This window comes from Hordeum vulgare, chromosome 2H, assembly GCF_904849725.1.
Source record: "Hordeum vulgare subsp. vulgare chromosome 2H, MorexV3_pseudomolecules_assembly, whole genome shotgun sequence".
NCBI lineage: Eukaryota > Viridiplantae > Streptophyta > Magnoliopsida > Poales > Poaceae > Hordeum > Hordeum vulgare.
Window position 1 is genome coordinate 19,215,576 of NC_058519.1, and position 144,179 is coordinate 19,359,754.

General features: G+C 43.3%; 8 protein-coding genes and 2 pseudogenes across 9 annotated transcripts; 3 read left to right on the forward strand and 7 right to left on the reverse strand.

The window, feature by feature from the left end:
* The first annotated feature begins 9,675 nt into the window (after positions 1-9,675).
* LOC123429266 (2-oxoglutarate-dependent dioxygenase 11-like) lies at positions 9,676-14,591 on the forward strand. The gene is made up of 4 exons (XM_045113323.1): positions 9,676-9,960; positions 11,923-12,170; positions 12,872-13,193; positions 14,083-14,591. Exons 1-4 carry the CDS (start codon positions 9,676-9,678, stop codon positions 14,326-14,328), a joined length of 1,101 nt encoding a protein of 366 aa, XP_044969258.1. The 3' UTR covers positions 14,329-14,591.
* Positions 14,592-18,541: 3,950 nt separating this feature from the next.
* On the forward strand, positions 18,542-25,706 carry LOC123425054 (annotated as a pseudogene).
* An 8,845-nt stretch (positions 25,707-34,551) lies between these two features.
* On the forward strand, positions 34,552-36,110 carry LOC123424527 (probable aquaporin PIP2-6). The gene is made up of 2 exons (XM_045108156.1): positions 34,552-35,553; positions 35,640-36,110. Exons 1-2 carry the CDS (start codon positions 34,819-34,821, stop codon positions 35,757-35,759), a joined length of 855 nt encoding a protein of 284 aa, XP_044964091.1. The 5' UTR covers positions 34,552-34,818; the 3' UTR covers positions 35,760-36,110.
* A 2,737-nt stretch (positions 36,111-38,847) lies between these two features.
* Positions 38,848-44,946, reverse strand: LOC123429267 (annotated as a pseudogene).
* A 2,358-nt stretch (positions 44,947-47,304) lies between these two features.
* Positions 47,305-48,089, reverse strand: LOC123429268. The gene has a single exon (XM_045113324.1). The coding sequence runs from the start codon at positions 47,968-47,970 to the stop codon at positions 47,437-47,439; it is 534 nt and encodes a 177-aa protein (XP_044969259.1). The 5' UTR covers positions 47,971-48,089; the 3' UTR covers positions 47,305-47,436.
* A 2,645-nt stretch (positions 48,090-50,734) lies between these two features.
* On the reverse strand, positions 50,735-55,370 carry LOC123429270 (2-oxoglutarate-dependent dioxygenase 11-like). Its single transcript, XM_045113325.1, has 4 exons — positions 55,027-55,370; positions 53,939-54,186; positions 52,157-52,478; positions 50,735-51,090 (listed from the first exon to the last, which is right to left on the reverse strand). The coding sequence occupies exons 1-4, from the start codon at positions 55,294-55,296 to the stop codon at positions 50,845-50,847; spliced, it is 1,086 nt and encodes a 361-aa protein (XP_044969260.1). The 5' UTR covers positions 55,297-55,370; the 3' UTR covers positions 50,735-50,844.
* A 4,353-nt stretch (positions 55,371-59,723) lies between these two features.
* LOC123425056 (2-oxoglutarate-dependent dioxygenase 11-like) lies at positions 59,724-61,237 on the reverse strand. The gene is made up of 3 exons (XM_045108720.1): positions 60,947-61,237; positions 60,425-60,672; positions 59,724-59,784 (listed from the first exon to the last, which is right to left on the reverse strand). Exons 1-3 carry the CDS (start codon positions 61,235-61,237, stop codon positions 59,724-59,726), a joined length of 600 nt encoding a protein of 199 aa, XP_044964655.1.
* A 2,960-nt stretch (positions 61,238-64,197) lies between these two features.
* LOC123425057 (S-norcoclaurine synthase 1-like) lies at positions 64,198-67,559 on the reverse strand. Its single transcript, XM_045108721.1, has 4 exons — positions 67,269-67,559; positions 65,604-65,851; positions 64,653-64,974; positions 64,198-64,437 (listed from the first exon to the last, which is right to left on the reverse strand). The coding sequence occupies exons 1-4, from the start codon at positions 67,557-67,559 to the stop codon at positions 64,198-64,200; spliced, it is 1,101 nt and encodes a 366-aa protein (XP_044964656.1).
* A 14,167-nt stretch (positions 67,560-81,726) lies between these two features.
* LOC123429271 (RING-H2 finger protein ATL64-like) lies at positions 81,727-82,419 on the reverse strand. The gene has a single exon (XM_045113326.1). It carries the CDS (start codon positions 82,326-82,328, stop codon positions 81,939-81,941), a length of 390 nt encoding a protein of 129 aa, XP_044969261.1. The 5' UTR covers positions 82,329-82,419; the 3' UTR covers positions 81,727-81,938.
* A 12,013-nt stretch (positions 82,420-94,432) lies between these two features.
* LOC123424528 (mRNA-capping enzyme-like) lies at positions 94,433-106,963 on the reverse strand. 2 transcript variants are annotated; one of them, XM_045108157.1, is made up of 18 exons: positions 106,922-106,963; positions 106,526-106,695; positions 105,474-105,612; positions 105,083-105,234; positions 103,833-103,916; positions 103,683-103,745; positions 102,144-102,281; positions 101,860-102,063; positions 101,156-101,272; positions 100,496-100,545; positions 98,468-98,630; positions 98,246-98,368; positions 97,722-97,850; positions 97,527-97,625; positions 96,205-96,294; positions 95,980-96,064; positions 95,560-95,690; positions 94,433-94,852 (listed from the first exon to the last, which is right to left on the reverse strand). In XM_045108157.1, exons 2-18 carry the CDS (start codon positions 106,643-106,645, stop codon positions 94,700-94,702), a joined length of 2,040 nt encoding a protein of 679 aa, XP_044964092.1. In that variant the 5' UTR covers positions 106,646-106,695; positions 106,922-106,963; the 3' UTR covers positions 94,433-94,699. The 2 variants fall into 2 exon arrangements, with proteins under 2 accessions (XP_044964092.1, XP_044964093.1); XM_045108158.1 differs by having other exon boundaries at positions 106,926-106,941.
* Positions 106,964-144,179: the final 37,216 nt, after the last annotated feature.

Genomic DNA, 144,179 nt, shown 5'->3' on the forward strand with positions numbered 1-144,179 from the left:
AGGGATTGCTTGCGCAATAGATTTAATTAGCACCTCCTTCCCTGCAGCTGATAACATCTTCTCCATCCAACCTTTAACCTTACTCCAAACCCTATCCTTTAGATACTTGAAAGCGCCATTCTTGCTGCTACCCACATCTGTGGACATGCCAAGATACTTTTCAGTTAGGCTTTCATTCTAGACGTTAAGAATAGCTTTAATGGGCTCTTTGATCATTGGAGTACAGCCTCTGCTGAAAAACACTGATGACTTTGCTTGATTTACTTTCTGTCCTGATGCTCTACAATAGGTTTCCAACATGGTAGATATGGCAGTGGCGCCCTCACAACTTGACTTGAAAAACAACAGGCAATCATCGGCAAAGAGTAAGTGGCTAACCGCAGGGGCCGTTGGCGCCACTTTTATTCCATAAGAAGGCGATGACTCGTTCTGAGATTTTAGGAGGCACGATAGGCCCTCTGCTGCTAACAAGAAAAGGTAGGGTGTCAAAGGATCCCCTTGACGAATTCCCCTTGTAGGTTTAAATTGTTCCAACTTCTTCCCATTGAACAAGAGAGAGAAACTTACTGAGCTCACCATCTTTAATATTGTAGCAATCCAACCAGGAGCAAAACCCAGACTAAGCATCATGGCTTTAAGGTAATCCCATTCCAGGCGATCATAAGCTTTCATCATGTCTAATTTCAAAGCGCAAAACCCATTCTGCTTGGATTTATTTCGCTTCATGAAATGAAGGCATTCGTATGCTGAGATGATGTTGACAGTGATCAACCTACCTCCGACAAACGCAGATTGCTCTTCTGATATGATTTCTGGGAGGATGCTTTTTAATCTATTAGCCAGGACTTTGGAGGCTATTTTATAAATCACATTACAAAGGCTAATAGGGCGGAATTGAGCGAGCAGGGTGGGATTGGTTACCTTTGGTAGAAGGACCAGGATAGTCTCATTAAGGCCATTAATTTCCTCCTCCCCTTTTAATACTTTCAGTATGATGTTCGTGATCTCATCATCGCAAACGTTCCAGTGGCGCTGAAAAAATGGGCTGGAAAACCATCCGCACCTGGAGCTTTAGTAGGGGCCATCTAAAAAAGAGTTGTTTTAATCTCTTCTTTGGTATACTCACAAGTAAGGTGTAGGTTCATTGCATCCGTCACTCTCCTGGGGACTGTATTCGTGACAGCCTCCATATCTGTTGTGCCCTCTGAGGTATATAGATGGTGATAGAAATCAGTTGCCATATGCTCCAATTCCGTTTCATCGTCGACCACAGACCCATCCTCCCTTACCAATGATTTTATCCTGTTTTTGTGGCGTCTTTTACTGGCTCGCAAATGAAAGAACTTGGTGTTCTTGTCGCCTGCCGCTAACCAGGAAATTCGGGATCGTTGGCGCCACATAATTTTCCTCTCGATGGTATAGTTCTGCTAGTCTGTCTTTTATCTTGATCTCCCGGTGTGAAGGACCCCTACGGGCAGGGTTCCCTTGAAGTAGTGTCAATTCTACACTTAGGCGTTTTATCTCGCTGCGGATGTTGCCAAAAGTGTTTTTATCCCACGTTCACAGTCCTTTAGACAAAGACTCTAGATTTGCCTTAAGCTCCTGAACTGATGTGGCCCCTGGGCCTTGCCAATGTTGCTGTATTTCCTCCTGAAAACCTTCATGTGCCTCCCACATCATCTCGTATCTGAATTGTCTGCTGGGTGGGTTGGTGCCAGGGGGGTCACCTTCCATCCGGAGTAGGATTGGATTATGGTTTGAAGTGGCTGCTGTTTGATGTGACAAGGTTGCCTGTGGGAACAGAGTGCTCCATTCCCCGTCCGCCAGTTCTCTATCAAGACGGACTCGGGTGTATGTTCCCCCTGCCACTCTCCTTTCAAAAGTCCATCTTGTTCCAGAGAAACCAAGATCATTCAGACCATAGACATCAACTGCATCTCTAAACCCATTTGCCTGTGTCATACTGCGATGGCTCGACCCTTCGTACTCATCCAGTCGCAAAACCTCGTTAAAGTCACCCATGCATAACCATGGGCATGTGCTGACAGAAGACAATGATCTCATGAGATCCCACGTCATGTGTCTATTGTCAACTCGTGCCTCACCATAGATCACAGTTAACCTCCACTGGGGGATCCCTGGTATTGTTATCAGAGAATCTATGTGATAGTTCGAGTAACCAAAATTCTCAAGCTTTATTGAATTGTTCCAAAAAAACACCAAGACCTCCACTCGGTCCACAACTACTAACAGCAAAATAATTGTCAAACCCTAGTGTTCTTGCTAGATTCTCGACTCGTACTGCAGGGAGTTGAGTCTCGATCACACAAAACACTAGTGGAGAAAACTGCCTCGCAAGGGTGCGAAGCTCACGAACTGTCTCGGGTCTACCAGCCCCTCGACAGTTCCAACATAGGATATTCATTGAGCTCGGCGGTGCTCCTTTAAGGAGCCCACCATATCGCTCTGTGTGTCCGTCTTCTTCAGGGGAGACAAGCCCGCTCTCTGCTTCTTCCTATCCCGAGGTGCCACATAACCCTGCGGTGGTGGAGGAACCTTCTTAGATGTCGCCACCACCATCCCAGCTCCATCATTGACATATGATATAGCAGACATGTCCAGTTTCTTTTTTGCTGTCGGGACAACCATCAATGCTTGTGTTTCCACTCCTTCCCGTATGTCCTCTCCGTCAGACTGTCCATCAGCAGTTGTTTTCATTGGGCTTTCAGCTGTGTCCTCCAGGATCTCATTATCACTTAGATCAGCCTCGTGAGAGGAGCGCTTTCTAACTTTGTGAGTTGCTCTTGCGTCCCCAGCGGTTCTACGTCCCCGACCGCGATTCCGAGGAGGATTAGAGTGACTGGCTTGCTATACTGATAAGACGGTATAGCTCTCCTTTTCGCTATCATCCAGTTGCCGTACTCAATTTCGTCAGGACCATGAACACCATCGCCACATTCTTCCAGACTATGTCCCATAATTCCACATACTTCACAAAAGAAACCAATTTTCTTGTATTTTACCGGCAGCAGCATGATCTCCTCCCCACTGATTTTTAACGGAGTGAAACGAACCAAGGGTTCACCAACCTTTATCTTTGCTCGAATCCGGACATAGTTCCCTTCAAAAACCCTAGCAGGGTTTAATTCCACGCTCTTAACCTGCCCGATCGGCCTTGCTAGCTGATCAAGCACCCCTTCCCGGCGATAGAGCTCCGGGGTATCATGGATTTGTGCCCAGACATGGGTCCTTTCCAGTGCCACCGCATGTGGTTTTCCCTTCCCGTCATATTCCTCCAGCACCACCATCAATCCTCTGAATATCCAAGGCCCTTGATGCATCACCCCATTCCAATCACCGACGCAGAAAACTTGCACAATGAATAGATTATCATCCGCTTCACGAATAGATGGTTGTTGCGCAAGCCGCCAGATGAACTTCATCGTTGTTTTAAAGGATTCAGCGCTGAACGTCTTGGTCGTGTTTACTTTTGCTACTGCTAGCCATCGATTTTCTTGCGTGAATTGGGCAATCTCCTCCTCCCCAACCATTACTGCATCTAGCTCTGACTCCTTTAGCTTCATGTTCTTCATTGCCGACTCCAAGTCGATCGGCGCTTTTCCCCTCCTGTTCCCCGAAGAAGAGCCCGGGTGCGTAGTCGAGGCCGATGCCATGATCTCGAAGCACCGCCCCCGCTACGCCGATCGGTACTGATTGGTGTAGAGAGACCTCACGACGGCAAGGAGACCGCCAGAGTAAAACCCTAAACCCTAGGCGCCGCTAGGGTTAGTCTCTTTCGAACTCACACACTCAACGTAAGCACTAGGGAATCGAACTCGCACACTTGCCAGTTGGGCTAGTGTACTTTGTCTGAATACTTTGGCACTGAAACATCTTTTATGTATTCGAGTTTTTTTTGTGTATTTACTTTTGTTTTTTCATTTTTTTAAATCCAACAAATGCAGAATTTTTCCATTGTTCAAAAGAACTAATTTCTTGGAGGTGTTTTTTCTAAGCAATGTCCATTTTTTATTATATGTACCATGGCATTTTGCCATGTTTTACATGATATTTTTCTAATACATAATAAGATATGTCATTTTTTATATTTAAGATATGATATATTTTATATTAAGAGATGTCATTTTTAATATTATGACATGACACTTTTTATTTATTAAGAGATGGCATTTTACTTATTGAGAAATTTCATTTTTATTTACGAAAAGATGTTATTTTTAATTATTAAGAGATATCATCTTTATTATTAAGAGATGGTATTTCAAATTTTGAAGAGATGGCATTTTTATTATTAGGAGATGGAATTTTTGTTCATTAAGAGATGACACTTTGTCAGCATTGCATTCTTATTTCTTTTGTTTATTTTGTTTATTTCTTTGTTTATTAAGAGATGGAATTGTTATTTTTATTTTATTTTTAAAATTACATTTTTATTAAGAGAGCGGACTCTTTTTTGTTCATGGCATTTTTATCCCAAGGATGGCAGTTTAAAGTTAATTAGCATGTCATTTTTCATTTCTAGAGTTAGTACAACCTTTTTTAAATCATACTCGTTGTATTTTTAAAAAATGAGAAAGATGGCATTTTTTTAATAAATTGCATTGCTTTTTTCATAAGTTAGATCATGGTAGTTTAGGGGTTCTTTTCTTTTTGTTGATGACAGTTTTTTGATCAATCGATACTGGTTCCCCCCTAGTGCTCCTCATGGCGATCGGTCGAGGGAGGCGAGATCATTCGGTGGGAGCAGCTCCAAGCGAATGAACTAGTTTGCTGGTGATCCCCCTTGGTGACAGTGCCCCATATATTAGCATCCTAGTTTTATTTACCATATTGGCATCTGTCATGTTCCGCCCTATTTAGTCCTCACAGTAAATTTACTGTGAATGATCCTAGTTCATTTACAGTACAATTTTCGCCCTATTTAGTCCTCCCCTCACCAGTTTTGGTTGGTGTTTGGGCCGGGTTTTATTCAGAATTTTATTTTCACTTTTTGTTTTCCAACTTTTGTAAACTTTATTTGAATCCATGAACATTTTTTTTCAAATTTCTGATATATTTACAAGTTCATGATTTTCTTTTCAAATCCATGATTTTTCAGTCCACAAACATTTTTTAAAGTATGAATTTTTAGTCTGTAAAAACCGAGGTATTAGTTCCCCCACTAACCCAGCAGCAAGCGTGGGAGTGAGCGAGTGGTAGAGGGTGTTAATGGGCAGCCTAACCGAGCATGCGTACGAGCACTGGTACGCCAATGAGCGTCTTCAGCGATGTAGAGGCGCTCCCCAAGCCGAGTCGGCTCACTATTGTTTTTAGACCTTCGTATTTTAAATAAACTTTGAGCAATTTAACAAAGATCCTTATGAGTATTCTTGGAAAAAATCGGATAATTTTTTCCAACCATTAGTTTTGACAACTTTACCCCAGAACATACTCTTTGTAAAACATTACAGCCAGGACAGAGATGAAAAGAATCAACAACCGGGAGCATTCAGGGCATCAGGATCTAGCACCGCTCTTAATCAGTCGCATCCCGGGGAAGAATCAGTCCTAGGTGGTCCTCAACAGCTCTCCACGCTGGTGGTCAGGCATTTTAGGAGGAACACTAATTGAGCAGTATTGCAGGCACCTTCCATTGATTTTATAGGCTATAATCCTTCTCTAGTCTTTACGAGAACAGCTCTCCACGCTGGCGGCAACTACCCGGTTGGCCAACGTTAACAAAGGACTTTAGTGCATTTTTTCTTCCAATCATTTTCACACTTTTGTGTTCATTTTTTGTCTTATTTTTCTTACTTTTGCTTGTATTTCAAAGTATTCCGAATATGTTTATTATTAAAAACACCTCATATACAAAAGCTGACCATTGTTAATCATGCATTTATAAAATGTATATTCCCTATAGGAAAAATGTTTCCAATGTATACAAATACAGAAAAATTACAATGCTCAGGGATAAAAATGTAGAAATAAAAATATATAAGTTTTTATTATCTTTTGAAAAATGTTAATCAAGCATTTAAAACAATAAATCTGTACAAAAATATATTCCAATATAGAAGAAAAAAGTATGCAAAAAATGTACCATGTGCATGGCAAAACAATTGACATTAAAAAATATGTTTAAAAAATTTAATCATGTATTTTGCACTGTTAAATGCGCATATAAAACATGTCACTGCTGTGTATAATAAATGTAGAATGTGTATGAAACAAATAGATATGCAAAATCTATATTTTGAAAATACTAATCTTATTTATCCAAAATTTTATATGTAAAAAATATCTTAAGTATATAAAAATGTTCAATATGCATAGGAAAAGTAGTCACCAAAAACATAAGTTTCCAAAGATGTTAATGAAGTATATAAAAAATGTTAAACATGTATATAAAAAATGTTCCTAGTGTATATGAAAGAAAATTAGAAATGTGTATGGAAAATATAGATATCAAAATCAAATCTTGCAAAAAATTCTACTAATGTATGTAAAAAACGTCTGTGCAAAAAACAATGCTTATTACAGTAAAACAAAAGTTCAACGAGTATATGAAAAAGTGTTCATAACTTGTTTTTTTAAGAAGAATGTACATTGGATACTTGTGATATGTAGACCATGTATCAAGAAAATATTTCACGTGTACATCGAAAACGTACACAATGCACTGAAAATATTAGATATGTGTTTGCACGAAAAAAAGAATGATGAAAAGCGATAAGGAAACCTAAGAAAAACTAAAAAAAGCTAGAGGAAACCACAACAACGAAGAGAAAAAAAGTTGCGGAAAAAAACAAAAGAAAACCGGGAAAAGGAGACCGAAGAAAAACTGGTGCAAAAAGAATAGAAAACAAAGAAAACAGAAGAAAGTAACAAAAAGGAATAAAAGAAAAGAAAAACAGGAAAGAAACACAGAAAAACCAATAGAAAAGAAAAGAAATGACTAAGTGAAAACCAATTGAGAAATGAAGAAAATCAATGATAAACAACAAAAAATGGAAGAACATCGGAAGAAAATCATTGAAGAAATAGAGAAAACCGGAAGAAAAGGAAAAAAAAAAGAGAAAAAACAATATGTATGCGTCGAACATAGTGTGCGCAACATGAGAGAGAACGAACAGGCTGGCCTAGACTGTAGCATGCTAGGAAAAGATTCAGCGAGAATGTAGATACTCACGTATATTGCCCCATCCTGACCCCAAATATTCTCATCTCCATCCGCATGCAAGATCAAATCCTAGCCACTCTATTCCGTCCCTAAGCTCCTTTCCGGTGATCTCCAGTTTTCTTTGGCATGGCAGGCAGTGGATTCGACTCTGACCACTCCCGATCCATCGACTGGGGCATCATCCCATGCCGAGAGGAGGAGGCTATGATCGTCCACATGGCCCTGTGCCGATAGGAATGAAAGAGGCGAAGATGTCCCGGGTTTCGATGAGATAGTGGCTATCTTTTTTTGTGTGGTAGACTTTTACGATCTGACAACAAACGTGTGAGGACATCGCGCTTTAGCAATCGCTAAACCAACTCCGAGAGGTTATTGACTACGCCGGAGCATGATCAACCTGACCAGTAAGGTATATTTACTGCATGCAAACGAAGAACAAGTAAGAAACTGAAATTGTAATCTGGATATTGCGAATTTAAGAGAAAAGTTTTATTGATTAAAGTGGGATTCTATGATGTCTTGGTCTGGTCGCGGAACACAAACGAATGACGCAAAGTTGCAGCTATGACGAATTTTTAATCTAAAAAACCTCAAGTCCAAACGGTGCCTTAGGATGTGTTTGGTTAAAGAACCAAGTGAAACGGAATGGAATGTTTCCATCTCTGCGCTCGGTATAAAGAGTGAGGTGGAATGGAACTGTTGCATCTCAGTGTTTGGTTTGTGAAATGGAACGAAATAAAAAATGTTCAAATTAATATTTGCTTTTTCAGTATATGCAACGTTAAGTGCATTTCTTGAAACATTTTATTAATTTTGAAAGCAACATTTTATTTGTTTTTTCATCACCTAGAATTTGTATTTCGCTTCATAATCATGCCATATAAATGACATCAATAATCTGTACGAGGTGGAAAAGGAAAGAGAGGCTCGTTCCGCGCGGTCTGCCTGATTTGGAGGCATCGCTTCGTTCCGGATAAACAAGGAATATTCCTTCCATGGGAACAAGTGGGTTCCATTCCACTTCTATACCAAACGCTGGAACAAGGCCCAGGTACGGGTTTGACCCATGTCGTTCCACCCGGTGATTGAAACCAAACATACCCTTAAGGGTTTATTTATAGGGGAAAAGGGATGGAATTTCGTCCATCCTTCACAAGGTGCAACTAAAACACCTCCTGAGTTGTTTTTCCTATAATACGGACTCTATAACCAACCTAGGAAGTTGTATTTTAAAATTACATGGACTTGGTCTAAAAATAAGGTGACGCAACATCTATAATAAGCTATGGACGAAATTTATGAAAGACTTCTTGTGTATGCCATCAATGTTCTTGTATGTCATCAAGAAGATTCCAAATTGCTCAAATCTGCACTAGAAACGTTATTCTGGTACCCTTCGCGTCTGCCTTAGTTTCTATGGTTGATCTCTCTCCAGTGTTCATCCCTCTTATCCATGTTAGACCCTTCATTAGTAATCAATACAAATGTATTTAATTCTGGCAACATCATATTCTCATGAACATTGTATAATTGTTATCAAGAAAAAAATACCTGATAATTTAATTGGCATGCGCGAGCTCAAGTAATTGGTTCAACTTGTATAGCAGGAGGGGTTGTAGGTCTAACAATGGTATAGAAGTCCTCATTAGTGTTGCATTGACGCAACTAGCACTCAGATTTGCCGGAGCCGAAGGCTTGTATTCCGTCTGCCGCCTCATCTCTGGTACGGAGGTGTATGCGTGTTACATGGACCAATGCGCCCACCTTACGAAGCACGGGGTTTGGGAGGATGAAGCCCGCCCCGCCGGCAACATGGTTAATGCGGAGCCTCCGAATGCGGCATCGTGCATTGTCTTGGACAAGGAAGCCGTCCGTGCCCGCATCCTCCAAAAGCGAACAAAGACGTCAAGGAGCCAGTAAGGACAAGGGCGGTCCTAAATTTACTACGCATGTAGAAATGGCAATTGTTGTTAGTCCGATAGCATCGTATTGATGTAGTTTTCCGATGCTCTGTTCCGCATCATAGAGATATACAGTTTAGTGGTTGTATGGATTAGGTCATTAGGAGTTTGCTAAGGTATCCGGCCGGTCGTGGATTCTTTTTTAGGGATTAGCGATTACTGTCCTTGGACGGTGAGAGGCGGGATTTACCTATATGCGGCTGTAGATGCTGTTATATCCCAGTTAAACCTCGGCCATTAGCCGCCGGCCGTTTTGTTAGCATCGATCGGTAAGTCCAAATACATGGATCGGACGGCCTTCCGGGCGAGCCGGTCGAGGAATCATTCGCATTTTCTGATTCGTTTCATGTAGTAACAAACACAAAAATTCAATCAACAATCTATCAGTCCCTCCGTCTCTAAACTTAACATGAGATATTTATTTTGAAATGGAAGGATTATATTGTACTCCTATATAATAGCCTGATCGATGGCTGGATCCCTGTAACTTTACTAGGGAGAAGCACTTAGTGGACAGCTAGCTTAGCTACCATGGAGGTGGAGGCAGCGGGCGGCAGCGCCGGCGAGATCAGGTGGTCGAAGCTGGGAACGTCGCTTCCCGTCGCGAACGTGCAGGCTCTGGTGGCGTCCGCCGGCGAGCTGACGGTTGACCAGATCGAACGGTACATCCAGCCGGACATCGACGCGCACGCCGTTCTCCCCGAGCACTCCGGCGAGGTTCCCGTGATCGACCTCAGCAACCTCTTGAGCCCCGAGTCCGTCGAGGCAGAGGCCGCGAAGCTCAGGTTTGCCTGCGCGGAGTGGGGCTTCTTTCAGGTGCGTCACTACTGTAAATTGCTGACCACTTACATGCAGAATTACACGCCACGCACTCAACTTGAGGCCATAGTACTATCCAACAGTTTTGATGTATTCACTTTCTGGGCAAAAATATCGTCTAATTGCGTGTTTAACATGCGAAGCACCAACACAAGCACACCGGATACTACGAAAATATTTAGGTCCGAAAAACCTGTGCTTTCCTTTCAATTTAAATTGCCCAAAAGATGAGTGTGGTTAGAAAGACTATTGCCTTCCGGTTAAGAATGGTCTCGTTACATACAATAATACTACACCTACGTAATTTTCTAGGTGGGTGGGCCTCTCATCCCCTCAACTCTCAATCAGAATTTGCCAACTGGAGTTTACGTAAAACTCATTCGTAAGTCTACGTATGTATAGCATTGCTCCGTTACATAAGCCAACCCACCGCTCCAAGGTGGATTGCAAGGAGTATCAGTTCAAAGTATCCATATATTTCAATTGTAGCCATCCTTAGATCATGTCCCTGAATGTGAAGCGACACTTGAAGAAGAGTTGATCTGGCAATTCTTAAGTGTGCTTACATAGAGAGCAAAGAGCATAAATGGGCCATCCACGCTTGGCCAGATATCTACAGTTAAATCCTATTTTAGACGGCCAACAAAAGCAAAAAAACTTGATTTTAGGTGGCGCCCATACTTGCAGACAACATACTCCATGACAGAGTGGATGATGCCAAGGAATTGAGCCTTGTAGGCGTACTCCGCCGACTAAACTCTGTTGTTGGTGTGCTTTCAAGTAATATCATCCTCGGCCTCTTCAAAAAGAATGAAGTCATGCAAAATGGTCAAGAGAAAAGCTTGACTAAAGTTTGATCTTGAAAACCCGTGCCTCATCCTTTAAAGCCTCCCGAACTTTGCACTAGCGTCTTCCTTGCAGATGCCTCATAAATGAGAGGCGCCATGTCCTTAGGTTTTCTATCATGCATCCAAGGGAAGTCCTAGAAGGGTGTTCATTTTGGGTGCCCACGGAAGAAAAGAAATTGGATGCAATCATGACATGAGGGTAACAACTTTTGAACTCATGGGTGTGTTGTAACACAAACATGTAAACTATATTCTCTTCTTAATCAATTGGCGCACCGGTCCATATTATACTACTACGACAAACAAACAGATTTGGTTTGCTTACCTGTTGGTTGATTCTAGAAAACCATTTAAATATTTAGAAAAGTATCAATAAATAAAAAAGATTCCCAAGACAAAGAAAAACATCTATCTTGAAAACTAATTTCAAATTAGTAACAAGAAATTAAAGTTATGTCAAAAAATATAAAACCATGAAAATATTTACAAAAACAATAGATCTTAGGTTTTAAAAGCAGAAACTCATAAGTATTCCCCGAGTACTGGAAATTCTAGTAAACTCACAAATCATGTAGTAACAATAATGAAGACTCACAAGAATGTATACACTTCAAGATTCTTCATAAAATAGTCATGTGATTTCTCAAATTGTTTTGATCTTTTTTGCATACTACTTATGGTTTTATTTTTATATATTTTGTTATTTTTGACTTCATATTTTTAATATTTTGCGTAACTTTTCTAGAATATTTCCACTTTAAAATATATATTTTTACTTGTTCAGATCTCAAACTTTTATACTTATTCATATTTTATAATTATATAACTTTCTTCCCTTGAATTTTTCCTTAGTATCTTTACTATTGATTAGTTATAATTTTCCCACTTATTTGAACCCGGTTCCATATTGCTTTGATCGTGGTTAGTGACCAAATTAGACATGCTTCAAAAGTTTACGGCTTGGGATATCTTACACTCGAATGCAAGGACTTTTTGTTGAATTGGCGTAGAGATTATAAAAACTCTATTAATTACTAGATTCAGTCATTCCATCACTCAAAAAATATGTTTGATTAAGGGTGATTCTTTGTACAACATTTGTAATATGCAGGTTGTAAATCATGGAATACCAGATGAGGTCATCACGGATATCAAGCAAGATATTCAGAAGTTCTTTCAACTCCCCTTAGAAGTTAAGAATGCCTATGCGCAGCGCCCAGGGGATCTTCAAGGTTATGGCCAAGCGTTTGTTGTCTCTGATGATCAAAAGCTAGACTGGTCTGACTTGATTGCCCTCTTCGCCCAACCAACCCAAGGCCGTGATATGAGTTACTGGCCAACTCAGCCCCATACTTTCAGGTTAGAGTGTGTATGTTTGAAATGTGTAGATGGATAAAAATGGCATAAGAATGCATTCCTTCTATTCAAAGCATCAGATTAAGAAAAAATGTTAATTTGGTCCAAAACTTGAGTTGAATCGAGATTGGATTAAGAATACTTTTGGTACACATAATCTTTTGGTAAAATGACCGGAATTTTGAACTACGGCATTCTTTTTCACTGCTATAGTGTGCCATATTTTTGTGTCTGACATTTTTATTCAAAACCATGCTTTGAATAGAACAAAGGAACAAATTTTCAAAATGTTCAAAACTTATGTTCAGCAAAATGTTCAAAACTTATATATTCAAAACCATGCCCTCGTTAATTTGGTGAATTCAGCAAAATGTTCAAAACTTATATATTCAAAAATTACTGACACCTGACGTACAAACGAACAAAGGAACAAATGGACATTGAGTTTTTTGATAAAATAGATTGATTTTACATTTTACAGGGTAATATTTTCATCATATATATCTAGCAGCTAAGTTTTTTACATGGTTCATGGTACTACCCAACAAAGGGCCAGCCTGGGGATCATACAAGCAACAATTTTTTTGGCTTCTTATTTGTGTTTGATACTAATACAAGTTAGGTCCGGTCATACAAAGCTCGAAGTATTTCAATATGTAGCGATACCTAGCATTAACATAACAATATCATGGTTATGGCCGCAGGAATTCTGTTGAAGAGTATTCATTGGAGGTGATGAAACTCGCTCATTCCCTGAACGTCTTCATTGCCAAAACACTAGATGTTGCTCCTGAACTGCTGGCAGACAAACATGTGGCACAATTTCTTAGGATGAGCTACTACCCTCCATGCACATCAATGCCAAAAAAGGTTCTAGGATTCTCACCACATTCTGATGGATCTTTTTTAACTATTCTGTTGGAAATTAATTCAGTTCAGGGCTTACAAATTAGAAGATCTGGTGCATGGATTCCTGTGAAACCACGTCATGATGCACTACTGGTGAATGTGGGTGACCTTCTTGAGGTATGCTTCATTACAAGATCTAGTGCATGAATTTCTCTCAAACTAATTGTCATATAAAATAGGAAAAATGTTCTTTTATGATCCTTACTTGTGCTTGGGTGAAGAGAAATCCTCATTCCATAATTTTCCTCTTCCCACTATTAGAAACTCTACCCCACCCCCCTGCGCACACACACAACACCAAATGAAAGTGCTTATGTCTGATGTATCATGATTTGTTACAATATTTTGGTACCTGAGATGGCGAAAGTACTTCTTGATTCATCGAATGTTACTTCATTATTTCTACCACATTGTATATGTTGGATTGTTGGTTCAAAAATAGCCATGATTTTGGGCAAGCATTATTTCTAAGTATTTTTGAGACTTTCAAGGGACACAAAAGAAGAAGGTTCACCTAATCAAACAAGTGAGGCATCGAGCCACCTTTGTAACCCTCGCCGTACGTCTGGCCAACTCTGCTAAGAAACTTCATTAGTGTTCGAAGAAAACACCGATTGCAATTTCTCTTTGGACAAGCTATGTGGTTACTATTATTCCTATTCTCTGTTTGCTAACGGGACGAGGTTATGATAAACAAAAAATATTATGGTCATGTTCAACAGTTACCCAACTATTTGATTTTAATGACTTCCAAGAAATCTTGATCAAGTAAAGCGAAAAATTTAAAGCCCTATAAGCAAAGGCACCTTTTTTTCTAGAAATAGGGGTCGGATTATTGGCAAAGCAATAGTTGAATGGCGTGTACGGAAGTTTTTCCTGTACAGTGGTGTGTTACTTGTGTACTTCTCAAACTACTTCCTACTTTATATGAATGATGGACTATCTTTTTCAAGGATATAGATCAGAACATTGATATTTGTCTAAATTAATTTTGCTCTTATTATAGATTATGTCGAACGGGAAGTACAAGAGCATTGAGCATCGGGTCACCATAAATGCCCACAAGGAGCGACTATCTATATCAGCATTTCACGTCCCAAACTATGATGGAATAATTTCACCAATTTTGGGAACTACGGAAGAGAAGATGTTATACAAAACAGTGGGAGTAGAAGAGTATGCAAGACTCTATTTCGCAAATAAACTAGAAGGAAAGAGAGCCCTGGATTATGCGAAGTTATCCGGAATATGAGGATACCCTACTGAACTTTGTCGTTCTAGATAAAATCTTAAACTAATATTCGAGCTTCATTGTAATGGACATTTATTTCTCATTGGGACCAATCAGCTAGATGTTTATCACTTCATTTGAATATATGCATTTTACTTTCGGATGCCGCCATGGGGAAGAAGAAAATATAGGCTAAAATTCTTCTTCTATTACAGTTGTGTGGTACTTGAAAGACGGAAATACGTTTACTGCAAACCCTTGCTCCAAACCACCAAGAAAGAAGGGTGGCACCAAAGGGAAGAAGAGAATAATAGACAGGGAATACAACCGTCCTATATGTTAGCCACCCAACTAATTATTGGTACTTAAGAGAGTGAATTTTCAGCATCCAGGTGTCTAGGCACCCTATATGAACAGTAACATTAAAATAAATAGAAAAAAATAAAAAAATCTGAAACTTTGTAAGATTAAAAATGATTAAAATTTCTAGGTGCTTAAATTTTTTCATGCCAAAAAAACATTTAAGAAGCTTTACACATGAAAAATATTTTACTAATTTAAATTTTAAGAACTTTTAGCATTAAAATCTGAAACTTGTTTGTACACCTTTGTCTACGTGATATTTTGACGTGAAAACTTGTAAGAACCTACAAAATTTAACCATCTTATATGTTTCAAAGTTTTAGATTTCTGTAAACTTTTTTTTATTTTTTTATTTTACTATTTATAAAGGTATCTAGGCACCCGGATGTTGTTACACCTTTATTTATTTATTTTGTTTAACTGAGACTACGGCCATCTCATTTTGTTCACACTTGGATTATGTATGTAGACTTGATAGGTTTTGAGCTGCCCGGAGCTCTTCTATTGCCCGCCTGTAGTACAAGATATTGTAAACATTGTCGCAATGATCAAGTTGAAGAAACATCAATGCATCTTTTTTGAGGTTCGAGTGTTGCGGAGGGCGGCGGCCGCCCAGGAGCAACGAAGTGCAACCCGAACGATCATCTCCTTCTCAGGACCGCAGGGATGAGCTCATGGTCGATGGATCCGAAGCTGAAGGACTCGGATCCGTTGCCTGCCATGCTAGAGAAGGCCAAAAGTTGCCGGAGATGAGTTTGGATGACGGATGTGAGTGGAGGGGAGTGAAGTGAAATGGGTAGGGTTTGGTCCGACGAGCGGATGAGAATGAATATATGTGGGGTCAATGCGGGCTAGGCGGTCATTCCCGAGGTCCCACATATATGTGCCATATTTGGGCTGAATATGACGGGTGTCGGTCAGGCCGGACGTTTGAGGCCTTTTTAGGGGGCCCGGTTGAATCGAAATTTCGTGACGGGTCAATGACCGGATGGCCTGTCTGGACTTTGAGACGGATAGAAGGGTCTGATTATAGATGCTCTTAGATGACACTCATGCAAAGCAAAAGAAGGAGAATTTCAGCCTTCGATGATATAAGTATATCATATGGAGAACTCCCCAAGCAGATTGCCATGGATATAAATGTTCTAGGATGTTGGAATATTTGGACTGATCGAAATGGCAAAATTGTCACAAATGAAGTTAAGAGTGTAGTAACCTGGAGATACTATTTAAACAAGACTTGATACTTTTGAGCCACATAGTAAAGGTTAGGAATGCGAGATGCCAAGATTTGCTGAAGACCCATCTGTGATATCGGTGTTTGTTGATGTCCAATTGTAGAATTATAGCTGGATTCTCAGACCTGAGTCGAGGCTCCCGCGACACCTAGGGTTCCCCCTCCCCACTCCGTCGCCGTCGGCCCTCCCGCCGGTTAGGCTCCTCCTCCGCCCCCATCCCCCTCCTCCTCCCTCCCCCTCCTCCCGGATCCGCCTCGCGCCGCCTCCCCGAGAGGTGGCCGGGGCGGCACGCAAGCTCCTGTCCCGCAGGCGGCCTCCTCCTCCGGCTCCCCTCCCCCGCCGCCACCGGCGGGCGCCCCTTTCCCCGCGCGCTCGGTTCCCCTTCCCGGGGCAAGGGACGGCGGCGGTGCAGCTCAGCCGGATGCGGTCCGCACGACCCGGTGGTGGTGGCCGGCGGCGGTGAGGTGGTAGCGCTGCTCTTTGGCGGCAGCGCGGCGTGGTGGTGCGGGTGGCCCGTGGCGCTCCCCAGGCCCAGATCTACGCCCTGCCGTCCCTATCTGGGTCCTAGTGGGCCGGCTACCGGCGTGGCTACGGTGTCTTCTGCATGGTGGTGAGGAGGAGCAGTTTGGATGGGGGTGGCGTCGCCGACGATGGGCCTGTTGCAGCGTGATGGCGGGAGCTTCAGGGGGGTCCTAGCCGGGCTTGGGGGCCACGGGCTTGGTATGCTCCTGCTACTGCGTCCGGTCGGCTACCGTCGTTGACGGTGGAGGTTGAGCCCTGTCGCGTGCCGAAGGTGCTCCTGCTCCTAGTCCCGGCTCCTCTTCATCGCTATGCAGGTCTCTCCTTACGGCGCTATGGTGAAACGGCGCAGAGGCCTCAAGACCGTGTTGGTGCAGGGTGTGGTCGGCTTAGTGGTAGGCTCCGGAGCGCCCGAGGTGCAGGTTGGGATCGGGGGAAACCCCTGTCGCCCTGGCCGACACTGACGCAGTGACGTCGTTGGGTGTCGCCGAACCTTCCTGCAGGGCGTCGGGGCTACCCTTCCTCGCGCCTCGTTGCGTACCGGGGGAAACCCTTGGCAACAACGTCCTCATCGTCGCATTCCTTCTTGGAGATGTTGATAGGTACCGGCGCTTTGGAGTCTTGAAGCTTGGTGGAAGACTCTTTGTGGACACAGCGATCGCGAGTCTTTTGTGTTTTTTGTCGATCCGCCGGTGTAGGCATTTATTTCTTTTGTATTTTCTTTTCCTTTTCTTTTGGGTGTGATTGTGTTGTTTCCGCCCTAGCACCTATCGTCGGTTGTACTGTTCGGTTGCTTTATAATACAAAGCGGGACGAAACTCTTTTTCGTCGTTATTTGTGTTTGTTTAAGAGTTACATGCTTCGTCTTTAAGCTAGAACACGCCAGGTGATGTATGTTCAGGCCCTGGCACCTCACTTAACTCTTCAGATGCTATATGTTGTTTCCACTCGCGAAAAAAAAAGATGATGTATGTTGTTTTACCACGTGGTTCTAAAGTTATTCTTTTCAATGAGCCTAGAAGGTAATTAATTTCAATGAGCCTAAGGCTGCGCTTGGATGGGGTGTAAGTAAATACAGGTGTATCAATTTCACAGGTGTATTTTACCGGAGCTAGAAGATTTCCAGCCAAAAACAAAACGACGGGAAGAGATCTGTATTTTTTCTACAGAGGTGTTTGAGGCAAAACGGTAATCCAAACAAGGCCTAAGGTTACTCATAGTGAGAAGTCTCATATACTAATATCATGTATATAATATTAGTTTATGATATCTTATTTATTATCATACATGGCACAAAGTAATATACTCCCTCCATTCATAAATATGAGTTTTTAAAAAAAATCACTACGAATTACATATGAATATATATAGACATATTTATGTGTTCACTAATTTTGCTCTCTATGTAGTTCATATTATAATATATTTAAAAAACTTATATTTAGAAACTGATGAGGTAGTATTTAACACGATGTGGTACCCTTTTTTTTTGTAAGTTAACATGATACACTATCTACATACATATATTACTCTGATCCTTTTTATTTTCTTTAATTTTTTGTCACATACGTTTGCTATTTTCAAGTGTAAGATACCTGCTAAGAGCATGGTCAATAGTACAGCCAGCTGCTGGCTATATGATGTTGACACGTCATCTATAGCCAAGCTTATAGCCCGCAAGTACAATAGGTAGATGTAAATAAATACTACTTTATTGATACAAGGCCCATCATCTTTTCTCACAAAGTGCCTAGGAACACGTGTTACAGCCAGCTGTTAGTTTATATCCCGCTTCTCTTCTCTCTTCTCTTCTCTCTTTTCCAACTCATCACAAATATATTATTTAAAGTCTTACAGCATACGTCATCCTATTGTACTTGCTCTAAGATACCAGTACCATGGTTTAAAAAAAAAAAGATACCAGGACTCTCTGATCGATGGTCAGTGACTACCCCGCTTGTCGGGAAAGTGCCGAGCGCTCCTGAGCACGCTTACTAGATCATTTCACACCGCACTCTCACCGCGCGCGTTATTTTTCCAGCCAATCAAGTTCGGGTAGCTTACCACGTGGTGTGGAGTATTGACAGTCTTACATGATAGTCTCTGATCCATGGCTGGATCCCTGGACAAATTAGCAACCCAAAGTGACTTCGCTAGCTAGAGCACTGAGTAGAGAACTAGCTAGCTGCACTGATGGAGGTGGAGGCAGAGAGTGGCAGCGCCGGCGAGAGCAGGTGGTCGAAGCTGGGAGTGACGCTTCCCGCCAGGAACGTCCAGGCCCTGGCAGAGTCCGCCGGCGACCTCACGGCCGACACGATCGAGCGGTACATCTGGTCCGGCATCGACGAACTCGCCGTTCTCCCCGAGCACTCCGATGACGTTCCGGTGATCGACCTCGGCAAGCTCTCTTGAGCTCCGAGTCAGCTGACTCGGAGGCCTCAAAGCTCAGATTTGCTTGCGAGGAGTGGGGCTTCTTTCAGTTTCAGGTGCGTCACTGAATCGATGGACTGATTTATTTTATTTGGGATAATTACATTTGAGCTGTGTCACATCCGTTTGATTTGCCTCTAGATTTAAAAAACTCTTGTTTCTGCCCATGCTCGTTTACTCCACTTATGCTTTTGCCCTTTGACCTTTTGACCATAATTTTAAAAAATTCATAACGAATTCATACTAACTCAGAAAAAAATCAAATAAGATATTAAGATGTTCGAAGAAATATCACCTGCATTTGTATGTCATTTACATTCATGATAAATATGTCGGAAAGTTCATATCTCAATCTGAGCTCAAATGATGTCACCATGAATAGTAAAATCCATAAAAATTGAAAACAAATTCAGAAAAATTGAAAAATTTTAGTGAAAAACATTGACAAATGTTTGAAGTGGTTGCAAAGTTTCATCAAAGAATGAAATTTGTGAAAGTCGTGGCAAAAAAACAAAATCAGCACTTAAAAATGCTTTTGTTTTGGACCATCATTTTTGTTTTTTTTCCACGACTTCCATGAATGTCATTCTCAGATGGAACTTTGCAATTAATCAACATATTTTCATTGTTTTCCACTAAAAAATTTCAGGACTTTTTGAATTTGTTTTCAATTTTTTTGGATTTTACTATCCATGGTGACATCATATGAGCTGAAATTGAGATGTGGACTTTCCAGCAATTTTTTCATGAATTTAAATGACATGCACATATAGGTGACGTTTTTCCAAACATTTTGATATCTTATTTGAATTTTTCTGAGTTAGTATGAATTTGTTATGAAGTTTTCAAAGTAACAGTCAAACGGTCAAAGGGCAAAAATATAAGAGGAGCAAACGAGCTTGGAGAGAAACAAGAGTTTTTTTGAATTTATGGGCAAATTAAATGGATGTGACACAACTAGGGGCTCAAATGTAACTGTTCCATTTTATTTTGGCAAAGAAGGACTGAACTTGAGGCCATGTTGACCAACAAGTTCAATAGACATATTTGTTGTCAATGAAAAAAATATCATCACATTATGTGTCGAACATGTTGTTGTTGAAGCACCAACACAAGCATGAAAAAGACACAATCTTCTTCTTCCTTTACTCAATTGTTTTCTTAGGGGGCCTTTACTCAATTGTTGGTTGAATCCAGATTTGGTTGCTAAACTCCATTACTCGACATTATGGACCATACGGTTTCCTTAAATGTAGTAACAAACTTTGCTCCCAAGAGCATTACCAAAAGGGTAAGTTTTCTAACTAATGTCTCCACAGTCCACACCCCTGAATTCAATTGGGTGGGGCCCTTCTCCGAATTCCATCCAACCAAAAAATTCCACCTAAGGCCATCTTCAAGGCTGATTCGCATATTTGCTTCCGTATTCATTCGCGGGTAGGGGGCCAGTCGACAGATACAGATGCGGAAGCAGGCCATCCAATGCTACCCATAGGCATCCAGATCCATTTTTTACATCGGCACATACAAATCGCCACATAGATAGTATAGTCTAAAATAGATCAAATGTTCAAATGCGGCAGTAGATCTAATTTTAAAAAGTTCAAATATTACACTCTAATATTGTTGTCCCCCTTAACCGCCCACATAGTTTCAATTAGATATGTGTAGTACCCTTGGAGGCGATGGACTCGTCGAGTTCCGGCAAGGGTGTGGTGTGGCGATTAGGGTGGTGGAGCGGCGATGAAGCAAGAGAGAAGCACCGAAGGAAAGAAAATGGGAGGATGGAGGCATAGGGTCCGAAAGTGTTTTGGATGGGTCGGGCTATCCCGACTCCTTTAATGCCCCCACCCCCTCCCCAGTTTGTCTCGGATTTGTCAGAAAGAATACTTCCAGGCCGCTCGGCAAACCGATATAGCCCCATGTTTGATGGTTAAACACGTCTGGACAGGATAGCCCGGGCGGTTGCGGGTAGTTAAGGGTCCGATTTGGTCATACCCTAAGCCCATCTGCAAATCTAAGCCCATATGATGCGTTACGTAGGTGTAACATTGCTCCTACATTATACAGGCTTATGACCATGACATTATATATGATACTTAAGGCGGGGCAGGGTTGGGTCTATACAACAATAGTTGAATGGTGTATAGAGAAGGTTTTTCCTCAACAATGTCCTTTTGTAGTTCTCATACTACTTCCAACATTAAATCACAACTAAGTTTTCAATAATATTGATGAGAAACTTGATATTTATCTAATTTAATTTATTTATTATCTGTAGATTATGACGAATGGGAAGTACAAAAGCATTGAGCATAGGGTCACAATAAACGCTCATAAGGAGCGGATGTCTGTATCTGCATTTCATGTCCGAAAGTATGATGAAATAATTTCACCCATTTTGGGGAACAGCAAAGAGAAGCTGTTATACAAGACTGTAAAGGTAGAAGAGTATGCAAGACTTTTTTTCACAAACAAACTAGAAGGAAAGAGAGTCCTGGATCATGCAAAGTTATACCAAATATAAAGACCGTCTACCCAACTTTATCGTTCAATTAATTTTTCTTAAACTATTTTTTATTGCTTCAGTGTAATGGATATATATTTTTCATTGGAACCAATGAGTAACGTTGTTGTCACTTCATCTGAATCTTTGTATTAATTTCTGGATTTTTTACGAAAAGGGATTAATTTCCGGATATAGGTATTCTGAAATTCTGCTTTTGTTTTCACCACCACCACCATCAATAACAACAAATCTTCTATTACAGTTTATAACATCTGAAAAATGAAAAGAGTTTTGTCGATATCTTCTGTTTCATAACAAATTAAGAATACAACCGCCACCCACCAAATTGTTTGTACTTATTTCCTTTCAGTGGGATTACGAACATCTCATTATATTTATGCTGTGATCTTGTAGACTTTCGAACTGGGATTAACTGTGCATTACTGCCTGTAGTATACAAGACTGTAGAACAAACCGGCCTGTCGATGGGCTGCCTCACCGGGCGTTCACTAGTAGAAATAAGGGCTTTCGTCCCAGCTCGAAAAACACATTAGTCCCGGTTCCTTTACGAACCGGGACTAATGTTAGTATTAGTCCCGGTTCGAGCGGCAAAGGCGCCGGTCGGGCATTAGTCCCGGTTCAAATGGGACCTTTAGTCTCAGTTCGTGTCTCGAACCGGGACTAAAGGGTTTGGAGGATTTAGTCCCGGTTCGTGTCTTGGACCTTTAGTCCCGGTTCGTGTCTCGAACCGGGACTAAAGGGTTCAGAGGCTTTAGTCCCGGTTCATGTCTTGAACCGAGACTAAAGGGTAGACCTTTAGTCCCGGTTCGTGACACGAACCGGGACTAAAGGTGTTCAGATTTTTTTTTCTGTTTTTTAAATTCTTGTTTGTAGTTTCTGTTTTAAATTGCTTATATCTTTTAGGATATTTGATGTTTTTGATTGATTCTTTTTGCATCAGATTCAAAATTTTGTCTAGTTTCTGTTTGTGTCATTAGTTTTCAAATTTGAATGGTTTAAATTTGAATTTGTTTAAATTTGCTTCAAACTCAGTTTTTGAATAACTTGAGTTTACAAATAGTTTTTAACTTAATTATTTTTGCTCCCACTCATGTGTTAGATTGTTGTCACAGTAAGATTTATTTGGTTATTTTTAGAATAATTTAAATTAGGATTTTAATTAAAGAAATATTGTTTTGCTTATATAGTTGTTTTAGCCATTTAATTGTTGTTTTTTATTATTTTTAGTTAGTTCTTTCTGTAGATTTTAACATGTTGTAGTATGGTGCATATTTAATGCACAAAAAAAAATCTACAGTTCAATTAATTTTAAAAAAATGCCTTTGTACCAGATGGGTTTACGTCTGAAACCTTGATAGTTTGAGTTTTGTAGAAAATAAACAAAAATGATAAAATCTTCAAAAAATAAACAAAAATGATAAAATCTTCAAAAAATAAAATCCTTTGAGATGTTGTTAGGTTTTAGTGTCTAGTCGGTATAGAAATTTTGGGATGTGAATTTTGACCGTTTTTACAAAAAAAGGAAAAAAAATAAACGGCCATAACTTTTGCATACGACGTCCAAAAAAATTTAATATATCAAAAAAACTAGAAAAAATTGGTACTCGATTTCACCCGGGCTTGCCCGGTGAAGTTTTCTCACATGCTCAAAATTCCAAATGGAAAAAAAGTTATTTCTAAAAGAAGTTTTTTCCAAAAAAAAAAAGAAAAATCATTTTATTTAAAAATATTAGGTTGTTTTCATTGAAATTCACTATTATTGTTACTTATTATGTTTATTTTAATAATTGTTTGTAATTCAAAAAATTAAATCATGTGACATGACATCAAGACCCAAGTTGTTTAGGATTGATAGCTTACTATTGTCAAGAAAACAACAAGTGCACACTTGGCAACTAGGGGCGATAGAACCAGAAAGTTTAGCGTGCTCGGGCTGAAGCAGTGAAAGGATGGGTGATCGGCCGGGTAGTTAGACGATTTGAAATGAGTGATCCACGCTAGAGCAGTGAGGATGGGTGATTAGAGATTAAATTGTCAAATAATTCAAAGATTAGAAAATTGGAATAAAACATAAAAAATATTCAAAATAAAATTTGAAAAAAATTTAAAAAAAATCTACCTTTTCGGCTCAAACAAATAAAAAAAACAGACGGATCCTTTAGTCCCGGTTCGTAAGTAGAACCGGGACTAAAGGTACTCCCTCCGAGGCGGCCACGTGGAGCACCTTTGGTCCCGGCTTGGAACAGGGCCGGGACTAAAGGTTAGGCCTTTTGTCCCGCCCTTTAGTTCCGGTTGGTGAACCGGGACTAAAGCCCCTTACGGACTGGGACTATAGGCCCTGTCCCCACTAGTGGTTCTTGATTCCAAGTGTGTCAGTCCAAAAATAGTATATCCCTGTAAATTTCAGACACTAGCCGCCGGGCATTGTTTAGCATCGCTACGTCCAAACGCAGGGATATGAGTTTCTGGCCGAGTCAACATCCTATGTTCAGGTCAGAGTGTGCATTCTTTCCCTTTCTGAACTGGACTTCTTTTTCTTGATAGAGCAAAATTCGACATAAATCAACAATTTGCACTAACATGCTGAGAAAAAACAATATATAAGTGCTCCTACAGTTGGTATATTGTCTTTTGATCCAACTATTACTCCCTCCGTAAAGAAATATAAGATCGTTTTCGTTTAGATTCTTAAGTGTTGTGTATCTTCTCCATTATTTTATGCATATAAGAGAACTAACAATGGAGTATGCACATTGTGATTTTGCTTCATTAAGAGAACTATGACACACATTTGCTAATCCCTTACCGAAGAATGTTGTGCTCCTAATTAGAGTTGACACTATAGTTATGTGCATCCACTGATGCAGAGGCCCTGGATTTTAGATCGACTGTGTGCATTGACACTTCTAATAAATTTGTATCCATGATGAGGTTTCTTAACATGGTCCCTCTTACCCCCTCCTTTCAAATGAGTCCATGATAGGTATAGGAAAGATCCAGAACTTGCAAAAATATATTAAACCTCATCATCACAACATACACATGGTTCATTGACTTTTTTTATTTATGATTTAATCAGAGCTACTTTTTATTATTTACTTCATTGACTTTTGTCGATCAAACTTATACATTGATAAATTTAATAAAATCATGAAAAAAGAGAAACATATTGTTTTATGGTAATATATCTAAAATAAATATATTACCAATTTGTCTTTTTTAAGATTGACAATATGTGTTTTGTATATATTTAACATTAACAATAACATTCTTATTTATATTACCCCAGGAATTCCATCGAAGAATACTCCTCTAAATTGATGAAACTTGCTCTATTGCCAACTTCATTACAAAATCACTGGACATTGATCCTGAATTGGTGGCGGACAAAAATGTGGTGCAATATGTTAGGATGAACTACTACCCACGATGCACGTCGATGCCCAAAAGATTTTAGGCTTCTCTCCACATTCAGATGGATCTTTCCTAACTATTCTACTAGAAGTTAATTCAGTTCAAGGTCTACAAATTAGGAGACATGGTGCATGGATCCTAGTGAAACCACTAGCCAATGCATTGTTTGTGAATGTAGGTGACCTCCTCGAGGTATGATCATTTTAAAGTCAATTTAAAATTTGGCATAAAACGTCTCAAGCTTAGCTTATATAAAATACGAACAAAAATATTTCTATAGTTTTTATTTGTCCTCAGTGAATAGAGGTTCTCACTTACATAAATGTAATGTATATTTCCCCCGATTATAAATAGTTTAGGTTATTATAAGCAAAGAGTACTTTGCCAAGCTAGGTAATATTGTTATGCCTCTATGTTTTCTATCAATTCCTTGTACGAAATCCTAGTCAAATAAAACAAAGGGTTTATAAGCAAAGGCACCAATTTATTGGGTTAGCGGGTACGTTCTCAATCGTATACAGTTGAATGGTGTGTAGGGTGCTTTTTTGTCCAAAAAAGGCATCAAATTATATACTTCTCAAACTATTTCCACCTTCATTTCCAATGAGGAATTCGATACTATTGTAATTTTACTAAGTCGTTTTTTTATAGATTATGACGAATGGCAAGTACAAGAGCATTGAGCATAGGGTCACTATAAATTCCCACAAGGAATGGTTACCTATATCAGCGTTTCATGTCCCAAAGTATGATGGAATAGTTTCACCATTTTTGGGAGTTACAGACGAGATCACGAGAAGGTGTTATACAAGATAACAAAAGTGGAAGACTATTCAAGACTTTATTTGTCAAAGAAACTAGACGGAAAGAGGGCCCTGCATGATGCCAAGCTATCCCAGTCATAAGACTTGTCTACTCTACTTTGATATTTTAGATATACGTTCTTTTGTTCATTGTTTTTGATATATCTTACCACTTTTGTCAAGTGGTTTAGATATATATATTATTAAGTTAATTATTGACGCTTCAGCATTGGGACGAATCAGTGTGATGTTTGTTACTCCAAATCTCTGCATGACTGCATTTACTCTCTGCCTTTTCTTCTGAAAGAGGGTTCACCCCCGCCTCTGCATTTCCCTTTAGTTTTTCGTTTGGTGACGCATTTACTTTGTTTTTTTTTAAATGGAGGATTTTTTTTTTGCCTAGTTTCATTAATTAAACACAGAAGAGTACGAATTGTCGGTTATATAACCATGAAGGCCGAATATATGATACAAAGGGATTACTCTTCCGGAATAATGTTTCCCAGATACTTAGCCCCTGCCCTCACCCATGGCAGCGCCTCCGCCTTGATGGATGAAAATCCGTGAGTGAGCAACGAGACCTTGTTCTTAAAGATTACTGCATTCCTCTCGTTTCAAATTGCCCAACATATTAACATATTCATAGAGTTGAAGGCCTTCCTTTTGCGCCATTGAGAAGTCCACTGGATTCCCAACATCTTTGAACGGATGAAAGATCGGCCCAAGCGGTCGTGTGCGACTATATCCCCAGCCAATCGTTGACCATATTTCGAATCATGATCGAGTAGTGACATTTAAACATGAGGTGTGCGGCAGTTGGACGAACCCCTACGGACAAGTCTATCCGTCGCCCATACTCTGTTACGGATAATAAGCCGTGAGAAGAATTTAAATTTTGACGACGCGACGCGCAAACCTTCCAGACCATCTTAGGCATGTCGAATTTTATGAGTCCAGCGAATTGCATTATGTACGCCATGGCAGCAGAGCAGCATCTGTCCACCGTAAATTTTCATTGAATGACATCCTGAGTGTCGACTGTAAGTTGAACCTCCTGCACCTTGCTCCATAGATTGATGAGTTGTTGTATGTGATCAATAGAAAGGCCTCCCCGCCGTTTGATGCGGCAGATTTGATTACTGTTTGTCAGAGCCTTTTCCAAAGAGTCAATCTTGCACTTTGAAAGGGCGAAGATAGCCGAAGCCAAGTTATTTGGCTTTTGCCTCTGCAGCCAAGGCGTGAATCAGAAACTTGCCTTGGTGCCGTTATCCATGTGATGGTACATATATGCTGAAATTATTGTGTACTACCTTTGTATTATAATATATGACGTTTTAGCAGCTTAAATGAACTGCTAAAACATCATATACTAAGGTACGAAGGGAGTATTACTTTTTTTTTAAATGAGGATGACCCCTGGCCTCTCCACTTTATTAATTATTCATAAAAATCATACAAAGCAATACATCAATATGTCTGAAGTCGTCCTCTTGGCAACATCGTCGCTACTCCTATCCAATGATGAAGGGGTATAGAAAGTGTGAGTCACATACCCAGACCTCTCACTTAATCTAACATCTAAAGCTGGAGGCCCCGACCGAGCCACATACCGGGTCAGGGGCACAAACCGGTTCGACGCACACTCATAGGGACGTCGCCGTCGCCTTCCATCAATCCATCTTCAGAACAGTTACTGACATGTCGACCTTGCAAGGCCTCCCGTCGATGCCCCCACTGCGTCAGACAGCGCCTCCTCCCTACGCGTGCCCACCATCACGCATCCGTCGTCGAGACTTTGTTGCGCCTCGCCGCCGAGACTCCACAACGTCGATGTGTCACAGGGAACGCTGCTCCATCGTAGATGCCGAACAATGGTCCTTCGAGCCCGTGTGTACCTCCATGAATGACGCCCCAAGGGGGAAACGACACCAGAGCGTCGCCGTCATTCGATCTACTGATCTAGGGTTTCCCCCGAAAGTAGCAGAGAGTGGCCTTGAACTTCTCCTCAGCGATGCCTTCAGGAAGGGAAGGACGTAGATAGCGCCGTCATCGCCGGCCTTGGCAGTAGCCGAAAGCAAGCTTTCACCCAGATCTGTTCGAAGAACTCATCTTTCCTGCACGGGCCACCACGTCCCGCGACGTCCCCGGGAGCGGGATCCCAAGATCCGCCGCCACCAACGACGCCACAAAGAACCACCACCTGTCCGTCACCCCTGACGAAGAGGATGGCACCACCACCTTGTTCAGATGCAGCAGCACGCCAACGCCTCCTACTACCCTCAATCACATTTGTAAAGGAGGACAGTCAACGCGCGCGTCCACCGTCGCATAGGGCCGCCGGACGGCGCCCGAGGCCGACCACCCGGAGGAGAACTGATCTGGGGTGGGAAGCCCATATCCGCCGCCGCCAGCCCCGCAGCGCCGCCGGGATCCCATCGGACCGCCGCCCGAGGGCACCAACTCCACCTCCATGCCGTACGTCCATGGACGTCGTCGCATCTCAGCCAGAGGATCTCCTTGTGAAGAAGAGAGGAAGGCCCGCCGTCCGCCGTCCGTCGGGGGAGCTTCGCTCGTCAGCCTCCTCCAGCGACGGCGGGGAAGCAGGGGAGGAGGGAGGTCGAGGGCGGCGGCAGTTAGGGCGCCCGAGTCGCCCCGACCCGTAGGCTATTGTCAATGATGTGTTGTGCTGAATCTATTTCTGAACCTGCTCACGCGTACTTGTACACTTGTAAACCCATTCATTCACATGTGGGCTTATTACTGTTTTTTGACGTGACATTGAAGAACACTCAAAGATAAGCATGAAACAAATGAAATGAAATAAGTGGTCCGACCTGGATGCTAAGCTGCCTAGCTGTTGGTTTGGCTGCTTGTTCCACGGTCCAATCTGACGCCTCGCGATTGGTCCCGTTGCTAGCCTGTCCAGTCCTACCGGTCCAGCGCCTTGCTGGACTACAACTTTACATGAAGTCAGTGATGGGCAGAGATGCAACTGCAGTGTTTCACTTATGTACAGTGGTGGAGTACATAGATGCAAGTGTAGTGTTTCGCTGATAAAACTCTGCGTTCTGATCTTGATTTCAGTGATCGATGCCCACCCAATGGTGCTCTTCTACCATCGATCTTCTCTTGAAAACCACACATCCTTTGAAAACAGTGTACTCCGTCTCCACACATTTTCTTCCATAAAAAAGTGTTTTTATACTAACTTAAGTATTTAATCAAAAACTACCACATTTCATGGGCACGTGTCCAGAAACTACCACATTCCAAAAACTACCATTTTTTCTTAATCTGTGGTAAGAAACTATCACGTAGAAAAGTTGATGATTTGGTTCGTTTAAATCAGTTTATGACAAGGATGCCCCGCATGAAAGTGCTGAAGAGGTCAACTTGAGTGGAGCAGGTTTCACCGCATGAAGGATGCCCCGCATGTCAGAAAGGCGTTTAGAAGAGGTAAATGGAGGAGTTTTCACATTTGGTAGTTTTTATCAACGGATTAGGAAAAAAAATGATAGTTTTTCGTACAAAATCATAAATTGTTAGTTTCTGAGCGCGTTTCCATAAAGTGTGATAGTTTTTGTTAAATACTCTATTGATTTATAATAAAATATGAAGCAAATACAAAGCGTGATAAGCAACACTGCATGACATTTATCTACACACATGCAACGGCCTAGCCAGCAGCACAATCATGTTTAAAAAAGACGAGAAATAAGAAAAAAGACATCTAACGGCATCTGATGAGCGGCGCTACGAAGACGATAAACGGCACACGGTAACCAGAAGTGGGTCCAACGTGACGACCAGTCGATGCCCAATCCTGTTGTCTAGATAGCGGATGTCAGTGGTGCAAGAAAGCGAGGAATGTAAAGAAGGAGCAGGTCCTTTCAAACGCAATAATCTACGTGGCATTCCTCCAAAAGCAAGTGGAATTGCTTACGTGACGCGCAAAGCTGGAAACGCTGCCTCTATCACGATATTTGTTTGGTGGGCGGAGTACCTTAATCTTGGGTTTTGGGTCTGACCTCGACGTCCACTCAGCTCTCGAAGTTTCCTCCAGAAAAAGAAAGGCCAGCGGCACTGCATGCGTACTTCAGGGAACCGCTCGCCGTTTTCCAGCGCAAGAAAACCGATGCCTGGTGGGGACTTGTTCCGACGTCCGTGCAATCGAGGTGACACTGCAGATCATGGCCTGATTTGCTTTCGCTCTCGCCCGGGCAGCGTATTCATACCACGACCACGGCGTATCAGCTGAAAGAGGACTCATCCCTTTTGTTTGCCGGAGTCAAGAGCAACTTGAATGGGGCAACTATTTCATCCGCCGTCATCAGTTTGGATGGCGCGAAAACAAAAGTCGGTCCAACACGTTGGACCAAACGGACGCGCTTTCGCTTGACGTCGGTCTGACGACCCATTACCGTCTCAGTTTTGAGTCAAATTTGCGTCGGCACGGACACGAGACGAACGCGCGCGCGCCTACTCCTCTCCCTGACCCGTCAGTCGGTGGCATCCACCACCATTTCCCCCAAATACCCTCCCGCCCGCGCCCGCTCCCGCCCCACGCCCGCCATGGACGACGACCACGATCTTGACCTCGATGCCGGCCTCGCCTCCCTTGCCTCGTCCGGCAAAGGCAAGCCTCGTGCGCCGGGAAGGCCGCCGTGCTGAAGCCGAAGAAGGTGCTGACGCCCGAACAACGGGCAAAGGAGTCGGTCAAGAGGAAGGATCGGAGGCACGCAGCGGCCGCTGCGCAGCAGCAGGTCGGCAACGCCCGCATCGCGGCGACAACAAGGGAGGCGCTCTGCAACACCAATGTCGCCAAGGAAGAGGCCGTTGTTTTCAACACCATGTCGCCAAGGAAAAAGGTCGTGGTTCGAGAAGATGCAGGCCGACATGCTCAAGTTCGACGATGACTGATCTATGGCGGCGAACACCATCTTTTTTGGATGTCGGCAGGTGTGCTGGCATGGCCACGGGGGCCACGATGACGTGGTCGAACTCAAGTCTCATCCTTTTTATGTGCTAGCATGTGTGGCATGTGTGCCGCCCGGCTGGCGAGCGCCATCTTTTGGCATGGTGCCGGCATGAGACATGGCCGCTGGCATGATCAGCCACGGGCCTTTTTTTAAAATGTTGATTGCGGACATGAAATAGATTGGTGCGTTGGGCACACTACCGATCCAAATCTAAAACAGGACGGACGCCGGCCGGCCGGCCGAACCAAACGGACAAAATCAGACAAATTCGCCGTCCGTTTGGGTCGGCCAGTTGAAAGTTGCTCTAAACTGTTTCGTTAGGGCATCGGACTCTCAAAACGCTCACACATGTCGGAGCTGAGTTGTCCGCGAAATGATTTGGTTGTCTGAATTTTCATAAACCGGGCATAAACTGTTTTGTGAAAGTTTGGACCGTCGTCATGTAGGACTCCAACATCTTCGGTTCATTTAAATCCTCTTTTTGGTTCATTTTTCTTTCACTGCGTCATCACTCCTATCTGATTTGCATCCTCATCATTCTTATTCAACGCCACGGTTGTATCACTCCGGCCGCTGCTTAGGCGTCCTTGCATGTGATGCATAATCGCAATGTGAAGTCGCCACCCCATCAGTGATATGCCATCTCCATGGTCGTCATGAAGTTTCATGGTGCGATTGCGCGAACGGACACAATGTGGCCATCAGGCTGGTCTAACCATGGAGATAATGAGTTTCTTTTCTTGCTACACATATTGGTCAATTCACTGATCCATTTAAATGCTTCATGTTGATAATCATCATCATGTATAGCTCGGACGCGCTGTTGTACTGTATCAGGGACCGAGGGCACGCTATTTAGATTCATACATTGTTGAATAAAGCTCAATTGCAACAATGCGTGGGAGGAGTGCAGATTCTGATTAATTTATTATTGAATTTAAAATTGGTGAATTCAATAAAGTTGTTGAACATATATTTATCGCAGATCTGATATTTACATTGAACCATTGTTGTACTTCCCCCGTCACAGTTTATATGGCATGCACGTGTACCTAGGTCGTCAATTTGACTTATATAAAATATATTATTTAACATAAAAATTATATCATTAGAAAATAAAACATCTAAAATGTGTAATGATATATTTTTTGTAATATATGCCTCGTATTATGTTGATCAAATTAACGACCTAGATACACGTGTCGTACTTATAAACTGAAACGGAGGGAGTACTGATAACATTTGCAAGCTATTTGTGTATGAATTGTGCTATTTTTTATCATTATTTTTAGGTTGCCGATAAAGAAAAGAGAAACGGACGTTTAGGGGACCGAGTTGGATGACCAGCTCCCGTATCGAACTAGTCCAGACCAGTTTAGAGACAAACCATTACGGGGGTCAGCATTACAGATGCGCTTACCTTGCAATGCCCTGTAAAATGATGTGAAAATCCATGTGTTCCAAAAAGACCTTTCTTTCCATTGAGTGAGTATTCCAAAAAGACCTTGGGAGCATTGAACAATAGATTGACAGGCTGCCCCCTACAATAGATGGACATGGTGGACAAGTTCCTTCGAGGGCACTCAACCTGTCCATGTCCCAATAATCGATATGATGAATACTCATTGCACACATGATTAAGCGGATGACATGATAAGATCGCATTATCACGCTTTCAGAACAATTTTGGTTTATCCTCTTGTCTGCTGACAAATTCGTCAATAGCGCGTTTGTGCTGACATTAAGCCATTATATTTTACGTATAGAGTCTTCGGTTTTCCGCATGGAGTATTTAGAGAAATTGGAGCAATGTTACAAGATGTCTCTTTTTGTGTGGTTGATGCACGCTACTATTTTATGAGGTGAACGTGAAGCACATGCATGACTAAATAGTACAGTACTTTCTTCGTAAATAAATATAAAAGCGTTTAGTTTACTTGTTAGTAATCTAAATATTTTTATATCTATTAACGGAGGGAGTAGGTATATAGCGAGAAGGGTATTTTGGAGTCGAAGCCTTACGGAGGCCTTAATTTTTATTTTTTTCAAAGTCAATCATTCTAGTTATAAAAAAATCTGAAAAAATACACATGTTTACAAGGATGCAATGTGTATGTGTGTAAATCTTCATAATGAAACACATCGAATTGCGAGCTGCAAGAAAATACGAAATCATAAACTTTGAGTCTTGAACAGTACATATGCCAAAAAGCTCTAGATTTATCTTTTCTGTAGCTCTCACTTTGACATATTCGCATCCAAAAATTTAGAGGCATGTACATTTAGTCTCTTGGTGTTTGTGTATTTTTTTTAAGAATTTTTTTAATCTGAAAAATTAAGTTTTGAATTTTCAAATTAAGGGCTTCATGGAGGTTGGTCTTCATTTGACATTTTTGGTGCATAGCAATAAAAAAAAAGTTGGCCTGTGTACATCCGAAATCACTAATTAAGGAGCATACTACTATTTGTAAAGTCATTTTCATCTGTCATGTGCGTCACTTGTCGTAATCTGTAGATATGTTTAATCAACATGCTTTATTTCTTAAACCATGCGAACGTTCTACGAAGTGAACTTTGGGGAGGCTTTCGAAAGAGGGTTTCTTGGTAAGTTGCTCCATGTACATCTGCCCCGGCCGTACACACGGCTTTCTGACGGCTGGATTTATTTCCCGTGGAGAAAAAGAATACACCGTATGTATCCTCCCGCAGCCAGCCAGGCCCCGCGGCAGGTGTGGAAGAGCCTTCAGAAAACTCCAAACAGCACGGAGCATAGTAGCACAGGACACTGTCGATCCAGGCCCGGCCCGGCCCGGCTGTCAGTCAGGCAGGCAGTCAGTCAGGCAGGGCCTGCAACTCCAACTCCAACTCCAACTCCAACTCCAACGGGAAGTTGCAGTTGCACTTGCACCGTTGCAGGACGACGAAATGAAATTCGTACGCTCCGTCCGCTGTCGCCGTCCAAGCCCGGACCCGGCTCAGCAGCAGCTGGCGGCGAAATTTCTCCAAGTCGAACAGCCTGGGCGGGACGTTGGACAAAAGTTGGACAAAAGTTTTCACCGGCCGTGGGTGGATCTGCCCGAGCTCCGGCGTGTTTTACACAAGCTTTTTTAGTGTTTACCTGCGTGCGCCGCCGGACCACGGCACCGGGCACATGCGCTGCCGCTCGTACGTACGTACGTACCGCCGTGCTGCACCGCATCTGCATCTGCATCTGCAATTCTGCATGCAGCCGCGCCCACTCCTCTCACGCAGGCCCAGCCACGATCAGACCCGCCCGCTCCGTCTCCGTCCCCGGCTCCGGCTCCCGGCGTGGCTGGCTGGCGGGCTCACATGGCCACGCTGTAGGCCTGGTCCACGGTGTCTGTCTTGCTCCTGTGATGATGCTACCGGTAGCTAAGCTACCTACCGGAGGAAGGAATCTCATCCGTGATCCTAGGGATAGGGCCGGGCGGTGAGTGAGGTGGGAGTGGGAGTGGGACGTGAATCATTGCTTCGTTGCTCGCGGTACGCTAGCTGCCGCACCATGGAAAGAAAGCTGACCGAGATGGCCGTGCAATTATTTCGTACGTGAAAATTTTGCATGGGACGCCATAGTTCTGCGGTAAGTAATACTAAAATTTATTTTAAAAAATAGTTTGTTGAGACTTCTTTGTGACCCTTGATAGGGTGGGAGGCGGCGTATTAAAGGGTAAGCATTTGGTGATAACGGCAACAACTTCGATTGTAAGGCTGGAAACCCAACCCCAATGATTCACCCACACCCACCCGCAACCGCAATGCCAGCACCATCTGTTATCTCATGTCCCTGACCAAACCATATCCTCCAACACTTAATTTGTGTTGGAATGGCTTAATCAGTACACACAATAAAATAGCTTATCCGTGACTCGCATTATCCATCCATCCATGATCCATACATACGTTCTATAGTAGAGAAGCTGAGCAAGACAGCTGGAACCGGTGGCAAGCAAGCACGGCTGTCCGTCGCAGCTTGACACCGATGCACAACAACCACCACTACGTTACACATTGCACGCAGCTTTTTTCCTTGCACTTTTATTACGGTGGCCGGCCTTTTGCCATTGAAGACAGCGCCGCACCGCAGCAGCTCCATCAATAAAACCCGCCCTGTCCTGTCCTGTCCTCACACTCACTCATCACACTCCACCACCACCACCCCCATCCATCAGACAAGAGAGAGAGAGAGCGTCTGCAGTCTGCAGCCTGCAGCAGCCATGGCCAAGGAGGTGAGCGAGGAGCCGGAGCACGCCGCGCCGGCGCGCAAGGACTACTCGGACCCGCCGCCGGCGCCGCTGTTCGACATGGGGGAGCTCCGGATGTGGTCCTTCTACCGGGCGCTCATCGCCGAGTTCGTCGCCACGCTGCTCTTCCTCTACATCACCGTCGCCACCGTCATCGGCTACAAGGTGCAGTCGGCGGCCGACCCGTGCGCCGGCGTCGGGGTGCTCGGCATCGCCTGGGCCTTCGGCGGCATGATCTTCGTCCTAGTCTACTGCACCGCCGGCATCTCGGGCGGCCACATCAACCCGGCCGTCACCTTCGGCCTCCTCCTCGCGCGCAAGGTGTCGCTGCTGCGCGCCGTCATGTACATCGTGGCGCAGTGCGCCGGCGGCATCGTGGGCGCCGGCATCGTCAAGGGCATCATGAAGGACGCGTACCAGGCCAACGGCGGCGGCGCCAACATGGTCGCCTCGGGCTTCTCCCGAGGCACCGCGCTGGGGGCAGAGATCGTCGGCACCTTCGTCCTCGTCTACACCGTCTTCTCCGCCACCGACCCCAAGCGCAGCGCCCGCGACTCCCACGTCCCCGTGCTGGCGCCGCTCCCCATCGGCTTCGCCGTCTTCATGGTGCACCTCGCCACCATCCCCATCACCGGCACCGGCATCAACCCCGCCAGGAGCCTCGGCGCCGCGGTCATCTACAACAAGAAGGCCGCATGGGACAACCACGTAAGCTACCTTCCGTCGTCTCCGTTAACCTCTACCACCTTGTGCTTGCAATGCAAGAAGCTAACTGTGCATGACATGACATGCAGTGGATCTTCTGGGTCGGCCCGTTCGTCGGAGCGCTGGCGGCGGCGGCGTACCACCAGTACATCCTCCGGGCGGCGGCCATCAAGGCGCTCGGCTCCTTCCGGAGCAGCCGGAGCAACTGAGCACGCCGGCCAATAATTTAATGCAACGGTGGCAGTACTGCTCCTCGTGTCCATCCGGCGCTAGCTATCCACACAAACGGACGGGCTTCGTGTTGGCAGTACTGCTCCTCCATCGTGCCCATCCGGCCTCGTTCAGTGTCTGTGCATGCATGTGAGTGAGAGAGAGAGAGAGAGGCCACCATGGATCGCCGTTTTCACTCTTCAGTTATTACTCCTTGTCGCCCTTAATGTTGTCGAATTACTATATTAGCTGTTACCGTTAGTGTTGGTGTTGGATTGAACCTGTAAAACCGCTGTGAGTGACAAGTGCTGCAATTTGGAGCATGAATTATTAATTTATTGTGTGATGCATATGCATGCGTGTTTGATTGAGCTGAGCAGTGCTCCGCTGACTATCCTTGTCAGTGTATGCATGTATGGCTTGTCTTTGTCTGCCATGAAATCATGGTTATCCATTATGCGTGATTTCTTTAATCATGTGCACCTTCTGGTATGGTGGCTTGGAATGGCGTGGGGTGCTAATGATTGATTGTTTCCAGGATTGATTAAGAGAGGTGGCGTGTTAATGCTGTCCTAATCAACAGACACAGTACATAGGGCCTGTTTATTTAGAAAGTCCTAAGAATTTTTTTGTCCCAACAAAAAATCCCTAGTCCCTAACCGTTTTTTCAGAGACTAAAGGTCATTAAATGACATGCGAAAAGACCATGTTATTTCTAATAATGTAATAGACGTTATTAAATGACATGTTAAAAATACGGTTACTGATAAAAAAGTGTCAAAAAAGTCAAAAAAGACCTTCCTGGACTTTTACCTTTAGTCTCCAACACGCTTTTTAGTCCCTAAAATCCCTCATATTTTTTGCATAGGATTAAAAAAGACTACTTTTTTAGTCCCTATAGCAAAACGTTCATGTAAAGAAACACCCCATAATAGGCGGATGCATCCACGGTGGGCCATAACTGTAGGTGGTTGGCGTGTCCAGAGAGTTCCACCAGGCTTTGGGTCCATGTCTACCCACCGTCGCACGCTTATGCACAGCTAGCCTGCCAGTGGAGTATACGTTAACTAAGCCGGCTCCACTTTGTACAGTTGTAAAGGTTATCATGAAAGTGTGAACAAATTTAATGTAACAATGTAATTATGAAAAAAATGAGCGTGATGACCTAAGAAAAAAACAACATCAAATTCTTAAACCTAAGCAAAACATTTAAATGAAAAAATCATCTATGCATGTACAATTTTGATTGCAAAAATAAGGAGGCTTAGCTACAATAAGCTAAGAAACTATGCATTGATAACATTAGTTGCTAAATTATTTAATATGCTTAGCACTTCATTTTAGCACTAATGCACTGGAAATGGCCTAAGAGCATGTACAGCCGGACGCGCCCGGTCAATTATCGGTCGTGTCCTCTATTTGTCCGTCCGCGCAAACACACTTTTCATTTTTTTTCATATGTCTGGTCACCTGCACGTAATTGATGAAGAGGAAGAGGTAGAAAGAAAATAATGAATAATAAAAAAGAAAAGGTGGTCTGGGGTGGAGTCGCGTCTAATATGGCGGACTGACCGAAAGCGGTCGGGCGCGTCCGTGAGCCATCATATTTGAGATCTATATGAGGGTTAACGGAAAACCCAAGCATAAAGAGATGATATGAGTGGTCCAGTTGGGTCGTTTTGTTCCTTCTCTCTTCTGTCCAGTCACTGATCGGGCACATCCGCGCACATATGAGGTGTTCGGTTGTAGATTCTCTAAGGCCAACTCCAACATACGATCCTTATCGGACGTCCGTTTTATTAGGATTTTATCCGTTTGGAATGAAAATAGGGTCGTGTCTGATTGAATTTGTGTTTTCGTCGGGCAGGCGTCCATCGTGCAACTGCGCATGCAAATGTTGAGAGAACAAAAGTTTTGAGTTTGGTCGCGGTTCACATTAGTTCATGCCGGCAAAGCCGTCTGCCTATAGAATACTCATCCTACAGTCTCACATCGGCAACAAAGCGAGTAGCCGTCACATGAGTCAGCCTTCAAAAAGACATGTTTGACGCGTGCAACAAAGCCAACGGCCAACACAAGAGCTAGCCTTCAAAATGAACGGACATTGGCCACGACCCAACGTCTCACCTAGTTCAGGTCGTCGCGGACGAACATCTCTTTCTATCAATTCACGAATCAAGCCTTCCTCTCCGGCGACATGTTGTTCTTGTCTACGCTCACGAACTCAAGTGCCACCTCTTTAGCTTTGATGTCCGTCATGGAGGCCTCGATCTCGAGCTTCTTGAGTTGAGCGGCCTCCACAACGTCAAGCATTCTCCTCTTCGTTGCCTCTTCCATGTCAAGCTTCTTTCTCTCAGCGGTCTCCTCCATGACAAGCTTTTTCGTCGGGATCGAAAACCTGTCTTTGGCGGTCAAGGTGGAAGGCCTCGCCACGGCCCTCGAAGATGACGCTCTTCATGAACGACGAGCAATCAGGGTCATCGACTGTAGACGTCGATTGTGCTATTTCATCGAACATCTTGCGGGCTTCGGCCATGCTTGCCGTCCAAAACGATCGGGGCTGCTTCCTTTACATTCCGTCAGACGTGTACCCAGTGCCACTGTATGCCGGCGGCACGTTCAGGTCGATGACACCAGCGGGCATGGCCTGAACGACCATGATGTGTACTCTGGCGACGTGGAGAATCGTGGCTATCCATGACCCTAAGGCGACGGACCGGGTGCAATGGACGAGCTTGGGGACTTGTAACTGAAGGTGGTTGGTGTGGCCAGATAGTTCCATCAGGCTTTAGGTCCATGTCAACCCACCGTCGTCGCACGCTTATCCACAGCCTGGTAGTGTAGTGTACATTAAATAAGAGCATCTACAGCCACCTTTCTTGCTGGGATGGTTTGAAATAGAGGTTTAGTCTAACGAAAGAAGACTCTCAGCACATGTATATCTGAAAATAAATGCAAAGATACAAATATATTGATAAACATCTTGCTGATTGACCCCAGTGAGAAATATATATCCATTAGAATGAAGTATCAAATATTAATTTAAGAATGTTTATCTAGAACGACAAAGTACAGTTAAAAAAAAGTTCACAACTTGGCATAATCCAAGGCTCTCTTTCCTTCTAGTTTGTTTGGGAAATAAAGTCTTGCGTACTCTTCTACTCTCACTGTCTTGTATAATATCTTCTCTTGTGTAGTTCCCAAAATTGGTGAAATAATTCCATCATACTGTGGGATGTGAAATGCTGATATGGATAGTCGCTCCTTGTGGGCATTGATGGTGACCCTATGCTCAATGCTCTTGTACTTCCCATTCGTCATGATCTACACATAATAAAGAGATTATATTCAATAAATATCAAGTTTCTCGCCTATATCCTTGAAAAGAGTCATTCCTCAATCATATAAAATCGGGAGTAGCTTGAGACTACATATGACATTGTTTAGGGAGAACTTAATCCCTATACACCATTCAACTATTGCTTTGTCTGGTCCATCTCCCAAAAATAGCCATCACTTATAAGGCCTTAATTGTTCTATTTCTTTGATGATGAACTTTTAGAAAAAATACAAAAAATATAGCAGAGAAATATTGAACATTGACAAGGTAATGTTTCATTTGTTGCAACATGATTTTACTAACAACCAGGGAGTAGGAGCGATAGTAACCAAGTAGCTTGTACAAAGAGAAAACAATGAGTCATTTTCTTCGATCAAGAATGAACTTGCTCGACTGACTTGCCTAGATGTTGTTTGTGTGTGTATGGGTGGGGGTGGCGGGGAGGCGGTGTGTGTGTGGGGGGGGGGGGGGGGGGTATACAAAGGTGGCCCGGTGACTTGCCTGTTGGGTTAGGTGGACCCTTAGAGCATCTCTAGGAGACCCCATATAACGTCGATCTCTAAAACGTGTTTACAGTTCACGAAAAAACGGATTTATAGGCCGGCACACGCGCGGGCAGAGTCAGACCCCGCAAAATGACACTGTAAAAAAGGATATTCAAAGAAGATGCTCTTTTACGGGTCGGCTCAAGGTGCGGCGGAATAGACCCCCTTAAACTTAAACTGTAAATCGAATTTTTTCTTACATTTTTCTCCAGATCTTCTTCCTCTCGCCCGTGTCCATGGTCAACTAAATTTGTTTCTAAATACGGAGTCGCTGATCCCTCAATCCATCCAGGAGCTAGCTAGCTCCTTCGTCCACGAATCCATTCAGGAGCTAGCTAGCTAGCTAGCTCCTTCGTCCACGAATCCATCCAGGAGCTAGCTCGCTCCTCCGTCCATGAATCCATAGCTAGCTCCCGCATCCACGAATCCATCCAGGAGCTAGCTAGCTAGCTCCGATCGTGGAATTCATTCAGGAGCCCTGAACTAGCTAGCTAGCTTCGGCCGCCGACGCCGAATCCGACCAGGACGGGCTGGGCGGCCGCCTGGACGGGCGGGGCGGGGTCCGGGGACGGGCGGTCGTCGTTCGGGGACGTCCGGGGCGGCGTACGATGGCTGTGGACGGCGGACGCGGAAGCTTCCGTGGCAGTTGGGCTCCCACCAACTGCTTTCTCTCGATACAGGCCCCCGTAGAAGCGGACGCGAAAACTGTGTTTTTGTAGATCAGCAGGAGCTTTTTACCGCGTCCCGCAAAAATATTTACGGGTCCGACGCGTTTGCAGGGTCTGATTGGACAATTTTTTTCATGCGGACCTATATTTTAACGATTATTTTACGGGTCGGGACATTATACGCGGTATGCTAGAGATGCTCTTATACTTTTTCTACCCTCAAACTCCTAACATATTTAGAAAAAACCCTAACAAAAAATCTTGCTTATTTTTGCTTAACGAACATATGGTGTGGTAAAATTAACAATTTAATATGTGATACATAAATTGAGAAGTCCTTTTATAAACTCAAGTATCAGAAACATTGAACACACGATGACATGTACAATTAGCATAACACGCCTTTAGAACCATATAGTACCTCAAGAAGGTCGCCCGCATTCACCAACAGTGCATCGGAATGTGGTTTCACAGGAACCCATGCACCATGCCTTCTAATTTGTAAGCCTTGGACTGAATTAACTTCTAACAGAATAGTTAGAAAAGATCCATCAGAATGTGGTGAGAAGCCTAGGACCTTTTCGGGTGTTGACATGTGCATGGAGGGTAGTAGCTCATCCTGACAAATTGCGACACATGTTTGTCTGCTACCAACTCGAGATCAACATCTAGTGTTTTTGCAATGAAGATGGCAAGAGAATGCGTGAATTTCATCACCTCCGAAGAGTATCGTTCAATACAATTCCTGGGACAATAACAATAACAATGCTTCTATGTTAATGTTCGGTTTTGGTAGATATTAAAATACTCCAATCTTTATATGACCGGATCTAGCTTGTTTTAGTACCAAGTACAAATAACAAGCCCAATAAAAAAATATTCCTTATAAGAGCCCGTGCGTTGCAACGGAAGAGAAAACAACACACACTCTGAACGCAATATATTTTCACATGGCATCACATTTGTGTTGCCGACGATGACCTTAATGCTCACACAACGAAAACGTGTTTGAATGTACAGTCACTCGGAATAAGATGAGAAATATGTTGTTTCTCCCCACGAGGTTTTCTAAAGGTGTGCATGTGTGGTTAACGATGTTTTCTTTCCTCTCAATTTGGTTTAATTGGATGTTTATTGCAATTTGTATCGTCTCCGGAAAAAGAGAAAAAAAGACCCTGCACTAGAGATTAAGTTTGCATCAAAATAATATTTAAGAAGTATTCAACAGCTAAAAATAACATTCTATTTAGATTCTACATATTTTTTAAATCAAATTTCATATATAACATGTTAAAATCGGAGTTACGATTTAAAAGATATGAATAATTTTGTTTTAGATAAAATGTGGATTAATTAACTGAAAAGTCAGGTTTTTTTGTTAAAACGAAAAAAACGTTTCGGCTGACTTAAATACGGAGGACGGGTTGATTACCGGAAACATGAGGGGGTTTTCTAAAAAACTGCAAAGAAAAAGATTCGTTTTCTGACTTAAATCCGGACTGCGGATTGATTTCAGGAAACGTCAGGGGCTTTTTTTGTAAAAGTGGCATGACGGACGACACAAACAGTCGGCGCTTTATTATTAAGGAGAGATTACCATGAACAATAAAAAACATTTGCTAGATATTTATGATGAAAGTATTACCCAAAGTACTTAATATAAAAAAAAAATTAAACATAATATTCATTTGTTCTGATGGTTGATTTTAGTAAATTTTTCAACACCTAAGTTTCATAAAGAATACATTGTTGAATTCAACCAAACAGATTAGGGATAGGTAGAACATCAACAATAAAGGCAACATTATTTTGTAGGCTATTTTGGTAATGTCTAATTTGCTGGTGAGGTTTGTGTCATACAAACCCAGCATAAAAAATAAATGATAGTGGTTTACTTTGACTACCTCATCTCGCTAGCTATGAATACAAAATGAACTATAACTAAAATAGAAAAGACTCAATGAAATCAATAAACAAGTTCTTATTATCTAGTGAGTCTCCCGGCAAAAAATACTGTGTATATAAATATAAAAGGTTGTCTGGGATCAAAGAAGCAAGATCTTAATCTCCACTAAGTCTCTCCTCTATAGTTTTTATACTGGTATTGGATCAAAGAGATGCATAACACATTGAAAAGTAACAAAATAATAAGGCCAGCATAGAAGTTTTGGTACTCTCCTGTTTGGCCTATAAGTGCACATTAAAGAGTAATACATGTTTTACATGTATAAACACACAACGGATGGTTCATATGCCTAAGAAAATGAATAAATGTCAAAATGATGCTTCAAAGGCCACAATATCAAACACGGTACACTATAGCGGTGGAAAGCCTCTTAATTCAAAAATTTGCATGGTTGATTAATATTGGTTTACCAAACTATCACATGCAACCGAGTCGATCTTCTAAGTTTCAAGTATCCAATTTCGAACCAACTTCAGTATCATTGCCAAATTAATAAAAGTTGCTTAGTTAGATGCTTTGAATAGAAGGAATTCATTTTTCTTCACCTTTCATATACATCCAAATAACTCAAGCACACAAAGTCTAACCTGAAAGTATGAGGTTGACTTGGCCAGTAACTCATATTGCCAGCTTGGGGTGGTTGGGCGAAGAGAGCTAACATGTCAGCCCAGTCTAGCTTTTGATCATCAGAAACAACAAACGCTTGGCCATAACCTTGAAGATCCCCTGGTTGTTGAGCATATGCATTCTTAACTTTGAGGGGGAGTTGAAAGAACTTCTGAATGTCCTGCTTTATCCCCATTATGACTTCATCTGATATTCCATGATTTACAACCTGAAATCTCAACAGTTGGACATACAATAATGCTTTATCAAACATAGTTATTGAGGGACGAAGCGAATGAGTCTATCAATTAATATTTAGATAAAATATGGTTTGTATCTCTGGTATATTTTGAGATTTTGACTTTTAAATCCAATAGAAGATATATCTGACCTTATACTTTTGAAAGATGACTAATTTGGTCCCTAACCACAATCAAAGCAGTATGAAAAATAAAGTTTTGAAAATCTTCCCATGCATGTGACAAAGAAAACAAAAAACACTAGGAAAACATTCAAGGGAAGAAGGTAATAAAATTGGAAAGTATGAACAAATCTGAATTTTTGAAAAGTAAATATATGAAAGGACACCTTTAAAAATTAATGTGAGGTAAGAAGATAAGATTTAATCAGACCACTACTTAGTGAGATTAATGGTTCGGATCTATTATATACGCTTACCTCTCATGTGAAAAGAGGGGGTAAGAGAGAACATGTTAAAACTGATGTTTGTTTGTTGGTAAATGTTTGTGGCCGGTGCGTCGGCCGAACCGGTCGGCCGGCCGCACGTGACCTGCGCACACAGTTGATTAGGCATGCAACTTTTTTCTCGTCTAAATTTGTTGCAACCAGCGTTCATATTTGCTACAAGCTTGTTCAGTAAAAAAGCTGCATATACGTTTGGTTGCAACTTCAGTTCGTCAGATTTTTCGTTATAATCGGTGTTTTTTTACATTTGCTACAACCGTGTTAATTTTTTCTACAACCGACATCATTTTTTGTTGCAACCGTTCACTAAAATTTTTACATCCACGTTCGTCAGAGTTGCAACCCGAGTTCACCGGATTGTTTTGCTACAACCCTTTTTTTGTTTTGCTACCACACATCATCAACTTCGTTTTTTGTTACGACTATGTTGATATTTTTTTGCTACAACTATATTTTTATTGCAACCATAGACGAAAATTGCTACATCGTAGACGAAATTTGTTGCATCGAGAGAATAATGCTGCATGAAGATCTAACGATGCGGCCTACGTACGGATCGAGCGACACGCGTGCGGCCGGCCGAACGATTCGGCCTGCGTTGGCGCAGAGCACTTTGTTTGCCCACATGTTGGGGGATTCTATAATCCAATCTTGTCTGCCAAAAAAATGGTTACAGAAATTGGTAAAAAAAATGGCTGTTTTTTTTTGCGGGAAAAAGAATGGCTGTTGGTAAAGGAAAATACGCAAGTGAAGTAAACGGAAATACATCATTTGTTTTTTCATAATACATGTCATGCTTCAACTATCACAACGATCGAAGGTAAATACTTCCTCCGTTTTAAAATAAATGACTTAAAAGGGACTTAACTTTGTACTAAAGTTAGTATAAAACTGAATCATTTTTAAGTCACTTATTTTAAGACGGAAGGAGTACTAAATACCCTAATGTCAGATTGCTCCACGGATATGCAATGACATTACCAGGCAGCAAGCCTGGTATCTAAAAAGAAAAGGATATGCAATGACATTGCGATGACACATAAATTGCACAGGTCGGTTAAGGTGACGTACCTGAAAGAAGCCCCACTCGGCGCAGGCAAATCTGAGCTTGGCGGTCTCTGCTTCAGCGGACTCGGGGCTCAAGAGCTTGCTGATGTCGATCACCGGGACCTCGTCGGACAGCTCGGGGAGAACGGCGTGCGCGTCGATGTCCGGCTGGATGTACCGTCCGATCTTATCGACCATCAGCTCGCCGGAGGACGCCACCAGAGCCTGGACGTTCGTGACGGGAAGCGACGTTCCCAGCTTCGACCACCTGCTCTCGCTGGCGCTGCCACTCGCTGCCTCCACCTCCATCAGTATAGCTGCCTAGCTAGCTAGTTCTCCACTACGGGTAGTCTCGCTAGTCAAGTTACAGGGCATCAGGCTATTATATAGACTGTTAACTGAACTGTGATGTTAATTACTAACATGGTGAAACGAGTCAGAAAATGTGAATTATTCCTCGACCGGCTCGTCTGGGAGGGCCTCCGATCCATGTGCTTGGATGCACCGACCGATGTTAAAAAATTTGCCCGGCGGCTAATGGCCGAATTTTACTGGGATGTAAATATTTTTGAACCGACACACTTGCAGATCTGCTGTGGCAGGCGTGGTTCAAGCATGCATTTGTACATTTTCGCAAATAAAAAGAAAAACATGCTTTTGTGCATGAAGTCGTAAACCTTGTTCTTTTAGCAGAGTCATAAACCCTGTTACTTGTCTGGTTTCTGAATTGAACCTGCACGGCTGCACAGGTTCAGCTGTATTACTAGTATAGTACGTACGTGCAGGACCAGAAATGTATATCACAAAAACAGAGGGATCCAATTGCAAGCAAATAATCATGAAAAGGAAAATCATCAATGACAACTGACAAAACTGAAATAGTAGAAGAATTTTGTCCTAATGACGAAATAGCTAATAAATACTATATAAATGAAGATCAAGGATAACTAAATTAGCCGATGACCAGGTAACACTCATTATGATGGTCAAAAGGTTAAGGGTGACCAAGATCGAGGAATAGCCAAATATCGCAAAACAGTGACAAATATAACGAGAGCACACGAATATAATATTGGTTCATAATTTATTACACAAATAAAAAACCGTCACTACATAAAATTAGACAAAGAACTAAACCTTCTCTTTGGACCGAACCTTGCTGGTAGAACTCTGGGCAGATACAGTCCCCCTACAAACCTTCCAGTCATTGTGTCTCTTGTGTTCCTTCATTGATGGCCTTGATCAAATACCGTGACTTAGTACCAACGGTGTTCACTGCCGGCGATTCGGCTATTGGAATAGATTCTGCACTCCACAGAGCTTGTACATTTTCTCCACATCGTGGACAACAGTCCAACAAATCCCATCAATAGCATGCCCCTTACCGTACCACCAGCACCCAGCAGGCTAGTCCTGGGAGAGGGAAACTGGTCCCTGCCACCCCTTGGCACGACTCATCCGCTACCAGATGCCATAAACTTTCTGTGTGCACAATCTTACAAACCTAGGCTCTTGTAGCTAAACGATAATCTCCCAGCCAAGGAGATATTGTTAGAGGGTGTTTGGATACTCTCTAGTCCTGTGACTAGTAGTAGTCAGACTAAAAATTTTTAATCACGTCCTGTTTGTAAGGTGACTACTACTAGTCATCATTAAATGTCTCAGTATTAAATTTTTCTCTCTCCCTTCCATTTATCTCTCTTCTCTCCCTTGTGCAACAGCAACTACCGCTATACTCCCGCGCAAGGAAGGAAAGCAGCTTCCTTTTCTCCCTCACGCCATGCAACAACAGCTCTCAATACCCTTTTTTTCTCTCCTCACGCAAGCAACACAAGCACCAGACTATCCCTCACGAAAAGCACAAGGAAAAATGTCCATACATAAGAAATCAAAATTGTCCACACAAGGAAATCAAAACTGTCCACACATAAGAAAACTAAAATTGTCCCATAACGTTACATGTTGGAAACGAAATAAATAACATCACAAATTTCTCAACGCCTGTTGAACAAACCATCAGCAATCATATCTCTCACTCGATTCATATCCACTGAATCTAGCTCCATTTCTTCACCCCTAGTGCTACGACGCCTCCTCCTCCTTCTTTCCTCAATGAGAGGTTGATAACTCTCATCATTGTCACACCTATCGAATTCCTTGATTTCTTTCTCCCACCAATCTGCAGTTGCCGTCACTTCGCCATCTGAGCCGCGGCCGCAGCCGGTTTGCTGCTGCAACCATACCCAATCATTGTACAAGCCCTTCAAGTTAGTTATTTTGTTCCTGAATTCCCTGCCTGGATGCCACAGCTTTGCCCTTTCCCAATATTTCTCCCTCATATTCTTGTACGCATGAGGGCTCCAAACTCTACCAGCGTAATTGCCAGCATCTATTTCCTCACAAGCTATTTCACATAAAGTCAATGTATTTCTGTCTGTCCAGTTAGCCTTGCTTTTTGGCCTCTATTAAAAAAAATGTATGAGAAAACAGAACAAGTACTATTTCAGATACTGTACTATTTTTGATAAATATGACAGAACAAGTAGCATGAACAAGTAGCAGGAAAAAGTACGAGAAAACAGAACAAGTACTATCTCCTCATGCATTTTCTGCTTGATAGCTATTTTCTTTCATTTGTCCACTTAACAAGCTGTAGTTTCTACTTTCTACTTTCCACTTAACATACATTCATTCAAGCAAACACAACAATTAGACAAATATTGTACCTGGATATGCTGGTTCAGCATGCTGTCGTCTTCCTCTGCCTGAACATCTTCTTCAGCTGGTTCATTTTCTTCCTCAACATCTTCTACCATGATCGGTGCTGCCTGCCGCTGCCTGCCGCTGCCTGCCGCTGCCTGAGCGACTTGAACCAGCACCACCTCGTCCCGACGTCGCGACTACCTGCTTGCCACGACGATCCTGGGCCCTCACTGGGGGGAGACCTTGGCGAGGTGGACGACCCTGCCGCTGCGCCACACCGTCCGATCTGGTCCGCTGGAGGGGCACACCATGGCCGGCCGCACTCCCCTGATGAAAAAGTTGCGTGTACATGCCCATGTTGGGGTAGGAGGCGGCGACGGCGGAGTCGGCGTTGAGGTCGATGTTCTCCAGCCCGATGGGAGCGCGGAGCCCCCCGGCCACCGAGCCGCGGCTGAGCCCCCCGACCACCGAGCCGCGGCCGAGCCCCCCTGCCACCAAGCCACGGTCGGCGGATCCCCGGAGACGAGGGGGCGTCATCCCCCACCCGTCCTCGTCGATGTGGTGCGCCGCAGCACCGGAAGACGCCGTCTGCGAGAAGAAATCGAAGGGGAGTTCGCCGTCGCCGTCCATGGTACGGACGCGGGAGCGCGGCGCGGCGGAGTGCTGCGGGCGCGGCGGGAGTGCGGCGGCGGCGGTGGAAAGGGAGTACGGACGCGGAGCGGCGCGGCGGAGTGTTGCGGCGGCGGCGGAGTGCGGCGGCGGCGGTGGAAAGGGGAGCGGCGGCGGTGGAAAGCGGAGCGGCAGCCCCCTGCGTGCGAATGGGATGGGGCGGCAGATGCGTTGCCGATGGGCCCGCCAATTAATTAGAGGAGAGAGAAGTCACTTTTAGTTGGGGGTGGGGTGACTAGGGACTAAACTAGTTTTAGTCACCCATTAGTCAGGGGTGTTTGGATGTTTACGGACTAAAAGTGACTACTACTAGTCTCTAGTCTCTAGTCACTAGTGATCCAAACACCCTCCTAGCCCAACCATCCCTCTTTGGTGATACGCATAAGAGACATAAATATAACTCAGGCTAGGGCCTTCTCACAATGGCAAGTGTGGTTGCATGGAAAGGCTTTGATTCAGTAGCACTATGACTCGATCAACCATGAAGAATTTAATTTAATAAGTTTTATTTCTGTTACAATTAATCCTCCACATAATCCACTAGGTTCAAGATCAAATCATAGCCTTGTCAATTACCAAAAGAACTTAACAAATAATGTAATCACTTTCATACTATCAACTAGCAATTAAAGTGAGTACTTAACATGCTTCAAAATGAATGCTACCGATCCAACTAATTAAAGAGAAAATATAAAACAGTAGAATAGCAATAACTCCAATAAAGCCATAATTTAACAACTATACAAAATAATTCAATTGCACTTAAAAATGCAAACTTTAACTCATGGCCTTGCAATGCCACAAAGTAAATCGAGGTGGTGGCTTGCCTTGCTCACAGGGAGTGTCAAAGTACTCCTGGTCTTCACCTCCTGAATTATTTCCTTCAGGAAATAATTTTAGTAAGAAAATTTAGATATCACATAAATCCAAAAACTTTGTCCAGAAATTCTAGACAAGTCATAAAAATACAAGATTAAATCAGTGGATAAAGAATTCCAAAAGAGGTGTGCAAAAAGAATCAACTCATTTGGACATATCATTTAGAAGTTGTGCTTGGTCAAATTTGGGTAAACAGAAAGTTTAAATTGGATTTAAATGAATTAAATTAAAAACCTAGAAACGGCCACGTTGATGGCATATTTGGGAAATACGCCTCCACTTACGTACTATTTCGGGCGTGTGTGGAGTCACTTACAAGTGGTGTCCAATTATCTTTTTAAAATGAGACAGGGGTGAGTGCGTGACGGCTCACCAACGGTCAATCGTCGGAGTAGGGTACATGTCTGTTCTCGGGGGGTCAGTCTAGAACGGTGCGATGACGGTGATCACGTTTGTACCGGTGGCTTCTTGGGAGGTGGACGGATGGCGAGCTAAGCTTCGTCTCCGGCGACGGTGTCCTACTCGTCGGAGTCGAGTGATTCGACATGGAATCAAGTGGTTGGCCGATGGCATCATCTCCTGAAGGGTTAGGGGAGTATGTGGTGGAAGTGATTTGTGCTGGGGTGGAGCAAAGAGGGATGGCGGCGATGGAGCTTGCACGGTGGTGCTTAACTTGATTCCGAGAAGGCACACCCTCCTGGCCGTGCCCTCAAACTAGGGTATATGTGAGCGAGTGGGAAAGGTGGTGCAGGTGCAAGAAGGGACGGACGATGGCCTTTTATAGCCGTCGCTGGGGGTGGCATGGCTTGTCGTGCCGCCATGGGTGAGCTCGTAGTGAGATGGTCCTACGCGAGCCTCTGCGTGGATGTGGGAGGGGCCATGGGGGGGAGGGGGCATTTGTGTTGCCGAGGAACAATGCTTGTGCGGAGTGGAGAGCCAGTGAAGGGTGGTGGCACCGGGCTGGCTAGCGAGGGGATGGCCAACACGTAGAGCACGCGTTTGGCATGTCAGTCCCATGGTCACTGAGGCACTGGGGGCATGTGTGTCTTTTTGTGGCTAGCACCGCGTCCGGTAGGCTAAGAATGTAGTGTAGGTCATCTAGGTGGCAACTAATTTGTGTCAAGTGTACCAAATCAAACATGTAGGACCAAAACTACTACTTCTCGTGAATTGTTTGTACTGTGCCAGGGAGAAATGGTGAGGCGCCTAGGGATAATTTTTGGTATGTGGTGCGAGGGTACTAGGGTGATTATCTAGGCCAAATTTCTGCTTGTTTGGAAAAAAGGTAAGAGGTAGTTACTTTGTAAACCCAAAGTTGTGTCAAAAACTAGTTGTGGATGGCGTGCTCACTTGAGAAACTTTCCCCAAGTGTTTGGGGGAATTTCTAGGGTTTAACTAACCTCTAGAATTTGTGAGCATTGTTTTGAATTTTTTGGGGCGACAAAATATAGGTTTCTTCACAACCTATGTGCTTGAGGGTATATACTTTTCTAAAAAAGAATATACTGAGAAACAGTTTTTGGACGAGCTTGGGTAGAAATGTTAGTGTCGGAGGCCCGGGGTCAACTTGTGCAATGAAACAGGATCCCAGTTTCTAAGTCCAAAGAGCCATTCCAGTGAAGATCGAAGGTAAACTCTAAATAAATCCAAGTTTTTCCCGGGGAAAAACAAAAATGGCAAAAATCCAGAGTATTAGAATCTTCCCCTTTGTGCTACTGTTCTTGATGGGATGGTTTTGAATAGAGAATTTAAATAAACCTATTTTCATCTTTCAAGTATCACAAGTGTAACTGAAGAAGAATTTCATCACATGTATATCTGAAAAAACGCAAAGGTTCAAGTAAAATGACAAACGTTTGGTAGATTGGTCCCGGTCAGAAATATATATCCATTACAAATGAAGCATAAAATGATCATTTCAGAGTGTTTAGAATGACAAATTATAGTAGAAAATCCTTATATTCCGGATAACTTCGCATAATCTAGGGCTCTCTTTCCTTCTAGTTTGTTTGAGAAATAATGTCTTAAATACTCTTCTACTCTCACTGTCTTGTATAACATTTTATCTTCTGTAGTTTTCATAATTGGTGAAATAATTCCATCATAGTTTGGGATGTGAAATGCTGAGATGGATAGTCGCTCCTTGTGGGCATTAATGGTGACCCTGTGCTCAATGCTCTTGTACTTCCCATTTGTCATAATCTATACATAATAAATAGATGGGATTAACAAATATCAAGTTTTCCATCTATATCCATGAAAAGAGCAGTTTCTCAGTCTTATAAAATTGGAAGTAGTTTGGAACTACACATGGCATTGTCTTGGGACATGTTCCATATACACCGTTCAACTATTGCTTTGTCTAGAGTGTATCGGCCATCCCTAGAAAAAGCTACCTTTGCTTGTGAGGACTTAATTGTTTTGTCTTCTTCAATAAATAACTTATATAAAAAATAAAAGAAGATAGCGGAAAAACTATTGAATGTTAACAAGCTAATTTTAGTTTATTGCAACATGATCCTATTGAAAATTGAACATTAACGAGCACATTTTTGTGTATTGCAACATAATCCTACTAGCAAACAAAGAGTGGGAACAATAGTAACCAAGTACCTTTTATAAAGAGAAAACAATGGGTCTTTCAAACGACTAAGAATGAGCTTTCTCAGTTGAGTTTCCTAGATGTTGTGTGAGGGCTACAAAGGTGGCTCAGTGACTCGCTTGTTTGGTTAGGTGGACCTTGTATTTGCTCTTCCCTCAAACTCCCGAAATATTTAGAAAACACCCTAACCAAAAATCTTGCTTATTTTTTTAGAACCAACTTATTTGATCTGGTAAAGTAAATGCTTTAATATGTGTTACTCCTTCCAGTTCATACTACTTATCGCTCAAACAGATATATCTAACACTGAAATACTACATACATCTGTTTGAGCGACAAGTAATATGAATTAGAGGCAATACATCAACCGAGTAGTGATTATACAAACCCAGGTATAACAACTATTTAACACAAGATGACAGGTCAGACATAAGCACTTCCATTTGGTGACGGCCGGATGGGCGTGTGAGCTTGTAAGCATGTGTCTGTGTGTGCGCGCGCGTGCGTGCGTTCATGCATTCTAGAGTTTCGTAGTGGAAATAGTAAGTTATGGAGTTGAGGATTTCTCATCACCGAAGCCAATAAGGATTGTAGTTTTTTTTACAACATTTTCTAGTATTTAGTTTTAGATGCTATACAACTAGCTTAACATATCTAGAAGCATACCTCAAGAAGATCACCCACATTCACCAATAGTGCATCACAACGCGGTTTGACGGGAATCCATGCACCATGCCTTCTAATTTGTAAGCCTTGAACTGAATTAACTTCTAGGAGAATAGTTAGAAAAGCTCCATCAGAATGCGGTGACAAGCCTAGAACCTTTTCTGGGGTTGACGTGCATGGAGGGTAGTAGTTCATCCTGAGAATTTGAGATACATGTTTGTCTGCCACCAATTCCGGATCAACATCGAGTGTTTTTGCAATGAAGATGGCCAAGGAATGAGTGAATTTCATCACCTCCGAAGAGTACTGTTCAATACAATTCCTGGGATCATAACAATAACAATGTTTCTTTGTTAATGTTCGGTTTGGGTATATACTGAAATACATTAGTCTTTATATGACCAGACCTAGCTTCTTTTTGTACCGAGTACAAATAACAAGCCCAATAAAAACTAGGTTGCTAGATATTTATTCTGAAATTCTACCCACAAGACGTGTTATCAATTTTTTTTTCCAGAAAACTTAATATTCATTAGACCCTATGGTGAATTTTATTTAAATTTTCAACATGGATGTTTCATAAAGACTAATTCGTTGAATTCAAATAAATTGTCTAGGAGTAGGTAGAACATGAACAATAGATGGAACAATCTTTTGTAGGTTGTTGTTCTAAGGTATAATTTTGTTTGGTGCGGTTGATTTCTTATCTATACCAATGCATAAACGTAAAAAAAAGTCATAGTAGTTTACTTTAGGAGGTGCGTAACATTGAGCAGGAATGAAATAATAAGGCCACACAAAATGCTTGGTACTCTCCTCTTTGGACAATGATGGATATTAAAAGGGTGGTGGATGTTTTACATGTAATAAACTCACATCAAATTGTTCATATGCATAAGAAATTAATAAATACCAAAATGACGCTTCAAAGGTCACACCCACAAACATGCACACTATAGCGGTGACAAGTCTAGAACATTTTCCGGGGTTGACATGCATGGAGGATAGTAGTTCATCCTAGAACTTGAGACACATGTTTGTCGGCCACCAACTCCAGATCAACATCTAGTGTTTTTGCAATGAAGATGGCAAGAGAATGGGTGAATTTCATCACCTCTGAATAGTATTATTTAATACAATTCCTGGGATCGTAACAACAGTAATGTTTCTTTGTTAATGTTAGGTTTTGGTAGATATGGAAATACTTTGGTCTTTATATCACTAGTCCTTGCTTGTATTTGTACCAGGTAGAAATAAGAAGCCCAATAAAAAAACATTGTTGTATAGTTCCCTGCTCGGCCCTTTGTTGGTCATTGCCATGAACCATAAAAAGTTGGTTGCTATATATTTATGCTGAAATTTTACCCAAAATACTTGGTATCAATTTTACTTTTACAGAAAACTTAATATTCGTTAGTTCCTTTGGCCGACTTTAGTAAAATTTGCAACATCTAAATTCATAAAGAACAATTCGTTGATTTAACTAAATAGTCTTGGGATAGGTAGAACATCAGCAATATAGCCAACAAGCTTTTGTAGGTCGTTGTGGTAATGTCTATTTTTTGGTGAGATTGGTGAGGCTGCTATACATATACCAATGCATAAAGATAAAAAATAATTCATAGTAGTCTACTGTGAGAGATGCGTAACATTGAAAAGGAATGAAATAAAAAGGCCAACATAAATTAATAAATTTCCTTAATCTGATGCTTAGAATAGAAGGACGGCATTTTCCTTCTCCTTTCTTATATCTCTAGATATCTCAAGCATACAAAGTCTAACCTGAAAGTATGAGGTTGACTTGGCCAGTAACTCATGTCGCGAGCTTGGGAGGGTTGGGTGAAGAGGGCAAACCTGTCAGCCCATTCTAGCTTTTGATCATCAGAGACAACAAACACTTGCCCATACCCTTGAAGACCCCCAGGGTCCTGCGCATATGCATTCTTAACTTCGAGGGGAAGTTGAAAGAACTTTTGAATGTCCTGCTTTATACCCATTATGGCTTCATCCGGTATTCCATGATTTACAACCTGAAAATTCAATAGTTGGACAAAGAATAATGCCTTATCAAATACAATTTCAATGGACAGAATAAATGGATGTCTCAATTGATATTTAGGGAAAAGTATGGTTTGTATCTTTAAAGTAATTCCAGATTTTGTCTTCAAACTCCAATACTAGATATACCTTTGACCTTATACTTTTGAAAGATGAATAATTTGGTCCCTGACCACAATCAGAGCAGTATGACAATTGAAGTTGTGATTATTTCGCCCATGTGCCGACCAAGTTGCACAAAAAAAGATAAATTATGAAGAAAAGATACCAGGAAAAATATTCAAGGGAAGAAAGTAAAATGGTTTGGAAGGTGTGAATAAATCTAATTTTTTGAAGAATAACTAAATGAACTGACATTTTTAAAATAACTATTCTTGAAAAGTTACCAAAAATATTTGGAATATTATGTTGAAATAAAAATATAGAAAATGAAATCATAAACAACCAAAGATCAGGTTTATATATATAGGATTAGTCACCCTAAATTTTATGAAAATCTGTCGGATTTAAGACCTGAGTGTAGAATCAACCTCAATTAGTGCCACACTATAGACGTTACGATTTCTTAAATCTGATAATTTTTCTGAGGGGGACAAGGCTAGAGATAGAGTCTAGAACGAACCAACAGCTGAGTAAATTGGTAAAATGGAAAAACAAAATCCGGTGAACAAAATTATTTGTTTGGTATCTGTCGTGCTTCTTCAACTATGTCAACGATCCTAATAATCAACCAAAAAAATAAACTATCTCAAAGATTGAAGGTGAGCTACAATGACATTATGGAGTAGTAGTTTAATCCTTGAGTGACGTACCTGAAAGAAGCCCCACTCGGCGCAGGCAAATCTGAGCTTGGCGGCCTCTGCTTCAGCGGACTCGGCGCTCAAGAGCTTGCTGAGGTCGATCACCGGAACTTCGCTGGACAGCTCGGGGAGAACGGCGTGTGCGTCGATGTCCGGCTGGATGTACCTTCCGATCTTGTCGACCGTCAGCTCGCCGGCGGACGCCACCAGAGCCTGCACGCTAGTGACGGGAAGCGATGTTCCCACCTTCGACCACGTACCACCCGCTGCCTCCGCCTCCATCGGTGTAGCTACCAAGCTAGTTCTCCGCTACTGGTCTCGTTTGTGAAGTTAGGGATCCAGCCATCGATCAGGCTATTATATATATAGAAACAAAATATATATAGACTGAGTCAGAAAATGCAGATGATTCATCGACCGGGTCGTCCGGGAGGCCCTCCAATCCATGTGCTTTGACGCACCGACGGATGCTAAAAAAGAAAAGCCCGCGGCTAGTGGCTGAAAAAACAATTCCGGCTAGTGGTCGAATTTATCTTTTTTAACAGACGCAGCGCAGACGTTCGTACTTCCTTATTTTTTCAGGGACTCAACCATTGCCTCAGGCTTAGCTATTATATACGCTCTCTATTCCTAGATATAATTTTTTTGTTAAGAAACTACAAGCAAAGCAAACCATGTTATAGGAAAATACCGGTGTGGTGGTCGGCCTTACTACCTTTTTAGTAGACCTTCTCGAGCATGTCTTTCATAGCATGCATTCCCATATGTGTTGCAACTGATTCGGTAAGCTATGTGTCCGATCGACGGAAAACTGCCTTCGGTCTTTCAATCTTACTCATGACAACCTTAAATCAATAAGTTAAATTATGTTTATATGTATTCATATGTAATTTTTTAGTGAAACCTTTAAAAAATATTTAAAAATAACAAGAGTAACTGTTAATTTATGTTGCAACTTGCTAGTATTTTTTTTTTCCAATTGAACCCGAATTGTAACAGCGACCTCACAAGAAAGATGCCAATGATGATAATTCCTGAATCGGCATCGGCTCGACCGGAAGTTCCTCTGGCCGTGCGTTTGAACGTAATATCTACAACTAAACCACCTATATTCTTCTCTAACATTTAAAACGGCCTTTCGGTCAATGGCCCGTCAAAAATAGTTGATCCGGTCGGACACCCCACTTTGTTTCTAAACTTCTGGATTAACCGACATCCCTCATATTCATCTTAAATATAGGAAGGATATGAAGGTTCGCGGACGCGTTCGGTCAATTCAGACGTAAGACACGACCCCATTCCGAACCTTTTTTTCTTTCTTTCTCTTCTTCTTTACCAATTACATGCAAATGATCGGACATACGAAAAAAAAGTGCGGTTGCATGGACGAAGAAATAGGGGCTCAAAACGAACACGTTCGGCCACAAATCGGGCGCGTCCGCGGGAGTTTAGGGAATCATATTTGCTAAGTTCGGATGTAGATGCTCTAACGATGCTAAACAATTCCTAGCCGCTAGTGTTCAAAATTTATGAGGATAGTTTTCTTCAACTACAATTATTTAGGTGCAGAGAAAATATATGCTAAAAAAGTTGCGTTGACACGCTCGGAATCAAGAACGCGTGCTGAGCCCATCTGCCGGCCATTCTGTTTTACAATGTTTTATCCTTCCTCCGTAAAGAAATATAAGAGTGTTAAGATTACTATTGTTATGATTTAAACACTCTTATATTTATTTACATAGGGAATACTATACAGGCCAGAGCAAATCATAAATGAGATAGTCGTAGCCCCGGCTAACCAAAAACTAAGTACCAACAATTGGTTGGGTGGCTAGTGAGGCTATTGTTTCCCAATTTGTTAGTGTCATATTCTCTTTGGCGCAACCCTTCTTGTGCAGGCAAACCTGAGCTTCGTGGCCTCCGCTTCCACGGAGGCACAGACTCGGGGTTCAAGAGCTTGCCGAGGTCTATCACCGAAACTTTCTTGGAGTGCTCGGCAAGAACTACCAGAGCCTAAACGTTCCTGACGATAAGCGTCATTCCGAGCTTCGACCGCCTCCTCTCACTCTCAGTGTTGCTTCCACCTCCATCAGTATAGTTAGTTGGTTCTCCGCTACGTGCTCTCGCTAGTGAAGTTACTTCTGCTTGCTTATTTGTACAGCCATGCAACCACCAAGGCACCAACTAGGCTATTATGTAAGTCAGAAGATGCCAATGATGATTCCTCAATCCATGTGTTTCAACGTACCGATAGATGCTAAAAAAATGGCTGGTGGGGTGGCCAAAGGACGAATTTCATGATGTTGTAGAACTGCAGTTAAGTTATGGCGGCCGTATTTTAATTATCGCGTCTTCCGCTTGGCACCATCCTTCTTGCTGGGATGGTATGGAACCAAGGTTTGCAATAAACTAATTTTCATCTTTCAAATATCATCATATAAGTAATAGAGGAAGAAGTTACCCGAAAATTAATGCAAAGATTCAAATGAAGTGGAAAATATTTCACTGATTGGTCACAATGAAAAATATATATCCATTGCAGGGAAGCGTCAAAATTGAGTCTATGAATGTATATCTAGAATGATAAATTAGGGTAGAAAATCCTTCCTTATATTTGGGATAACTTTGCATGATCCAAGGCTCTCTTTCCTTCTAGTTTGTTTGTGAAAAAAAGTCTGGCATACTCTTCTATTTTCACCGTCTTGTATAACAACTTCTCTTCTCTAGTTTCCAAAATTGGTGAAATTATTCCATCATAATTTGGGAGGTGAAATGCTGACACGGTTAGTCGCTCCTTGTGGGCATTTATGGTGACCCTGTGCTCAATGCTCTTGTACTTCCCATTTGTCATAATCTATAAATAAATAAGTAAATTAAATTAGAAAATATCAATTTTCTCATCTATATCCTTGAAAAAAAGTTTCCCACATAAAGTTGAAAGTAGTTGTAGAACTACACACGACATTGCCTAAAAGAAACTTCTCTATACACCATTCAACTATTGTTTTGTCTAGAATGCACCCCTAATCTCTAGAAAAAGGTACCGTTGCTTATAAGGCCTTTTTGGGTCTTATTTGATCAAGATTTCTTGGAATTGATAAATAGAAACAAGTAGTATGGAAATTGTTGAACATTAGCAAACTATTTCTCATTTATTGTAACATGATCTGAATGATGGTAAGAGAAAAGGAATAATAGTATTCAAGCAGCTTGTTTATTGACAAACTAGAATGAGTCTTTCTTTGGCGAATAATGAGCTTTCTCAACAAAGGTTGCATGATACTGGGGAGGGGTACAAAGTTGCCTCGGTGCACCACTTGTTTGGTTGGGTGAATGTTTTACTTTCCTGCTCTCAAACTCCCCAAAATATTTAGAAACAACTCTGACCCAAAATCATGGTAATTTGGTTGAAGTGGCATATAGTGTGGTAAAATTAATAGTATAAGATGTGATAAATGATGGTGAAGTAATTTTACTAAATCGGGTAGCAACTTAATACACGACGACACGCCAAATATAACTGCTTTCATTTGGTCAATGTGCCTGGGTTTTACTGTTTCTCAGTGGAAAAACTTATGGAGGTGAGGTTTTCTCTTCAATACGCACAAATAAGGATTAAAAAACATTATTTCCCTATTTTATATAACATTTAGTTTGAGATGTTATATGATTAACTTAACATGTCTTACGAGGCATACCTCGAGAAGGTCACCCACATTCACCAATAGTGCATCACGACGTGGTTTCACGGGTATCCATGCACCATGCCTTTTAATTTGTAAACCTTGGACTGAATTAACTTCCAATAGAATAGTTAGAAATGATAAATCAGAATGCGCTGAGAAGCCTAGAACCTTTTCTGACATAGGTGCGCATGGAGGGTAGTAGCCCATTCTGAGAAATTGTGCCACGTGTTTGTCTTTCACCAGTTCGGGATTAAGATCTAGTGTTTTAGCAACAAAGATGCCAAGCGAGTGAGCAAGTTTCATCACCTCTGAGGAGTACTTATCAATAAAATTCCTGCGAGCAAAACAAATAATAATGTTTCTATGTTATTCATGATATTGGTAGACACTGAAATATTTCAGGTGTTATGTGACCGGAGCTAGCTTGTGTTACTGTCAAGTACAAACCAAAAGCGCACCCCCACCCCCACCCCCTGCGCGAAAAACATTTTGTCGCTTGTATAAACCCCGCATCGACTATTTGTTAGGAACTACCATGAACCATAAAAGTCTCTGTTGTTAGATATTTATGATGAAGTTTACTTTGAGTCCTTAGCATAGTTGGGGCTACAAAGTGTTGTATATATAAATTGTAAAAGGGTGCTCGGGGTCAAAGAGTGAAAACCTTAATCTTCATTGAATCTCTCCTCTATTGTTTTTGTGCTGCTTTAGAATTGAGGAGATGCGTACTACCTCCGTCACGGTTTAGAAGGCACGCATGGAAAATCACAGGGACCAAGGTAGTCACCGGTTGGTTGTGAGATGTATCAGATGTACTCCTAATGCGTCTAATTAACTGTGAGAAAAACAGACTTTTGATGTTCCCACAGCCAGGAAGTTAATAACCAGCGCATGCAAGGGCCCGCTGGCCGCTGGGATTGATTTCCTTCCCTCCCATCTTCACGCAAGTCCTTCTCCTTCCCTCCTTTCTTCCCGCTCGCTGCCATGGAAGGAGAGAAAATTTCGCCTCCAAAACAGCTCCCGCTATTGATCCCGCCTCCAGAACGGAAATTTTACAGCCAAAACGAAATCAGCCGCGCCAAATCTGCTCGTTTTATAGACGGAACAGGAATAGATGCAGCCAGTCTTCTCTCCTCAAAACAGCTCGCCCGTTTCAATGGCGCCAAATCAGTAGTACGCGAGTGTAGTTCATGCATGCATATGAGTGGAGTACTAGTACTAATTAATAGCATTAATTGCTTCCGCGCCTTAATCTTTGTTTATTTTGGAAACGCACGCAACTCTAACTGTGCCTTCTAAACCGTGACGGAGGTAGTAACAATAATAACGATATAATAATGCCTATATAAATGTTTGGTACTCCTCCTCTTTGACCTACGAGTTAATGTTATGAGGCTAATAAATGTTATGAACACGTAACACACGCTCCATATGCATACGAAAATGCATAATATGTCAAAATCATGTTTCAAAGGTCACACTAACAAACATGGCACGCTACAGTAGTGAAAAACATGCTATTATCTCAAAATTGGCATGTTTGTCCATTTTACCAAAAGATTACATGTAACTAAGTCAATCTTGTAAATTTTTGGAATCTAATCATTATTGAACTTGGGTGTTGCGCCAAATTAGTTAAGTTGCTAAATTTAATTCTTTGAAAAAAAGGCATTTTTATTTTCCTTTCTAATCCATATACATAACTCGAACATACAAAGTCTAACCTGAAAGTATTGGGTTCACATGGCCAGTAACTCATATCACGGGCTTCGGGTGGTTGTGCGAATAGAGCAAACATGTCTGCCCATTCTAACTTTTGATCATCAGAAACAACAAACGCTTGACCATAACCTTGAAGATCCCCTTGCCGCTGAGCATATACATTCTTAACATCGATGGGGAGTTGAAAAAACTTCTGAGTATCATGCTTCATACCCATGATGACCTCATCTGGTATTCCATGATTTACAACCTGCAAATCTCAACAGTTCAACAAGTAGTCATGCTTTATCAAACATAATTTTTGAAGGATGGAATGATTGAATCTAGTCATTAATTTTTGGAGAAAAGGTACATTTCGTATCTATAGACTGGTTCCAGATTTTGTCCTTGAGCTCCAATACCAACTATATCGGACCTTAAACTTTTGAAGCATGAACAATCAAAGCAGTATAAGCAAAAAAACTAAATAAATTTCTTATACTCATTATTTGTATGGCATCAAGTTCATTTCTTGAATGACGCACCTGAAAAAATCCCCACTCTGCGCAGGCAAACTTGAGCTTCACGGCCTCTGCCTCGACAGACTCGGGACTCAAAAGCTTCCCGACGTCGATCACCGGAACCTCCTCGGAGTGCTCGTCGAGAACAGCAAGGGCGTCGATGTCGGGCTGGATGTACCGCTCGATCGTGTCGGCCGTCAGCTCGCCTGTGGACGCCACCAGAGCCTGGATGTTCCTGACGGGAAGCGTCACTCCCAGCTTCAACCACCTGCTCTCGTTGACGCTGCCACTCGGTCTCGCTGCCTCTACCTCCATCAGTATAGCTAGTGCTCCACTACGTCTAATGGTGATCTCGCTTATTAACTTACTTTTGCTGGCTTATTTGTACAGAGATACAGCCTATGATTAAGCTATTATAGGGGACTGATAGTTAAGCTGCATGCCATGTTACATGAAAGGGGTCAGAAGATGCGAACGATGATTCCTCGATCGGCTCCTCCGGAGGGCCCTCCGGTCCATGTGTTTGGACGCACTGATCGATGCCAAAAAGAATGCCCGGCGGCTAATGGCCGAATTTTACCGGCCACAGAATACTTTTGCACTGATACACTTCCAGATCTGCTGTGGCGTGGTTAACAGGCCTTTGTACATGCAGTCATAATCCTGTTACTTGCTGGCGGACTTTTTTTTTGTTGAAAGAAGGCCGTGGCCTGACGTTAAACTAATGATTTTTTTGTGGGTAATTAGTTACCCAAATGACAAGTGTCGGCACAAGGTAACACCACACTGACATTTTATTAACTAAAATCATCATTAAAAAAACTGAAAGTTGTCGTCCAAACAGAAAGTCGTCGTGCTTCATAACTAAAGTTGTTATCCCTGTATAAAGCGAAACGAAATCAAATTTCAAGAAGGCCTAAAAAACTAAACAAAAGATGCATAAGAAAGGGCAAGCCATGCCGAAGAAAACACGAAGAAGAAGTAGCACTGTCCAACGAAGCTGAGCCGCCAACGCGAAGATCGAGACGACCGGACCAACAAGAGCACACCACCCTTACAACAATCTTTGGCACACAAGAGGAACAAGCCCCCTACTAACAAGAGACGTCAATTCCCGCATCCCGAAGTTCACTGAGAATGCAACCGCCGTGCGGGTGAGTGAACTGACCGGTTGAGAAGAACACTTTAGCGCATCAGGCCTCACCTCAATCGAATAAAGTCACCATTGCCATCATGCAACCCTCAGGATAACAACAAATCGTGAACTTCAAGGCATTGCCTTTAGGACATGCACGACGTACGAGTATCACTACCTCTCGGTCCGAAAGATATGGTGCTTTCAGCAAGAATACGATTGATGTCATAGAATGCTTACGATGGTGCCTTCAAGAAGGGGAGGACGCCCATGGATGTCACACTGTTGGCCCGACAAATTTAGGACCAACTTTCACAACGGTGTAAGCGCCCCCACCTCCAGACCTAGAATGTTTGGCCACCAAGATAAGCACCACACCACCGCCACTGAACGCCGATCACCAGCCACCATGCGCCTTCAAGGTAGTGGTTATCGACCTTCACCTTGAATTGTGAGCCATGCCCGCAAACACTGTAGCTCACACCAAATAGGGAACATCTTTGTGCCGCCAAGCCCGTGCAAAGAAAAGATTTTCAAGGCCATGAGGTTTCATACCGGCTAACAAGCCCATCCCTAGGATCTAACTTGTCATGAAATCCATCCAGATCCAAACTTGACCAGCTTCGAACGAACACAAGTCGAATATTCACTAGATCTGAGATGTGTAGGCACCATTTCAAGAGAAGAAGAGCTAGGAGAAGAAGTGGAACACATCGATAACTGAAACCAACTCTTGTCGTCGGCCGATGGCAAGTGGCCAGACCCCTAGTCGAAGCCACTCGTCTCTCACATCTGCCTCACCACGCAGGACCAGTTGTAGCTCCCCACCACGAGCCATTCACAATGATGAAGCACAAGGGTACTGCTTCCAACGTAGTGACTTGTCGGATCAGTAGCTCCCCGTTGTTGAGGTCTATCTCTATTCTCTAAAGCATCGAACTGAAAAGCACGAGTGTGATACACACACACACACTCTCGCGAGTAGCACGAGGAGAGAGCCATGCCACACAAGCTCTCTTGGGGAGCAGGGATGAGGGCAAAGAATTGTCAGCATCATGTTGGTTACGGCGTCACCCAAAACATCCGAGTGGAGCGACACATGGGTTGAGATTAGAATGGTTGAAATACCGGTTAGTGCAAACTCTATTGTTTATTGGTTTCAAGTTTTTATTCAAATTTGGCTGAAATTTGCAAAAACAGTCCAAACTTTCAAATGGCTACGCAAAATATTTCCCAAAATATTCATAGACCTATACTGAAATTTTAGAGTTTTATAATTTTGATTAATAATTATAATTTTCCAAAAAAAATGTGAGGTGACAAAAAAATCAAACTTTCCAAAAAAAGAGGTGAGGTGGCATAATAGTTGGGATTGAAATGAGTTGAGCTTCTCCCATAATCAATGATGTGTGTGCCTTGTCTGTAAACTTCCGCTTTGACCAACTAATTTACTAGATTACTCGTATTTTGTTACTACATTACTAGTAAATGTTTTTATTATGTCTAAAGCATATAATATAATCATGTTCATGGGTGACTATACGTGTAAATACGTATAGAAGAAGCAACCATTTATGATACCCAAATGCCCATGTGACTAGGATAAAAATATCAACCATGAAAAGGAAAGCCAGCTTATCTCTGAAATGGAAGATAAATGACAGTGCATTACTAACATGGAAATTAGCTTGAGCCAGGAAGGATGTGAGTTGACTCGAGGGAGGGAAAACAAAGGTGAAAAACACAACAAATTAAAAATCACCTATTCCGGGTTTATAATAGTGGAAGAAATCCTCTTTTACAGCAATGATTTAAGTTTGATTTCAGACTATTTTTGCTAGTTTTCATATATCACACCAATAAACAGTTAGCATACACAGGTTTAGAAGTACTACCCGACTTACATATTTATAAGTGGAAACTAGGGCTTGCTAGATGTCGCTCGTGATTTTTCTTTTCAATGACAAAATAAATGGAGATTCAAACAAAGTAACAAACCTTTCAACGATTAGCCCCAACAGTAAATATATTTTCTTATTACACCGAAGGGTCAAATTTCCTCAAGAGAGTAAAGGAACCTTCAAAATTTATTTGACGATCATTTATCTAGAAGACAAAGTAGAGTACATAAGCCTTATATTTAGCATAACTTCGCATAATCAAGTGTTCTCTTTCCATCTGGTTTGTTTGACAAATAGAGTCTTGCATACTCTTCTACTCTCATTGTCTTGTATAGCACCTTCTCGTTAGCAGTGCCCAAAACTGGCGAAATTATTCCATCGTACTTTGGAACTTGAAATGCCGATATGGATAGTCGCTCCTTCTGGGCATTTATGGTGACCCTATGCTCAATGCTCTTATATTTCCCATTTGTCATAATCTGCAAACAAAAGTTCATTTTAGTTAAACAATATACCAAATTCCTCACTTTTATAAGGTGGAAATACTTTGAAAATAGTGTAATATGCCCATGTTATTTATGCATGAAACATCTCTCTCTACTCTACTCAATTTTTACTTGGGTCAGTAAAACACTATCAACTCTAAATTGATCGTGTTTCATTCCTGGATTGCAAATTAGGTTTAACACCATACCTCAAGAAAGTCACCCACATTCACCAATAATGAATTGACACGTGGTTTCACTGGGATCCATGCACCTTGCCTTCTAATTTGTAGACCTTGAACTGCATTTACTTCTAGCAGGATAGTTAGAAAAGATCCATCAGAATGCGGTGAGAAGCCTAAAACCTTTTCGGGCGTCCTTGCGCATGGAGGGTAGTAGTTCATTCTGAGAAATTGGCCCACTTGTTTGTCTGCCATTAATTCAGGATCAAGATCTAGTGTTTTGGCAACAAAGGTGGCAAGAGAATGAGCAACTTTCATCAAATTGGAGGAGTACTCTTCGATCGAATTCCTGGGATTATAAAATTAATAATGTAAGTGTTACTGTGAGATGTTGGTAAAAATTATATACTCAGGAACTTTAATTGAACTCACTCAGGAATCATTTTAAGGGGATATCGATGGTTAGTATAAAGTATAAATAGCAAGTTCAAACTACATTTTGTTGTTTGTTTAGCCATTGAAGCTTGTCCTTTGTTGGGCACACCATGAACACTAACAAACCAATTGCTAGATATTTGTACAAAAAAACAACCTGGAAATTTATAGTTAATTTATTTTGTGAAAATGTTTAATTTCACTGGATCCTCTCTTTTCATATTTTAGTAAGTTTCTCGAGATATATGTTTGATCAAGAAATTATTGAATTCAACTAAGTGTCATAGCTAGTCACAAACATGGCACATTATGGCAATGAACGCAAGATGCCACCCTTCATTTAAAGTATTGGCATGTTCTTTGGTAACCAAATGATTACATGTGACTAACTGGAACGTTTAGGAATCCAATCTTTATTCAAATCTCATGTTGGATATATTCAAATAATCTTCTTAATGTTATCTTTGATTAGACAGGAATCTTTTAATTTCCCTTTATTATCCAGCTAGAAATATGAGATGTCTCAAGCATACACAACCTAACCTGAAAGTAGGAGGTTGGCTTGGCCAGTAACTCATATCACGGGCCTGAGGTGGCTGCGTGAAGAGGCCAAACATGTCTGCCCAGTCCAGCTTTTGATCATCAGAGAGAACAAATGCTTGACCATAACCTTGAAGATCTCCTACTCGTTGCGCATATGCATTCTTAACTTTGAGGGGGAGCTGAAAGAACTTCTGAACGTCGTGCTTCATACCCAGGATTAACTCAATTGGTATTCCATGGTTTACAACCTACAGATTGTAGAGGTTAGACAAATAGAAATAGTCTTGCTTATATGAACTTTTGTGTTTTAGCAATGGATACACCGGATCTAGTGATAAATATCTAGAAAAATAATGTATATTGTTGAAAGTAGACAAGTTTAACTCCACAAACACAATCAAAGTTGTGTGACCACTAAGATGGTGGTGATTTGATGCACGTAACAAGTCCATAACCAAAACGTAGAAACAAAATAAAAAAACTTAAGATAATTAGAAAAATAAAACGTCTGCATGCGGTGAATGCTTTAGGTTTGCTGCACCGGCTGTAGGATTATTATGCGGATGATTCGACGACGACACCGATTTTATATATGTGAAATGAGAGTACTTTATATTATCGAGTTTATAAGTGTGACTGGTTGTTTCGGATGACTTGATATATGTTGTTATCATACCTTTGTCAAGTAATTAATAAAGATGATATATGCATCGATTAATGCAGGATTGAGAGTTTTAACCTCCTTTTTGAAAAAGAAAAAGGAAAAAAGGTACTTGGACCTCCACCACTGCCAGCAGAACAAGCAGCCGGTGCGCCGCTTTGGCTGCTCCCATGTCGGAGCCGGCCTCACCTTATTGATGTACACTAACTATGTATACTCGAACAATATCAGAGGGCATCACCCAAGGCGTATTGCATATTCCTCCTCCCGGTGAATACCATGTAAATCCACCGGCTACCACTTACCTACGGTTAGAACCTGGAAACAAGTTCCTTCGATTTGAATTTGTATGGTCTATATTATAAGGAATTGTGTTTAGAAACAAAGTTTATGATAGACCAATAATAGTTTGTTCTTGTATGTATGATACTTGTGCTATATGTCTCGACTGTGAAGACAAGACCTCATTAGTGACCAGTTTGTGCTACCGAGATACAATAACATTCAGCATTTTTGGCATGTAATTAAAAACATCCACAGTCAGACGCCTTAAATGATCTCTCATATGCTCGTGAAAGCGTCCGGTCTGTGATCAAACAGGAGAGAAGGATAAAAAAAGCTCAACCGGACCTTATATCATCCTTATACGTCTGGGATGTCCGTACATACTCATATCCATCTTAAATATAAGGTGGATATGAGAGCTCACGGACGCATCCGGACGCGTCCAGTCAGTACGTCACGTAGGACGCGACCCCATCTCGAATCTTTTTTTTTCTTTTGTTTATTTATTTTTCTTTCTTTCTATTGCTCTTTAATAGTCACGTGCTAGTGACTGGATATATGAGAAAACAAATATAAAAAATATGACTGCATGGACGGATAAATAGGAGAGACCAAGGGTGATATTTGCTATGCCCGATGCTCTAACTTTCCTTGATGACGCAACAAATCCTTACCAATGATAATATTTTTTCCGAAAAATGGGACATATAAATCCGCACCTGGAAGAATCCCCAGTCTTCACAGGCAAATTTGAGCTTGGCGGCCTCCGCTTCCACCGACTCGGCGTCCAGGAGCTTGGCGAGGTCGATGATCGGAACCTCGTCGGAGCACTCGGCGAGAACCGTGTCCCCGTCGACGACCTTCTGGATGTACCGTTCGATCGTGTCGGCCGTCAGCTCGCCGGCGGACGCCGCCAGAGCCTGGACGTTCCTGACGGGGAGCGACGTTCCAGACTGCGACCATCTCCCCTCGCTGGCGCTGCTGCCACCACTCCTCGCCTCCACCTCCATGACCGCTGATTAACAAGCTACTGTAACTTCCCTACTACACTCCACCAGTTACTCTGCTTCTCTGCTTGCTTATATATATGGTCAGGCATTTAGCCGTGCAGGCTACTTATATACTGTATAAGATTGTTAGTGCTGCTTGCAACTTGCTGATTAATCGTTTTTCTTGGATCAAGCTGAATGATTCCTCGATGGGCTCGTCCGAGGTGCTCCGATCCATGCAGTTGGACGCACCGATCGACGCTAAAACATGACCGGCGGCTAACGGCCGAATTTTACGGGGATAGAATACTTTTGCACCCCACATGCATGACATCACTGTCCCCTTCGACTGTAAAACGTCTGGTTCACAGTGTTTAAAATTGATTCAGAATGCAGTGCAGAGCAAGAGGTCTTCTGTACTGACAACAGTGCAGACAAATGAGATGGAAGGGACGGGGGTAGATTACCCCTGCGGCCTGACGCAGAATGCACGAAATTTTAAAAATGTTCTCATTTTCACATGTTGTTCTGCATTTCTTTTAAATGTTTCAAAAATTGTTCACGGCTTTAAAACTATTTGCGTTTCCAAATTTTTATTTGGAGTTTTGAGAAATGTTCCCCTTATCAATAAAGTGTTCACATATTCAAAAAATGTTTGTGAGTTTTCAAAAATGTTTCCTTTATCGAAAATTGTTCACGTATTCAAAAATTATTGGAGATATTTATTTCCCTTTCCAAATTTGAAAAATATACGCCACAGTGTAGATAAATGAGATGGAAGGGACGACATACATTACCCCTGCGGCCTGCGGGGAACATCAAAGGGAATAACAGGCGGGAAGTTGGAGCTAGCAAATAGGCAGTATCTACAGTAAACAAAAAAGCAAATAGTGGACGCAGCCATGCTTTTTGAGATTTAAGTTTGAGCACAAATTTAACCAACGTGGGCGAATTGTGCGGGAGCAAAAACTATAACATTGAAAACTTCTTTCGAATATGAATTCAATGGTACAATTTTTGCTCATGCCGCAATTGTTCACGTTGGTTAAAGTTATAATCAAACTTAAATCTCGTAAAGCGCGGACACACTACATTATGAAATAAAGGGTGTATATTTTTGAAATGCTTGATTAATATGTTTTGATATACTTGACAAAAAGATTTCCTGTTTTTAATACATGGTCAACATTTTTCCTATACACATTAAACATTTTTCAAACTCTTGATTAACATTTTTCAATTACTTGTTTAATCATTTTTTGCAAATTCTTTGTTAATATATTTCGAATACATGATGAACTTCTTCCACGCACATTCTATAATTTTTGTATACATGTTCAACATTTTTTTCTATACACATTTAACATTTTTCAAATGTATGATTATTAGTATTTTCAAAACATTACAGAAAGTATATTTGCATCAAAAATAAAATAAAATGTAAAACAAACAAAAGTAAAAGAGGCAGTCCCTCGCGTGAACTGGCCCGGCCAATATTTGAAATACTATGTATCGCTTGCAGCAAGACATGTTTGTGCCCGGAGAGGATATGTCGCGGATTATATCCTCCATGGCGGGCGCGGTATAGCAGGTCCATAAGAGTGTATCGGCCTTCTTTCTGTCTTTCAGGTTTTTTTTTCACTTTCTCTTTTTCATTTTTCATCGTTGAACTTTCTAAAAGGTATTAACTTTATGGAAAATTGAAGACGATTACAAATTCATGAAATTTTTAGAAAATCACAAAACACATTCAAATTCACAATCATTTTGAAAATCAAGAACAGTTGTCAAGTTCCTAATTTTCGTTTTCAAGTATCTGAACATTGAATTCGTGATCATTTCTTGAAATACATGAATATTTATCCAACTCACAAACATGTTTTGATGTTTGTGAGAATTTTGGGAACATGGGGAGTTTTTTAAAGTTCGTGAACAAGTGTTCCAATGCCCTAATATTATTTAAAAGCTGTGAATATTGTTTGATTTCATGATCATTGTTTTGAATTTTGTGAATATTGTTTTAAACTCGCTAATATTTTTGCAATCACGAATGCAATTCACTATGTTCTTTTGAACTCGTGTACTTTTAGAATTTGAGAAATTGAATAAAAAAAGAACTTGGAAATATTTTGAATTCGTGAACTTAACTTGAACTTGCATACAATTTTGAAAATATGCAAATATTGTTTGAACAGACGAGCATTTATCATATTGTGAACAAAATTTCAGATTTCATGGATATTCCATGTAATTGTTTAGGTTTTAAATATTCCTGAATATTGTTTTGTATTTCTTTAGAAACAAAAAAGCAAAAACGAAAATAAAATTAAAGAAAAAAAAACATAAAGAGAACCCCTCTCCGGTAATGGGCCCTCTGCGTATTTACTCGGTCTCCATCGCCCTATCCGGGAATTGGGAGGTTCCGGGATATGTCTTCTTATTGCAAGCTGTACTTCGTGCTTGCCTACAGCATGGGAAATAAGGGTCAGCGCAACAGACGTTCAGGTGTACCTTACATCAACTTAAAAACTGTGCCGAGAAGAAGGCAAACTAACATGTGGTTGAATGGTTAGACAAACAGTGGTATCTTCAACTCATCAAGGCAAACTAACGTGTGGTTGAATGGTTAGAGAAACAATGGTATCTTCAACTCATCAAGGTAAGTCATGCTGCTTGTATTAGTTCTGAATTTATTTTAAGATTTCTGGCAATATGCTTACACTCGATGAGGTCTTAAGATGATATGCCTTCTATTTTCAGTCAGATACCAGATGCAGAGCTCTCCCGGCCCCCGCGTCGCTCCGCACGAGCGACACGGGCGGCGGCCAAACACACCACATGCAGCACTTCCTCCGCCATCTCCCTCCCTCGCCGCCGTCGGCTTCTTCTCCACGGGGCGGACGTCTCGCCGCCGGCTCGTGCGGCACCGGTGCGTGGTCTTCGCGAGTTCGGCATGGACGGTCTGGAGCTCCAAACCTCTGGCGGAGGCAGCGGATCCGAGGCCCTCGAGCCAAGATCTTGTGGTGTACGGGGGGTTGGCCTGCAGCCGCGGTCCTGGCGCCGGGGGATGCGAGCTCGGCGACGGCGGTCTGGAGCTCTTCTCCGACGGGGGGCGGCGGATCCAGGGCCCTCTTGCCCGGATCTGGTGGTGTGCGGGCGGGACTGGCCTGCAGCGGCGGCCCTAGCGGCGTGGGGTGGTGGCCCGTGTTCCGGCCAATCTGGCCACCCATGCGTTGGCGGCTCTGGCGTGATGGATTGGTGGGAGGCGTGCGTGCTAGCGGAGGTGTTGTGCGTGGGATTGTGGTGTTGGGAGGTGCTCTGGGCGAAAGCTTGCCGGACAAAAATTTGCCGGCCGACGGTGTCGGTGTCCGTGGATGTCGTCTCACCTCCTTGGAGGCACCGTTGAGGAGTTCTCATTCTACACATCCTCGGATCCAGTTCTTCGGGTGAAAACCTTAGGTCCGGTTGGGTCGGATGACGGTGTCGGTATCGTCGCTTCCTCCTTGGAGGCGTCATCTTGAAGAGCTTTGGATCTCGTTTGCACTCTCCAGGGGCTAAACGCTCGCGACATTGCGGTAGGATGGGGCTCGTACGACAATGTGGATGATCTGTGTGGCTTCTTGTGTGGCAACGATGGCCCCTTCAAGCGGAGTAGGATTTGTTGTTAGGCTCTGGTAATCGGTCTCATCCGGCCTGTTCGAGGGGTCGCCGTGCCTCTCTTGTCTTCTGAAGTCGGAGCTGTTTGAGGAGGAACCTTGCGGCGACGATGACGTGAAGACGGGTGGTCCGTTCTGACGCTTGCTCGGCGCAGGTCCAATGCTTTTTATCCTACAATGCTCGTCGGCTGAGTCGAAGTAGCCTGGTCGCCGGTGCGTGTGGTGGACTGTTTGGCGTTGTCTGACGCATGGCTCTACGCTCGTGTGCGGTGGAGGCTACATCGGTGGTCGTCGATGGTGAAGTCAGAGTCGCCCTCGCGGAGGCGTGATGACGATGACGCCAGAGCACAACCTCGACAGAGCTCTTCCCCCTTGGCGGCGTGTGTGCGTTCTTGTGTAGGTTGCCAGGTCGCCATGTGTGCCTTGTTGTGGCGGACGCATTGTTACGGTTTTAGCCCGGTTTTCCGATTATTAACCGGGCAACTCTTTCCGACAGTTTTTAATGAGATCGGTACCTAAGAGACCGCATTTCAAAAAGATGATATGCAGGCTCAGTCTCTCCGAAATTCCCATAATGATAGAGTGTGTGTATGTGCTTTCATAGAAATGAGTGTACAAAAATTATTTTTAACAAAATCACACGTTCCACATGATTGTTGATGCATTTAGAAAAATATTTACACAACTTTTAAAATATTTTTTGTTGTTTAAAAAAGTTTTCTGTCCTTTAAAAAATGACCACCATTGACTTGAAAGATATTTAAAAAGGTCACACTTTTTTTCAGAACTTGTATTTGAATTTTTCTATAAGTGTATAAAAATATGGTTTTAACACATATGGAAAATTTATAATGTGTATGAAAAAAGGTGGACACCAGAAAATATATTTGAAAAATGGTAATAAAGTATTATTAAAATGTATGATGGGTATGAAAAATAGTCATCAAAAAGTATATTTCTATATTTTGAAACCATATATAAAAAATGTTTCTTATGTATACGAAAAGTGTACAATGTATATGAAAAAAAGTGCACAAGTGTTCAACAAAAGCTGAAGAAACCAGAGAAAACTGATGAAAATGAAGGAAAAAAGAAACCCGAAGAAAAAAATGGAAAAAGAGACTAAAACATAGATAGCCGATGCAAACGATGAAAACCAAAAAATAAACACAAGGAAAAAAACCTCACATAGTAGCTCTACAGTATAAGAACTACCCATTAGCCTGACGCCAGAGGCTAGTCGGAGATACGTCTCACAATAAGCGTGACATAGCTCTATGTTGTCTAGCCGACATGAGCATGTGGGCTTTCAATAGGCCTGACCAGAGGCGAAGGACGAAAAGAAAAAATGTGTGACGGAGTGTGCTGAAGATTATCGGAGGTCTAAAGTTATGAAGTCGCACCGGAAAGATTTTGTTGTCGGCCGGGCACTATAATCGCAAGAGCAAAGGAGTGCAATACGGACGGCCATTGCATCCGCAACCCGCACGGAATGACACCTCAGTCGACGCATCCGGACTAGTCGGAGTCAAATCCGTTGCCCGCCATGCCGGGGAAGGCTGGAGATCGCTGGAGGTGAGATCGGGTGACGGAGTGAAGTGGAGGTGAGTTAACTGAAGTGACTAGGATTTGATCCGACGAGCGAATGGAAAGAAAAATGTACGAGTGGGGTGGGCCTCTTTCTTTCATCGTTTTATAGATGCACTCTAACGAGACAACATATCGACTTATAGATATGTATGTATAAATTTGTTTTGTCCGGAATTAAGGTATGACGGCTGCCATACCTTACCCATCGGGCCTGACACCTTGTCTTTGTTTACTTGAGCCGGTGTACTTGGAGTATTTGAGGTCGCAAACAAGCGCGGGAGAGCTAAGAAATGGTACTTAATTCACAAAACGCTTAATGCGAGACATAACTTTGTCTCGCCTCTAAGCGCCGCTGCCATGCCATCTTAGGTGGCCTTTGTTCGGGCTGCAGCTTCTGATTCTCAGATTCTAGGCCTTCTAAAATCAGAATTCTGAAACAAACACATCAAATTCTTATCTAGCTTCCTAGAATCTAATTCTAAAAATGAACTAGCACGCAAGCAAAGCCAGAAGCAGCGATTTTGATGATTCCATAGATTCTGCAGCTTCCTACAAAAGAAAACGATTCGTTTTGAGCACTTGCCCCTATTTTCAGTCAAAATTACGACATAACTGCCACCGCGACCTCTTCTCCATCCCGAGCCCCCTGTCCCTCTCGTTCTTCTCCACCCCGACCTCTTCTCCATCCCGAGCGGATCCACCTGTGTTGCTCCTGCTGGTGCCCAAAGGATGGATCCGCGTGCCTCGGCCCCTCCCCTACCTCCGGCAAGCATCCTTCACCCAGCGCCCGAGCTCGAGCTCCAGTTGTCCCGCCTCCCAGGATCCTCCGCCCAACCTTTAAGCTCCAGCTGCTCTGCCCCTGACAAAGAGTGACCTCTAGCGCCATGGTCATTATAGGCATTTCACATCTCTCAAAATTTCTACAGATATCCAAAATCATGACAACAAACAGTTGGATTCTGATTCTTAGGAATCTGTAGCTGCAGCTGATTCCCAAAATCCACATCCAAAGCGATTCTTAAAAATCTGTAGCCCAAACAAAGGGTAGGTTGGCCAGCGAAGCGATTTTGAAAGGTTTCGAGTGTCGGTTCATGCGAACTTCCGCCATTTTGGAAAGGTTCCACACGTATTTTTTTTCCCTTTGTTCTGTTTATGTGTTTTTCTTTATGGTTTTCATTTGTTTCTATTTTTTGGTTTTTCTTTTCTCATTCATTTTTTTCTTCTGTTATGACTCACTAAACGACGGTGATGAAATCATTTCTTCAGCATCATAAAGGATATGATTACAAATAACACTAAACCAACAACAACACATATATATCTTCATAACAAACATCATCCCTCTGCCAAACACTAACACAGCACTCATCTATTCAACATTTTATCATTACCTATGAGGTATTTGTGGTAAACCAACAATGCAGCACGTACTCCAGCTCCCAATGCCAGAAGTTACAGACATGCTGTACTTTTATAACCACATCACGTAATTAGCTATACGGTACAAATTATGGCCACCAACCAAAACAAGAATAAAATAGATTGGCGCCAATGACTTACTTTGTCCCCGTGGAAGACCCAACGCTCATGCTCATACGTACCTGAGACGAGCAGCGTCACCTCGTCGCGATAGTCAGGCAATGCATGGGGGAAATCGTTGGGCAATGGGGCCACCAGCCGGACCGGGGAGAGCTAGCGGTTGGCATGCCATGGGCAGATACGAGGTGAGGTGACCACATGTGCGAAGAGCTGCCAAGAGATTTGGGGACTTAGAGCATCTCCAACGGGTGCGCAGTCGCCCGACATGTTAAAATAAGTTTACAGCGTGAAATTAATAACTTTTTACACGCCACGGAGCGCTGGCTACAACGCCCGTTGAAAAAAATACGCGTGAGCCGCTTCAACGCAAGCGTTAAAATTTAAAGCGTGCGATACACATTCTACGCAAAAAACAAGATGACAGACATATATAAAAAACGATAAAAAGATAGTATAGGTAGTTCATAGATAAAAACTACTCCTAGTCAATAGTTCATCATAGATAAAAACATACATAACAAAAAAGATAAAAACTACTCCTTGTCTTCCTCCGACGCGCCGGTGTCCGACTCCTCCGTCGTGATGAAGGCGTCAGCCCACCGTTCATCGTCGGAGTTCTAAGTTGACGCTCCCTTGAGCTCCATGCCGAGGAGTGTGGCTTGTCCTCACGATAGGCGGCTCGCTCCGTCCTCCTTTCTGCCCGCCTTTGAGCGAAGAATGTGCGCTCATCAAGGACGTCCCGCGGGAACTGTCGATGCCACGCCGCCATGACATGTTCGTCCATCTCATCAATGCTGAGGCGACGCTCGCCTTCGGTTCTGGCAACGGTTCTCTCCGATGACAACCCACGGGGGAGGCACGCATTCTCTCCGATGACAACCCACGGGGGAGGCGCGAGCCGATGCGCCCACTCCCTCGTCATCACTTCGGGGAAATTCATGTCCCTACGAGGCGGCCGGGGCGCCACGCAGTCGCGTCGTACGCACGGGTAGCCTCATCGGCGGTATCAAACGTGTCAAGGCCGAGGCGCATGTCGCCAGAGCGGATCTCGACATAAAAGGTGCCAGAGGGACGCGCGCGGATGCCGTGGTAGCCCGAGCTTCCCTGGTAGCGCGGCGGCAACGGGACAAGCAAAGACAAGAAAGTGCGGCGAAGAGAGCTGTGGGAGGGCGTGTTGCGAGGCATAAAGCGATGGGAGGGTGCGTGAGAAGGCGCTAAATTTATAAACTGCGCCGAACGCCACATGCCAAAGCTGGCATGCGTAGGGCCGCTTTTTCGCGCGTGCGCACAATCTTTTCCCGCGCATCGGAATTTCCCGCGTCTGCTGGAGCGTGCGAGACCGCTCCACGCGCGTTAAAACCCACATTTCCCGCGCGCGTTTTTTACAGCCGCTATTAGAGATGCTCTTAATGATTTGGGGGAGTCGGAAAGGAGATGTGTGTTCCCACCTAAAGGGTCTTAAACCAAAAAATGCTAGACATAGGGAGTCTTACATACATCTGTATCTGCAGGCTCCTTCCTAACCAACTAAACATGCCTCCCTAATTTTCAGGTGGGTGGGGCTCCTCACTCCTCTTAATCCAATCATCATTTGTTAGCTGAAACTCACTCGGTAAAGCTCCGTAATTGTTCGTCGATGTAGCATTGTTGGGTCTTAAACAACCAGGAGTGACGACTAAGAGGACGAGATCGCAAAATGAGGGCCAAGTACCGCGGGTTCATTCACGCAAAAGTGGGTCGCCAACTCCGCCGACACACCGACGTGGCTGCCAAACACCACATGGTAATTGGTGGGTGACTTTTTGCCACATTGTTCCATGTTTTTGTACCTCATTGTTACACTTTGGAAGTTTTTGCGTCAAACTGCAGCATGCGCTCCAAGTTTGTGTACTGCAGAGCGTATTAGCTCTAGATACAAGACCACACAAGAATGAACCATGATGCTTCAGATTATACCATATTTTGGCATAAAAAGGGACCTCTAGATAGTTCAGTAGGATGAAAACATTCCAATATTTCGTCTTAGTTGACAGAGTTATACCACCATAACAATCAAACTTACAATATTTCAAATCATAGGGACTTCCTCTTGTTTCCTTTCCTAATCCTAGACACTTAGGGCAAACTTCCCCGCCAGACTTCAATGACGAGTCATGGATTTGTCTCCCCTCTGCCTGTCGCTCTGGTGGCCGGTGGCGGGAAGTAGAATACGGGTGCCTCTGCACCGGTTAGTATTTTAGATTAAGGTTTTTTAGTCTTTGTAGGTGCGACGCTCGGGCGGATGGCGGCGCTTTTTCAGTGGCGTATCCTCGATTTGTTCTGACGACAGTAGTAGTCATTTGATGGTCTCGAATCTCGATGTAATTTTCATTATGTTTGAGATGCTTTGTACTTCTGATAAAGTTGTATAATAGATTTAGTCCTTTCAAGAAATACTATGTCAAATCATAGATCGATAAAAGTTGCCACAAACCAAGCTCAACAAATTTTGCTAACAAAGACGACCGTCGCCAGTGTCTTCTGGATAAAGAATAGTGACAATCTCAGCACTAAATTGTATTGTTATTAGGTATGAACCAAATGTAACACATTTTAATCACCGGTTAAAACTTCAATTCGAAACAACTCAACTGTGAGTCGGTGGCATTGTAGATTGGCAGTCCTATATAAATTTTGAACTTTGGTGTCAGAGTTGAAATTGGAAACTAACAAAACATCAAATATGGTAGAAATATATCCTCCAATACATTTGGTGTCCCGCAAAAAGAAAATTATTTGGTGGACCAATCACAACGAACAAGAGCTCACACGAGGCAGACATAAAGATAAAAATTGATGCGCGTGCATCAAATTACTTACTTGTATTTCCTTTATTTTAAATAAATGTCACTATTTTAGTACAAAATTTATATCATACTATAAATTTTACGTCACTTATTTTGAGACGGGGAAGTATTTCCTAAGCTCATAAAACCGCAACAACAACGTTTTCCAGACAAATCACAAAATGAAATATGGCGACGTATTCCGGTACTCGAACATAGAGCATTACATTCTGTTTCAGCACAGGGGTCTCTGGCCATGCACCGCGTCTTTGAGTCAGCAATACCTACACATAGATGAGGAAGAAATATTTTTGATATGCTACTCAATTAGATAATTCGGAAAATGTGGATCAAAATAAACAGACGTGTTGACGTGTTGCTACACAGCAGTGCGTGCATGGTAGGATGGCAAGGTGCAAGACATCATCCCCATAACCAGGCAAGCAACCACCATGGTGTGCATGATCCTCGTCATTGTACCGCTCTTGATGAGTGCCATAGGACAAACAACTTCTATTCTTCGTTTGTTTCTCTTTACTTGTGTCCATATACTAAGTAGGCTTGTATTTATTGGGAGGAACGATAAATCTTCATAAAAGCATCTCTAACACACCATGTAAAAAGACCGAACCCGTAAAAAATATAGGTCGGAACGGAAAAAGCTGCTAGACCATACCCCGCAACCACGTCCGACCGTAAAAAAATTTGCGGGGCGCGGCAAAATGGCACCTCAACCCGCAAAACTGCAAGTTCCACCCCCCCTCCCCCGTCGGTGCCCTGTATATATCTAGAAGTGGTTGGTTGGTGGGACATTTCACCCGTGCTTTTCCCTCACCCACCGCCGGCGGGCGCCGCCTTCGATTCCGGCCACACCAGCCGTCGGGATCACGCCGGTGGGCCGCTGCAGGCCCTAGATCGACCTCCCCACGCCCTCGTGCCTTGGCTCACCGAAAAGCTACAGATTGGCGGTTGTTTTGTCGCGACCACCGGATTTGGCTTTTCCGTCCACCGGCATCTGCGCCAAAGCCATGGATTGGTCGGGGAGCACCCCGCACAGCCCCGGCAAAGCGCTAGCGCCGCATGCAGGTATTGGTTCATCCTAAGTCTTCGGCGTCGGTTTGCCGGCAAGGACTCTTCCGGCCATCGCCCGGGCTCGGTGGTCGCGCAGCGGCTCGCCAGCTTGCCGATGCCGCTCATACAGTGTGACGACTGCCTAGATACAGTGCTGCAGCTCACATCCAGCACACGGCAGCACCTCGGATGGGTATTCTTCAAATGCAAAAACGATGGGGGTATGCTCTTCTTCCTCTTCGGCTTTGTCAACTTATTTGGTTAAATTACGATAGCTTATTGAGGTGTTCATCTGTGTAGGAAGGTTGATGCTCATTTTGGTATTGGAAAGAAGAATACACCGATCTATTGATAGAAAGAAACTTAATAGATGTTTGTGCACTCCTTAGTATAATTGAGCCTAACGATGCAGTTGCATGTGTAATAAAGAAATTAGAGGGGAAGCAACGTCTAATACTTTAGAATCAAAGCCGAAGAATGAAGAATCCAAGATGAAGAACCCCCAGATCAACAATGAATACATGAAGAAGATGTTGATCCAACTAGTGGGAGCAGTTATGCAAGTTGGATATCTTCTAAAATGTCTAATTGTGGTTCTTGTTTTCTTTGATCTTGTTGTTTGAGCAAAGATTTGGTGAATTATGATGTATTCAATGCATTTGAAGAAAATAAAGAAACAACTAAATGTGTTTTTATGTCTGAAAATGTAACGGAAATAACAGATTTTGCGGGCCGGCGTGGACGGCGGCCGAGCAGACCCCGCAAAACGGACCCGTACCTGCATGCCTGGATTTGAATTTGAATTTGGACAAACTTCCCATGCCGTTTTATACGGGTCCGTTTTGCGGGGTCTGCTCGGCTGCCGCCCACGCCGGCTCGCAAAAGCGTTTTGCAGGGTCTGCTCGGTCGCGCCCACACGGCCGTGCCTCTCGAAAACGAAAAAAACGTGTTTTCTGTTTTTTTACGAGAGACACGGTTTTGCTTCCGAGAGAGCCACGGCCACGCCTCTCGGAAAGGGAAAAAACATGTTCTCTACTTTTTTTATAAAAGACACAATTTTGCTTCCGCGAGAGGCACGGCCGTGCCTTTCGGAAAGGGAAAAAAGTGTTTTCTGTTTTTTTACAAGAGGCACAGTTTTGCCTTTGTGACACACACGTCCGTGCCTTTCGGAAAGGGAAAAGTATGTTTTTTCGAGAGAGGCACGACTTTCTTTCCGTGAGAGGCATGGTTTTGCCTTCGCGAGAGGCACTGCCTCTCGGAAAGGGAAAAAACGTTTTTTCTGTTTTTTTTGTCATGGGAGGCATGGTTTTTTGGTCCGGATTTTTTCATGAAAAAAAAGTTATTCAAAACTTATCAACATGGGATCTAGTTTTGAAGATCTCGACGTAAGAAATTCAATGATGAAAACGGCTTGAGATTTAGACGCGCAGTTTAGGAGGTTAAACATTTTGAACAAACGAATCTACGAAAAAAAGGAAAACACCTAGGTTACGACAAATGGCACGCATGCAGTGCGTCATTTGTCGCAATGTAAGGATTAAAATGATCTTTGAAAGAAGTACTCGCTAATTAGTGATTTGGTATGCTTGGCGGTGAAAGATCGCTGTAAATTAAGGGAACTCTTAACTTTACGTTTTGGTGAAGCTGGGCCGACCGGGCGCCTCGTTGTTGCACTGCACCCTGGCTAGCTTCTCAGAAGTTAGCTTCTTGGAGCCCATTCGTTCGGGTCAAAATCAGTTATGGAGATGATGGAGTTAGGAGCTGGAGGAGTTCAGAACACTTGGGGTGGTTTTCGTTTTTTTTAGGCAAGGGTGTTTTTAGGTGGAATACTCGGGGTACTTGGGTGCATGTGTGTGTCTTCTCTTAAAGGAAGGCAAATCTTGCCTCGTCTATTAATTAAGATAGATAATGAGGATCGAACGCCCTTCTAGGACTCTCCGTGGCTACTTGGTTGCAAGCTCAAAGATATTATACCTCCAATCCATGAAGCCTCAACAAGAAAGAATTGAAAAGTGAAGGACGCACTTAATGGGAATGCGTGGACATCACCGGTGACCATATCCAGGAGATCTTCACCCTTTGGATGTTGGTTCATGACTTTCAGCTTGTCGCAATGTCGATGATGACATTGTCTGGGAACACTCCGTTGATGGGAATTACTCGGCAGCTTCTGGGTACAACGTACAATTCCTTGGGATGAGTCTCTCAACCATGGATACCGTGGTCTGAAAAGCATGGGCACCGCAAAGGTCAAATTCTTTGCATGGTTGGCATTGCAAAACCGGATCTGAACCGCTGACCGTTTGGAAAAACGTAGTTGGTCGAACTATGGACTCTGTCCACTTTGCAAGAGAGGGCAAGAGACGGGCATTCACCTCTTTGCCAAGTGCCGCTTCACTCTGTAGCTCTGGCGATTGGTCATTCAAAGGTTTGGGCTGGCGTACATAGACACTACTCAATCGCACCTCGAAGAATCTGTCCGTCAATGGTGAGATAAGAGAACTAATATGACAAATCCCTATAGGAAGGCTATGGCCTTCCTAACCATGCTCGTCTCCCGGATGATCTGGTATCATGGTTGTTCCGACACAAGAGCATGCCACCGCCACTCCTCCTCAAAAACGTCGTCGATGAGGCTAATCTTTGGGTGACGACTGGTGCTAAGAAATTAGGGCTTATGGTCGGTCGCGAGTGATTGTCGTGTCGTAATTGTTGTGGCAGTTGTAAAACTCTATTCTTCTCTAATTTAATGGATGATGCAGATCTTTTGCCCCCGTTTAAAAAAAAAATAAGATAGAGAATAGTATGTTTTTCGTCCCTTGGTTTTTCTTATATGCTAGAAATGGCCCCTTAATTGTAAAACCAGCAAAAACTAATCCCCCATTTATTGAACCCGGGTATTTTTTGTTCCTCGGGTCGCTGAAATGGTTTTGACCACTGACCTCGCCACCTCATTGTCCACCTCACCAGATAATCGTGGCCAGGCCAGCATAAAACCACCCAAAGCAATGCGAGGGACAAAAAAATATCCAAGTTCGACAATTGAGGCACAAGCTTTTGCTAGTTTTTAAGTTGAAGGGCCACTTCTAAACTATCAAAAAAGTTGAGGAACGGAAGATATATTTTTCGCTTCTTTTTTATCCTCTCTTGCTAACACAACTATGTACTCCAACTTCGACCCGTCTCTTTTTCCTTGGTGTTAACTTAAGTATTCAATATGAAAAATGAATTCTTTCATGAATGTCAGAAAGATTGAAGTATGGTCGAATTAATTGCTCATGTCCCAACCACCGCTAGCTAATATTTTTTGTGCTCCAAAAGGCGGGACTAAGAATTAAGAACGTGCAAAAGTTTTGTTTCTTTATCTCCAAACATAACGCGTTAGTCGCGGGCTCGCGGCGTTGAGCTTTACAGCGAGAAGCACAGTTTCAAATATTTTGCCAATATCTTCCATGCAGTGAGTATTAAGTATGCATGTATAGCATGCATATGTATCGAAAATTAAGGTCAGTCGAAGGTCGATCGTGCTTCTTATTTACACCCACTTTCGTAGAGGGATAAACGTCAAATACAAAACTTGCAAGAACCCATCATGGTTGAAAACGTTTGCTACCTACAACCCTAGCTACATGTGCCATGCGCCGTCATCATTCATTTCAAAGGAGAAAACACGAGGAGGTGCGAAGAGCAAGATAGAAACATCATCGTTGATCTCTGTCTCAGAATCCTGGGACGAGCATGGTGGAGAACCAGATCACGAGGTCGTCGGCCAGGGCCCCCTCGCCGGCGTGCTTGGCCGCGGCTTGCCTGCCGTTGCCGTCGGCGACGTACACCCGGCAGAGCGGGCACGTCCGCTTGCAGAGCGCGAGCCACCGGTCGACGCAGTCCCGGTGGAAGGAGTGCTCGCACGGCAGCCGCCGCGTGGCCTCGCCGGCGCGGATCCTCGACAGGCAGACGCAGCACTCCTCGCCGGCCGCCGGGTGCTTGGCCTCCTCCGACGACGGTGTCTTGATGCAGAGCATCTTGGAGATGTAGGAGAGGAGGTAGCTCATGATCGGTGATGCGAGAGTGAGATCGATCGAGCTGGTGTTGGGTAGAGGAGAGGTCATATGTAATGGGGTCTTAGGTCGCCGGTCAGGTGGCTGGTGAGGAGGACGCTTTGTTGGTGAGGGTGGTTGCTACTTGCCACTATCGGAGTGTGTTGAGAGATCCCCGTTGGAGAAGGTGCACCTACACTACACTTCAACTTTATGTAGCACCACCAAACCCTGGATAAAGACAGTGATTTTGTACACACAGACATGGACGTACGTTCGTTCACGGCCGGGGACATGTCGATGTCACTATGTAGAAACAGACAGTGTTAGAGCATCTATAACTACAACTGGACACCCCACTTTCCCCCAAACGTCCAGGCGGATCTTATCGAAAAACACCACTCAATCTAAAGCCTGAAATTTAGCCCATACTCCCGGGTTGTGTGACACTCATCATACCCATCGCATATATGAGGTGAATATGAAGAATACTCTCACGGACACTCCGGTGCGCCCACCATGTCACACCGGTCCACCCCGAGCCCACGGATATTGCGTCCCTATCTGCACCCAGACCAAACCCTAGCTATTTTTTACTGGACTACACTTCCAGTCTGTGTGATGCAACTCCTCTCCGGTGATATTTGGTCATTTCCAGTGTGGCAGGCAGCGAATCTAAGCGAATCTAATTTTGGCAACTCCAGATCTGTCTCCTTCTCGGACAAGGAAGAGATGGATGTCCGGCTAGCTCTCTGCCGGTCTCAGGAGGATACCCAAACTCCGACTTTGGAGCGGCTCCAGCTTGAATCCATTGTCAAAAGTTCACAACGTGTAAAGTAGCGGGCGCGCCTCGAGGGGGGAGTGGGCTAGACGTGCCCTCGCACGCACATCCATGGTGTATGAGCGAGTGGGGCTTGGATTCAGCAGTGACAATTGTCGGGTAACGCAGCAAAATTCAAAATTTTCCTACGCCATATTCAGATCTTCCTATGAAGAGACCAGCAACGAGAGAGGGGTGAGAGCATCTTCATACCTTTGAAGATCGCTAAGTGGAAGCGTTGCTAGAACGCGGTTGATGGAGTCGTTCTCGCTGCGATTCAGATCGCGGTGTGATTTCGATCTAGTGCCGAACCACGGCACCTCCGCGTTCAACACACGTGCAGCCTGGTGACGTCTCCCGCACCTTGATCCAGCAAGGAGGAGGGAGAGGTAGGGGAAGAGCTCCGGCAGCACGACGGCGTGGTGACGATGGAGCGACGAGGTCTCCCGGCATGGCTTCGCCAAGCACCGTGGGAGACGAGGAAGAAGAGAAGCATGGCTGCACCGAGAGAGAGATGAAATTTCATGTCTCCAATGGCCAAAACCCCCACTATATATAGGGGGAAGGGGAGGGTGGCGCCCCCCTTAGGGTTTCCTAGATGGGAGGCCAGGGCGGCGGCCAGGAGGGGAGGAGGGGGTGGCGCACCCCCTGGTGGGCCTAAGGACCACCTGACTTAGGGTCCCCCCTTCCCTCTCTTGGCGCCTTGGGCTGGGTGTGGGGGGCGCACCAGCCCACCCGGGGGCTGGTTCCCTCTCACACTTGGCCCACATAGCCTTCCGGGGCTGGTGGCCCCTCCTGGTGGGCCTCCGGAACCCTTCCGGTGGTCCCGGCACGTTGCCGGTGGTGCCCGAAACATTTCCGGCGTTCAAACCCATCCATCCTATATATCAATCTTTACCTCCAGACCATTCCGGAGCTCCTCGTGATGTTCGAGATCTCATCCGGGACTCTGAACAACCTTCAGTAACCTCGTATAACAATTCCCTATAACCCTAGCGTCATCGAACCTTAAGTGTGTAGACCCTACGGGTTCGGGAGGCATGCACACATGACCGAGACACCTCTCCGGCCAATAACCATTAGCGGGGTCTGGATACCCATGGTGGCTCCCGCATGTTCTACGATGATCTCATCGGGTGAACCACGATGTCAAGGATTCAATCAATCACGTATACAATTCCCTTTGTTTGTCGGTATAGAACTTGCCCGAGATTCGATCGTCGATATCCCTATACCTTGTTCAATCTCATTACCGGTAAGTCTCTTTACTCGTTTCGTAGCACATCATCCCGTGACTAACTCCTTAGTCACATTGAGCTCATTATGATGATGTTCTACCAAGTGGGCCCAGAGATACCTCTCCGTCACACGGAGTGACAAATCCCGATCTCGATTCGTGCCAACCCAACAGACACTTTCGGAGATACCCGTAGTGCACCTTTATAGTCACCCAGTTACGTTGTGACGTTTGATACACCCAAAGCACTCCTACGGTATCCGGGAGTTGCACAATCTCACGGTCGAAGGAAAAGATACTTGACATTAGAAAAGCTTTAGCATACGAACAACACGATCTAGTGCTATGCTTAGGATTGGATCTTGTCCATCACATCATTCTCCTAATGATGTGATCCCATTATCAATGACATCCAATGTCCATGATCAGGAAACCATGATCATCTATTGATCAACGAGCTAGCCAACTAGAGGCTTGCTAGGGACACATTGTGATCTATTTATTCACACATGTATTACTGTTTCCTGTTAATACAATTATAGCATGAACAATAGACGATTATCATGAACAAGGAAATATGATAATAACCATTTTATTATTGCCTCTAGCGCATATTTCCAAAAGTCTCCCACTTGCACTAGAGTCAATAATCTAGTTACATTGTGATGAATCGAACACCCATAGCATTGTGGTGTTGATCATGTTTTACTCGTGGAAGAGGTTTAGTCAACGGATCTACAATATTCAGATCCGTGTGTACTTTACAAATATCTATGACTCCTCTGTGGACCTGGTCCTGGATGGAGTTGTAGCGGCGTTGGATGTGCTTGGTCTTCTGGTGAAATCTGGGCTCCTTGGCTATGGCAATGGCTCCAGTGTTATCACAGAAGAGCATCATCATACCTCACGCGCTTGGAACCACTTCAAGGTCGGTGATGAACTCCTTCATCCAGATCCCTTCACGAGCCGCTTTCGAAGCAGCTATGTACTCCGCTTCACATGTAGATGTTGCCACGACGTTTTGCTTGCTGCTGCACCAGCTCACTGCCCCGCCATTCAAAACATACACGTATCCGGTTTGTGTCTTAGAGTCATCCGGATATGTGTCGAAACTAGCATCGGTGTAACCCTTTACGACGAGCTCTTTGTCACCTCCATAAACGAGAAACATATCCTTAGTCCTTTTCAGATACTTAAGGATATTCTTGACCGCTATCCAGTGTTCCATACCAGGATCACTTTGGTACCTCCCTACCAAACTTATGGCAAGGTTTATATCAGATCTGGTACGCAGCATGACATACATTAGAGAGCCCACGGCTGAAGCGTAGGGGACAGTACTCATCTTCTCTCTATCTGCTGTCGTGGTCGGTGACTGAGTCTTACTCAATCTCTTACCTTACAAAACTGGCAAGAACCCCTTCTTCAAGTTTTCCATATTGAACTTCTTCAATATCTTGTCAAGGTATGTACTTTGTGAAAGACCTATGAGGCGTCTCGATCTATCTCTATAGATCTTGATGCCTAATATGTATGCAGCTTCTCCAAGGTCCTTCATTGAAAAACTCTTATTCAAGTAGGCCTTTATGCTCTCCAATAACTCTATATTATTTCCCATCAATAATATGCCATCCACATATATAATGAGAAAAGCTACAGAGCTCCCACTCACTTTCTTGTACACACAGGCTTCTCCATAAACCTGTATGAACCCAAACGCTTTAATCACCTCATTAAAGCGAATGTTCCAACTCCGAGATGCTTGTACTAGCCCATAGATGGAGCGTTGGAGCTTGCATACCTTGTTAGCACTCTTAGGATCGACAAAACCTTCCGGTTGCATCATATACAACTCTTCCTTAAGATACCCGTTAAGGAACGCTGTTTTGACGTCCATTTGCCAAATTTCATAATCATGAAAAGCGGCAATTGCTAACATGATTCGGTCTGACTTCAGCTTCGCTATGGGAGAGAAAGTCTCATTGTAGTCAACTCCTTGAATTTGTCGAAAACCCTTTGCGACAAGTCGAGCTTTATAAACGGTCACATTGCCGTTTGCGTCAGTCTTCTTCTTGAAGATCCATTTATTTTCTATGGCTCGCCGATCATCGGGCAAGTCCACCAAAGTCCATACTTTGTTCTCATACATGGATCCTATCTCGGATTTCATGGCCTCAAGCCATTCGTTGGAATTCAGGCCCGCCATTGCTTCTTCATAGTTCGAAGGTTCACCGTTGTTTAACAACATGATTTCCATCACAGGGTTGTCGTACCACTCTGGTGCGGAACGTACCCTTGTGGACCTTCGTGGTTCAGTAGCAACTTGATCCGAAGCTTCATGATCATTATCATTAACTTCTTCTTCAGTTGGTGTAGGCGCCACAGGAACATTTTCCCGCGTTGCGCTACTCTCCGGTTCGAGAGGGGGTACAATTACCTCATCAAGTTCTACTTTCCTCTCACTTACTTCTTTCGAGAGAAACTCTTTCTCCAGAAAGGATCCGTTCTTGGCAACAAAGATTTTACCTTCGGATCTAAGATAGAAGGTATACCCAATAGTTTCCTTAGGGTATCCTATGAATACACATTTCTCCGCTTTGGGTTCGACCTTTTCTGGTTGAAGTTTTCTTCACATAAGCATCGCATCCCCAAACTTTTAGAAACGACATCTTAGGTTTCTTGCCAAACCATAATTCCTACGGTGTCGTCTCAACGATTTAGACGGTGCCCTATTTAAAGTGAATGCTGCAGTTTTCAATGCGTATCCCCAAAATGATAGTGGTAAGTTGGTAAGAGACATCATAGATCGTACCATATCTAATAAAGTGCGATTACGATGTTGAGACACTCCGTTACGTTGTGGTGTGCCAGGCGGCATCAGTTGTGAAACAATTCCACATTTCATTAGGTGTGTGCCAAACTCGTGACTCAAATATTCTCCTCCACGATCAGATCGTAGACACTTTATTTTTCTGTCACGTTGATTCTCAACCTCACTCTAAAATTCCTTAAACTTTTCAAACGTTTCAGATTTGTGCTTCATCAAGTAGATATACCCATACCTACTCAAATCATCGGTGAGAGTGAGAACATAACGATAGCCACCGCGAGCTTCAACGTTCATTGGACCACACACATCAGTATGTATTATTTCTAATAAGTCGGTTGCTCACTCCATTATTCCTGAGAATGGAGTCTTAGTCATCTTGCCCATGAGGCACGGCTCGCATGTGTCAAATGATTCAAAGTCAAGAGACTCTAACAGTCCATCAGTATGGAGTTTCTTCATGCGCTTAACACCGATATGACCAAGGCGACAGTGCCACAAGTATGTGGGACTATCATTATCAACTTTACATCTTTTGGTATTCACACTATGAATATGTGTAACATCACGATCGAGATTCATCAAGAATAAACCATTCACCAGCGGAGCATGACCATAAAACATATCACTCATATAAATAGAACAACCATTATTCTCTGACTGAAATGAGTAGCCATCTCGCAGTAAGCAAGACCCTGATACAATGTTCATGCTCAAAGCTGGAAATAAATAACAATTATTAAGGTTTAAAACTAATCCCGAAGGTATATGTAGAGGCAGCGTGCCGACGGCGATCACATCGACCTTGGAGTCATTCCCGACGCGCATCGTCACCTCGTCCTTAGCCAGCCTATGTTTATTCCGCAGTTCCTGCTTTGAGTTACAAATGTGAGCAACACCACCGGTATAAAATACCCAGGAGCTACTACGAGCGATGGTAAGGTACACATCAATAACATGTATATCACATATACCTTTGACATTGTCGGCCTTCTTATCCGCTAAGTACTTGGGGCAGTTCTGCTTCCAGTGACCTTTTCCCTTGCAATAGAAGCACTCAGTCTCAGGCTTGGGTCCATTCTTTTTCTTCTTCCCGGCATCTGGCTTACCGGGCGCGGCAACGGCTTTGTCGTCTTTCTTGAAGTTCTTCTTACCCTTGCCTTTCTTCAAACTGGTGGACCTATTGACCATCAACACTTGCTGCTCTTTCTTGACTTCTACTTCTACAGATTTCAGCATCGAGTACAACTCGGGAATGGTCTTCTCCATCCCTTGCATGTTGTAGTTCAGCACAAAACCCTTGTAGCTTGGTGGGAGAGACTGGAGGATTCTGTCAATTACAACATCATCCGGAAGTTCGACTCCAAGCTGAGTCAGACGACCGTGCAACCCAGACATTCTGAGAATATGCTCACTAACAGAACTGTTCTCCTCCATCTTGCAGCTAAAGAACTTATCGGAGACTTCATATCTCTCGATCTGGGCATGAGCTTGAAAAACTAGCTTCAGCTCCTGGAACATCTCATATGCTCCGTGTTGCTCAAAACGTCTTTGGTGCCCCGGTTCTAAACTGTATAGCATACCACACCTAACCAGAGAGTAGTCATCACTCCGCGCTTGTCAAACGTTCTGAACATCTTGGGTTGCCGCGGGAACAGGGGGGTCACCTAGCGGCGCATCAAGGACATAAGCCTTCTTGGATGCAATGAGGATGAGCTTCAAGTTGCGGACCCAGTCCGCATAGTTGCTACCATCATCTTTCAGCTTGTTTTTCTCTAGGAACGTGTTGAAATTGAGATTGACAGGTGCGTTGGCCATTGGATCTACAATATTTGTAAAGACAACTTTTAGACTAAGTTCAAGATAATTAAGTTCATAAAATCAAATTAAGTATGAACTCCCACTTAAATCGACATCCCTATAGTCATCTAAGTGATACATGATCCATGTCGACTAACCCATGTTCGATCATCACGTGAGACGGACTAGTCGTCGATGGTGAGAAACTTCATGCAGATCATATTCAACCATACGAATCATGTTCGACCTTTCGGTCTCTCGTATTCTAGGCCATGTCTGTACATGCTAAGCTCGTCGAGTCAACCTAAGTGTTTCGCATGTGTAAATCTGGCTTACACTCGTTGTATGCGAACGTTAGAATCTAGCACACCCGATCATCACGTGGTGCTTCGAGACAACGATCCTTCGCAACGGTGCACACTTAGGGGAATACGTTCTTGAAATTTTATGAGGGGTCATCTTATTATGCTACCGTCGTTCTAAGCAATAAGATGAAAAACATGATAAACATCACATGCAATCATATAGTGACATGATATGGCCATTATCATCTTTGCTCCTTCGATCTCCATCTTCGGGCATCGCATGATCATCATCGTCACCGGTGTGACACCATGATCTCCATCATCGTGTCTCCGTGAAGTCGTCACGCCAACTACTACTACTACTACAGCTAACCATTAGCAATGAAGTAAAAGTAGTAAACACATGGCGTTGCATCTCATACAATAAATTAAGACAACTCCTATGGCTCCTGCCGGTTGTCATACTCATCGACACGCAAGTCGTGAATCCTTTTACAAGAACATGATCATCTCATACATCACACATGTAACATCACATCCTTTGACCATATCACATCACATGTCAAACCCTGCAAAAACAAGTTAGACGTCCTCTAATTGTTGTTGCAAGTTTTACGTGGCTGATTTGGGTTTCTAGCAAGAACGCCTTCTTACCTACGTGACATCCACAACGACGATATGCCAAAGCTATTTACCCTTCGTAAGGATTTTTTTCATCAAATCCAATCCGACTAGAGTGGGAGAGACAGACACCCGCTAGCCACCTTATGCACCTGGTGCATGTTAGCCGGTGGAACCTGTCTCACGTAAGCGTACGTGTAAGGTCGGTCCGGGCCGCTTCATCCCACAATACCGTCGGAAAAGAATAAGACTAGTAGCGGAAAGCAACTGACAAAATCAGCGCCCACAACCTTTTTGTGTTCTACTCGTACAAAGAATCTACGCATAGAAAACCTAGCTCGGATGCCACTGTCGGGTAACGCAGCAAAATTCAAAATTTTCCTACGCCATATTCAGATCTTACTTTGGAGAAACCAGCAACGAGAGAGGGGTGAGAGCATCTTCATACCTTTGAAGATCGCTAAGCGAAAGCGTTGCTAGAACGCGGTTGATGGAGTCGTACTCGCTGCGATTCAGGTCGCGGTGTGATTCCGATCTAGTGCCGAACCACGGCACCTCCGCGTTCAACACACGTGCAGCCCGGTGACGTCTCCCGCACCTTGATCCAGCAAGGAGGAGGGAGAGGTTGGGGAAGAGCTCCTGCAGCACAACGGCGTGGTGGCGATGGAGCGACGAGGTCTACCGGCAGGGCTTCGCCAAGCACCGTGGGAGACGAGGAAGAAGAGAAGCAGGGCTGCGCCGAGAGAGAGATGAAATTTCGTGTCTCCAATGGCCAAAACCCCCACTATATATAGGGGGAAGGGGAGGGTGGCGCCCCCCTTAGGGTTCCCACCCCTAAGGGGTGTTGCAGCCCTAGATGGGAGGCCAGGGCGATGGTCGGGAGGGGAGGAGGGGGTGGCGCACCCCCTGGTGGGCCTAAGGCCCACCTGACTTAGGGTCCCCCCCCCCCCCCGCTTCCCTCTCTTGGCGCCATGGGCAGGGTGTGGGGGCGCACCAGCCCAACCAGGGGCTGGTTCCCTCTCACACTTGGCCCATGTAGCCTTCCGGGGCTGGTGACCCCTCCCGGTGGGCCTCTGGAACCCTTCCGATGGTCCCGACACGTTGTCGGTGGTGCCCGGAACATTTCCGGCGTCCAAACCCATCAATCCTATATATCAATCTCTACCTCCGAACCATTCCGGAGCTCGTCATGATGTCCGGAATCTCATCCGGCACTCCGAACAACCTTCGGTAACCTCGTATAATAATTCCCTATAGCCCTAGTGTCATCGAACCTTAAGTGTGTAGACCCTACGCGTTCGGGAGGCATGCAGACATGACCGAGACACCTCTCCGACCAATAACCATCAGCTGGGTCTGGATACCCATGGTGGCTCCCACATGTTCCACGATGATCTCATCGGATGAACCACGATGTGAAGGATACAATCAATCCCGTATACAATTCCCTTTGTCTGTCGGTATAGAACTTGCCCGAGATTCGATCGTCGGTATCCCTATACCTTGTTCAATCTCGTTACCGGTAAGTCTCTTTACTCGTTCCGTAGCACATCATCCCGTGACTAACTCCTTAGTCACATTGAGCTCATTATGATGATGTTCTACCGAGTGGGCCCAAAGATACCTCTCCGTCACACGGAGTGACAAATTCCGATCTTGATTCGTGCCAACCAATAGACACTTTCGGAGATACCCGTAGTGCACCTTTATAGTCACCCAGTTACGTTGTGACATTTGATACACCAAAAGCACTCCTACGGTATCGGGGAGTTGCACAATCTCATGGTCGAAGGAAAATATACTTGACATTAGAAAAGCTTTAGCATACGAACAACACGATCTAGTGCTATGCTTAGGATTGGGTCTTGTCCATCACATCATTCTCTTAATGATGTGATCCCATTATCAATGACATCCAATGTCCATGATCAGGAAACCATGATCATCTATTGATCAACGAGCTAGCCAACTAGAGGCTTGCTAGGGACACATTATGATCTATTTATTCACACATGTATTATTGTTTCCTGTTAATACAATTATAGCATGAACAATAGACGATTATCATGAACAAGAAAATATGATAATAACCATTTTATTATTGCCTCTAGGGCATATTTCCAACAACAATGCATCCGCGAGAGACTCAAGGCGCGTGTCTGCTCCGGATCCAGAGCTGGCGAGTGGTCACTGAAGGTACAAACACTTTGTTTCTACAAAACAGAACTAAGTTTCTATAAGAAAAAACTAAGTTTCTACAAAACGGAACAAAGTTTCTACAACAAAAAAGAACTAAGTTTCTACAAAAAAGAACTAAGTTTCTACAACAAAAAAGAACTAAGTTTGTGCAACAAAAAAGAACTAAGGTTGTGTTTGGTAACAAAGTATTGTAAAAACCAAAGTATTGAAAAACTACCATTGTGTGTCGTTAGTTGTTGCAAACATACATGTTTTTTAAGCCAATGACCGTTGCATGCAAACTGTAGTAGACTAGTTCACCAACGGAGTCGCTACTTCTTCCTCTAGCTTGCCATGCTGATTTTTAATCATATACTGAAGTAGGAACCAGCCTAACTTTGATATGTTTCATTGAGTCAAATCACAGTGAAGATCCTGTTTTTTAAAGAAAAATCAAGGTGAAGATCCTAACGGAGATCCAAATCATCGAGCAGAAGATCGTACTAAACCGAGGCAATCACATCTGGTTAAGAAAGAATAACCTTGCGTCATGCGTGAATTCACGTTTCTCGGTTGCTGAGTTTAAAATTGTAGTATTCCTAAAATACTTAGAAAATACTTTGCTACCAAACGGGACATAAGTTCTACAACAAAAAGAAGCGGAGATAGCAACATACCAGTCAAGGAGACGCGAAGGTCCTTGGCGGCAAGGAGGGTTTGCGGGCGGTGACGGGCGTCGTCGGGCGTCAGGGTGGGCGGCGGCGGGAGGCGTCGGACGGGGCGGCGGCGGGGATCGAGAAGAGAACGAGGGAGTTGGGGCTCGAGAGTGTGGGGATTAGGGCATGCGGCGGGGATTAGACAGGTTAGTGCTGGCGTGGACCTAATGGGCCTAATATGCAACGTCGGGGCTAATGTGCAAGGACATCACTAATTTGATAGCTATGGCATTCAAATTTGTTCAACGACAGCACTATTTGAAAATATTAGTGTTGGCGTTGGTGAGAAATGACGCGCCATGAATAAGAGTTGTGGCTAGCCATTTTTTCAATAGTGAAGCATGCGCCCAAGGACAACGTCGTGGCATCCGAGCAACCCTCGCATTGGGTCCTTGTCCCCCGACATCAGACTCCTACTCCAAGGTCAACACCGCCAATGTGCACGGCCATGGATGCTTTGGATGTCCCAGTTGTGATAGCAAAGCTAAGATAGAAGCTCCACGTACCCTCCGAGACAGAGCAAAGGCACACACCACAAAGGGCGATTTCCATCACGTTGTGTCGTACAAGATAGTGGTTGACATGCGTGCCCGGATCCTGATGAAGGGACAAGTCCGGGCGATGCGTACCTAGCGGTGGAGCAAACTCGGGTCGTTTGTGCCCTCGCCGGCCTGCCCCCCAAACCCGAACCTATTTTAATTAGTAAAACATGCTAAATTTTCGTAGTTCGATTGGCATGTAATGATGAACTCTCCTATGCTATGGTCTAATTTGATATGTCATATATGAACTATGAAGTATGAAGTAGGGGTGTTGATCACACTGCATTGATATCATACGGATTCGGAGGTTTGCATATGATTGTGACGGTTAGACACGGACATTTGAGTGGTTGACGTCCACTGATATATAAGGTTTCATATTATACAAGTACCATTGTAGATGTTCCTAGGTTTTCTATTTTTGCGTGGACAAGCATTAGTCGATGTGTCCATTTCCATTACAGGGTCCACTTATTTTTCCTCGACATAAAGTTGACATTGATCTCGCCTTGCTAGCATAAAGCAATGTCGATGTGCAGGAGTCAAAACAAGCAACACACCGATGTACAACTGATTCTCGAAAAAGAAAAAGAAAAACAATGTACAACTCCAGCATACCACCTTATCCCCAAGAACCACCTGAAAACGGGTTTTTTATGAACCTCGCATAGAGCAAGTATAATAAGGGCATGTCCGGGTTTGATCCTCGTTCCTTTTCCTTCACATTGTGAAGATACCCCATATCTTTTAATAGGCTGAGGTATTTGATAACAATATAAACAGCACGGACACACGAAAAAAGCTCAGAATTTTCAGGAAGAAATTCATAATCATAGGGCGTCACATATTATGAAAAAAAAAAGGATACTGAATGGTTGCACAATAAGCCAGAAATATGGCACTGGACTGCAAATTTTCTATTATTGATAGTTGGACATGTCTATGTTGTAGGATGCCAAACTACACTATTTGTCACTATTCTCTAACACATTTCCCACCACTGCGTACTTTCTTTGCCACATTCCCCACCACTCTCGTACTAGTCATAAGCAATGCAACTATGGTGTGTGTTTTTAACTTTATTAAAGAACTTGACGGTCAAAAGGATAGTGCAAACAATACACAGACCGTTAAAACTAGTGCTGATAAAGCTATTTCAAAGCACAGGCCAAATGATAATGATATCAAGCATTGAGGACACATAATAAAACATATACACGACTCTGGAACGATACATATACAATCAGCATGGCCAATATAAGAAAGCTTTGAAAAACTTGTGTAGTGACGGCTGTTGTTCAATTGAAATCAAAAATTGATTATTGCTAAATACACAGGCTACAGAGACCAGCCGGCATTGTTGATTCTAGTTTAGAAGACCAAGATTATTCGCCTCATCACCTCCTTCTGTGCTGGTGAGCCATCTTCTCGGCATGGGCCTTCCTGTCAGCATGAGCTTTCCTATCGGCATACATCGGAAGGCTACTGATTTCATTCATCTCGGCCAGGAGCTTGTCTTCAGTAATATTATCCGTGATGCTCCTCATCACCTGTCCATATATATTACAACAAGACAATGGAAATTGTAAGATTGTATATGGTGATTATGTTTCTCATACTCTTGATGTCTACACAGCAGGAGATGAAGTAAAATTGCACAGTGGATTATGTAATTTATGAAGAATAGCCGCCAATAGGAAGAAAGGCAAAATGCAATCACAATAAATATATTAAATTGGAGAGCTCAAAATTTATCAACCATCATTTGACTATTATTAGTAAAACATTATGAATTGTGTACCAGACTGCAAATGACAACCTAACCATGAAAGGTGGACTCATCAAACAAAACTGTACGTCTTGATTAATTTAGTAATGACATGATTCTCACGAATGCAAAATGACAATCATCTGTCATTTGGATGTAGTCCGCAACAATCAAGACTGGGAATGGTCACTAGCCAGTTTAGGAAAGGGACATTAAGAGCAGAAGAGAGCATGTTGAATTATGAAGACAATGTACTACCCCCTCTGTAAACTAATATAAGATCTTTTAGATCACTACTTTACAGAGGGAGCACAAAACTATGCGCCACATGGATAATTTCTCTATAACTTGGATCACCAAGATACCAAACTTTGTAGGTGTGCATAACATGTATTGGATGACCTCGATACTGACACTACTTTTCAGCATGATTTGGTTCAGGAAATCAAGCATGGGCAGAGAGAGTGAGGGAGAGAGAGAGGGAAATGCCTTTCTGTAAGTATTGATATCATTAGGAGTTGATTTATCTGCTCGGATGCGCATGCAGAACCAGCAGTCCTCCTGTTTATTCCAAGAGCATTCAACAATTTTCCCTGAGACCGAAGACTGCTCTACATCCTCTGCAGAAGTTCCAACACACCACCAATATTAAGTCCAAAATAAAATCACATGATCACATCACAGCAAAATTGTTGCTACAAGAATTGAGACATGATGCCTCGTGAAAACACTGAAGTAGTGGCAGATTCTATTTGAAGACAACATCATACAAAAGCCATAGTTGAGGACTTCCAAGTTAGCAGGTATGTCAAGATTCTGAAACACTCAATCAAGTGTATTACAAAAATAGCAACGCTGCATGATTATGCTAGGGAATGATTTAAAGAAGTATTACAAACCCATCCTTACCAGGAAATACAATTCGGGTACCATCCATAAGTTTCTTTTTGCCTCTCTCGTACAGAAAAACCAGCTGACGGTTTTCACTACCAGTCTGCAGCATTAAGAAATTAGAACAATAACAAATTTGAAAAAAAAAATCAGCAAGACACATCCATATAAACAGATTCCCCGCCAAAAGTTGTCATGTTTGATACTCAATTTAAAATTCAAGAATATGACAAGCCTACAAACCTCAAACAAAAAGTCAACTGAATTCATCTCTGGGTACTTCCATTTTAAAAGACCTTCATGGGTACGATTCACGTATGGATCATCCCAGCCCTATTAAGAATAACACATAGAAAAGTCTGGTAAGCGTATAACTAACTTGAAATGCATGAAGAAATACATGAACTGAAAACAACAGCTACATGGAAGCAGCTTTAGCTAAGTTTTCTCAAGTGACACAAAAGTTCATTCTAGCCAATATGTAACTAGTGACTCATCAAAAAGTCAAACATAGTGCCTTGTTAAGGAAATCAGAGCTAGGGCAAGGTATGCCCTTGAATGAACTGAAGCTACTTTCAGTGCACGAGTGTTCCTAACTGCATGACATTCGCATGCTCTAGGGCAAGATTTATATGGATGATAAAGGATGATTGCTCTTACTATAAATCAAGCTCATTGTTACTTCCATGTCACGGGAAACATCGTCATTAGTATGCAGGAACCTAAACTTGAAACACAACCACTTCTAGAACCAGTTCAGCGATAACGCCAGTTCAACAATAAGAACCGGATGACCACAACCCCCACCAGTCATAATTCAGATCAACATTTTTTTACTAATTTTAAGAAAAAGAGGACATAGTATGATAAAATTGAAGCCAGAAACAGTGTAAAAAAACTGTTCTTAATCTACAATACAAAGGTAAGTACACTGATCTGTATATAACTTTTTCTCAACTGCCTTATAAAATATAGTACAGTGTTCAAGAAAGCGTTTTTAAGCGCGCTGAGCGATGGCAAAGTGCTTCGCTTTTGCCCTAAGCGGTAGATTAAGCGGGTTTTTTTAATTTGGCCAGAATTTGACTGTTTTTTGAACTACTTTTGCTTGTCTGCTTGCGCAATAATGGCAATATCCCATCTATCTTATTATTAGGCTCTGTTTGGGAACTGTTTCCTTCATATGCTGGCAAAATTATGGCCACATGATCTCTATTAAGCTATGACTATTTGAACTGAACTGCATTTTAGTTGTTATTTTGCTTGCCATGTGAACTTAATGTGTATTAGCTATGGTGTGAACTGTATTTTAGATGGCTATTCAATTACACATGTGCCATGTTTCCTATTTTCCTGTGTATATTATTCAAAATCTGTCAAATTCTAGCCAGTTTCAAAAAAACGCTTAAGTGCGATTAAGCTGCGCTTAAGCATCCATTGCTCTAAGCTGTGGCCCTCCGCTTCGATTATGCTTTACGCTTTTTTGAACATTGATATAGTATGTACTTTTAATTTCCATAGACGATGACCATCATATATCAAAGCCAGAAAGGACAAGACCACCCTACCTGAAATATAAGTCCATCAGATTCATGTGAAAGTGCTGGAATAAACTCCTTGAGCAATTTCTTCACGGTTGAAAGCAGCCAAAAATCCTTTCTCCTTACCTGATAAAAGCCAAATATCAGAGAACTATTCAAGGTTATCTACTGAACATCATACCACAATAAAATAAATAAAATAATCCATCCAGATTTAGGTACCGAAAAAAGTTCCAGGTCATATCTGTATGATGGATTGCCTTTAAGACCAGTTTCAAACTGTTTCCTCTCATAGATGCGTGGACGAATTATTTCATCCTCAAGTAGCTTCCACCTGTCAGAAAAGGGCAACTGCATCCGGAGATTAAATAAAATGTGGTCACTACAGTACAGAGTAATGCAGATGCTTAAACTTCAGAATCACCATATTTCATATATCTATGTAGATTAAAATCATTTATACACAAATATTTCATCAGTGATATCTAAAATTAAGAGGTTACTTCTATCAAACAAAATAGTATAGCTATATTCTTGTCAAACACTTATGATAAACTTGTAGTGCTCTATACTGTATTATTATCTCACAACAATGAGTTCCCGTGAAAGGTCAATGAGATCTCTGGTACTCGTGCTACACCCCCAAAACAGATGAAATACCAAAAACAACCAGGCATATACACATGCAATTGAGAAGGTGATAAAATGGCAACTTAAGTTAATGATAACAAATAAGAAGTTTCTACCTTGACTTTGGAGGAGAAATTAATTGCCATTAGATCATACGCTAAGTACCTCCGCTTCAATGCACCACCAGGTATGGTGTCTACAACCATTTCTCCATCGATCAACGTAAAGTTGTGGAAACCCTTGAATTCAGAAAACAGAGGTAAAGTAAAATTCTGCAATATAATGGAAGAAAAGAAAATGCACTACGCATGTTATCCAAACCAAAAATGAGGCCTTACATCATTAACATTCCTAATAGGAAAACGCATCTGAACTCTTCTAAAGCAGAAGTTTCGGTCTATTAAGAAACAGCCATCCCGCATTATAAGCATCATGTATCGTGTTCCATCAGCTTTCCACGTAGCATAATAATATCTTTGTCTCAGAAGTTGCAGGTTCTCGCTTCATATTGAGACAAAAAATAACATGAGTTAATGGAAGGTTCAAAAGGCCAAAACAGAAGCAAGAACACTATAACGGCTATTATTTCTTAAAAGAATAACTCCTTCAATTCATACTAGCCGAAACTAGTTGATGGCGGACCAGCCTTTCTTTTTATTATAATTCCATCGACACGCATAACATTTTCCTTTTCTCGATATTTCCCTTTCAAGCAAAAAAAAACTACAATTATGGCAAACTAGTTGGCCGCAACAGTATAGCATGGAACGGCAGAAGACAACTGTAAGACCTAATGTTCAGTGCTTAGGGGGGTATTACATTAAGCATGCATGGTGCCTGTATGTATTTCGATGTATGTATTTAGATGACACAGGCACTCTCTTGAATGTTGCCACATGCTATATAAGGATGTGCACCAAAATGGCAACATTAAACAATACAACACGCAGTAGAATGCGTCAACTATACCACAAGGGAAATAGTCTTTGCCATGGAGAAAGTACCAGTCAGAGCAGCAAAAGGAGGTGGCTAGGCATCAAGATTTTTTAGGAGTGTATGGTACACAAGGATGAAGCAACATGACCTTGGACCAGGAGGAGGAACTAAAGAAGGGTGTCATGTCATCAACTCATCATTGGGTGGTTAGGCGACAGAGAGCAGCAGATATGAGATAAGATAGCAAGAACTAAAATGGGGAGTAGGAGGAACTGGTGAGAAAGGTAGGGAGTTTATGCAAGTTTTACCCAAGGATATGAGGCTATAGTACTGGACTGTCCATACTCCAGTCCGAATGAAAGGTTGAACTTGGTTCCTGACTCTAATTGTGTTTATCCTTTCCTCTAGCTTCATTCACCTGTTTTTTGTTCAACAAGGCCTTAGAGGCTTATAAATTGGAGCTACATTATGGTCAACTGATATTTGCATGTGCCATACTTTATGATTTGCATGCCCTAGTTGGAACACGCTCTGTGTATAAACAAAGAATTGCATTCTCTATTCTCTACTATCTACTCCCTCCGTAGTGTCAAAAACGTCTTATATTAAGTTACAGAGGGAGTATTTGGCACATCAACCATTCTTGACTGCAGAAACATTTCCTCAAACAATGCTTGTGTCATCAGATTATAGCCGGTCAACTAATTCCAATTCCCGAATCAAATTTGATAGGTGAGAGGTAAGAGACAGAGAGATGCATCTAAACAAAAGATACATCTCAAGGACCAAAATGAACATCAAGGTTATTCCAGACATATAAATCTTGTTCTGCGAACCTTAAAAAGACAAAGGGTGTCAATCTACAGGTTTACTTATATAAATAGTACACAGAAGGGTGTACTTAGGTTGTTTCAATATGAGGTGAATACTGACTTTTATTGCTTGACAAAATGAACAAACAACATCTGCACTGGGATAGAGTCTTGTACACATATTCCAACTAAGCAAGATAACCACTGCATGCTAAAAAAAATCTACAGCTATCACCAAGACACATTTCTTCCTTATATGGCAGTCATCTGTCGCTTTACTTATAAGAATTATTCTAGGGGCAAACAAGCAACTCCCTTACTTAGTATACAATGTCAATATATGCATATGACATATTGGCTTCTACAAAGTGCAAAGAAATATTAGTGACCACAACAAAGTAGAACAAATTATGTAAAATGTAGCCTCCAATGTATGCATAATTGCATACATAACAAGGAGCTAATGCCTTAATAGGGGGTATCTGGTTGCCCTCAATTGTGCTCATCTCTAATTTAGCATATAGTGGGGTTATTTGGTGGGAAACTGCCTAAGAGAACACGCATTTGTACACCAAAACCACTTTGCAAAAACAGCATCCAAATTGGATTAAGTGATACCTGTTAAGGGAAACTGGATGAGATCCTGGAAATTGAGCATTAGCTCTACCCTGGTAAGCAAAAGGGTAGCAGGACATTGTCAGAAGTTTGCCTTTGTGGGCACAATGATTATACAGGGATAGTGTGGTAAGTTCAAAATAAAGGGATAGCTACAGTTTAAAAAAAGGATATTTAGAAAAAACAAGACGGTGTAATACGCACAAACTTCAATGCAATGATCTCCAACACCAGCAAAAAGAAGTTCTCATCGTCACACCCATTCATCGAAGCTACATCCACTAATAAATTAAATGGATGGCCATAGATTCTAGAGAATACAAAGGTATCATTAAGTATCATCTGTGTTTGCAACAAGTTAACTGTGTTCATATTTTAATCAAATAAAATTCTTGAAACCATAGTACCATACTAATCCAAATAAAGCGTAACTTTGTAAACTGGTCTGAGAAAATGGAACTAGTGATCGTATAATCAACATAGCTATGAGTACATACATAGTGGCACAGTGACAAGACCAAACTACGCAAATGAAAAAGTGACAACATTTTTCCGTCACCATACAGCAAAGGAGTCTACGTCATTAACAACTTTAGAGGTGGGGAAAGACTGAGGAGCATGTGAAAGATGTGACTAAGAGCAAAAGACAGACTTAAAACTTACATTGGGCACAAAATCAAGCAACTTGAAACATATGCCACGCAAGATATCTTGCTGGTCAAAAGGTACAGCATCCCCTAGAACATCGTCATTAGTAATGGCCTTATCATCTGCAGGTTCCTACAATAAGCAGGAATGTTTTGTGAAACATTAACAATATAAGGAAGTGTTGTACGGAACTATTAATACTTGAGTAGAACCCTGGACCTATCTAGTAAAAAGGATAATAGATTCACAAGGAAACAGCATATGAGATGGCATGTAGGTGTTGATCCAAATTCAATGCGACCCATGCCAACTTTGTAAGCTTTCAAAAATATCCTAAAATACTGTTGCCTTGGCTAATAGATTTGTTATTTTTGTATTGGTGAGATGTATGGGGAAAGGTATTACGTCACACCGTAATATTTCGTGTCAAATACAAAAGTACATGAAAAGGATCTTACTTTCTCCGAATATAATCAAATTTCCTTAAAATGTTGCTGGCATATAGAAAATATCTAACCAATGGTTTTGATCATTTTCTAAATTTTGCATGCAAAGTTCATAGGAATACAAATGCTAGTTTACACTTTACACTGCATGTACCCCACATGTTCTTTTAGAACAAATCTATTAGCTGGAGGTTGTCAAATCATCTTATAATGTTGACCTGGGTGTGGCATTAACAGAGAATTTTCCAAACATGTACTGGAAGAAACACATACTGGTGACGGTGCAGGCTCGCCATTGTCGTCATCGTCATCCTGCTTAGCTTCACCATTCAAATCAAGATCAGAAGGCCTCTTCCATTCTGGTGTTGGTGGACATGTGATACTTTCAGGAACTTCATGATAAAACGAATACAGTGCTTGAATGTAGTCGGTTTTATATATTCCTGGAGGTCGTCTTTGAGCAAATATATTTAACGCCTAGCAAACAAAAGATTTAGCCAAGGAAAAAAATATGACAATAAATGGATAAATTACAATTGAAGCATAAGTTGTCTCACCTCAGTAACACTAGACAGTTGTGTGCGCATTAGATAATGAACAATCATAAAGCCAGTACGGTTATGCCCATGAGTACAGTGAACAAGTACATATTTGGGATTCCTTGATGGCTTCTGGCGCTCATGAAATGCCAACACCTAAAATTTAGCATGGATGGAGATTCATCAGCTAGATTGTTTAAAGGAAATTTGCTGCAATTAGTTTATTAATATTCTGGTCCATGTGTTTTCCAAGTGGGGAGACTACAATACACACTGGGTGTAGCCGGGCAAAGTTGTTTCGGTATGAATACTCAAAATATAAAGAATAAAATAACTCATGGATCATCTTACATCATTGTTGTGATGCTCCAGTATTATTTCATGATCTTTTAGAACTTTTAAACCTTTAAAAAATTAACTTGTTCCCCCAGACACAAGTGACAGACGCATACTTTCCTAGGGAACACAATACAGCACTTAAGAAATTTCACATATAGATTCAGTATTTCTACAGACTACATAAAAGAAAACATTGATAAGTTCAGAGACAACATCAACATTGATAAGCACGACTGCACGAGTTGGCTGGGATACTTCAGATTTGAGCCATCCAAAGTGACTAGGGGAGGATATATAACTTGTCCACAACCATTGGATGGGTAATTATGAAATTAGATTAAAGTTTTTGAACAGCTCAAATCAGAAGTATCCCAACCAACTCGTGTATATATTTGTATGGATATAGACAGTGTATTTATGGCCCTCCGAGTACGATGATCCAATGGTTGTGGACAAGAACTATTGCTTACTGGTTCTTTATGAGATATTTCTTTACCAAAATGAGTTTCAGTTTTCTGCTTTGAAGAAAATTCTGAACAATGTTTCTTGATTCAACATAATTACAGTGATCAATATATGTGTACTTATTTTCCTTTGTTTCTGTAATATGTTGCCATCTAATATCTACTAGCATTTCTAAACCAGTTTTCTGAACTACATGTTTTTTATAGTTTTCTTCCACATCAACATTATTGATGCAAGAAAACATCCAAAAAACCAAGGCAATATACTTATAGATGTTAAATAACTATATTATTTTCATGTTTATTATGTTCAGTCATGCTTCGCACGTATATGGTTAGTAGTATTTCAATAATTTATAGATGGTTGAATGAGAAACAGCAGATACAAGCATGCATTTGATCTGGCATCATTATTATTTTATTAGACTTCCATTCTTTTATACTTAGCCAGTTTACCTAACTATCAATGTGAGTATGTGACACATAAGCAACATTACATAGGCAACTACAGTATACAGCACCATGTTAACCTAGTCCCAGTAAGAAAACACAGCAACTATCTGTTTTAAAACCTTGACGACAGGTGTTCACCATTTCTTCCATCAGTCCATTTCAATAATCCACAATAATTATAATAATAATAAATAGACGCCCAGACCGTTAAAGAAGATTTGAAGTTTACATATTCATGCCTAACCAAAAATACATCTAAAAGGCATAGTTGCAATGTCATCAAACTAGGAATCTGGGTTACCTCGTACACAAACGTGTTAACAGCTTCATTTTCTGGTACAGCATCTCTCCCCCTGCAAGCAATCTGAAATGAACAGAAATGTCATGGGAATTATTTTTTATTAATGCTGGAATATACATATTATTATCTAAACTGAGGCCTCACTCTCACCTTGACATGTTTAGTACCTTGCCTCGTCCACTCTGCTGGTGAATAGTACCGAGAAGTATTTGTCAAGTCAATCACCAAACCTATCTGATAAAAAACAGGGGGGGTGGGGGAATAGTTAATGCAGGCAACAAGCTATAATATGTTCCAAATTGATAAAATTGACTAAACATTACGGATTGTAGAGCTCTCTTCATTAACAAATAGCTAGAAGATAGGTAAAGAGACAATTAGCAGAAAGTATTTCAATTGAGAATTGAGATACTTCAAGCAACTGTTGCAGCTCCACATGTCCAAATGTACTGTAAATTGCATCTATGATCTAGTAAGTTTACCTTTACTATGGCTAGAAAGACAGGCCTTTCGGCAGAAATGACAAGGAGTGAAGTTTAAAAAATAATTTACCTCCAATTTTTAAAAACAAGAAAATCAATTTACCTCTGTTTAGTTATGATTGCAAATGCCAATTAATTAGTGGTAGCAGAATAACATAGCAGTGGGGGTCACAGGATCGCACTAAGAATTTGAGCAAAAGCACATCCTACAAAAGAACTGGTACACAGATCCAACATATCCTAAAACGTCGTAGCCATAAGCTATTTAGCTTTTCATCCGTAAGGGGCAATACAGAGGGCATAATATATTCTCTTGCCCCAGTACTTGATAACTAGTCAACCAAGACATGCAAGATGCATGTCAATAGTATCTTTGTTCCTTGTCATATGCTATGCTCTTTTCAGAAGACCTTTTGCTTCAACAAATATTTCAAAACGTCCATACTTTCTATCACCTCCTCAAGTGTGGTTGAGGACTCGGCATATTTGAGAAACAAGTTAGCGATCCCTCTGGACTAATATAAGTCAGCTAACAATGAATCGTAGCACACCACCTTCTTTTAAGCCTTGTTATCAATGCAGTGGAAGTTTGTAACACAAACCAAACTAGATGAATATGGAACTGAGATATATAATTCACTTGAGCAATAGATGACATGTGACCATCAGTGCGTAAGTGGGGGAAGTAGCGCAAACATCATACGCCCATACAAGAGAATGGGCAGGAATAACAACAATCATGAGTACAAACAGACCATGGATAAAGAAATGCATGTTTCTATGTCAGAAAAAACTTGGTTCAAATATGGATGCTTCAAAGTAGAGCCAGATAACAGGAAAGAAGCACAATATCCAGCCTATAACATAATAAGTAATGGCATGTGTGTCAGTGCTGTGTGAGTAGAAAACAGTACTTACATCCCTGCCAGCCTTTCTTTGTTTATTAACAACTTGTTTGGAAGAATATCTTTTTCCAGGAGGAACCGACTCATTGAATGTTTCATCCAGCGGAACTTTGGAAGGTATGATTTTGTCTATTGGTTGACCAGATGCAGGGCAATCCAACCAACCTGACAATAAGGGCAATGTCAAAGGCAAGGGTGAAAAACTGAAAAATATCAAAAATCTACTTAGTGTAAGTGTTTCTTTAGGCTAAGTATAAGTATCTTTTGCGATGAACTTAGGATAATCATATAATAAAGTAATAATTTAATTAAGAATCGACAAACAAGAATACAAGAACAAGACGTAACCATAGGAAAATTCGACATGATGCATAAGAATATGGCTTTTCAGATACAACACATACCCTGAGGTGTCTCTTTAACTCGTTTGTATCCACCAATCTTGTTTTGGGTCACATGATCATTCCTAACCTGTTGTGGTCGTGGCCTTGATCCCTCATCTGGTTGGTCTCTCTTTAACTTTCTGCGTCGTTCTTCTCGTTCCTATGAAATCCGGTAAGCACAACATAAAAACGGGTACCAACGGAAGACCAGAATTATTTATATTCCACTTTGCACCTTTGCTGTTTTATAGAACACCAAACAACTTAATTTAATACTCCCTCTTGTTCACAAATATAAGATGTTTCGTATATTTCAATATGGACTACATACGGACTGAAATGAGTGAACAAACACGCTAAAATGTGTCTATATACATTCGATTCAGAAACAGTTAGAACATCTTATATTTGTGAACGGAGGGAGTAACAAATAGAGCCACGTGAGCTTTTTGAGGGAAAAATACAAAGAGGGACACATACGACACAAGTACGCGCGCACGCACACACACACACAAACACACATACACACATTGACATCTTGTACACACAAGAAGAAAATACTGGACACCCCACTTGACGTGACCGCACGCTGTCCCACTTAACATGCATGAATGTGTGGTCAGATTAAATATGACAGGCTGTGTCCTAAAGACCGAATACAGGTGGTGGAAAGAACACCTTCGCTCTTGCCATAGGCCACAACCAGATCCAAGAACTACATAAGCTGAAAGAAACATAAACCAAAAGCATGAAAACCAATGCTGCATGGCTAGCAATAAAAGTAACATGATGGCATGGTTATCTTCAAAAGAGACAATATCATGGTCCTTATATTGCGAGTTATTATAGCCTAACATGCCGCTTAAAACGTAATGTCACATGTACTGTAGTTACAAACGACAAAAGTTCAAAACCATGCCATCGACTCAAGGAGGACCTTCGCTGATGCTGCTAATTACACCATCAATTATATTATATGCATATATCTTGCAGTTTACCAGTATCACCACCGAAGAACAAAAGCAATCAACTGTGTAATTCATTTTATGGCCAGAAGAGAGGATTTTATTTACCCTTCTCATTATCTCAACAGCAGACTCGACATGATCTTCATCCTGTCCGAAATCAAGCTCAACTGGCTCTTCATAACCCTGGTCATCGTCCTCGGGCAACGGTGATGCATTCAAATCCATTGAGGACCCTTCAATGTATTTGCCTCTAGATAACCATTTGAAACTGACACCTAAAAAGAGGTGGGCAGATGTGTCAGACAGACTAATCAGCATAATAAGACGCTGGACGAACATGGTCACCTCTAAATCAGAGCTAATTTCAACTGCAGTTGACGAGCGCGATGCAGTGAAGGCATGAGTGCTCATCTAATGCGAAAATCAGGAAAAAAAACTGAACGAACAGAGGATGCGAGAGGGGGGTGGAGGGGAGAGGGGAGAGGGAGGGGAGGTGGCTACCTGCCTATGGACTGGTCGCCGGCGTAGCTCCGGGGGGGGGGGGGGGGGGGGGGGGGGGGGGGGCGGCTGCTCCTGGGAGGAAGGGATTGAGGGAGGCGCTGCTGGTGGGGGGCGGCTGCTCAGCGGAGGGACGCGCTGCCTGGGATCCTGTACCGGCGGCGGGGCAGCGGAGGTTTGGGCCGGCTGGGCGCGACGCGGCGGAGGGACACCGGTGGTGGCGGTGGGTCGGCCGGCGGCGGATAGTAACCCTAGCTGTCGCGCTCGGGAAGGAGGCCCTGTCTGGTCTGGTGAGTCGGGGGAGCTCTTGGGGACGTCCGCTCGCTTGAGGGAATAGGCCGTGCACCTCAGAGATACGTGGCAAGCATCCGTGAGACCGGAAGTGGAGCCCCGGCTTTTTTTCTTCTCACATCTCCGTTTTCCTTGCCAAAAGAATAATTCTAAAAATATATAGAGTACATAACAATAAGACTACTCACAATGACGAGTAACATAAAAGTAGTAACATATAATCCCTTCGTTTCAAAATAAGTGACTCAAAACTGATTTAAATTTACACTAACTTTAGTATAAAGTTAAGTTATTTTTGAGTCACTTATTTTGGGACAGAGGGAGTATATATTACTAGTCTAAGTTATTACCTCCACAGTCAATAGTAACATAGGGGTACTTCCTTGGTCTCAGTTTACAAGTCTGACACATGTATCTAGGTCGTTAATTTGACCAATTTAATGAGAGGCATATATAACAAAAATATATATGATTGGAAACTTTAGATGTTCTATTTTGTAATGATATAATTTTTATGTTAAACAATATATTTTATATAAGTTAAATTGATGATCTAAGTACACGTGCATGCCTTTAAACTGTGACGAAGGGGGTAGTAACATTGAGTCTTTCATTTATTAGCCTATAGACTCATCTTGCCTTGGTATCCGATATGTTACTTCTAGTATGCTAAGTTACTCAATTTCTCTTTTTTCATTAATTAGTTGACAAATCATATTTCTTGCTTAGGTGGCATCTATGTTACTACCTATGTTACTCTCATTGTGGGTAGTCTAATGGACGCGTTTGGTAGGCTGCATAGAGCCCAACCAGACCATAACGAAAAGAAAATGAGCCGTTTGATTGTGTGCAAGGAGGCCTGGTTCACATCGGCATGAAACTTAGGGTGTGTTCGGTTGGGGACCAAGTGAAATGTCTTTCATCTTGGTGTTCGGTTAGAATGGAACAATATAGGATGAAATGGTTCTTAGGAGAAGAACGGAGAAGCACCCCACACCAGGGCAGCGGCGGCGGCGCACACGGTCGAGCAGCGGCGGCGGCGGACGTGGACGAGCGACGGTAGCGATGCATGCGGAAGAGCAGTAGCGGCCGCGCACACGGACGAGCAGCGGCGGCCCGCGCACGCAAGCGAGCAGGTGTAGCCGGCTACTCACGCGGTTGAGCGGCGGCAGCGACGCACGCGGATGAGCGGCGGCGGCAGCGACGCACGCGGATGAGCGGCGGCGCACACGGTCGAGCAGCGGCGGCGGCGGACGTGGACGAGCGACGGTAGCGATGCATGCGGAAGAGCAGAAGTAGCGGCCGCGCACACGGACGAGCAGCGGCGGCCGCGCACGCAAGCGAGCAGGTGTAGCCGGCTACTCACGCGGTTGAGCGGCGGCAGCGACGCACGCGGATGAGCGGCGGCGGCAGCGACGCACGCGGATGAGCGGCGGCGGCCGCACACGCGGGCGAGCAGCTGCAGAGACGGCGAAGCACGCGGACGAGCAGCAGTGGAGGACACACGCGGGAAAGCAACGGCGGAGCACACGCGCAGGCGAGGCGGCACGAGAGAAGGGTCGGTTCCGCGTGGTCCGTTCGATTTGGAGAGACCGCGCGGAACGGCATATCCAGGGAATATGTCATTCCCTGGAATCGACTGGTTCCGGTTCCTCTGTCAATCCAAACACGTGAATGGGCCTTTGGGACGGAACCGGCTCGTGTCGTTCCACTTGGTTCCCCCAACTGAACACACCCTTAAAGCACCCAAGAGCCTAGCTCACCGGAAATGCTCGAACTAGCAGTTTATAGTGAGCCCGGCTAAGTCGGACGCAAAAGCAAAACACGGCGTAGGCGTGGTGCAGGGGGGATTCGGTCGGAGATGGCGGTAGGGGGAAATCGACGGAGGCGGGATAGCGTGAAATATACCCTCACCATCCCATTAACTCGCTCAGCCCTAACTCTAGGACAATCCATCCTCCCTTATTCGCACCAACGGTGACGATGACTCAAATCTGTGGTTTGCGACGACGACGGCGGCATTGGTGGCGGAAGCAGCACTCCCCGACAGCGGCAGCTGCTTCTCCCCTTCTTTTTTGACTTCGTTCGCCCATCCTCGTCCCCTCATGTCTCTTCCGACCCCGAAGCTGATAAGCTACCCCCTCCTCTGTTAGGACCATTTAGGGTTGGTAGCGCCATCATTGACCGCATCATGGATATCGCTTAGGTTGTCGATGAACGGACGAAGCTTCAGCATCGCTGATAGCTGTGGTTCAGGCCTGGATCATGTTGGTCCATAAGAGAGTTGTACATCGGAAAGAGAAGCCTTTCATCCGGTATGGTCCGATGTTACTCCGGGATAAGGAGAGGATGGAGAATCTGAACTACATCTACAACTACAACGACATAGAGGCTTTATGGATGCTTTGCATGAAAATAGCTCCTTTCGTCGGGCTTGTGCAACCGTTCAGTAAAAGGGCTGCTAGAAGATAGCATCCACGTTGTGGAAGAGCAAGTAGCCATGTTCATGCATGTTGTTGGTCATAACTGTTGGGAAACGAAGCATGGAAAACAAAAAAATCTACGAACACCCAAGATCTATATATGAAGATGCATAATAACGACAGGAAGAGTGTGTCTACGTATCCTTGTAGACCGTTAAGCGGAAGCGTTTATAACGCAGTTGATGTAGTCGTACTTCTTTACGATCGAATCATGATCCGTCCCGATCTAGCGTCGAACGGATGGTACCTTCGCATTCAACACACGTGTAGTTCGATGACGTCTCCACCTCCTCGATCCAGTGAGCGAGGGTGGAGTAGTAGATGGGATCTCCAGCAGCACGATGAGGCGACGGTGATGGTGATGGTGCTATCCCGGCAAGTCTTTGACGAGCGCTACCGAAATCGCGGCCGGAGGAGAAAAGGGAGTAGGAAGAAAGGGAGGGTTGCGCCAAAGGCTTGGGTACGGCTGCCCTCCCGCTCCCCTTATATTTATAAGAGGAAGGGGTAGGTGAGGCATTGACCTAGCCCTCCTCCAAGGGAGGTGGGTGCTTAGGGGAGGAGTCCCTCCTCCGCAAGGCACCTCCCCACCTACCACCAAGGCGCATGGGCACTTAGGGGAGGGGTGATGGGGAACGTTGCATGGGAAACAAAAAATTTCCTATGCACACGAAGACCTATCGTGGTGATGTTCATCTACGAGAGGGAGATCGGATCCACATATCCTTGTAGATCACTAAGCGGGAAGCGTTAATAAACGCGGTTGATGTAGTGATACAGCTTCGTGATTCAAATCACTGTCGTCCCACGATCCGACCCAATCTAGCACCGAACGGACGGCACCTCCGCGTTCAACACACGTACAGCTCGATGACGATCTCCGCCTTCTTGATCCAGCAAGAGAGACGGGGGAGTAGATGAGTTCTCCAGCAGCGTGACGGAGCGCCGGTGATGGTGAAGATTGATACGTCTCCAACGTATCTATAATTTTTGATGGTTTCATGATATTATCCTGTCAAACTCTGGATGTTCTGTATGCCTTTTATATCTTTTTTGGACTAACTTATTAACTCAGTGCCAAGTGCCAATTCCTGTTTTTTCCGTGTTTTGACCCCTTTCATAGGAGGATTTTAAACGGAGTCCAAACGAAACAAAACTTTCAAAAAGATTTTTTTCCGAAACAGAAGAAGATCGGGAAACTTGAGAACCAAGGCAGGGGGCCACCAAGGACCCCACAAGCCCCCTAGCCGCAGCCAGGGGGGCCCGCACCTCCCAGGCTTGTGGGCTCCCTGGGCCACCTCTGCCCTAGGTCTTTCGCCTATATATTTCCAATAATTTCAGAAAAAATAAGGAGATCATCGAAAGTACTTTTCCGCCGCCGCAAGCTTCTGTCTTCGCAAGATCCCATCTGGGGCACGTTCTGGTGCCCTGCCGGAGGGGGGATTAGGATACGGAGGGCTTCTTCATCAACACCATGACCTCTCCGATGATGTGTGTGTAGTTCACCATAGACCTATGGGTCCATAGCTAGTAGCTAGATGGCTTCTTCTCTCTCTTGGATCTTCAATACAAAGTTCTCCATGATCTTCATGGAGATCTATCTGATGTAATCTTCTTTTGCGGTGTGATTGTCGAGATCCGATGAATTGTGGATTGATGATTAGATTATCTATGAATCTTATTTGAGTTTCTTCTGATCTCTCTTATGCATGATTTCATATCCTTGTAATTCTCTTCTAGTTGTGGGTTTTGTTTGGCCAGCTTGATCAATGATTCTTGCAATGGGAGAAGTGCTTGGTTTTGAGTTCATACCGTGCAGTGACCTCACCCAGTGACAGAAGGGGTAGCGAGGCACGCATCGTGTTGTTGCCATCAAGGGTAAAAAGATGGGGTTTTCATCATTGGTTTGAGTTTATCCCTCTACATCATGTCATCTTGCTTAAGGCATTATTCTGTTCGTCATGAACTCAATACACTAGATGCATGCTGGATAGGGGTCGATGTGTGGAGTAATAGTAGTAGATGCAGAAAGTATCGGTCTACTTGTCTCGGACGTGATGCATATATGTATGATCATTGCCTTAGATATCGTCATGACTTTGCGCGGTTCTATCAATTGCTCGACGGTAATTTGTTCACCCACCGTAATATTTGTTATTTTGAGAGAAGACTCTAGTGAACACTATGGCAGTCGGGTCTACTCCACACCATATTTTCAGCCTTACACTTTTTCTTCGTTGCACTTTCCGCCTTCAGATATCACTTTGCAATCAATCTTGAAGGGATTGACAACCCCTTTATAACGTTGGGTGCAAGCTCTTTTGTGTTTGTGCAGGTACTCTGGACTTGACGAGATTCTATGATAACCCACAAGTATAGGGGATCGCAACAGTTTTCGAGGGTAGAGTATTCAACCCAAATTTATTGATTCGACTCAAGGGGAAGCCAAAGAATATTCTCAAGTATTAGCAGTTGAGTTGTCAATTCAACCACACGTGAAAGATTTAGTTTCTGTAGTAAAGTATCAGTAGCAAAGTAGTATGATAGCAGTACTAGCAACAGTAACCAGTAGTAGCAAAGTAACAACAGTAGCAACAGAGTAACAGTAGCAGCAGTGACAGAAGTAGCGGCAAAGTAACGTAGCAAGGACCAGTAGGAAAAACTCGTAGGCATTGGATCGGTGATGGATGATTATGTCGGATGCTATTCATCATGAAACAGTTATAACATGGAGAGATATGTAACTAGCTCCAGTTCGTCAATCTAATGTAGGCATGTATTCTGTATGTAGTCATACGTGCTTAGGGAAAAGAACTTGCATGACATCTATGTTGGTGAATGTCGCATGGGAAACAAAAAATTTCCTACGCGCACGAAGACCTATCATGGTGATGTCCATCTACGAGAGGGGATGTGTGATCTACGTACCCTTGTAGACCGTACAGCAGAAGCATTAGTGAATGCGGTTGATGTAGTGGAACGTCCTCACATCCCTCGATCCGCCCTGCGAACCGTCCCACGATCAGTCCCACGATCTAGTGCCGAACGGACGGCACCTCCGCGTTCAGCACACATACAGCTCGACGATGATCTCGGCCTTCTTGATCCAGCAAGAGAGACGGAGAGGTAGAAGAGTTCTCCGGCAGCGTGACGGCGCTCCGGAGGTTGGTGATGATCTTATCTCGGCAGGGCTCCGCCCGAGCTCCGCAGAAACGCGATCTAGAGGTAAAACCGTGGAGATATGTGGTCGGGCTGACGTGGCAAAGTTGTGTCAAATCAGCCCTAAAACCTCCGTATATGTAGGGGGAGGAGGGGGAGCCTTGCCTTGGGGTCCAAGGACTCCCAAGGGGGTCGGCCGAGCCAAGGGGGGCAACCCTCCCCTTCCAAACCGAGTCCAACTAGGTTTGGAAGGAGGAGTCCTTCCCCCTTTTCCCACCTCCTCTTTTTTTTCTCTTTGGATTTTCTTCCTATGGCACATAGGGCTTTCTTTGGCGGTCCCACCAGCCCACTAAGGGCTGGTGCGCCACCCCTAATGCCTATGGGCTTCCCCGGGGTGGGTTGCCCCCCCGGTGAACTCCCGGAACCCATTCGTCATTTCCGGTACATTCCCGGTAACTCCGAAAACCTTCCGGTAATCAAATGAGGTCATCCTATATATCAATCTTCGTTTCCGGACCATTTCGGAAACCCTCGTGACGTCCGTGATCTCATCCGGGACTCCGAACAACATTCGTAACCAACCATATAACTCAAATACGCATAAAACAACGTCGAACCTTAAGTGTGCAGACCCTGCGGGTTCGAGAACTATGTAGACATGACCCGAGAGGCTCCTCGGTCAATATCCAATAGCGGGACCTGGATGCCCATATTGGATCCTACATATTCTACGAAGATCTTATCGTTTGAACCTTAGTGCCAAGGATTCATATAATCCCGTATGTCATTCCCTTTGTCCTTCGGTATGTTACTTGCCCGAGATTCGATCGTCAGTATCCCCATACCTATTTCAATCTCGTTTACCGGCAAGTCTCTTTACTCGTTCCGTAATACAAGATCCCGCAACTTACACTAAGTCACATTGCTTGCAAGGCTTGTGTGTGATGTTGTATTACCGAGTGGGCCCCGAGATACCTCTCCGTCACACGGAGGGACAAATCCCAGTCTCGATCCATACTAACTCAACGAACACCTTCGGAGATACCTGTAGAGCATCTTTATAGTCACCCAGTTACGTTGCGACGTTTGATACACACAAAGTATTCCTCCGGTGTTAGTGAGTTATATGATCTCATGGTCATAGGAACAAATACTTGACACGCAGAAAACAGTAGCAACAAAATGACATGATCAACATGCTACGTCTATTAGTTTGGGTCTAGTCCATCACGTGATTCTCCTAATGACGTGATCCAGTTATCAAGCAACAACACCTTGTTCATAATCAGAAGACACTGACTATCTTTGATCAACTGGCTAGACAACTAGAGGCTTGCTAGGGACAGTGTTTTGTCTATGTATCCACACATGTATATAAGTCTTCATTTAATACAATTATAGCATGGATAATAAACGATTATCTTGATACAGGAATTATAATAATAACTTTATTTATTATTGCCTCTAGGGCATAATTCCAACAATCTATTGTCCATCCCTCCCGTGGCAGCGGGGTCCTAATGGAAACTACGGGATATTAAGGTTCTCCTTTTAATAAAGAACGGGACCAACGCATTAACACTTGGTGAATACGTGAACTCCTCATACTATGATCATCTCCGGGAGTGGTTCTGGCTATTGTCACTCCGGGGTTGCCGGGTCATAACACATAGTAGGTGACTACAACTTGCAAGATAGGATCTAAAACACACATATATTGGCGACAACATAATAGGTTCAGATCTGAAATCATGGCACTCGGGCCCTAGTGACAAGCATTAAGCATGGCAAAGTAGTAGCAACATCAATCTCAGAACATAGTGGATACTAGGGATCAATCCCCATCAAAACTAACTCGATTACATGATAGATCTCATCCAACCCATCACCGTCCAGCAAGCCTACGATGAGATTACTCACGAACGGTGAAGAGCATCATGGAATTGGCGATGAAGGAAGGTTGATGATGACGATGGCGACGATCTCCCCTCTCCGGAGCCCAGAACGGACTCCAGATCTGCCCTCCAGAGGAAGAACTGGAGGTGGCGGCGCCTTCGTATCGAAAAACGCGATGAACTCTTCTCCTTGATTTTTTTTCCGAACGAAAGAGGCTAAATAGAGCTGGATTTGGAGGCGGCGGAGCTTCGTGGGCCCCACAAGCTTGCCAGGCCCGGCCAGGGGGCGAGCCTGGTGGGCTTGTGAGCTCCTGGCTCCGTCCCTGCAGGTGATTCTTGCGCCAGTATTTTTTATATATTCCACAAAAAATCCTCGTAAATTTCCAGGTCATTCCGAGAACTTTTATTTCTGCGCAAAAACAACACGATGGCAATTCTGTTGAAAACGGCGTCAGTCCGGGTTAGTTCCATTCAAATCATGCAAATTAGAGTCCAAAACAAGGGCAAAAGAGTTTGGAAAAGTAGATATGACGGAGACGTATCAACTCCCCCAAGCTTAAAGCCTTGCTTGTCCTCAAGCAATTCAGTTGACAAACTGAAAGAGACAAAAGAAAAACTTTTACGAACTCTGTTTGATCTTGTTGTTGCAATTATGCCTAACTCATATCCAGAATTTTAGCAAGATCATAAGAAAACCACAAAAGAAAATGACATCTAGGTCTCACGGTAAACTCATATCAATGGCATAATCAACTAGCGAGCAATAATAATAAGTTTCAAACATCAACACTTCAATCAAGACAATCATGAAGCAGTACGAACAGATGGTATCTCGCTAGCTCTTTCTGAGACCGCAAAACATAAATGCAGAGCATCTTCAAAGACCAAGGGTTGACTAAACATTGTAATTCATGGCAAAGAAGATCCAGTCACAGTCATACTCAACACAGTTAAAAGCAAAGCATAAAAATGACAGAGGTGCTCTCTAATTGGTGCTTTTTATAAGAAGAGGACGACTCAATAGGAACATAAATAGACAGGCCCTTCGCAGAGGGCAGCATTGATTTGGAGAGGTGCCAGAGCTCAAGCTTGAAAACAGAGATAATAATTTTGGGTGGCATGCTTTCATTGTCAACGCAATGACTAAGAGTTCTCACCATCTTCCATGCTACACATGCTATAGGCGGTTCCCAAATAGAAAAGTAAAGTTTTGACTCCCCCACCATCGATCAATCACACTCCATGACTAGCCGAATACTCGGGTGCCATCCATACCAACATCAATCCAGGGGGAGTTTTGTTTGCAATTATCTTTTCGATTTGAGCATGGAACTGGGCATTCCAATTACCGGCCCCATTCTCGTGAATGATAGTGAATAAACACATATCGGGGATAACACGCCTAGCATGGAAGATACTGATAGCCCCCTGTCACCACATGAGCGGTTCGGGCATGCAAAACAGATTATTTCTTGAAGATTTAGAGAGTGGCACATGCAAATTTACTTGGAACGGCAGGTAGATACCGCGTATAGGTAGGTATGGTGGACTCATATGGAACAACTTTGGGTTTATGGAAGTGGATGCACAAGCAGTATTCCCGCTTAGTACAAGTGAAGGCTAGCAAAAGACTCGGAAGCGACCAACTAGAGAGCGACAACAGTCATCAAAATGCATTGAGATTAACTAACATTGAGTGCAAGCATGAGTAGGACATAAATCACCATGAACATGAATATCATAGAGGCTATGTTGATTTTGTTTCAACTACATGCGTGAACATGTGCCAAGTCAAGCCACTTGAATCATTCAAAGGAGGATACCATCTTATCATACCACATCATAGTCATCTCAACATTCATGTGGGCATCCAAGACAAACCATTATAAGCTCCTAGTTAATTAAGCATGACATCAATGTAACGACCAAGATGCGGTCCTTTCCGATCTGGGGGTCGAGGCCCCCGAATAGGAAAGAAGCGCATCTAAGCGTTTCGCAAGCAAGTAAACATAGCACATAATAATAATTACAGTAGACAATCTGGGATTCAACTGTCTTCTTATTAATAATACAGAGTACAACGCAGATTCAAACAAGGTAGTTCCGGTACGGACTACAAAACAGGAAAAATGCTATGCTACCCGCTGCAGGCCCACGATCACGACCACGGCTCAGTCCTCTGGATAGTTCACGTAAAGGCGATCTGTCTCCTCGTCGTACTGCCACGCCAGCTGGGTGCCGTCGGGATCATGTGTCTCTGGGGTACCTGTACCTGCTGGAAGTTTCAGAGGAATCCGTGAGCCATGGGGACTCAGCAATCTAGGACCTTGGTGCCAAATCTAGTCACGTTATTTGGGTAAGGAAGGGGTGAAGTGTTTCAGGCTGCTGCAACCTAGGATTGAACAAGTGGCTAACTTACGCAATAATGATGTGGAAGTGGTCTATGCTAACGATCGAAAATACTTGATCAGAAAGTGATCCTGAACACCTACCTACGACATTCATAACCCCACCGTGTTCCCGATCGAAGAGAGATCTTCGAAGGGACAGTCACGGTTACGCACACAGTTGGCATGTTTATTAGTTTATGTTTAAGTTCTCTAATACTGGATGTTAACAAAATATTCCAAGTTGCCACATAACCGCGGGCACGGCTTTCCGAAAGATTAAACCCTGCAGGGGTGCTCGAACTAGTTCATCACAAACGAACACAGGCCACAAAGGCATCCTCTATCATGAATCTCGTGATCTCGTCGGATTCCTTAGAGGAAAACCTCAACTCTGGGGGAAACCAAAGCTTCACTGGGATTCCTATACGCAAGATATACTGCTAAGGTAAGACAAGACCAGCAGGACCTCCCGTCGTGTCGACGACCCTGATAAGAGCCGCGTATCTCAGTCTCAGGACACGACAGATGAGCTAGACGTCGGGATGGCTAAACCTCTGGGTGACCAGTGGGGCCCCGGACATCGCTCAGGAGGGGCCAACACTCATGAGGAGCACTGGCCCGGGTTGTTGATTAAATCCTCGGGGTAGCTATTCCCTATGCAGATTATTATGTGATTAGCAGATTAAAACCAAAGTTGGGTCCTGCCGGACAAGCCTTAGCACTACGCGATTTATCAAGGGGGTCCCCATAACAACCCCGAACGTGTTAGGAGCGATCATTATGGAATCAAACACCGGTAACCGGTAACTAAGGCGGCAATAACGGAACAAGACACCCGACAAAAGGCTAGGCCTCCCGTCATTTACCAAATATATAGATACATCAATTAAATAGCAGAATTTAGTATAATGATATCAAGCTCATGTCATCACATGAGTTTAAAACACCTGCAACTAACAATGCTACCATTAGTAGCTGAGCAAGCCTACCTAGCCATACAAGTTTGCTAGGAAAGAGTAAGGTGTTTAGGCTCATGGCATATGAAGAAGCAATATATTTTCAGTGGTAGGCAGCGAGCAATATGACGTGGAATCGAAACTAACATAACAAGTCTAGAGATCGAATCAAGGTCATGTCATCTTGCCTGTGATATCCTCAGCTTGGAATGGTTCTGGATCGTCCTGCACGTACTCTCCTGACTCCACGTATTCGTTCTCCGCTCCCGGTGCTGCCCAACATAAGAATAACAGCCAATGAACAGCAGCACCACAAAATGCAACAATCACATGATGCATGAGATGAAAGTTGAGCATGCATCACTATTTCTATCACTAGCACAAGCAAAATAAACTACAACAAGTTTCTGGACATAACTTTGCACTAACTATTTGGACATGCATGGGAATGACATGAAAAGATGAAGGTCGTAAAAACGGTGCAAAACCATATAAAGTACATTGCAAACGGAGCTACGGATCAACGGGAATCAACGATACAAGATATGAAGCTCTACGTGAAAGATTCAACACCACACACACATTTGGCACAAATCTGGTATTCCCAGGTTGCCAAGACATATATTAACCCAACATGAATGAAATGGAGCAAGGTAGAACACCACAATAACAATTAAGCACAAACTTTGAACAAAATGGCAAAACTACATAATCTGCCAGTTTCTGCATCTTAGCTGTTTGGGAGCAAGATGCAACATAGCTACAGGTCTTCAAATATGACAAATAATATATGTGGCTGTTGCCAACCAAGAACAATACAAGCCCCAGCAAGAATCACAGCAAAAGGAATTAAACTCTAGAAGATACAAGGCCACAAACTTTCCCAAAACCATCAGTTCTCAGGGACTTAGTGAAAATTCCTGCACCTGAGTTCCTGTTTCTGTTCTGAAGCCTTTTGACAGCAATCAAAATACAATCTACTGGACTCCAAATGACTTGAAAATTGACAGGAAGCTTCACAAACATACCAGGTTCAAAATACTAGCACTGAACTAAGTCCAGTTCTCAACAGAATGACCAGCAAATCCTCATCTACAGGGGAAGAAAATGTTTCCAGCATTCCAGACTTAGTGAAATTTTCAGAGTTCAAAAATCTGGAATTTTCCAGCCACATGCCCACTTTGTCTAGGCATAGTTTGCACACACATGTCACCAAGAGGTAGTTGACACCACTATGATGTTGAGCACAAACCCCTACTACTAACACACAAAAATTCATGCCCTTGGGCTCCATCTATACCATGGAATCAAGTCCAAACTTTCAACAAAATGTAAATGCCACTCCATAAGGTATGCTTCTAAGATGACAATACATAGGTGAGTTTTATGTGCACAATGACAAAGTGACATGGGGGTTTGAACCCCATGTTTGTGTCATGCACATCAACAACACCAATACTACTACCACATAGATCTTACACACACCTCATACCCTCTTTCATATGAACATGAGGAGGAACACAAGTGTTGCAAAGTGGGGCTGCCACACCACCACATATCACCTCCACTACCTTCATCACAAGCACTTAATCTCAAGCACAACATGAAGGAACAACTTCTATGCAAGTAACATGGATCCACACATGCATACACTCCTGCTAGGTACCACCTATGTGTGCACTACTAACACACACATCACCTCAACACACACACCACACATATTCCATGATGCACATACATGCAAGTGCTACACGCCCATTCACACTAGCAAGATCTCATGAGCCACTTCCTACTAAGCCACATAAACACCCCACACAACACTTGCACTAACACCTGTGTGTGCACACACACAACACCACCAAAGAGTCTGCCTCTTACTATGCACAACAAGAGAAGGGATCAAATTGGCCCACTTTAATGCCTATGGGTTAGGCACAAACATGGTAAGACAAGCACAAGAACTAGGAACAAGATAAAAAGGCAAAAAAATACATCCGGGCACCTGGGATTCGAACCCAGTACCAACTGACGCCACATACTACCCTCTACCACTCTGCTACTGTCAACTACTCGACAAAACAGAGGGTTCAGGCGAGTTGAGGCCATCTCTGCAGAAAAAGAAAACGTGCCCATAAAACTCAGAAGCAAAAGGTGCCGCGGGGAGGGATCGAACCCAGCACCTGCATCAGGCACAACATGAGAACAACCGCTGGGCTACGATGTGATTACTGACAGAGGGGGGAAACTCGACCAGATATGCTATCAGGGAATCACCCTCTGCTTATAGGGAACGCCAGCGACAGAGAATCTGACAGGCTACTCCGTCGGCGTTGCTGCGCTGCGCTACCGACGACGAGGAGGTCCCTTGGCCACGGCGCTGCTGGCACGAGGAGGGGGGGGAGAAGCCACCACCTACTGCTACGAGCCTACCGACGCTCTGAACCTAACTGAACGCACGAACACCTGCTGGCCTGGGGTTTCATCGGGCAGTAGCCTCCCGTCAGAGAAGAAGGCGCTCGCCCTACCGACGCAGCGGCTCCTCGCGCTGGGTGGAGGCGGGCTCCTGCTTCTACCTCTACCAAACAGCAGCAAGGCACCACCACAACACCACGCACCACACAGCTCGCTAACTACATGACGAACAACAGCAGAGAAGGACGTAGATCCTACTTCGAATCATGACCGAACCGAGGAGGAGGCAAGGGCGATGAACCTCACCTTGGGGAGAAGAGGGGGCGCCGAACGGGGAGGAGGAGCGCCGGAGGGGAAGAAGCCGTCGACGAAGACGTCCTTGCGCTGCAGGACCGACGGGGAGGAAGAAGTCACCACGGGCACGTCCTTGACGGGCTCGGGGTCGTCGGCGTGGCCGTACTCCGGGGCTTCTAGCGCCGGGAATGGACCGCAGGGATCCATCCCGAGCCCCCGGACATGGTGACGGCGGCGAACGGAGGCGGGGCGCGACGGTCGCCGGCGATGACCTACTGTCTACTGCTACTCCTACATCTACCTTACCTGACAGAGAAGAGTGGAAGAGAGGTGGGGAAAGAGATGGTGGCGACGCGAGATGGGAGGGGAGGAGGAACCCTAGATGAGGGGGAGAGGGCACAGACGCCAACGCACTTATAAGGGGGGACCTCGACGTTGCTGCTCACGGCGTCAAGTCCTCTCTCTCTCTCGTTCTGACGGAAAGCAACACGCGCGGGGGTGAGACGGCGTCAGGAAGGAGGGGGTTGCTGGCCTGGGCTCCTGGCGCTGGGAGGAAGACATACTGGGCCAGCACGGGAGGAAGCCCATGCTGCGCCAGGGAAGAGAAGAAATACGCAGGGGGTTTCTATTTAGATTAAAAAAACACACAGGGAAGAAAATATTACACAAGATAAACAGCTGGGATAAAAATCAAAAGGAAAAATCTCCTGGTCATAAGGAATTATGGCCCATTAGAATAAAATAGGAAAGCAATATTTGGAGCCATTTGAAATAAATGCAAAACAGTAATTAATTTACTGTTTTGGGTTTATTTGCACCTTTAAAAATCAAATAACAAGTATGCAAAAATACACCTCCTCATAATCACAATTTCCTCTAACCACCAGACATTTTTGAATAACTTTTGGGAAGAAGGAATTTTGACATGAGATAATAGGGGGAAAAGGATTTAAAAAATAGCAAGAGCTTATACATACTTAGCACTCACTCCTACCCACACACCATTATCACATGAGCATCAACACAAGATATTACCAAACCACAACATCACACCTATCAAGATCACATGCATTCATATCACCACAATACTAACTCCTGGTAAGAACATAACCCAACATGAACATGACATGCAATCATAAGGTAAGGCAAGGAATGAGATGGCATGGATGCATGCATGCTAATGCAAAATAGAAGGTGACACATGAAATCATACATGCATAGCAACTCTCATGACAAAGTCAAGGTGGTCCCACATGGAAGGTTACAAAAAGGGAAAGTCCTACACTTGGGGCATTACAATCAACAACTATGATCTCTAAGTTGTCATTGCAAACATGTTTCTCTCACAACAAAGCTGAATCAGGAACGATGAGCTAGTCATATTTACAGAAACAAAATAGATCGAGTTCATACCAACTTTTCCAGGCTCAGTCACTTCATCATATATCGTCATTATTGCCTTTCACTTGCACGGCCGAATGATGTGAACAATAATAAGAGTGCTCATGCATTGGACTAAGCTGGAATCTGCATGCAAACACAAAGGAGAAGACAAAGTAATATTGGTCTTTGACAGATAAGCAGATATGCATGCGAGAGCCACTAAACATTGTAACCATGGTCTTCTACCTTGACCCAAAGAAAAAGAAAACTATTTACACGGGAAAGCTCCCAACAAGCAAAAGAAGAACAAGAAAATCTTTTTGGGTTTTCTCGGACTAGACACACACACGAAAAGAAAACGAGAAAAAGAAATAAATCAAGATGGATGAAATAGTGGCAAAGTGTGAACACCAACGAACAAAGTGAAAGCATAAGCAAGAATGTAAAGTCGGTGAGGAACACGTACTCCCCCAAGCTTAGGCTTTTGGCCTAAGTCGGTCTACTCCCAAGGATGGTCCGGGCGACACCCAAAATCAAAATGGGGGTTGTACGGGAGCGCTGCAGCCACTGCCTGATTAGCTGCCTCACGGAGACTGATACATCTCCAACGTATCTATAATTTTTGATGGTTTCATGCTATTATCTTGTCAAACTTTGGATGTTTTGTATGTCTTTTATATATTTTTTGGGACTAACTTATTAACTCAGTGCCAAGGGCCAGTTCCTGTTTTTCCATGTTTTTGACCTCTTTCAGAGGAGGATTTTAAACGGAGTCCAAACGGAATGAAACTGCCAAAAAGATTTTTTTCGAAACAAAAAAAGACCGGGAAGCCTCAGAATCACGGCAGGAGGTCACCAGGGACCCCACAAGCCCCCTAGCCGCGACCAGGGGGGCCCGCGCCTCCCAGGCTTGTGGGCTCCCTGGGCCTCCTCTGCCCTAGGTCTTTCGCCTATAAATTCCCTAAAATCCCAGAAAAAACAGGAGATCATCGAAAGTACTATTCCGCCACCGCAAGCTTCTGTCTCCGCAAGATCCCATCTGGGGCACGTTCTGGTGCCCTGCCGGAGGGGGGATTCGGATACGGAGGGCTTCTTCATCAACACCATGACCTCTCCGATGATGCGTGAGTAGTTCACCATAGACCTACGGGTCCATAGCTAGTTGCTAGATGGCTTCTTCTCTTTCTTGGATCTTCAATACAAAGTTCTCCATGATCTTCGTGGAGATCTATCTGATGTAATCTTCTTTTGCGGTGTGTTTGTCGAGATCCGATGAATTGTGGATTTATGATTAGATTATCTATGAATCTTCTTTGAGTTTCTTCTGATCTCTCTTATGCCTGATTTCATATCCTTGTAATTCTCTTCGAGTTGTGGGTTTTGTCTGGCCAACTAGATCTATGATTCTTGCAATGGGAGAAGTGCTTGGTTTTGGGTTCATACCGTGCGGTGACCTCACCCAGTGATAGAACGGGTAGCGAGGCACGCATCATGTTGTTGCCATCAAGAGTAAAAGGATGGGGTTTTCATCATTGGTTTGAGATTATCCCTCTACATCATGTCATCTTGCTTAAAGCGTTACTCTGTTCGTCATGAACTCAACACACTAGATGCATGCTGGATAGCGGTCGATGTGTGGAGTAATAGTAGTAGATGCAGAAAGTATCGGTCTACGTGTCTCGGACGTGATGCCTATATGTATGATCATTGCCTTAGATATCGTCATGACTTTGCGCGGTTCTATCAGTTGCTCGACAGTAATTTGTTTACCCGTCGTGATATTTGCTATTTTGAGAGAAGCCTCTAGTGAACACTATGGCCCCGGGTCTACTCCACACCATATTTCGAGCCTTACTCTTTTACTTCGTTGCACTTTCCGCCTTCAGATCTCACTTTGCAATCAATCTTGAAGGGATTGACAACCCCTTTATAGCGTTGGGTGCAAGCTCTTTTGTGTTTGTGCAGGTACTCTGGACTTGACGAGATTCTCCTACTAGATTGATACCTTGGTTCTCAAACTGAGGGAAATACTTACTGCTCCTGTGCTGCATCGCCCTTTCTCTTCTAGGGAAGAACCAACGCAAGCTCAAGATACGACAGAAGATCTCTGTCGTCGTAGCAAAAGAATTTGTGGCACCGTTGTCGGGGTTTATCAAGTCAAGAACTCATCAAAGTAAGTGTCGCAAACTCATCTCTTGCATTTACTTTGTTTGCCAGTTGCCTCTCGTTTTCCTCTCCCTCACTTCACCAATTTGCCTTTTTCGTTTGCCTTTTTTGTTCGCCTTTTCGTTCACCCTTTTTCTCGCTTGGTCTTTGTTTGCTTGTGTGCTTGCTTGCTTGGCGAAGTCACCATGACTGAAAACACCAAACTTTGTGACTTCTCGAATACTAATAATAATGATTTTATTAGTACTCCAATTGCTCCCGCCACTAGTGCGGAGTCATACGAAATCAATGCCGCTTTGCTGAATCTTATTACGAAAGAGCAATTCTCCGGCCTTCCTAGTGAAGATGTCGCATCCCATCTTAATACCTTCATTGAACTTTGTGACATGCAAAATAAGAAAGATGTGGATAATGATGTGATTAAATTGAAGCTTTTTTTCCTTTCTCGTTGCGAGATCGAGCAAAAACTTGGTTTTCGTCTTTGCCCAAAAATAGTATCGGTTCTTGGGATAAGTGCAAAGATGCTTATATTTCCAAGTATCTTCCGCCGGCTAAGATTATCTCTCTCCGTAATGATATCATGAATTTTAAGCAACTTGATCATGAACACGTTGCACAATCTTGGGAGAAAATGAAATTGATGATTAGAAACTGTCCCGCTCATGGCTTGAGTCTTTGGATGATTATACAAATCTTCTATGCTGGCTTGAATTTCGCTTCTAGAAATATCTTGGACTCAGCCTCAGGTGGAACGTTCATGGAAATCACATTAGAGAAGCCACGAAACTCCTAGACAATGTCATGACGAACTACTCTCAGTGGCACACTGAAAGGTCACCTACTAGTAAGAAGGTACACGCTATAGAAGAAATTAACTCGTTGAGTGCTAAGATGGATGAGCTAATGAATTTGGTTGCTAGTAGAAGTGCTCCTTTAGATCCTAATGATATGCCCTTGTCCTCCTTGATTGAGAGTACCAACGCTAGCTTGGACGTTAATTTTCTTGGTAGGAATAATTTTGGCAACAACAATGCTTTTAGAGGAAACTATGTTCCTAGGCCTTTTCCTAGTAACTCCTCTAATAACTTTGGCAACTCCTACAACAATACTCATGGAAATTACAATAGATTACCGTCTGATCGAGAGAGTAATATCAAAGAGTTTATTAACTCACAAAAGATTTTCAATGCGTCCATAGAGGAAAAACTACTAAAAATTGATGATTTGGCTAGGAGCGTTGATATAATGTCTAGTGATATTGATGCTTTGAAAGTTAGATGTGCTCCTCCCAAGATCAATATGGATGAAACTTTGAAAGCTATACGTGTTTCCATGAGTGAGAGCAAAGAAAGAACAACCCAAATTCGTGCTAGACATGAATGGCTTAAAAAGGCGTGTTCTCGTGATAAGAATCACGACGATCTTAAAGTGCTTGGTGTGACTCCCATTGAATCTTTGTTTTCTTGCGTCAAACCTAATGATGATGGGGCTGGATATGAATCCACCTTGGTTGAAAAATGCCCCAATGATTCGGAGTCCATCTATCTTGATGCTAAAAGCATTGAAAGTGGAGTAGAAGATATTAAAACTTTGAGTAATGAAATTACTACTTTATATTTCAAGGAATTCAATTATGATAGTTTCTCCTTGATTGAATGCATTTCCTTGATGAAATCCATGCTAAACTCTTCACACGCTTATAGCCAAAACAAGGCCTTTACCAATCATATCGTCGAAGCTATGATAAAATCTCTTGAAGAGAAACTCGAATTGGAAGTATCTATCCCTAGAAAGCTTCATGATGAGTGGGAACCTACTATCAAAATCAAAATCAAAAACTATGAATGCAATGCTTTGTGTGATTTGGGTGCTAGTGTTTTCACGATTCCGATGTCTTTATGTGATGTTGTGGGTTTTAATGAGATTGAGGAGTATTCTCTTAATTTGCATCTTGTGGATTCTACTGTCAAGAAACCCATGGGAAGGATCAATGATGTTTTTATTATTGCAAATAGGAACTATGTACCCGTGGATTTCATTGTGCTTGACATTGATTGCAATCCTACATGCCCTATTATTCTTGGTAGACCTTTCTGAAGGACTATTGGTGCTATCATCGGTATGAAGGAAGGGAATATCAAATTTCAATTTCCTTTGAAGAAGGGCATGGAGCACTTTCCTAGAAAGAAAATAAGATTGCCTTATGAATCCATGATGAGGGCTACTTATGGTTTGAGCACCAAAGACGACGATACGTGATTCCATCACCTTATGCCTAGCTAAGGGCGTTAAACAATAGCGCTTGTTGGGAGGCAACCCAATGAATTTATATTTTTCGTTCTGTTTTGTTGCGTCGACACCATCATAATTCTGTTGTGATAGTGTCTTTTGTGTTTCTTTTTGTGTTTGAGCCAAGCAAAACCTTTATGACTAGTCTTGGTGATGGTTGTTTGATCCTGCTGGAAAAAGACAGAAACTTTTCGCTCACGAGATTATTTTTCATTTTTATTCAGAAAGAGATTTAGAGTTGACTCTTTTTGGTGCTGTTTGATATGCCTTTTGCCCAGGCAGTCGTAATTGTTCAGAATTTTTGAGGTAACAGAAGTATAAGAAGTATACAGATTGCTAGAGACTGGTCTGTTTTTGACATATTCTATTTTTGTTGAGTTGGTTGCTTGTTTTGTTGAAACTATGGATAGTATCGGGGGTACTAGCCATGGAAAAGTGAGAATACAGTAATCTAACACCTATATAAATATAAATCAAGATTGCTACAGTACCTAAAGAGGTGGTAGTTTTTTTCTTGTGCTAATGTTATCACGAGTTTCTGTTTAAATCTTGTGTGGCGAATTTTTCAAGTTTTGGGGGATGTTCTCATGGACAAAGAGATAAGGAGTGGAAATATCTCAAGCTTGGGGATGCCCAAGGCATCCCAAGCCAAATTCAAGGACACCAAAAAGCCTAAGCTTGGGGATGCCCCGGGAAGGCATCCACTCTTTCGTCTTCAATCCATCGGTAACATTACTTGGAACTATATTTTTATTCACCACATGATATGTGTTTTGCTTGGAGCGTCTTGTATCGTAGGAGTCTTTTCTTTTTGTTGTGTTACAATCATCCTTGCTGCACACCCTTTGAGAGAGACATGCACTCATCGTGATTTTGGTAGAGTGCTCATAGTGCTTCACTTATATCTTTTGAGCTAGATAATTTTGCTCTATGTGCTTCACTTAGATCTTTTAGAGCACGGCGATGCGTGACTTGGTAGTTGGCTTGTGCTATGAAAGTAGTCCCCAAATGTTATAGGTACCCAAAGAGGATACAAAAACCTCCATCTTCATGTGCATTGAGTAGAAAGAGAAGTTTGATTCCTCTCAATTAGTTTTGAGACGTGGATTTGGTAATATTAAGAGTTATGTTAGTAGGGTGTTGTGAATCTAGAAATACTTGTGTTGAAGTTAGTGATTCCCGTAGCATGCACGTATGGTGAATCGCTATGTTAGGAAGTCAGAGCATAATTGATCTACTGATTGTCATGCTTTGTGTTGCGGTCGGGATCGCGCGATGGTTAACACCTACCAACACTTCCCCTAGGAGTATGCGTTTAGCACTTTATTTCGATTACTAATAAAAACTTTCGCAACAAGTATGTGAGTTCTTCATGACTAAAGTGAGTCCATGGTATAGATGCACTTCCACCTTCAACCATTGCTAGCCTCTCTAGTGTCGCGCAATTCTCGCCGGTGCACAAACCCACCATATGCCTTCCTCAAAACAGCCACCATACCTACCTAATATGGCATTTTCATAGCCATTCCGAGATATATTGCCATGCAACTCCCACCGTTCCGTCTCATGACTTGTGCCGTCACTCTCATATTGCCATTGCATGATCGTAAGATAGCTAGCGAGATGTTTCAACGTCATACGCCAAGCTAGATCGTTGCACATCCCGGTACACTGAGGGAGGCATTTCCTATAGAGTCATCATCGTTCTGAGCTTTGAGCTGTGAGTAAATAAAAGTGTGATGATCTGTTGGGGAACGTCGCATGGGAAACAAAAAATTTCCTACGCGCACGAAGACCTATCATGGTGATGTCCATCTATGAGGGGGATTTTAGATCTACGTACCCTTGTAGATCGCACAGCAGAAGCGTTAATAAACGCGGTTGATGTAGTGGAACGTCCTCACGTCCCTCGATCCGCCCCGCGAACCGTCCCGCGATCTGTCCCACGATCCGCTCCGATCTAGTGCCGAACGGACGGCACCTCCGCGTTCAGCACACGTACAGCTCGACGATGATCTCGTCCTTCTTGATCCAGCAAGAGAGACGGAGAGGTAGATGAGTTCTCCGGCAGCATGATGGCGCTCCGGAGGTTGGTGGTGATCTAATCTCAGCACGGCTTCCCCGAGCTCCGCAGAAACGCGATCTAGAGGCAAAACCGTGGAAGTATGTGGTCGGGCTGCCGTGGAAAAGTTGTGTCAAATCAGCCCTAAAACCTCCGTATATATAGGTGGGAGGGGAGGGGACTTGCCTTGGGGCTCAAGGAGCCCCAAGGGGGTCGGCCGAACCAAGGGGGGAAGTCCTCCCCTTCCAATCCTAGTCCAACTAGGATTGGAAGGTGGAGTCCTTCTCCACTTTCCCACTTCCCCTTTTTTTCTCTTTGATTTTTCTTTCTCCTGCGCATAGGGCTTCTTGGGCTGTCCCACCAGCCCACTAAGGGCTGGTGTGGCACACCTAAGGCGTATGGGCTTCTCCCGGGTGGGCTGGCCCCTCCCGGTGAACATCCGGAACCCATTCGTCATTCCCGGTACATTCCCGGTAATGCCAAAAACTTTCTGATAATCAAATGAGGTCATCCTATATATCAATCTTTGTCTCCGTACCATTCCGAAAACCCTCGTGATGTCCGTGATCTCATCCGGGACTCCGAACAACATTCGGTAACCAACCATATAACTCAAATACGCATAAAACAACGCCGAACCTTAAGTGTGCAGACCCTGCGGGTTCGAGAACTATGTAGACATGACCCGAGGGACTCCTCGGTCAATATCCAATAGCGGGACCTGGATGCCCATATTGGATCCTACATATTCTACGAAGATCCTATCGTTTGAACCTCAGTGCCAAGGATTCATATAATCCCGTATGTCATTCTCTTTGTCCTTCGGTATGTTAATTGCCCGAGATTCGATCGTCGGTATCCGCATACCTATTTCAATCTCGTTTACCGGCAAGTCTCTTTACTCGTTCCGTAATACAAGATCCCGTGACTTACACTAAGTCACATTGCTTGCAAGGCTTGTGTGTGATGTTGTATTACTGAGTGGGCCCCGAGATACCTCTCCGTCACACGGAGTGACAAATCCCAGTCTTGATCCATACTAACTCAACGGACACCTTCGGAGATACCTGTAGAGCATCTTTATAGTCACCCAGTTACGTTGCGACGTTTGATACACACAAGGTATTCCTCCGGTGCCAGTGAGTTATATGATCTCATGGTCATAAGAATAAATACTTGACACGCAGAAAAACAGTAGCAACAAAATGACACGATCAACATGCTACGTTCATTAGTTTGGGTCTAGTCCATCACATTATTATCCTAATGATGTGACCCCGTTATCAAGTGAAAACACTTGCCCATGGTCAGGAAACCTTGACCATCTTTGATCAACAAGCTAGTCAACTAGAGGCTTGCTAGGGACAGTGTTTTGTCTATGTATCCACACAAGTATTGTGTTTCCAATCAATACAATTATAGCATGGATAATAAACGATTATCATGAACAAAGAATTATAATAATAACTAATTTATTATTTCCTCTAGGGCATATTTCCAATAGTATCCCACTTGCACTAGAGTCAATAATCTAGTTCACATCACCATGTGATTTCATCGAATCCAACACCCATATAGTTCTGGGGTCTGATCACGTCTTGCTCGTGAGAGAGGTTTTAGTCAGCGGTTCTGAAACTTTCAGATCCGTGTGTTCTTTACAAATCCTTATGTCATCTTATAGATGCTGCTACTACGTGCTATTCAGAGAATACTCCAAATATCTACTCTACTTATACGAATCCGTTTCACTACTTATAGTTATTCGGATTAGTGTCAAAGCTTGCATCGACGCAACCCTTTACGACGAACTCTTTAACCACCTCCATAATCGAGAAAAAAATCCTTAGTCCATTAGTTACTAAGGATAACTTTGACTGCTGTTAGTGATTCAATCATGGATCACTCTCTGTACCTCTCAATAGACTTGAGGCAAGGCACACATTACGTGCGGTACTCAGCATGGCATACTTTAGAGTCTACGGCTAAGGCATAGGGGACGACCTTCGTCCTTTCTGTTTCTTCTGCCGTGGTCGGGTTTTGAGTCTTACTCAAATTCACACCTTACAACACAGTCAAGAACTCCTTCTTTGCTGATCTATTTTGAACTCCTTCAAAAACTTGTCAAGGCATGCATCTTGTTGAAACTTCCATCAAGCGTTTCAATCTATCTCCATAGATCTTAATGCTCAACGTTCAAGTAGCTCAATCTAGGTATTCCTTTGAAAAAATCCTTTCAAACAACCCTTTTATGCTTCACAGAAATTCTACATTACTTCTGATCAACAATATGTCAACCACATATACTTATCAGAAATTCTATAGTGCTCCCACTCACTTCTTTGGAAATACAAGTTTCTCATAAACCTTGTACACACCCAAAATCTTTGATCATCTCATCAAAGTGTATGTTCCAACTCCGAGATGCTTTCACCAGTCCGTTGAAGGATCGTTGGAGCTTTCATACTTGTTAGTATCTTTAGGATCGACAAAACCATCTGGTTGTATCACATGCAATTTTTCCTCAAGGAAACCGTCGAGGAAACAATGTTTTGACATCCTGTGTGCAATATTTCATAAATAATGCAGCAACTACTAACATAATTCTAACAGACTTTTAGCATCGCTACGAGTGAGAAAGTCTCATCATAGTCAACTATTTGATTTTGTCAGAAACATCTTTGCGACAAGTCGAGATTTTCTCAATGGTGACGTTTCACCATCATCGTCTGTCTTCCTTTTAAAGATCCATCTTTACTTAATAGTCCTACGACCATCAAGTAGTTCTTCCAAAGTCTATACTTTGTTCTCACATATGGATTCTCTCTCGGATTTCATGGCCTCCAACCATTTGTCGGAATCTGGGCCCACCATTGCTTCTCCATAGCTCGCCGGTTCATTGTTGTTCAACAACATGACCTCCAAGACACGGTCATCGTACCACTCTGTAGTAGTATGCGACCTTGTCGACCCACGAGGTTTGTAGTAACTTGATCCAATGCTTAATGATCACCATCATCAACTTCCACTTCAATTGGTGTAGGCGCCAAATGAACAACTTCCTGCGCCCTGCTACACACTGGTTGAAGTGACGGTTCAATAACCTCATCAAGTTCCACCACTCTCCCGCTCAATTCTTTCGAGAGAAACCTTTCCTCGAGAAAGTATCCGTTTCTAGAAACAAACATTTTGCTCCCGGATCTGAGATAGGAGATGTATCCAACTGTTTTGGATATCCTATGAAGATGCTTTTATCCGCTTTGGGTTCGAGCTTATCAGACTGAAACTTTTTCACATAAGCATCGCAGCCCCAAACTTTCAAGAAACGACAGCTTAGATTTCTCTAAACCTCAGTATATACTGTGTCATCTCAACGGAAATACGCGGTGCCCTTATTTAAAGTGAATGCAGTTGTCTCTAATGCATAACCCATAAACGATAGTGGTAATTCGATAAGAGACATCATAGTATGCACCATATCAAATAGTGCGCGGCTATGATGTTCAGACACATCATCACACTATGGTGTTCCAGGTGGCATAAACTGCGAAACAATTTCCACATTGTCTTAACTGCTACCAAAACTCGTAACTCAGATAATCATCTCTATGATCATATCGTAGACAGTTTATCCTCTTGTCACGACGATCTTCACTCTGAAATTGCCTTGAACTTTTCAATATTTCAGACTTGTGATTCATCAAGTAAATACTCCTGTATCTACTCAAATCGTCAGTGAAGTAAGAACATAACGATATCCACTGCGTGCCTTATCACTCATTGGACTGCACACATAAAAAATGCATTACTCCGAACAAGTTACTCTTTTGTTTCATGTGGCATGTTTTGCATGTCTCAAGTGATTCAAAATCAAGTGAGTCCAAACGATCCATCTCTATGGAGTTTCTTCATGCATTTATACCAACATGTATGGTTTGCATGTCTCAAACGTTTCAAAAATGAGTGAGTACAAAGATCCATCAGCATGGAGCTTCTTCATGCATTTTACACCAACATGACTCAAGTGGCACTGCCACAATTAAGTGGTACTATCATTGTATCTTTTGGCACTAATATTATGAACATGTGTAACACTACGATCGAGATTCAATAAACCATTGAGGGTAATTATTCAAGCAAATAGAATAACTATTATTCTCTTTAAATGAATAATCGTATTGCAATAAACATGATCCAATCATGTTCATGCTCAACGCAAACACCAAATAACAATTATTTAGGTTTTACCACCAATCCCAATGATAGAGGGAGCATGCGACGTTTGATCACATCAACCTTGGAAACACTTCCAACACTTATCGTCACCTCGCCTTTAGCTAGTCTCTGTTTATTCCGTAGCTTTCATTTCGTGTTACTAACCACTTAGCAACTGAACCGGTATCCAATACCCTCGCACTACTAGGAGTACTAGTAAAGTACACATCAACATCATTTATATCAAATATACTTCTTTCGACTTTGCCAGCCTTCTTATCTACCAAGCATCTAGGGTAGCTCCGCCTCAGTGACCGTTCCCCTCATAACAGAAGCACTTAGTCTTGGGCTTGGGTTTAATCTTGGGTCTCTTCATTAGTGCAGCAACTGTTTTGCCGTTTCACGAAGTATCCCATCTAGCCCTTGCCTTTATCGAAACTTAGTGGTTTTACTAACCATCAACTATTGATGCTCCTTCTTGATTTCTACTTTCGCAATGTCAAACATCGTGAATCGCTCAAGGATCATTGTGTCTATCCTTGATATGTTATAGTTCATCAGGAAGCTCTCACAGCTTGGTGGCAGTGACTTTGGAGAACCATCACCATCTCATCTGGAAGATTAACTCCCACTTGATTCAAGCGATTATCGTACTCAGACAATCTGAGCATACGCTCAACGATTGAGCTTTTCTCCTTTACTTCGTGGACAAAGAATCTTGTCGGAGGTCTCATACCTCTTAACAAGGGCACAAGCATGAAGTCACTATTTCATCTCTTTAGAACATCTCTTATGTTCCGTGACCTTTCAAAACGTCTTCGGCGCCTTGCTTCTAAGCCATTAAGTATTTTGCACTGAACTATCGCGTAGTCATCAGAAACGTGTATGTCGGATGTTCACAACATCCACAGACGACGCTCGAGGTGCAGCACACCGAGTGGTGCATTAAGGACATAAGCCTTCTGCGCAACAACGAGGACAATCCTCAGATTTTACAAACTTAGTCTACAAAGTTTGCTACTATCAACTTTCAACTAAATTTTCTCTAGGAACATATAAAAACAGTAGAGCTATAGGGCAAGCTACATCGTAATTCGCAAAGACCATTAGACTATGTTCATGACAATTAGTTCAATTAATCATATTACTTAAGAACTTCCACTCAAAAAGTACATCTCTCTAGTCATTTGAGTGGTACATGATCCAAATCCACTATCTCAAGTCCGATCATCACGTGAGTCGAGAATAGTTTCAGTGGTAAGCATCTCTATGCTAATCATATCAACTATACGATTCATGCTCGACCTTTCAGTCAGTGGCGGACCTAGAGAATATTTTGAATGGGGGCATGTTCTTTAAAAAATCAACGAATTTAAGCATATTTTTCAAAAACCACAAGCAAATATTGCTGCAGTTTCAAATTTTGAGTGGGGGCCTAGGCCCCCACTCACCTCAACATAGGTCCGCCCCTGCTTTCGGTCTCATGTGTTCCGAGGCAATGCGTGCACATGCTAGGCTCGTCAAGTTTAACCCGAGTGTTCCGCGCGTGCAACTGTTTTGCACCCGTTGTATGTGAACGTTGAGTCTATCACACCCGATCATCACGTGGTGTCTCGAAACGACGAACTGGTGCAATGGTGCACAGTCGGGGAGAACACAATTTGAGCTTGAAATTTTAGTGAGAGATCACCTCATAATGCTACCGTTGTTCTAAGCATAATAAGATGCATAAATGATTAACATCACATGCAATTCATAAGTGACATGATATGGCCATCATCATGTGCTTCTTCATCTCCATCACAAAGCACCGGCACGATCTTCTTGTCACCGGCGCCACACCATGATCTCCATCAACGTGTCGCCATCGGGGTTGTCGTGCTACTCATGCTATTACTACTAAAGACACGTCCTAGCAATATAGTAAACGCATCTGCAAGCACAAACGTTAATTTAAAGACAACCCTATGGCTCCCGCCGGTTGCCGTACCATCGACGTGTAAGTCGATATTAAATATTACAACATGATCATCTCATACATCCAATATATCACATCACGTCGTTGGCCATATCACATCACAAGCATACCCTGCAAAAACAAGTTAGATGTCCTCTAATTGTTGTTGCATGTTTTACGTGGTTGCCATGGGTATCTAGTAGGATCGCATCTTACTTACGCAAACACCACAACGAAGATGTATGGATTGCTATTTAACCTCTCTCCAAGGACCTCCTCGGTCAAATCCGATTCAACTAAAGTTGGAGAAACCGACACAAGCCAGTCATCTTTGAGCAACGGGGTTGCTCGTAGCAATGTAACCAATCTCTCGTAAGCGTACGAGTAATGTCGGTCCGAGCCGCTTCGGTCCAACAATACCGCGGAAACAAGAAAAGACTAAGGAGGGCAGCAAATCGCACATCACCGCCCACAAAAACTTTTGTGTTCTACTCGAGATAACATCTACGCATGAACCTAACTCATGATGCCACTGTTGGGGAACGTCGCATGGGAAACAAAAATTTTCCTACGCGCACGAAGACCTATCATGGTGATGTCCATCTACGAGGGGGATTTCAGATCTACGTACCCTTGTAGATCGCACAGCAGAAGCGTTAATAAACGCGGTTGATGTAGTAGATGAGTTCTCCGGTAGCGTGACGGCGCTCTGGAGGTTGGTGGTGATCTAATCTCACCAGGGATCCGTCCGAGCTCCGCAGAAACGTGATCTAGAGGAAAAACCGTGGAAGTATGTGGTCGGGCTGTCGTGGAAAAGTTGTGTCAAATCAGCCCTAAAACTGTTGGGGAACGTCGCATGGGAAACAAAATTTTCCTACGCGCACGAAGACCTATCATGGTGATGTCCATCTACGAGAGGGGATGAGTGATCTACGTACCCTTGTAGATCGTACAGCAGAAGCGATAAGAGATCGCGGTTGATGTAGTGGAACGTCCTCACGTCCCTCGATCCGCCCCGCGAACAATCCCGCGATCAGTCCCACGATCTAGTACCGAACGGACGGCACCTCCGCGTTCAGCACACGTACAGCTCGACGATGATCTCGGCCTTCTTGATCCAGCAAGAGAGACGGAGAGGTAGAAGAGTTCTCCGGCAGCGTGACGGCGCTCCGGAGGTTGGTGATGATCTTGTCTCAGCAGGGCTCCGCCCGAGCTCCGCAGAAACACGATCTAGAGGAAAAACTATGGAGGTATGTGGTCGGGCAGCCGTGAGAAAGTCGTCTCAAATCTTCCCTAAAAGCCCCATATATATAGGAGGAGGGAGGGGGACCTTGCCTTGGGGTCCAAGGGATCCCCAAGGGGTCGGCCGAGCCAGGGGGGAGGACTCTCTCCCCCCAAACCGAGTCCTACTTGGTTTGGTGGGAGGGAGTCCTTCCCCCTTCCCACTTCTTCCCTTTTTTTTCTTTCATCCTTTGATTTTCTTCCTTGGCGCATAGGATTTGGTGGGCTGTCCCACCAGCCCACTAAGGGCTGGTGTGACCCCCCCAAATACCTATGGGCTTCCCCGGAGTGGGTTGCCCCCCTCCGGTGAACTCCCGGAACCCATTCGTCATTCCCGGTACATTCCCGGTAACTCCGAAAACCTTCCGGTAATCAAATGAGGTCATCCTATATATCAATCTTTGTTTCCGGACCATTCTGTAAACCCTCGTGACGTCCGTGATCTCATCCGGGACTCCGAACAACATTCGGTAACCAACCATATAACTCAAATACGCATAAAACAACGTCGAACCTTAAGTGTGCAGACCCTGCGGGTTCGAGAACTATGTAGACATGACCCGAGAGACTCCTCGGTCAATATCCAATAGCGGGACCTGGATGCCCATATTGGATCCTACATATTCTACGAAGATCTTATCGTTTGAACCTCAGCGCCAAGGATTCGTATAATCCCGTATGTCATTCCCTTTGTCCTTCGGTATGTTACTTGCCCGAGATTCGATCGTCAGTATCCGCATACCTATTTCAATCTCGTTTACCGCCAAGTCTCTTTACTCGTTCCGTAATACAAGATCCCGTAACTTACACTAAGTTACATTGCTTGCAAGGCTTGTGCGTGATGTTGTATTACTGAGTGGGCCCCGAGATACCTCTCCGTCACACGGAGTGACAAATCCCAGTCTTGATCCATACTAACTCAACTAACACCTTCGAAGATACCTGTAGAGCATCTTTATAGTCACCCAGTTACGTTGCGACGTTTGATACACACAAAGCATTCCTCCGGTGTCAGTGAGTTATATGATCTCATGGTCATAGGAATAAATACTTGACACGCAGAAAACAGTAGCAACAAAATGACACGATCAACATGCTACGTCTATTTAGTTTGGGTCTAGTCCATCACGTGATTCTCCCAATGACGTGATCCAGTTATCAAGCAACAACACCTTGTTCATAATCAGAAGACACTGACTATCATCGATCAACTGGCTAGCCAACTAGAGGCATGCTAGGGACGGTGTTTTGTCTATGTATCCACACATGTAAATGAGTCTTCATTCAATACAATTATAGCATGGATAATAAACTATTATCTTGATACAGGAATTATAATAATAACTATACATTTATTATTGCCTCTAGGGCATAATTCCAACAGTCTCCCACTTGCACTAGAGTCAATAATCTAGCCCTCACATCACCATGTGAATTACATTGTAATAAATCTAACACCCATACAGTTCTGGTGTCGATCATGTTTTGGCCGTGGAAGAGGTTTAGTCAGCGGGTCTGCTACATTCAGATCCGTGTGCACTTTGCATATATTTACGTCCTCCTCCTCGACGTAGTCGCGGATGAGGTTGAAGCGTCGTTTGATGTGTCTGGTCTTCTTGTGAAACCTTGGTTCCTTTGCTAAGGCAATGGCGCCAGTGTTGTCACAGAACAAGGTTATTGGATCCAGTGCACTCGGCACCACTCCAAGATCTGTCATGAACTGCTTCATCCAGACACCCTCCTTAGCCGCCTCCGAGGCAGCCATGTACTCTGCTTCACATGTAGAATCTGCTACGACGCTTTGCTTGGAACTGCACCAGCTTACTGCACCCCCATTAAGAATAAATACGTATCCGGTTTGCGACTTAGAGTCATCCGGATCTGTGTCAAAGCTTGCATCGACGTAACCTTTTACGCGAGCTCTTCGTCACCTCCATACACGAGAAACATCTCCTTAGTCCTTTTCAGGTACTTCAGGATATTCTTGACCGCCGTCTAGTGATCCACTCCTGGATTACTCTGGAACCTACCTGCCATACTTATGGCCAGGCTAACATCCGGTCTAGTGCACAGCATCGCATACATGATAGAGCCTATGGCTGAAGCATAGGGGACGGAGCGCATATGCTCTCTATCTTCATCAGTTGCTGGGCACTGAGTCTTACTCAATCTCGTACCTTGTAACACCGGCAAGAACCCTTTCTTGGACTGTTCCATTTTGAACCTCTTCAAAACTTTATCAAGGTATGTGCTTTGTGAAAGTCCTATCAGGCGTTTTGATCTATCCCTATAGATCTTAATGCCTAGAATGAAAGCAGCTTCTCCTAGGTCCTTCATAGAGAAACTTTTATTCAAGTAACCTTTTATGCTCTCCAAAAGCTCTACGTTGTTTCCAATCAGTAATATGTCATCCACATATAATATTAGAAACGCCACAGAGCTCCCACTCACTTTCTTGTAAATACAAGATTCTCCAACCACTTGTATAAACCCAAATGCTTTGATCACCTCATCAAAGCGCTTGTTCCAACTCCGAGATGCTTGCACCAGTCCATAAATGGATCGCTGGAGCTTGCATACCTTGTCAGCATTTTTAGGATCGACAAAAACCTTCGGGTTGCATCATATACAACTCTTCCTTAAGGAAACCGTTAAGGAACGTCGTTTTGACATCCATCTGCCAGATTTCATAATCGAAAAATGCAGCTATTGCTAACATGATTCTGACGGACTTAAGCATCGCTACGGGAGAGAAAGTCTCATCGTAGTCAATTCCTGGAACTTGTGAAAAACCCTTTGCCACAAGTCGAGCTTTATAAACGGTCACATTACCGTCAGCGTCCGTCTTCTTCTTAAAGATCCATTTGTTCTGAATAGCCTTGCGGCCCTCAGGCAGTATCTCCAAAGTCCACACTTTGTTCTCATACATGGATCCTATCTCGGGTTTCATGGCTTGTAGCCATTTGTTGGAATCTAGGCCCACCATTGCTTCTTCATAATTTGCAGGTTCATTGTTGTCTAACAACATGATTGATAAGACGGGATTACCGTACCACTCTGGAGCAGCGCGTGATCTCGTTGACCTGCGTGGTTCAACAGAAACTTGAACTGGAGTTTCATGATCATCATCATTAACTTCCTCCTCAACCGGCGTCGCAATGACAGAGGTTTCCCCTTGCCCTGCGCCACCATCCAGAGGGATGAGAGGTTCGACAACCTCGTCAAGTTCTATCTTCCTCCCACTCAATTCTCTCGAGAGAAACTCCTTCTCGAGAAAAGTTCCGTTCTTAGCAACAAACACTTTGCCCTCGGATTTGAGATAGAAGGTGTACCCAACTGTCTCTTTTGGGTAACCTATGAAGACGCACTTTTCCGCTTTGGGTTCCAGCTTTTCAGGCTGAAGCTTTTTTGACATAAGCATCACATCCCCAAACTTTAAGGAACGACAACTTTGGCCTTTTGCCATACCACAGTTCGTATGGTGTCGTCTCAACGGATTTTGATGGTGCCCTATTTAAAGTGAATGCAGCTGTTTGTAATGCATAACCCCAAAATGATAACGGCAAATCAGTAAGAGACATCATAGATCGCACCATCTCCAATAAAGTACGATTACGACGTTCGGACACACCATTACGCTGTGGTGTTCCAGGCGGTGTTAACTGCGAAACAATTCCACATTGTCTTAAGTGAGTACCAAAATCGAAACTCAGATATTCACCCCCACGATCAGACCGTAGGAACTTGATCTTCTTGTTACGATGATTTTCCACTTCACTCTGAAATTGCTTGAACTTTTCAAATGTTTCAGACTTGTGCTTCATCAAGTAGACATAACCATATCTACTTAAATCGTCAGTGAAGGTGAGAAAATAACGATATCCGCCGCGTGCCTCCACGCTCATCGGACCACACACATCGGTATGTATGATTTCCAACAAGTCACTTGCACGCTCCATTGTTCCGGAGAACGGAGTTTTAGTCATCTTGCCCATGAGGCATGGTTCGCACGTGTCAAGTGAATCAAAGTCAAGTGACTCCAAAAGTCCATCAGTATGGAGTTTCTTCATGCGCTTTACACCAATATGACCCAAGCGGCAGTGCCACAAAAATATGGTGCTATCATTGTTTACTCTAACTCTTTTGGTCTCAATGTTATGTATATGCGTATCTCTATCAAGATTCAATATGAACAATCCTCTCACATTCGGTGCATGACCATAAAAGATGTTACTCATAGAAATAGAAGAACCATTATTCTCAGACTTAAAAGAGTAACCGTCTCGCAATAAACAAGATACAGATATAATGTTCATGCTCAACGCAGGCACTAAATAACAATGATTTAAGTTCATCACTAATCCCGATGGTAGTTGAAGTGACACTGTGCCGACGGCGATTGCATCAACCTTGGAACCGTTTCCTACGCGCATCGTCACTTCGTCTTTCGCCAGCCTTCGTCTATTCCGCAGTTCCTGCTTCGAGTTGCAAATGTGAGCAACAGAACCGGTATCGAATACCCAGGCACTACTACGAGAGCTGGTTAAGTACACATCAATAACATGTATATCAAATATACCTGATTTTTCTTTGCCCGCCTTCTTATCTGCCAGATACTTGGGGCAATTGCGCTTCCAGTGACCCATACCCTTGCAATAGAAGCACTCTGTTTCAGGCTTAGGTCCAGCCTTGGGTTTCTTCGGCGGATTGGCAACAGTCTTGCCGCTCTTCTTCGAATTGCCCTTCTTGCCTTTGCCGTTTCTCTTGAAACTAGTGGTCTTGCTTACCATCAACACTTGATGCTCTTTACGGAGTTCAGACTCTGCGACTTTCAGCATCGCAAACAACTCGCCGGGAGACTTGTTCATCCCTTGCATGTTGTAGTTCAACACAAAGCCTTTATAGCTTGGCGGCAGTGATTGAAGGATTCTATCAGTGATAGCTTCTTGCGGGAGTTCAATCCCCAGTTCAGCTAGACGGTTTGAGTACCCAGACATTTTGAGCACATGTTCACTGACAGACGAGTTTTCCTCCATCTTGCAAGCATAGAATTTATCGGAGGTCTCATACCTCTCGATCCGGGCGTTCTTCTGAAAGATAAACTTCAACTCCTGGAACATCTCAAATGCTCCATGACGCTCAAAGCGACGTTGAAGTCCCGGTTCTAAGCCATACAAGACTGCACATTGAACTATTGAGTAGTCCTCCTTACGCGCTAACCAAGCGTTCTTAACATCCTGATCAGCCGTAGCGGGTGGTTCATCTCCTAGCTCAGCATTAAGGACATAATCCTTCTTTCCAGCTTGTAAGATTAGCTTAAGATTACGAGCCCAGTCTACAAAGTTGCTTCCATCATCTTTCAACTTCGTTTTTTCTAGGAACGTATTAAAATTCAGGATGACACTTGCGTGAGCCATGATCTACAACACAAATATATTCAAAGTGGACTTAGACTATGTTCAAGATAATTAGAGTTCAACTTAATCAAATTATATGCTAAACTCCCACTCAAAAAGTACATCTCTCTAGTCATTTGAGTGGTTCATGATCCACTTACACTATCCCAAGTCCGATCATCACGTGAGTCGAGAGTAGTTTCAGTGGTAAGCATCCCTATGCTAATCATATCAACTATATGATTCATGATCGACCTTTCGGTCTCATGTGTTCCGAGGCCATGTCTGCACATGCTAGGCTCGTCAAGCTTAACCCGAGTGTTCCGCGTGCGCACCTGTTTTGCACCCGTTGTATGTGAACGTTGAGTCTATCACACCCGATCATCACGTGGTGTCTCGAAACGACGAACTGTAGCAACGGTGCACAGTCGGGGAGAACACAATTTCGTCTTGAAATTTTAGTGAGAGATCACCTCATAATGCTACCGTCGTTCTAAGCAAAATAAGGTGCAAAAAAGGATTAACATCACATGCAATTCATAAGTGACATGATATGGCCATCATCACGTGCTTCTTGATCTCCATCACCAAAGCACCGGCACGATCTTCTTGTCACCGGCGTCACACCATGATCATCCATCAACGTGTCGCCATCGGGGTTGTCGTGCTACTTATGCTATTACTACTAAAGCTACATCCTAGCAAAATAGTAAACGCATCTGCAAGCACATATGTTAGTATAAAGACAACCCTATGGCTCCTGCCGGTTGCCGTACCATCGACGTGCAAGTCGATATTTCTATTACAACATGATCATCTCATACATCCAATATATCACATCACATCGTTGGCCATATCACATAACAATCATACCCTGCAAAAACAAGTTAGACGTCCTCTAATTTTGTTGTTGCATGTTTTACGTGGTGACCAAGGGTATCTAGTAGGATCGCATCTTACTTACGCAAACACCACAACGGAGATATATGAGTTGCTATTTAACCTCATCCAAGGACCTCCTCGTTCAAGTCCGATTCAACTAAAGTTGGAGAAACCGTCACTTGCCAGTCATCTTTGAGCAAAGGGGGTTACTCGTAACGATGAAACCAGTCTCTCGTAAGCGTACGAGTAATGTCGGTCCAAGCCGCTTCAATCCTACAATTCCGCGGAATCAAGAAAAGACTAAGGAGGGCAGCAAAATGCACATCACCGCCCACAAAACCTTTTGTGTTCTACTCGAGAAGACATCTACGCATGAACCTAGCTCATGATGCCACTGTTGGGGAACGTCGCATGGGAAACAAAATTTTCCTACGCGCACGAAGACCTATCATGGTGATGTCCATCTACGAGAGGGGATGAGTGATCTACGTACCCTTGTAGATCCTACAGCAGAAGCGATAAGAGATCGCGGTTGATGTAGTGGAACGTCCTCACGTCCCTCGATCCGCCCCGCGAACAATCCCGCGATCAGTCCCACGATCTAGTACCGAACGGACGGCACCTCCGCGTTCAGCACACGTACAGCTCGACGATGATCTCGGCCTTCTTGATCCAGCAAGAGAGACGGAGAGGTAGAAGAGTTCTCCGGCAGCGTGACGGCGCTCCGGAGGTTGGTGATGATCTTGTCTCAGCAGGGCTCCGCCCGAGCTCCGCAGAAACACGATCTAGAGGAAAAACTATGGAGGTATGTGGTCGGGCAGCCGTGAGAAAGTCGTCTCAAATCTTCCCTAAAAGCCCCATATATATAGGAGGAGGGAGGGGGACCTTGCCTTGGGGTCCAAGGGATCCCCAAGGGGTCGGCCGAGCCAGGGGGGAGGACTCTCTCCCCCCAAACCGAGTCCTACTTGGTTTGGTGGGAGGGAGTCCTTCCCCCTTCCCACTTCTTCCCTTTTTTTTCTTTCTTCCTTTGATTTTCTTCCTTGGCGCATAGGATTTGGTGGGCTGTCCCACCAGCCCACTAAGGGCTGGTGTGACCCCCCCAAATACCTATGGGCTTCCCCGGAGTGGGTTGCCCCCCTCCGGTGAACTCCCGGAACCCATTCGTCATTCCCGGTACATTCCCGGTAACTCCGAAAACCTTCCGGTAATCAAATGAGGTCATCCTATATATCAATCTTTGTTTCCGGACCATTCCGTAAACCCTCGTGACATCCGTGATCTCATCCGGGACTCCGAACAACATTCTGTAACCAACCATATAACTCAAATACGCATAAAACAACGTCGAACCTTAAGTGTGCAGACCCTGCGGGTTCGAGAACTATGTAGACATGACCCGAGAGACTCCTCGGTCAATATCCAATAGCGGGACCTGGATGCCCATATTGGATCCTACATATTCTACGAAGATCTTATCGTTTGAACCTCAGTGCCAAGGATTCGTATAATCCCGTATGTCATTCCCTTTGTCCTTCGGTATGTTACTTGCCCGAGATTCGATCGTCAGTATCCGCATACCTATTTCAATCTCAATTACCGGCAAGTCTCTTTACTCGTTCCGTAATACAAGATCCCGTAACTTACACTAAGTTACATTGCTTGCAAGGCTTGTGTGTGATGTTGTATTACTGAGTGGGCCCCGAGATACCTCTCCGTCACACGGAGTGACAAATCCCAGTCTTGATCCATACTAACT

Coding starts and splice junctions, on each gene's coding strand:
- LOC123429266 (XM_045113323.1), top strand. CDS start 9,676: ATGGAGGTGGAGGCAGCGGGCGGCAGCGCCGGCGAGATCAGGTGGTCG. Junction 9,961..11,922: donor CGGAGTGGGGCTTCTTTCAG/GTGCGTCACTAC, acceptor TGTAATATGCAG/GTTGTAAATCATGGAATACC. Junction 12,171..12,871: donor ACTCAGCCCCATACTTTCAG/GTTAGAGTGTGT, acceptor TTATGGCCGCAG/GAATTCTGTTGAAGAGTATT.
- LOC123424527 (XM_045108156.1), top strand. CDS start 34,819: ATGGCCAAGGAGGTGAGCGAGGAGCCGGAGCACGCCGCGCCGGCGCGC. Junction 35,554..35,639: donor AGGCCGCATGGGACAACCAC/GTAAGCTACCTT, acceptor CATGACATGCAG/TGGATCTTCTGGGTCGGCCC.
- LOC123429268 (XM_045113324.1), bottom strand. CDS start 47,970: ATGGACGGCGACGGCGAACTCCCCTTCGATTTCTTCTCGCAGACGGCG.
- LOC123429270 (XM_045113325.1), bottom strand. CDS start 55,296: ATGGAGGCGGAGGCAGCGGGTGGTACGTGGTCGAAGGTGGGAACATCG. Junction 52,479..53,938: donor AGTCAACCTCATACTTTCAG/GTTAGACTTTGT, acceptor TTATGATCCCAG/GAATTGTATTGAACAGTACT. Junction 51,091..52,156: donor ATGTGGGTGATCTTCTTGAG/GTATGCTTCTAG, acceptor TATTATGTATAG/ATTATGACAAATGGGAAGTA.
- LOC123425056 (XM_045108720.1), bottom strand. CDS start 61,237: ATGGAGGTAGAGGCAGCGAGACCGAGTGGCAGCGTCAACGAGAGCAGG. Junction 60,673..60,946: donor CAGAGTGGGGATTTTTTCAG/GTGCGTCATTCA, acceptor TGAGATTTGCAG/GTTGTAAATCATGGAATACC. Junction 59,785..60,424: donor TGTGAACCCAATACTTTCAG/GTTAGACTTTGT, acceptor TAAAACGAGCAG/ATTTGGCGCGGCTGATTTCG.
- LOC123425057 (XM_045108721.1), bottom strand. CDS start 67,559: ATGGAGGTGGAGGCGAGGAGTGGTGGCAGCAGCGCCAGCGAGGGGAGA. Junction 65,852..67,268: donor AAGACTGGGGATTCTTCCAG/GTGCGGATTTAT, acceptor TACAATCTGTAG/GTTGTAAACCATGGAATACC. Junction 64,438..64,652: donor ATGTGGGTGACTTTCTTGAG/GTATGGTGTTAA, acceptor TTTTGTTTGCAG/ATTATGACAAATGGGAAATA.
- LOC123429271 (XM_045113326.1), bottom strand. CDS start 82,328: ATGACCTCTCCTCTACCCAACACCAGCTCGATCGATCTCACTCTCGCA.
- LOC123424528 (XM_045108157.1), bottom strand. CDS start 106,645: ATGGATTTGAATGCATCACCGTTGCCCGAGGACGATGACCAGGGTTAT. Junction 103,746..103,832: donor AAGGTACTAAACATGTCAAG/GTGAGAGTGAGG, acceptor TGTTCATTTCAG/ATTGCTTGCAGGGGGAGAGA. Junction 100,546..101,155: donor TGCTTGATTTTGTGCCCAAT/GTAAGTTTTAAG, acceptor TTTGCTTACCAG/GGTAGAGCTAATGCTCAATT.